Source organism: Mytilus trossulus, chromosome 2, assembly GCF_036588685.1.
Source record: "Mytilus trossulus isolate FHL-02 chromosome 2, PNRI_Mtr1.1.1.hap1, whole genome shotgun sequence".
Classification (NCBI taxonomy): Eukaryota; Metazoa; Mollusca; class Bivalvia; order Mytilida; family Mytilidae; genus Mytilus; species Mytilus trossulus.
This window is the reverse complement of record NC_086374.1, coordinates 99,160,337-99,304,515: the sequence shown is the minus strand read 5'-3', so window position 1 is coordinate 99,304,515 and position 144,179 is coordinate 99,160,337. Positions and strand designations below refer to the sequence as shown.

General features: G+C 32.8%; 7 protein-coding genes across 15 annotated transcripts in view; 2 read left to right on the top strand and 5 right to left on the bottom strand.

Annotated features, from left to right (window-relative positions):
* The window catches only part of LOC134708517 (tyramine beta-hydroxylase-like), a 16,054-nt gene extending 7,388 nt beyond the window's left edge, over nt 1-8,666 (bottom strand). Inside the window, exons 1-2 of the mRNA XM_063569135.1 lie at nt 8,530-8,666; nt 1,216-1,414 (exon numbers count right to left, since the gene is read on the bottom strand). Of these exons, the coding sequence (XP_063425205.1) occupies nt 1,216-1,414; nt 8,530-8,534 (204 nt within the window). The 5' untranslated portion in view covers nt 8,535-8,666. The remainder of the gene's footprint in view (nt 1-1,215; nt 1,415-8,529) is intronic.
* Nucleotides 8,667-23,658: 14,992 nt separating this feature from the next.
* LOC134708518 (heterogeneous nuclear ribonucleoprotein 87F-like) lies at nt 23,659-40,652 on the top strand. 4 transcript variants are annotated; one of them, XR_010105851.1, is made up of 11 exons: nt 23,659-23,813; nt 29,974-30,279; nt 30,946-31,156; nt 31,707-31,814; nt 32,877-32,915; nt 33,407-33,571; nt 33,832-33,942; nt 34,350-34,414; nt 39,025-39,095; nt 39,846-40,051; nt 40,408-40,652. XR_010105851.1 is itself a non-coding variant. In XM_063569137.1 (9 exons), the coding sequence occupies exons 1-8, from the start codon at nt 23,757-23,759 to the stop codon at nt 34,391-34,393; spliced, it is 1,038 nt and encodes a 345-aa protein (XP_063425207.1). In that variant the 5' UTR covers nt 23,659-23,756; the 3' UTR covers nt 34,394-34,414; nt 35,259-35,716. The 4 variants fall into 4 exon arrangements, 2 of the variants coding, with proteins under 2 accessions (XP_063425207.1, XP_063425206.1); XR_010105852.1 differs by having other exon boundaries at nt 39,025-39,099; nt 39,850-40,051; XM_063569137.1 differs by lacking the exons at nt 39,025-39,095; nt 39,846-40,051; nt 40,408-40,652 and adding an exon at nt 35,259-35,716 and having other exon boundaries at nt 33,410-33,571.
* Nucleotides 40,653-50,835: 10,183 nt separating this feature from the next.
* Nucleotides 50,836-66,753, bottom strand: LOC134708516 (heterogeneous nuclear ribonucleoprotein A1, A2/B1 homolog). Of its 2 annotated transcripts, XR_010105850.1 has the most exons (10): nt 66,624-66,753; nt 65,650-65,946; nt 64,667-64,877; nt 63,971-64,099; nt 63,467-63,535; nt 62,553-62,696; nt 61,816-61,938; nt 58,467-58,534; nt 51,892-51,985; nt 50,836-51,039 (listed from the first exon to the last, which is right to left on the bottom strand). XR_010105850.1 is itself a non-coding variant. In XM_063569133.1 (9 exons), exons 1-8 carry the CDS (start codon nt 66,675-66,677, stop codon nt 58,494-58,496), a joined length of 1,068 nt encoding a protein of 355 aa, XP_063425203.1. In that variant the 5' UTR covers nt 66,678-66,753; the 3' UTR covers nt 56,621-57,483; nt 58,467-58,493. The 2 variants fall into 2 exon arrangements, 1 of the variants encoding a protein (XP_063425203.1); XM_063569133.1 differs by lacking the exons at nt 50,836-51,039; nt 51,892-51,985 and adding an exon at nt 56,621-57,483.
* A 7,438-nt stretch (nt 66,754-74,191) lies between these two features.
* Nucleotides 74,192-93,844, top strand: LOC134708514 (chromobox protein homolog 1-like). 5 transcript variants are annotated; one of them, XM_063569128.1, is made up of 6 exons: nt 74,192-74,302; nt 74,810-74,894; nt 76,059-76,208; nt 76,580-76,748; nt 90,877-90,977; nt 91,624-93,844. In XM_063569128.1, the coding sequence occupies exons 1-6, from the start codon at nt 74,239-74,241 to the stop codon at nt 91,772-91,774; spliced, it is 720 nt and encodes a 239-aa protein (XP_063425198.1). In that variant the 5' UTR covers nt 74,192-74,238; the 3' UTR covers nt 91,775-93,844. The 5 variants fall into 5 exon arrangements, with proteins under 5 accessions (XP_063425198.1, XP_063425199.1, XP_063425200.1 ...); XM_063569129.1 differs by having other exon boundaries at nt 74,200-74,302; nt 74,767-74,894; XM_063569130.1 differs by having other exon boundaries at nt 74,201-74,263.
* Nucleotides 93,845-96,223: 2,379 nt separating this feature from the next.
* Nucleotides 96,224-108,616, bottom strand: LOC134705585 (uncharacterized). Its single transcript, XM_063564307.1, has 3 exons — nt 108,228-108,616; nt 104,331-104,474; nt 96,224-96,577 (listed from the first exon to the last, which is right to left on the bottom strand). Exons 1-3 carry the CDS (start codon nt 108,457-108,459, stop codon nt 96,387-96,389), a joined length of 567 nt encoding a protein of 188 aa, XP_063420377.1. The 5' UTR covers nt 108,460-108,616; the 3' UTR covers nt 96,224-96,386.
* Nucleotides 108,617-117,788: 9,172 nt separating this feature from the next.
* LOC134705584 (uncharacterized) lies at nt 117,789-127,471 on the bottom strand. The gene is made up of 3 exons (XM_063564306.1): nt 127,165-127,471; nt 121,836-121,985; nt 117,789-118,755 (listed from the first exon to the last, which is right to left on the bottom strand). The coding sequence occupies exons 1-3, from the start codon at nt 127,385-127,387 to the stop codon at nt 118,526-118,528; spliced, it is 603 nt and encodes a 200-aa protein (XP_063420376.1). The 5' UTR covers nt 127,388-127,471; the 3' UTR covers nt 117,789-118,525.
* Nucleotides 127,472-134,780: 7,309 nt separating this feature from the next.
* Nucleotides 134,781-135,498, bottom strand: LOC134706148 (probable splicing factor, arginine/serine-rich 7). The gene is made up of 2 exons (XM_063564856.1): nt 135,251-135,498; nt 134,781-135,216 (listed from the first exon to the last, which is right to left on the bottom strand). The coding sequence occupies exons 1-2, from the start codon at nt 135,496-135,498 to the stop codon at nt 134,781-134,783; spliced, it is 684 nt and encodes a 227-aa protein (XP_063420926.1).
* Nucleotides 135,499-144,179: the final 8,681 nt, after the last annotated feature.

Genomic DNA, 144,179 nt, shown 5'->3' with positions numbered 1-144,179 from the left:
GGCTGTGGCATTAATTTTTCTAAATATATGCCTACTTTCTCAACCTCAACCGGAAGGGGGGAAAATATGATTATATGTCTGGTGTCATTGTATAATTGAGTATGACCATTGATAAGTAAAAATAAAAAGAGAACCAGTTATTATATATTCAACGTAAGATATTTTGGCTAGGCAATAAACTACAACTATTCCATCAAATGTGTATTACATGTTTGTCAAAAAATTAGAATAGTGGTTCAAATGTGAATACATAAATATTTAATCCTTGACATGTTTTCTCAATTTTCTGTCTCACTGAAGCTTTACTTTACTGGTACATGTGTGCTACTTGAAGTCTTTTATCAACGTTTCCATATATATACTAATAAAATTAAAAATGGAAATGGGAAATGTGTCAAAGAGACAACAACCCGACCAAAGAGCAGACAACAGCCACCTATGGGTCTCCAATACAGAGAGAAACTACCGCAGCCGGAGGCGTGCTTTAGCTGACACCTTAACAAAATTGTATTCCAGTTCAGTGATAATGGAAGTCATACTAAACTCCGAAATATACACAAGAAACTTAAATTCAAAATCATATAAGACTAACAAATGCCAGAGGCTCCAGACTTGGGACAGGCGCAAAAATGCGGCGGGGTTAAACATGTTTTTTAAGAAAAAACCACTTTAAAAAATTTCAAGAACTATTTAAAATAATGGAGAACGTCCATACGATTATCATATGACAAGCTATTTTTTGGGACATCTAGTGCTATCTGTGAAATTAAATGCCTCGCGCCGGGAGATTGCATAAAAGTCTGGACTTTTAGAACCCTTGCAACAACTCTTTCATCAGAGGTATATAGCATGTTGCAAGATAAAATGTCTATCCGTTTCCAAAATACCTCTTTTCAAAAAATGGTAAAAATTTCCAGTCCTTTTCTTTAACCCTGTCAGGCTATAAAAAACGCACCTAATGATTTAATATATCAAGATAAAGACGACACTTCAGACAAACAACAATTTAATCAATTTGTCATATACACTTACACTTACAACTCCCGTTAGCGCCGTGTGTCATGTGTTCAGTGAAAAATATTACAACTGACAATTCGTCATATACACTTACACTTACAACTCCCGTTAGCGCCGTGTGTCATGTGTTCAGTGAAAAATATTACAACTGACAATTCGTCATATTCGTGGTGTATAAAAGTTATACTTTCAACATACCGTTCCTGCTGCTTTAAAATCTAAACCAAACTGGTTTCTACTTCCACCTCCAAGTGGATTGTTGTGGCCTACACCATGCCACACGTAGTTCGCTTTACATGGATGTGGTACTCCGTTCCCATTCGGAATGATGTCTTTGAAATTCGGATAGGCAGTTGCAATGCCGACACAGACAAGGGTTTTTAGTAAAGTTCCAATCCTGTCAAACAAATAAATAGATAAAAACAAAAATAAGAATGCTATTACATATATAAGACTGCAAATATTAGCAAAATAAAAAAATGATCTGCATGTGTTATTGAAAGCGAAGCAACAGCTGACTACCTCTGCATCTTTCGTCATTATTGTAGTCCAAATAATGTTGTTCATCTTCCTATTCTAACGTGAAAAATACTTATTAAATAGTGTCATTTTGTTTCATACGAACAGTGAAAGAAGTAAATGTTAATAGATACAGACAATTTTAAGCATTTAGGAGAACTTCAAATATTGCATACACTATAATACAATATACCAACAATTTGTCACAAATATAACATTTGCATATGTATATTTTTACTTGTCAATTAAAAACTATATTTTAGTTTTTTTCCCACTTCAAATGATTGATTGGTTGATGCAAACTAAACTTCCTGTTGCAAAATATGTCATGCACAATCCCATGTCCGAAGAATACGCGGATAAAAAGCAATAGCCTATGAAAGTATACGATTCGTTTCACTTTGCTGCACCCCAGTAGTTTCACTTTGCTGCACCTCAGTGGTGTATGGGGAACATAAATATGGTCATTCTTGGTTCAGAGAGCATACATGAAATATTTCTCAATATTATAACGTTTGTTAGATCAATTTTATCAGAGCTGGCGTGAGTCTATAGAAAGCTCTGAAAAACTAATATTGTACAAAATGATAAAAACAGATTTTAAGATGGAACAATATATATCGAAAAATATCAATGTTAAAATGTTGTCTTTATTAAGATTTGGTGTATTAAAACTAAATATTGAAACTGGTCGTTACATAAAACAACGAAGGGAGGATAGAATTTGTAAATGTTGTACTATGCAATGTATAGAGAATGAATATCATTTTATTATGGTTTGTCCAGCATATAGACAGTATAGACTTAAATACTTCTCAAACTATTATCATACATGGCCAAATATCAACAAACTGTATTCACTACTACAAGTTCAAACAAAAACTGTTATTTACAATTTGATGTGTTTTTTGCGTGAAAGTTGGAAACTCAGAACTTTCATATTAACGTAGTTATATTTATGTATCTAATTGTTTTTTTTATCAACAAATGTTCATATTGTTAATTATGACTGTTCTCTGCATTTTCTTATACCTATGTATTAACATAAATTCATGTTGCTTACACATGTTAATGTTGTTATTTAAATGTGCTATAGCATAATTGTGCTTATTGCAATAAACGTATTTTATCTTATCTTATCTAAAGGATGTTAAGCGACTATAATCAATCAACGTGTTTGCTGATCATTCAGCCACAAATATTCGGGTAAAATATAATCAGAGAAACCGTTAGATTGATTGCACTTAGGGGGGAAATTAAGTTCAACACACTTGAAAAAAAAAGTTATTTTGACAAACAACCAGATGTGTTTTATATTATAATTTCAATTTTGTATCTGGTAAGTAATTGTGTTAGTTACAGACACTGCATATAAAATTAAACTCGCCAATTTTATGTCTGTGAGTATAAATTTATATTTAGTATAATTTCAATATGTTACAACTAACAGACTTCAAACACAACAAAATCACAAAAAAAAAATCTTTTTTCCGGGAAAAAATAGCCCATCATGGTTAGTGAAAAAAATATACCCCATCTTGATAAGTGTAAAAAAAAAACATCTTTATAGTGAAAAAAATATTAATGACTTTATACCTGAATACTTTCAAAACCATCAAGAGTTGGCCTATTGTTCATTAGAAACTATCCAAACTGATCTGTGTCAACACTTGCAATTATTTTTTATTTATTTTTTAAAAATTTGGGGGGGGGGGGGGTCACAGATAACAATTCAATTACTAGGCAAAAGTTAATTTGAAAATAAACACAGTATGTTTTTTTGAGTTACGGAAACTATAAAGATCAAATGTTTTATAATGTACTCAAAATGGACAATTTTCCAGTAACTCATTAAATTCATGTAATTGCTATTTATGTTTTCACTGTTCAATAACAGAACGCTGCTGGATTGTAAATAAATATATATTATTGTAATTAAAGGTAATTCCAATGTTCACAAACATTTTGACATGGATAGCGATCAAAAACTGTTGTAGATGGAATCTTAAAAATGTCAATGAAGTTATAATGGAAACCGAGTACTAATCCTCTTCTTTGTGTAATTTAACTGTAGGGCCAACATGGCAAACAACAATTGTAAATGATAACTATTTTACATTCATAATCACCCATATCATGTTCAAGGGTGTCATTTTGTTTATCAAAGATGTAGTTCGTTGATCTACATTTGTATAGAGTTACATAGTATAGAAAGAGTCCTAAATAAGATACTCAAATTAGTATCTTATGCTAATAAAATAATTGTCTCATTCTTAATTTTCTTCTCTTTTCTTTTTCTTTTTTCTTTTCTTATTTTTTTTTTCTTTTTTTTTTCTTATTTTTTGCAATTGACGGAGACAACTTTTCCACTACAGTACTAATATTCCTTAAATATGAAGATACTTTAAAAAAAATGTCTCTAAAAGCATCTTTATTTGATTTATATATCATAAAAAGTATATATGTTGTTCTCTACAATGTACTTTAATCCCATATGTTGAGTAAATATAAGTAGTGGATCTACTACAGTAAAACAAACAACTATAAAAGATTTCATCAATTTTACATTTTAAAAATAGGGTTGAATTTTAAATGCTTTGAGAGTTTATTTAAGTCGTTTAAGTTTGACACGCAATTTGGCAATGAATGTACCTAGATTTTTACCTCAGGACAGAAACAAGTATGTTAAAGTGGAATGTCGAGAACTTGTTTATTTCATTTTAAAGCAATAATTTCTGTCTATTGAAGGTGCTAATTCATGGGTTTATTGATTGAAAAAACGTTTATTCACCGAGTCCGCCGGCACTGCATTGTACGTGTAAAAACTGAATAAAGAAAAACGTTTCACTGTTTTGATCCCACGGTGGGTTTTTTAACGAAATTTGCATACCACCTATTCTTTACGACTGAAACTCATATGTGCAATCAAAAAATATACATGTACCTCCATGTGCTACTAAGAGACGAATGGGGTCGAAGTTTTAGACATTTATCCAAAATCTGGGTTTCTTGTTAATTTATATCCTTCAGAAGGACATCCACTTATAATTCTGTAAATCATAAGATTAACACAAGCGGAATTTTGTAATATCATTGTAATATTTTTTTACATAAGTATGTTATAAATTTTTGTTACTTTAGAAATAATTCACTTTTAATAATTTTTCATAATTCTAGAAAAAAACGTCATTTTATATATTATCATTTTTTTTTTGCTGTTTATTTATTGTATTTGTAAAAAAAAATTATTATGTATGCTCCGAGAATAATGACTGTTCAAAATCGCAAAAGGATATAGGTCTTGACAACACGAATAGTTCATTTTCACATCACGTCAACGTATTCTCGTCCGGGTGTGCATGTAATATTTGCCACTGGACTATAATAACCATCTAACCATCCAATCAATCAATAGATTCCTTATATTAGTAGATCAGAAGTTATAACTGCTGTTTTAAAATGCACATTTTCCAGTACATGTCTTACATTTTCATTTATTTACATAAAAATGTCGAATACCATACTCCATGTCTTATTACAAAATATCTCATCCGGAATGCATTTCACAACCAGTACTCTTTATTAAGGTCAATCAAGGAGTTTTTAAAGCGCAATACAAAAGTCAAGATTAAAGACGTTTAAAGTATGACATCAGAAACACACCTTATTAAGATATACATCGGTGATATAATATCAGGTTACAAAAATCTAGAACTAGTATTCAGACATGCAGATATTGTTTACAAATGCACTGTCTTGATCTGTATAGGTCCCCGTTCAGTTTCTCCTTTGCACGATGGGGGCACCATGAGAAAATCTTGCACGTCTGAAGCAATTTTCTTACCCGTTTTGTACAGGTCTTCAATTGGTTCAATGTATTCATTCTAAGAAAAATAAAACATTTGGTGACCTTGCAGCTGACTATTATAAACGTATGTCTCGATGCTTTACTCTAGAGCGGACAGAAGCAGACGTTTTTGATTCTTTATTAAGTGCTGCACAGTACAAAGACAAATTATAAAAGGCAGATGTATTCGTGACTGGGAAAAAAATCCTGTCTGATATAAAGAAAACAAAAAGGCTTAAATTAAGTATTTTGGTAGTTTTATATATTTTTTTAAACTTTGACATAAATTAATAAGTAGTTAGTTACACTATACAGCAAATATTTATTTATTGATTCACAAAAAATGGTTTAGCCTACCGTTATTCATTTAAAATTTTAAGTCGGACAAAATCGAACTCTTTTTAATCATGTATGAGGAACTGCGTATCTCGACTTTGCTCTTCAAGTTCGTACATTTTTGGGCCATTTTGACTTTTTTTCATTAGAGCTAGCGTCTTTTGTAAACGAAAAGTCCGTCTGGCGCACACAGTCTAAAGCGTGCACCCATCGTATCTATAATTAGTCTGACATTTCGTGTTTAATGCAGTACACAAAAGTTAGAATTTGAGTTTCAGTTTTAAAATAAATGACCACAAGTTTCTTTTTCCTCGCCTCATAGAGCAAAGCTGGGTTGTGGTTTTTACGACCCCTAAAACCTGTCATATGTTTCACGGTGATTTTAATTGCAAAATAGATGTCCCTTAGTAACAAATGAGTTAATGTTTACCTTCATAACGCTTTAAACCCGTTATTTTTATGGTTCTTGAACTTTGATTGAACTTGTGGTATTCGACATGTTATAAGACATACATGTTCAAATTCTGAGAACCATGGTGGATGTATTAAAGTGACGAACGTTTGTTTTTTATTTTTTTTGTATTACGAACTCTACACGAAAATGGAAAATCATACAAATTCATAAATATTGTCAGATCTTATTCAAATCAACTGTAAAAGACAGGCGAAAGATAACAAAGGGACATTCAACCTCATAAGTCGAAAATAATCTGATATCGTTAAAAGGGGGGGGGGGGGTGAAAGAGAACAAAAGACAAACAACAGTACAAAAATACAACAAAGAAAACTGAAGACTACATAGGCAATAACCCCCAATAAAAATCGAGGGTTATCTCAGGTGTACCGGAAGGGTAAGCAGATCTTGTTCTACACGTGTCATTCAGGGAAACGGGGACGTTACTGAAGTTACGTCAATTGGAACTTATCCTTCGTCATTTGTGAAACGGATATACCATAACGGTCAATCACCTCGAGATGGCGTCCATAAAGACATGCCATTGTCAATATATATGCATATACAATGTAGATATAAGGAGATGTCACATGAGTGTCAGTGAGACTTTTCTCCATCTAAGTCACAATTTGTAAAAGTTAACAATTATAGGTCAAAGTACGACCTTCAACGTGACCTTGACTCACACTGAACAGCAAGCCATGCATAAAGGGAATAGTGCAAACCGATTCAAACAGGGAAACCTACAATATAACCTGTATAAAAAAAAACAAGAAAAAGAGACACACGTATGACCCAAATCACCAAACGACAACCATGCACTGAACAAAGGTTCAACACGTTCCAACAGCAATTATTGTCGTTGTTTCTGAATACCGTAGTGTATGATATTCTGAATACCGTAGTGTATGATATTCTGAATACCGTAGTGTATGATATTCTGAATACCGTAGTGTATGATATTCTGAATACCGTAGTGTATGATATTCTGAATACCGTAGTGTATGATATTCTAAATACCGTAGTGTATGATATTCTAAATATATACCGTAGTGTATGATATTCTGAATACCGTAGTGTATGATATTCTTAATACCGTAGTGTATGATAAATCAAGACCTGTCTGTTTTGTTTATTATCTTTGAATGCAAGCTGGCCCGTTTTTAATAAAAAAAACAAGATTTATTTATTCATACATGTGTAATAGATGTGCTTTGATGTGCCTGATTAATTCCCCTTAATTTGGACAAATTAATTATTTAGTATTTAAATGTTTATTTTAGGTTTGATTTGGTTTAAACATAGTAAGATAAAAGTAAGGATTATTTATTTAACTGTTTTAGTATTTAACTTTTGATGTTTTTATAATGTTTTAAGAATATTCATTTATTTAACTTTTCTTCAGTACCTTTTATGTTAAAGTTCTCCTGATTAATGACAAGGTTAGGATTTCATTCGGTATTCAGTCGGAGTCAGCCTTGCACAAGCCTCCAAATACTCGCCGGAACTAATATTAGTACTAATCGAGGTTATCAGTTAGCCACCACTTCGGTGCAGTTCGCCAGAGTTAGTCACCCCTTTTTGGTGCAATTTTACCACTTTAAAACACAACGAGAAGCAAATTTACCTTATGTTTTTTTAAGACTAACTCTGGGAACACTCTATTTTTCATCTTACATTTGAAATTACTTTATTTTTGAACTCCGCTTAAGAAAGTTTTCTGACTCCTGTTTTATCCGACTTTGTTTAAATTCATGCAATTATTGTACATTTGTGAATAAAATTATAGTTTCATTTAATTCATTGTCTGTTGTTCAGCCATAATCTGATATCAGGTATCCCAATGGTCGAATAGGGGCGAAGTACTGGCCGCTACACGTCCCGGGAGGTGTCGTCACCGACCCCCTCCGTTACACATGTATATGTTTGGTGTTTTCTGGCTAATCCAACATGGAAAGAATAATGAATGGTGTTTTAATCATTATTCCGTATATACAGTAATGAAAACTAAATTAACATTGTTTTAAGTAAAGGAAACGAAAACAAAACGAAAATTAAAATTAAAATTAAAATTAAAATAATGAATAAATTCTGAAATTGGGGAGGGTCCGTGTAACACTTATCAATTCAAAATTTTAAAAAACATCTAGATTTCTTTATCTAGGAAGCTTTAAAATATCAAAAATCAGTCTCGAAACTGCCTATTTGTTTTACAGTATTTGAATTATTATAATATCTTTGTTATAATCAATAGCCATTTGTAACTAAATAATTAATAAACGTTAAAATACATAGTATATACTAGTTACGGAAATAATCTTGTACGACATAAGACATCTAGGATTAAAAATGTTACCTCATTATACAAGTCTTCCAATACTCCTTTGATAATGGATAGTCGACCAAAATCTTAACTTATATAATACTGACCGGTTTAAATTTAGCTGGGGATGGTACGTTGACCGTAACTGGGGTTGGTAAATGGACCGCGAAATCCAAACCATGTGATTTTTTATTGGTTTTCTAATTAAAAAATGTTTATGTTAAGTACTCATGTATGTATAAAGTTACACTTCAATGACACTTAGTCGTATACTATATTGATTATACATGTATGGATAACCAGAAAGAGTTGGACAATTGGGACTTAGAAATAAAGCCAATTAAGACAATTTATTTTAAGTTATAGTGTGACAATTTGTTAATCTGATTATCTTACTTTTTACCCTACTTTGTGTTTAATTAATTGTATTGTTAAATATATGTTTGTCGTAATAGAAGTCTAGTTAATCTGCTGGACACTAATCCTTTTCTATAGATACTGTTTTTATCTATTTTTATGTATACATGTTATTTTAAAGTTAGTTTATGTCTTAGGTATGGTACTGTCCGGACCTTGCTAATAAAGTTTGAAGTATTTGTATTCCGGGACGTCTTTGAATTACTATAACACGGAAAACTCCCAGGTATATATAGATATAGGAAGATGTGTTGTGAGTGCCAATGAGACAACTCTCCATCCAAATAACAATTTAAAAAAGTAAACCATTATAATTTATAGGTCAATGTACGGCCTTCAACACAAAGCCTTGGCTAACATCGAACAAGCTATAAACAGGGCCCCAAAATTACTAGTGTTAAACCATTCACATGTACATGATTGCTTTTCCCCAGTTTTCCAGCCAGATAATGGACTGCATCAAAAGTTCAATGTAGGACGAAAAACTGAATTCACATAGTTTTTTCATTAACAATCACCGTCATCCCCCTCTTAACCTAATTTGGAAAATAAATTATTGATCAATATTTGCATATGCTACCAGAGAATTCTTTTTGTATCATGGTTTTTCTCAAACATGTATGTGTTAATTGTGGAGAGAGGGTGAAAACACAATCCCAAATGAATGTAGGGAATGTAATTTCTATTCAATATCTGTTGTCTAGACAAGTGTTAACCATGTACTAATGCTGTGTACATCTTCATTATGAAAAAAACAACAATTTACAATACCAATAACATGGTTAAAATTCGGTAGTTAAAATGTTTCCTTATTGTTGAATTACTTGGGAAAAAACAATAAGGTTTGTCTATTCCAGACATCCCGCTAACATGTTTAACCCCGCCACATTATTGATGTATGTGCCTGTCTCAAGTCAGAAGCTTGTAATTCAGTGGTTGTAGTTTGTTTACGTGTTACATATTTGTTTTTCGTTCATTTTTTTTACATAAATAAGGCCGTTCGTTTTCTCGTTTGAAATGTTTTACATTGTCTTATCGGGACATTTTATAGCTGACTATGCGGTATGGGATTTGCTCATTGGTGCAGGCCGTACGGTGACCTATAGTTGTTAATGTCTGTGTCATTTTGTTCTTTTGTGGAAAGTTGTCTCATTGGCAATCATACCACATCTTCTTTTTTATATATAAGTCCGATTGTTTAGTCTATTTAGAATTGTTGGTTTCGATTGCTCTTCAATGTTATCGATTTGACTTTCCAACTGCTTTGATTTCACCGTCACCTGAGGTCGAAATGCGACGGTCTGGCGTACCAAATGATAAGACTTACAGTTACATAGTTGATGGGTATTCACTATATATCCAATATACAGTGAAACCCGTATTGAGGGGGTCACCTAAGGGAGACCAAATAAGTGGTATCATAAAACACAGGTTGTCTTTTAATACATGTTTAATTAAAATGAAATGCACTACTAGGGGATCTATGCTCTCCCTTAACACCATTCGTGAGTATGGTCTTGAGGAAACGATGATAATCCGTCGGAAGGGGACGATAAATGGCTGACCCGTGTTAAGAGAGAGCCATATCTCTTGCACGTTAAAGACACCCTTGTAGATTTCGAAAAAGAGTAGGCTAATGCCGCTACAAGGCAGCACTCGCACCCGCAAAGTGGAAAGGGATTTATATAAGTTGCAAAACTTGTTTCCCAATTCACTTTAAATAAATATGTTTAAACTAAACTAGGGGATCTATAAATAGTGGTCTCTTAACAGAGGTGATTGCGTAGTACAGGTGGTCTCTTAACCAGGTTTCACTGTGTATACATCTATACCTACCAGCATGTATAAATACACAGTTTTGTAATTTCAAATTGGATCTCGCAGATTTGGATTCATGTAAATGTATTGTCACACTGTTGGATACTTCACACCTTTCTTGTTTGGTTATACTACAGAATTGTGTATGTCGATTCATTGATAAATTGTGTTTCATTTCACGCCAAATAAAATTTTACAATGAAAGAATTTATTCCGTGAACATATATTTACACCATTTTAACAATGTTTAAGAGTATGATGGGTGAAGTATGATGGGATAACCTATTTTCTCATGATAAAGTATGATGATCACAACAAATAGTTACAATATGAACTGAAGTGAACATTTATTTTCTTATACAGAGAATTGGTAGGATAAAGCTAGTCTAAGATTTAGTTGATTGCTTCCAAAATGCATCGTATTTCTGTGCAAAAAGTAATTGCGGATATGGAATCTGATTATAGATTAGAGAAAAAAAAATGAAGAGTTAGAATTAAGTTAAACATCAGGGATTGCAATTAGGGTTTTTAGAAGAAGAAAAATTGAGAATTCATCAATACTGACTTGCTTCATTTGTTGACTGTAAAGTCAGTAAATAGCTTTAAACATGTTAAATGCTAAATTTGCAAGTACGGATATTAAACTGATACCGCATCGAACCAATCCGATTTAAGATTTAGTTGGAATATATGATATGATTTTTCTTCTAATTCTTATTAATAACATTCTTATCACAAACTTCACATTGTTGTATCACGATTGTTGTGAAAAGCAATATATGTAAACAACGTTTTGGTTTCATGGAAATATGTAAAGTGTTAACAACAATACTCTCTTATTTAATTCATAACCTAGTCATTCCGTTAACAATTTCAAGACAAATACGAGGAAAGTTGGACCTATATATCGTTTGTCATATATAAAGTGCCTAGATAATCAACCTAACGATGTTAGAGTAGATTTGATTCGTAACTTCCTCCCCGGCGCTGGGGCTGCAACCTGTACTTTTTATTTCTAACTTCTAAGACAACACCGCCTAGCATTGCGAAGATACCTTATCCCCTCCCCTCATTCTAGCTTATAAAAATAAGCCTCCGTTTCGGGAGGTGTTACCTTGTCGTAGGAATTAAACAAGGATCTCTGATACAGTACACGAAGCCTTCTTTTCAGTGTACAGAAATGATCATCTACTCATACAATCACTGTAAATATATACGATTTTTGTTGATATTGGCCATTCTGTTTCATGACCCTAGGGCTGTGATACTTCTCTCACGTTATTCCATTTTCACAAGTTTTGGGAAATGTTGAAACCCCGGGCAGCACTCCTTTTGAGCCAATTACTGTTTTTCAGGGGTATCATTTGCGCCAATTTTTTTTTTCTTCAAATGTATCATTTGCGCCAGTTTTCGGAACTCATTTGCGCCAATTTACCTGAACACATATTGATTGTACATATTAAAGATTAATATATATTTTTTAGAATCATTTTTTTTCTTATAAATTTTTATTCGATAAATAATTATTACTCTTGCTGGTAAAAGATGAGTATAAATAATAGGATTACCCTTAAACTAAAGGTATGCATATAAACACTAAACACAAATGTGTTCAGTGGCAAATATAAAAGAATCTGCAGTTCAAGAATAAAAAGAAAAAAGTCTTTGCGTTGATAACATGGATGTAACTATAAAGAAATGAGAATCGAATCGAGGGAAGTTGTTGTGTTAGACGGCCATAAATTTCGTCAGACTTTTATTAAGAAAAGTGGAGAAACAAGATGGCGATGTACTACATAAAACTTCATTGCTACAGCTTATATCGATGAGCAATGACTAGCTGTTCTGAGTGTAAATCTTGCACGTATACATGAGACAGACCCACAAAGTTAGAGCGTCAAATACTACGAACAGCATGCAAAAGAAAAATACAGAAAATATATTCGAAAGACCAGCTAAGATTATATGTTCGGAGCTATTCCATCATGATGACTTAAAGTGCATAAGACTGCAGCCTGTACATAGTTTTATATTTTAAAGTTAATCATTCTGTCGGTCCCAAGCACGGATAAAGGAGTATGGAAGTCATTTTTCTTTAAATTGGCGCAATCGTATATTTTATTTTTGGCGCAAATGATACCATGTTATTTTAAAACAGGTGGCACAATTGTAGCATTGGAGAAAAAAATTGTGGCGCAAAAGGACGCATTTTTGGCGCAAACGGATCTCTCCCAAACCCCGCAGCTATTTTTGTAAATTAAATTGACCATTGTCAATCAAAACACACTAGATTTCAAAAGAACCTTTAACTATAAAATAAACATTTGTTTTTAAATAACTTTCTTGATAATCATGTATTTCCCTATATCCATACTTTACTTTGTTTGGGGTTGGTAAATGAAGCGATGAGACATAAACATGTGACTTTAATTTGGTATCGTGGCATCTAGTTCAATGGGCGAAGTACTAAATTACGTAAATATGCTATGAAGAACACGTGACCTCGTGGCAGGAATAAAACGCGGGTAAAAAAAAAATATATCATATAACTTGCTGAACAAATCTTAAACTGATCAGATTTCGATTCTTTTGAAAATGTGCTAAACAAGATAAAACCACAGTCGAAAATGCATCTGGTAGTCTTGAAATCTATGTACTATCTTTACGTGAATAAGCCGGCGTAACCATGGTAGTTTTATGTTGGTGTATCTTTTACTTAAAAAGATATGTGATTTGTTGTGATATTTTTTATTTTATTTTCAAAATATATCTAAATGGTTGGGTTCTGGATGTCTCAGCTGTTCCTCCCTCTCCACCCCCGATGACTTGACAATATTAATACTATATTTAACTTTTAACGAGATCTTGTAAAGTCAGGAATAGCCTTCGTCAAAATTATCTCTCTATTATGCCAGTAAATTTTTACACATCTAAAAATGAAAGTCATTGTAGGGATGACGCGCTACCAATTTAGCACTTGAAGACCGATAAATTCATCTCACACGGGACCAATGCTATCCTTGTATATATAACCGCTAGTTTTCCGGCTATAGTAATTCAAAGACGGAATACCAATACTTTAAACTTTTATTAGCAAGGTCCGGACAGTACCAGACCTAAGACCTAAAACTGCCCACAAAATAACATACAAAAGGATATATAAAAAACTGTATCTATATAGAAAAGGATAAGTGTCCAACGGGTTATCTTTTTATCGTCAAGAGGTTTCCATTGCGACAAACATATTATTACAATAGAATTATGTAAACACAAAGAAATGTAAAAGGTTAGATAAACCTCAGAGATAAACGGATTACCAAATTGTCACTATAGCACTTACATATACTGTCTGAATTTGCTTTATGTCTGCGTCCCAGTTGTCCAGATTTTCCTGGTTATATATGACAAATGTGATTTGAGAGACAAATGTATATACTAGCTTCTAGTAAATGAACTTTTCTGCATTCAGTCAGCTTTTATTTAAAAAAAACTGTTGTCTGATTTGTTGTCAGGTGGATTTTTTTTTTCGAAAGTTCAAATACATTTAAAGAAAAAATCTAATCAAATATTTTATATAAAGGGCAAGCTTAATTTTTTCAGAGGTTGAAGACTAATGATATTAGATGACACACTAAAAAATGAAGTTCTTTTTAAGTTCTTCATTTTTAAGATCCAGTTGTAAAATCTGTCGTGAATTATTTTAAAAGTTTGTTATTTCAACACAGCTACTTTATTGCTATGACTAATAAGAAAGGTATTTCACTTTACCCATATACTATAAAATCCTAATAGTATTAAATCAACCTGCAGCCTAAATATATGAGTGACTCTTCCGTCTAGAAAAAAAAAATTGAAAACAACACGATTAATAATTCTATGCGTCCGAGGCTCTTTTTTGAATTTACCTTCACCAGGAACGCTAAAAGCCAAACATTTACAGTCAGGATCCTACTTCGTCAAAATTATCTCCCCATTACGCCAGTTCATTTTCACAATCGTAGAAAAGGAAGCCATTGTAGGGATGACGCTCTACAAATCTTGCTCTAGGAAACCGATAAATTTATCCACATTGCACCAATACGATCCTGTCAGTTGTATTTTTTAAGACAAATGTATCAACTAGCTAATGAGCATCAGTTAATGATCTTGTCTGCATTGATTCAACTCAAAACTATTGTCTGATCGGTTGTCAAGTGGAATTTTCAAAAATTCATAAACATTTAAAAAAAAATCTAATTAAATATTTCGTGGAAGTGCAGACTAGATTTTTTTTAGTGTATGAAGACTATAAACTCTAGTTATCACACACAAAAAATTAGATTTTTTTCGAAGATATGCATTTTCATCATCTGTTTTTGTGACTCATTAGATAGGTATTTCACTTGACCCATATATTTCATCTTTTAGTATTGTGATTTTTTTGTGTTATAACGTCAACCTGTAGCTTTAATATATAAAAATGATAGAATCTGAAGCGAGACGATGTATGAAATATTCTTACTTTGTATGATATCAAGACAAAATACTCAACTCAAACACGCCCTAACATAAAAAGGTGGACTCGATTTTCTCTTTTCGATACAATTGTTACCAATTTTTTGGATTTTTTTCTTCATTCACATAATGGAAGGGCAGACAAGAAAATTACTGAACTAATAAATTGATATGTTTTCCGTCCGTGGTAAATATTTCAAAAAAAATGGAGGTTATGCATTTTTGTCATCCAACTTGAAAGATACCCATGTCGTCGACTTGATATCTAATTGGTCTGCTTAACTATGAACTAGATAAATTGAAAACTTATGCAAATGGTGTTTTTGAAATAAAACACCTCGTAATTGAGAAGAAAATTGCAATTTTGTTTGTTTCTATTAACTTATTAAAATTTTGTCACTATAGTAAACAATAATGTTAACATTTATCGCCTTCTCTAACAAAGAGCTTCTATTCTTTTGTTCTATTCCAACCTGGTTTCCGACTGTTTAAAATTCGAAGATGTTTTAGTATTGAAAACGTATAAAGCAAAAATCAAACACTCCCGAACATAAAAAAAAAGATGCAATCGAATTTCACTTTTCGATGCAATTTTTTTCCCCCAAACCCATTCCACACAGGCGCTTGGGTCTATGATACAAATTTTTTATTTTTTTTTTATTTATTGAAATATTCAATTTTCTATATTTATAATACATATCTATCACTTCTGTGCATGTCTCACCTAGTTTCGAGTGATTTAAACGACCCAGAGAAAATACTAAATTTTACTATCCATACTAAGAAACAAAATACCAAATTTTACTATCCATACTAAGAAACAAATTGTTTCTTAGTATGGATAGTAAAATTTGGTATTTTCTCTGGGTCGTTTAAATCACTCGAAACTAGGTGAGACATGCACAGAAGTGATAGATATGTATTATAAATATAGAAAATTGAATATTTTAATAAAAAAAAAAAAAAAAATCTGTATCATTGACCCAAGCGCCTGTGTATAAAATGTGTCTATAATTTAAAACTTAACAAATATCTCAAGCTCCATATCAAAATTCAAATAAATTAAACACGTTTATCAGTCATTTAAAAAAAAATGTACATTTTTCGGTTATTGTCTATAGTCTAATTAATTTGTAAGTTTGACATAATTTTTCAATTTAACATAACAGTTTACACATTGTGCAAGATAGTACATGTAAATATTAGTGTGCAAAAAGTTTCATATATTTTTTTTATATTCGTTGAAGTATGAAAAATCGTCTATTTCCATGCGTTCATTTTTCATAATTAACATTTTCATTCAAATAATCTGTACATTTAACTGCATTTAAACAGAATGGTTTTTTTTTTTTCATTTGGTAACATCATAATTGAAAATAAATAACTTTCCATATTTCAAATCATGAAAACTTGTATTCCACATTCACTAGAATGTCTGTTCATGAATATTTGTCCTTCATGTTACTATATACTTGTTTACGGAATAAAACTACAAATCTTTTGATTCTGATGACCAAAATCTTTCCCCATGAAAAATTTCACCATGTCGTTACGTCCTGTATCCACGCCTACGACGTCATCATAAAAAACCGCCGTTATTGAAGGGAGAAACTAGTTTTATTCCGTAAACAAGTATATAGTAACAGGAAGATAATTTTTAATTGTATAAGACTAATGAAACGTGTGTTACCGTAACTTAGGCATGGGCCGGAAGTATAAAAACACTACATCAATTATTAGGGAGCGACTATTTTAAAACCAAGTCGGGTCATGTACTTATTTTTCCATCCTGTTACTGTCCTTCCTGTTACAAAAACAAAGGTAACAGGAGGGACAAAAATGGTAACAGGATAGACATACTTTGTAAGAAAACTCAAAATGCCTCTTACATTATCGCAAAGAAATTGTTACACATATATATTACCGTACGGTATTTTAATTCATAAAATGTACATTTGTATTGATGTATTTCTAGAACAAGTCAAGTGCTGGATTAACTGGTAACAGGATGGACAGAATTATTAATTGTGCATCTATTATTTAGAATTCAGCTGCCGATATATCTGTACAGCTATTATTTAAGCGTGTCATATAAAATACGCATTGTTTCTTTTCAATACTCTTTGAATGCTTTACCCTTTGCGATTTGTACTTTAAAGTTTTCTTTAAATAGTAAATGAACCTAATTTGGTTTAATTTTTTCCTTGATCTGATCACGGATCTGATATTTTGTTCTGCTTGGGTTGTAAAACTATCAACATATTTTGCCAAATTTTGTACTGGTTTCTTGGAAACGTGATACTTTCTCGTTACAGGCAAATAGAGATACAGACCTTGAGACACAACAGCAATACCAATTTTTCATTTGTTTTTTGTTTTGTTTTGTTTGTTTGACCCGGACAGGGATGATACACGTATAAATGATTCGTGTATAATGTTTAAAAATACTTATATCTCTCGTTTGTATCCCTAGGATATTCAAAATCGATTTTTTTTGTGATTGATTTTGTGACATACATTATGTTTTGTCTCTACTGTTCTGTTACCACTTTGTCCTCCCTGTTACTCACTGCCTTTATACGTTCCTGTTACCCCCAAAAATGTGTAAAATTTTGACAATCAACATAACTGATCTATTGACTAAGTTTCCAGTCAGTATCACTTAAAAGGGACATAATAGTAAATTTTCAATGCCACTGTCTCCACAAATTTTTTTTTGAGAGAGTTTGAAAAATAAGAAAAGTGATGATTTTCCTTAACGTACCGACTATCTGAAGATTTTTTTGGGGAAATCTGCATAAATGATAAATGTCAATGTGATTTCAAATAAACACTGCTATGCAAGTATGAGCCACACATTTCATTGGATATTTTCTTTTCTACTATCACTTTTGCTATCAGCTAAAAAAAAAAGTAACAGGATGGACAAAATTGAACACCAACTGGCACACAACTTTAAAATAACATTTTCTCAGGTGTTGGTAAGATTGCATATTTTGAAAAATATTAACAAAGCAATATGCTATTGGGTTTTTGAATTAATTTGCATTTATTTAAAAAAAAAAATGAAAAGTTCAGATTCCGAATTTGTACTTTATTTTGAAATGACTGATATATCAGATGCATAAAATTCTACATTACGAATCTTTTTAAACTTTAAATCCTACTTATGCACCTTTATTAAACTGATAAATAGATTTAAACAATTCAAATATATCGGTGTTTTTTTTTCTTTTTTACCTTCTCAAACAAAGAGTTATTTTGTTTTATTTGAATTGGTATCCGCCTGTGCATGTAAACCAATAACAAGTTCAAGTGTAACTTAATGTAATAGTCTATTAAAAGTTTCATGTTTCAAAATTAGTACATGTACTATTACAACATTATATCGATTGTGAAATTTAAGAGTTGTACTGATTGATACTTATTCTGGGAGAACTGAGTTTATTGTCTCGAGAGCAGAAAGCAAGAAATGAAGATTATTAATGGACAAAGATAGCTAATTCGCTTTTGTGTTTTCATGATTTCGCCTTCGCGGATGCTATGTTTTCTCTCTAACCCGAAATTATTTAACAGTCAATAATACCACTGATCTGCGATGGCTACCAAACGAATACAAATTACCGATCCCAAAGGAAGCATAATTCTCCAGTTATGGTTTCCCACGCTCTTTAATTACATGCTAATATTTTTCCACCGAATAAATATCAAGGCACATGACAGTCGGGTTGTTATATGGAACACTTAAGAAACCAACCTAGTTTGATTCTCAAAGTGGCAATCTTACCACATCTTAATTCTCAAAGTGGCAATCTTACCACATCTTAATTCTCAAAGTGGCAATCTTACCACATCTTAATTCTCAAAGTGGCAATCTTACCACATCTTAATTCTCAAAGTGGCAATCTTACCACATCGTCTTATTCGTAGATGTAATTAAATTTTAATTCAAATTCAATATCACGTTTGTATTCCTTGGTACTCGAAGAAGCAAATACATTTATGTTAATTAATCGACAGACTTTAAGTCGGTGTTTTGTCAACCTTCCATATTATTTAGTTCTATTTTTTATAAGTTATTAAGGTTGTTGAATGATCTACGACATACCACAGTGTTATGTCATAATCACATCAGATAAATAATTTGTATTCGTCATTTATTTAGTTTGTCGGACACCCTTTGTTAGTCTTGTACTATTTTTTTTTATTTAAGTTACTTGTGTACAATTTGGAGTTTAGTATGACGTTCATTATCACTGAACTAGTATATATATATGTGTAGAGGGGACAGCGGAAGGACGCCTCCGGGTGCGGGAATTTTTCGCTGCATTGAAGACCTGTTGGTGACCTTCTGCTGTAGTCTGTTCTATGGTCGGGTTGTTGTCTCTTTGACACATTCCCCACTTAATCCATTCTCAATTTTACATCAGGGATTTACAATACCTTCTATTAAAATTCCTCTCATTGTTTATATTGTCAAAGATGGTTTCGTCGTATTATATACCTAGTTGTTCGCTCTCATCCTTTGGTTTATAAAAAATAGCTTCTGAGCCTAGGATGGACCAAGTTTGTCAGTAGCCAGACGTGTTATGTCTCGTGTCGATCTTTTGAGTAAAGAAAATTGGAACTGATTTGTATATGTTGTATATTGACAAAATATACACGTTGTAGTGTAATACCACTGTCCAAATATACACGTTGTAGTGTAATACCACTGTCCAAATATACACGTTTTAGTGTAATACTACTGTCCAAATATACACGTTGTAGTGTAATACCACTGTCCAAATATACACGTTGTAGTGTAATACCACTGTCCAAAATTCGGTGGCTGTCGTTGGTCCATATCTGTCATATTAGTTTATCGTAAATGGATTTAAAATTAGTTGAAAAACTCTTTGGCTAGCTGACTGGTTTAGATAATACCTACGTTTGACGGTTAGCATGCAGTTATGACTTTTCGACACTTCCACAAAAGCTAATCAAAAGTATTTGGTGTTTTTACACTAAATCCGTTGGATGTGTAATGAGTTATATCTAAAACTGGGAAAACAAAGTTTAGTAACTGTTGGCATTTTGCTAGATTTAAGTCACTGCAAAAAGACCTTAGATATCAACTTGTGTTTGTTGTCTTTTTTGAGGGGGATGGGTTGGTTGTTTTGCCGTGTGCAACTGCTTGATGTCGATATGATGACCCAATATTTTTCAAATTGATCTTTACTGGGTTTTTTTTTTAATCTATATCTGTTATAAAGTTAGTATTCTCTTTTCTTGTGCATAAATTGCCTGAAAGAATTCAAAACCAGCCGTGAGACTTTTGAATTAGCGTTACCTTTAATCAGAGGCTATGGAGAAGTCGCAGTATATTCTTGATCGTGACATTAAAGCTATATCTGATGAATATGAAAGGATTATATTTGAAAATTGAAATGAAAGAGACTTTTAAAAGAATAATGACCCAGACATCAAATTAAAAATAGGTCAAGATATTATTTTGTTATAGATTTATAAAGATTCATTTGTATTGAAAAATCTTGTATATAGAATTGTGTTTACAAGTATTGAAATATACCCTTGAAGCCATGAGTGGGGTCTACAGAATAGAGAATGAAATATACCCATGAGGCCATGAGTGGGGTCTACAGAATAGAGAATGATGGGCAAAAAAAAGAAATAGTGAAAATTTTTACCACACTATTTTTTTAGCGAAGGCAATATTTGATTTTTTTCGTGATGTGCAGAAGACTTCAGCTCTAAGCATTTATTTATATTCATAATGAAGCAGAAATATTACTGGAAATAACATATCAGTTTATGTAAGGAAGGTCCTACAACACGACATAATCACGCACTTCCCAACTGCATGTTGACGTCTTTATCTTTCGTGTCTTTCGGTGGATGTCTTATTGAATTTTATACACAAATTTTCTTTGACTTTACTATTGTAAATACATATATATAAAAAAGGAAGATGTGGTATGATTGCCAACGAGACAACTCTCAGCAAGAGACCATATGACACAGAAATTAACAACTATAGGTCACCGTACGGCTTCAACAATGAGCAAAGCCCATACCGCATAGTCAGCTATAAATCGCCCTGAAATGACAAGGTAAAACAATTCAAACGAGAAAACTAGCGACCTAAATTATATAGAAAAAAATAACAGAAAAATATGTAACACATAAACAAACGGCACCCACTGATTAATTTACAGGCACCTGATACAAAAACAAATATATCACAGAGTGGACGTGCCGGTTACGTGTATCTCCCAACAACGAAAAGACAGGTCTGGGAGTACTCGCAGTTACTGACAGCTAGTTCAAAGCCACTAACAACTAATAAAAAATTACGCATGTAAAACTAAGCCTTGAAGATGTTTCTCATAGGTTGAAATACTGGTTTCTGAATACAGGTTTTGAAATTATTTTCTATTCTACTTTAAGTAAATCCAAAAACAAATATTGGACGTTTTTGATATTTGTATAAGTTGGATAGATCTTTACGTTCAAGACACATGATAGGTAATGAAAATAAAATGGCACTTGATATAAAATCTTGTCATTTAGTTGAAGTTATTTTGTATGATGTTTGAGTAATATTGATTTTAAAGTGTCCGCCCTTTAAAGCTGCCTTCTAAAATTCATCCCAATATGTTAAAATACTTTCTGTGTACTAAAAACACTACTGTACCATGTGTACTTGTTCTTAGGACAAAATGGTGTCACTCGGTTTATTGATAAATCATTTCGGGCTATGATGAATTTGAAAAAAGGCAGCACAGGAGTATTGAGTTAAAAAAAAATAGACAGGATAAGCAAATTGGCAAAAATAAAAAGACAAGACAATTTATGTAAAAAAAAATCATTGGGGAAAGGTGTGTTAAGTCTGATCGAAATGCATTCATTAAATTATCGCCAGTGTTCGGACAGGACAATCCACAATTAACATTTGGTGCATCCTTTTCGACCCTGATGCTTTTTTGTGTCAAATTTACCATTTTGTCAATTTTGTAAATTTGTGTGTTGCTCCGTGCTTTTGATTGGATTTCCTTTCAAATGGTATACGACATCTTTCGCCTCTCCTTTGCACATTGCAGCGTGACGACCTGATGACATGATAGGAGGCTGAGCTATATTTGAAACGTTGATCAATATACCTTTGTAGTGTTGTTTTTTAATTTTTGCAACGGAAACAAAATATATGATGTATAGCACGAGGGGCGGATCCAGCCATTTTAAAAAGGGAGGTTCCCAACCCAGAGTAAAGGGTTTCCAACTATATGCTCCCATTCAAATGCATTGATCGTCCAAAAAAGGGGGTCCAACTGACTAGCCCCCCCCCCCCTTTTCTCTTTTGGATCCGCCAATGAGCAAAAATTCAAATCAATTAAATACTTATTTTTGTCTAAATCTTAAATGCGCATCCAAAAGTGGCAAAATAATCAACTAAGAAGTAGAAGTAATTGAGACCTCTGACGGACCACACCGGTAATGGTACGTTGGCGAATCACGATAATGATAGACAGGTTAAGGACCAGTTATCGTCAACCACCACTTTTAACTTTTTCTTGTATTTATTAAAGGCAGGTTGTCATCTTAATTGGTCTTAATTGTTAGGTTCCAACAAGGACTTTCAAAATTCTATACTATAGTAAGTCCCTGGTTCCATTTAAAGTTAATCCTAACTAGAAACTAAGATTATAAAAAAAAAAATACCGCATACGGTATATTATCTTTATACTTTATTGAAAAGCACTTTCCCCTTCCCTTTCATGAATGTGACCTACCGAATTAGACTATTTACCGGATTTGTAATCACATAAGCAACCGACGACGGGTGCCACATGTGGAGCAGGATCTGAAGTTACCCTTCCGGAGCACCTGAGATCACCCCTAGTTTTTGATGGGGTTCGTTTTGTTTATTCTTTAGTTTTCTATGTTGTGTCATGTGTACTATTGTTTTTTCTGTTTGTCTTTTTCATTTTTAGCCATGGCGTTGTCAGTTTGTTTTAGATTTATGAGTTTGACTGTCCCTTTGGTATCTTTCGTCCCTCTTTTACATCCATATGGGCCAATGGCTTAAATTATCATTCAAATAATATTGATTCTAACCATAAAACATAACATCCAAAGCAAATAACTTTTGAATAGTGTTGAAATGATTATGAAAAGAAAGCGGAAATTAAGAGTGCATGCTGTTGAAATTATGATGAACAACTAGACCAAGTCTCTGGGGACCAAGTCTGATAAGTGTTTCAAGCTCGTCTGAGTTGTCTCTCAAACTGGCCTGAGTTGTCTTTGAAATGGTTCGAGTTGGGTTTTTTTTTAAATTTGTCCATGTCCCATCTGGGAACAGCTGTTCCTGGGCCCATTTGCCTTTGATCCGAATTTTCCTGATTGCATTGTAAATACGGTACGAGTGGTAAAGGTACGAGTTGACATATTCTAATCACGTGGTTCTTTGCGTTTGGTTTCAGCGGCACATAACTTATCCACACGTGTGACAAAGGCATTTCAAATTTATAATGGACTATGGAGGTTATGGAGGTGGCGGTGGTGGTGGAGGAAGAGGCAGAGGAGGAGTATGCATATTTTTCGCTCGATCTAATTTAATCCTACATTCCAATTATATTGTATTGTACCATTTATTGTCAAATAACCTAAGCCGACAAAGTTTTTTCTTGACTTCGACTGGTTTGATGAGCCTACAATCGAAATATGAATTATTCTTAACATATGATTATGTTTTAAAGATTGTCAAGTGTTTAATATAGTGCTATATGATTGCAGTCTTTAATGTATTCTCTTTGTTAGCAACATAATTAGTGTCAATTAAGTCAGTGTGTAATTTTTATTGATCGGCCATGTTTGAAACTGATAGGTAACCTAGACATTTCGGCCCTGTATCTCGTTCGGCCTTGATCTGTTTGGTCATGTAATAAAGGTTTCGACAAGGATTTGTATAGTATACTTTACAATACAAATCCGGGTTTCGGCTATATATTAATTATTTATGCACTATATTAAAAGAGTTTAATTTGTGTTAAACAGTACATTTTATATCACTGCAATGTGACGTTACCCAAATTGCACCTATTTTGACAGTTTTTTCACCTACATTTTTTTATGATAAAGAAATAAATGTCCTATCTTTCTTTATTGTATAGGTACACCAATTTAATTTTTAATCCATATTGAGTCATAAAAAAATGGGTTTGAATCAACCTCCAAACTATCCATGATTCTGTAATGAGGAGTACCCAAATTGCATCCATGCTCAAATTCACATCGTCAAAAGCCTAATAAAATGAGCTTTTGTTTAATTTCTTCAAATATTTTGAACAATTGGATATTCATGATATTAGTCCATGCTTACTCTTCATATTTTACGAAATGGATACTTATATAGTTATCAAAAGTACCAGGATTATAATTTTATACGCCAGATTGTGTAATATATTGTATTTGCTAATTTTAAAAAGATGACGTTTTGATGACGTCGCACGATGAGTTTTCATACATTTTGCTTTTTCAGTGAACAGTCCATCTGTCGATAAACACTGTGAACGTTGTGTGTATATCTAAATATGTTTACCGATGTTGAAAGACGTGCATAGTATGAAATGATAAAAATACAAATTGTTTAGTCGCTAGGAAATCTTACAAGATTTCCGTTGCTCTTTTTTCTAAATAGGTGCAATTTGGGTACCCTTACTTTAGTGTCGCTTTGTAACTAATATGCAAGCGAGGGCATCTCATCTCATTTTTATATGACTGCAAAAAACTTTTGTGTGATCGTATTGTGGTATGATGTCATCATCTAGTTGATCTGCATTGTTGTTGTCCAAAGACACATTTGGTTTCCTGACAATAACTTAAGTTAAAGTGAATGGATCTACATTGTATATGAATCTTTTTTAGGAACATTCAATACCACCAAAGGAAGGTTGGGATTGATTTTGGGGATGATGGTCCTAATCATTTAGGAATAAGGGGTCTATGACTAGCATTTATCTAGTTTCAGGATAATAACTAGCATTTATCTAGTTTCAGGATAATAACTTTAAACGTATAAGTATATTAATTGCTCTGAAATTGTACCACAATTTTTGATACCTCAAGTAGAACTGTTCTGAACCTTAAATTTCATTTTTATACGACCGCAAATTTTGAAAAAAATTTCGTCGTATATTGCTATCACGTTGGCGTCGTCGTCGTCCGAATACTTTTAGTTTTCGCACTCTAACTTTAGTAAAAGTGAATATAAATCTATAAAATTTTATCACAAGGTTTATGACCACAAAAGGAAGGTTGGTATTGATTTTGGGAGTTTAGGTCCGAACATTTTAGGAATTAGGGGCCAAAAAGGGCCCAAATAAGCATTTTCTTGGTTTTCGCACTATAACTCTTTAGCTTAAGTTAATAGAAATCTATGAAATTTTGACACAAGGTTTATGACCACAAAAGAAAGGTTGGGATTGATTTTGGGAGTTTTGGTTTCAATAGTGTAGGAATTAGGGGCCAAAAAAGGGCCCAAATAAGCATTATTCTTGGTTTTCGCACAATAACTTTAGTTTAAGTAAATAGAAAATAATGAAATTTAAACACAATGTTTATGACCACAAAAGGAAGGTTGGTATTGATTTTGGGAGTTTAGGTCCGAACAGTTTAGGAATTAGGGGCCAAAAAGGGACCCAAATAAGCATTTTTCTTGGTTTTCGCACCATAACTTAAGTATAAGTAAATAGAAATCTATGAAATTTAAACACAAGGTTTATGACCATAAAAGGAAGGTTGGTAATGATTTTGGGAGTTTTGGTCCCAACAGTTTAGGAATAAGGGGCCCAAAGGGTCCAAAATTAAACTTTGTTTGATTTCATCAAAATTGAATAATTGAGGTTCTTTGATATGCCGAATCTAACTGTGTATGTAGATTTTTAACTTTTGGTCCCGTTTTCAAATTGGTCTACATTAAGGTCCAAAGGGTCCAAAATTAAACTTCGTTTGATTTTGACAAAAAATTAATCGGTTGGGTTCTTTGATATGCTGAATCTAAAAATGTACTTAGATTCTTGATTATCGGCCCAGTTTTCAAGTTGGTCCGAATCGGGGTCCAAAATTAAACTTTGTTTGATTTCATCAAAAATTGAATAAATGTGGTTCTTTGATATGCCAAATCTAACTGTGTATGTAGATTCCTCATTTTTTGTCTTGTTTTCAAATTGGTCTACATTAAAGTCCAAAGGGTCCAAAATTAAACTTAGTTTGATTTTAAAAAAAATTGAAATCTTAGGGTTCTTTGATATGCTGAATCCAATGTACTTAGATTTTTGATTCTGGGCCCAATTTTCAAGTTGGTCCAAATCAGGATCTAAAATTATTATATTAAGTTTTGTGCAATAGCAAGTCTTTTCAATTGCACAGTATTGCGCAATGGCAAGAAATATCTTATTGCAAAATATTGTGAAATAGCAATTTTGTTTTTAATTAGAGTTATCTTTCTTTGTCCAGAATAGTAAGCAAGAAATATCTAATTGTAAGAATTTTTTTTATTTAGATTTATCTTTCTTTGTCCAGAATCAACTTAAATCTTTGTTATATATACAATATACAATGTATATTCACTTTTTACTACCAACTGATAAATTAAAATAATCTTTACCATTCAGTGATAACAAGCAGTCAGGGTTTGACACTAACATTAGAGGTGATGTAGTCCACAGGACTACCAAGAAAAAAATTTTGGTAGTCCTGGTAGTCCTCGTCTATCACCGGTGAGGGCCGCAACGCGGCCCGAACTAACTAGGGGGGTTTTGGGGCATGCCCCCCCCTTGAAAATTTTTGGAAATAAGATGCAATTTCCTGCCATCTGAGCACCTCAAAAGCACACAAATGTTCATTTGAGTTTTGAAAATATTTGGGTTTTTTTTTCAGATAAATTAAAGTTGACATTCAGTGAATAAATTTCATTACTCCTGAACTTTTCCTGTCAGAAAATTTTGAAAAATTAAATGCAAAATCTGCAATCTGAGACTATTTTTAATGCCTTGTTAGGTGGAGTTACTTGACCTTTTATTCCAGGATTATTTAGAAAAAAAAGGATAAAAAATAAGGTCATAATAAATAATAGGTTTGTTTGCCCAAACGCTACCTACCCAGAAAAAAGCTGCCTACTCAAATTCTTTTATTGTCCTGATTTGAAGAATTTTTTTTTAATCAAATAGGCATGAAGACTAATAAATATCTAATATTTCAATTTCTGTTTTTGAAAAAAAGAAAAGAAAATGCCTACCTACCTACCCACTGTCTCAACATTTGGGTAGGGTTTGGGCAAACCAAAATATTTTTAAGTGTGGCCTAAGTCAATGTTTGAAGTTTTCATTAATTCTTCAATCAGTTTATAAGATTTTTTTGAAGTAATACAATGTCTTTGTTTGTGTTCTAGAGGTCAACTTCATCATCACTGTTGAAAGCAATTCAGTGGATATGTTGCTGAAACAAAATGCCTTTAATATTATTTTGAATGACATGTATGTGGGTTTTTTTTTAATAAGAAAGCCTTTTTCCAAACTACCTCTTCCTGTTTATTTTTTTGGGGGGAATAACAACTTTTTATCCAAATTTGTGAAGTATTTTTTTCAACTCATCTACGTTTTTATTACTGACCTTTGCTGTCTATTCAGCAGTTTCTTCACATTTTGGTTATCAGACATTTTTATTTACATTGAAAATCCTATGTGGAACGGGGACCCAATTAATTGCCCCATTGGAACGCATTGAAAATCATTGTAAATACATAGGGTCCTGTTCAATAAATAATTTTGATAGCCACCTTGGGACTTCTGGTTCATGTTAGGCATTCATTTAGAAGTGCCTAAGTGCAATCTCAGTGCCTCATGACCGGCATTCCGTTGCAAAATTTTGTTTTTATTGACAACAGGGTCAGTCTGTCTACTTCCGGGAAAGAATAAAGGCTAGAATTTAGGCAATTTACTCTATGTACTGACGCCAGATTACATTTAAATCAATCAAAATTTTTACAGAAATTCAAACTAGAAAGCCTACCCTTTCAAATAAATCTACATTCAGTTACAGAACTAGTGAAATAATAACACTACACAATTTATAACAAAAGTTATATATTTTTTTTAAGAACTACATTCGTGGGTACCGGACTGGTTGCCCTAACTGGGATCCTATTCCATGTGTTACAAACACTGTGATGATTCTGATCAGAAATCTGGATCTCAAAAGTGCTTTCATAATAACAATATTAAAATTACGTTTTTCCAAATGCCATCACTGTTTTTGAAGAATTTAAACATTATTGGGAGGACTTTTATGCCAATTTTTAGCATTGAAATAGCCAGACCTTATACAAATTTCCAGGTGGTCCACAGGACTACTGATTAACCAGGTTTTGGTAGTCCTCCTAGATTTTAGGGGGGCACCGGACTACCTTTAGTGTCGAACCCTGGCAGTTTTTTTACATCTTAATATTTTATGATGTATTTAAATGAGTAGTAATTGTTGCAAACTCCATTAGAAATTTTAATTGAGATTAGTTTTGGAATAAGGGAAAGGGGGATGTGATTAAAAAAATTGGGTTCAATTTTCTCATTTGAAATTTCATAAATAAAAAGAAATTTTCTTCAAACATTTTTTTTGAGAGGAATAATATTCAACAGCATAGTGAATTGCTCTAAGAGAAAACAAAAATTTTAATTTCATTAGAACACATTCATTCTGTGTCAGAAACCTATGCTGTGTCAACTATTTAATCACAATCCAAATTTAGAGCTGAATCCAGCTTGAATGTTGTGTCCATACTTGCCCCAACCGTTCAGGGTTCAACCTCTGCGGTCGTATAAAGCTACGCCCTGCAGAGCATCTGGTTGTGGATTATGTAGCCAATAGTTAAAGAATAAAGGGCCAAAAAGGGGCTCAATTTAAGCATTATTGTAGTTTCCATACAATTACTTGTGTGAAAGTGTATGGATCTCTCTGACATTGTACTACAAGATTCCATACTACAAAGGAGAGGCTGGGGTTGAGTTTGGGGGCACCAGTACATATCCAGGTGCAATGCATTTGTTCTATCTCTAGCTAAGGGGTTAAATTGAAATTCACATAAATACCGGTTTAATGAGGTCGAAATATTGTTATTTAGCTTAATTTGACAAAATTGAACCAAATTTCAATTTTTTTAAAGTTTCTAGAAGAAATTTCCAATTGCACAGTATTGGGCAATAAATTTGTAAGATCTTTGACCATTTATTTTCTGTCATAAACTTGTTTTATTTCAAAATTTTGATAACAATCCAAATTCAGACAGTATCAAGCTTGAATATTGTCATTGAATGTGTCAAATATTTTCCACAACTGTTCAGGGTTCGACCTATTATTTGGTGTAACATGTTTGTGAAAAAAAATGAATTTTTGGGGTTTGTTGATTTGTTCCCCTTGTCAATAAGTTATACTCTGACAGTTTAAACTTGTTAAAACACTATTTGAAAATCTAAATCAATTAAGCTTTTGAAAGAATAACAAATCAGCTAGTTGTTATAAATAAAAGCTATCGGTAATAAAATGCTTAGAAAAAAAATTGTATGTTTGCCTTGGATAATGCCTGATCTCTCATCTTGGAAAGTGACATGTGATTTTGCTTTAATACAGATAAGGCACCAGAAATTTTTTGATGTAACCCTCTTCCTAATCTTGTACTTTTTTGTGAACGTTTAGGGAAGAAGAGGAGGAGGATCGGGAAAGAAATTTGGTGAACCTGAAGATCCAGAGTCCGAGCAATTTAGGAAATTATTTATTGGTGGATTAAGTTACGAAACCGATGAGGAAGGACTCAAAGAACATTTTGGACAATGGGGAGAAATTGTAGATGTTGTTGTCATGAGAGATCCTCAAAGCAAGCGATCACGAGGCTTTGGTTTTGTAACTTTCAAAGAATCTCAAAATGTGGATGATTCACAGAATTGTCGACCACACAAACTAGATGGAAGAGAAGTTGAAACTAAAAGAGCTATGCGTAGAGAGGTATTTATACTTATTTTGTGAAATAGGAGATACATGTATTATTTAGATCATTGATCTTGAATAAATGTAAGTTAGACAGTATACATGTACATGTACATATATACCATATTTTAAAACATTGAGAGATGTTTACATGTAGTTACAAAATGTACTTATATTTGTAAATCTGCATCATTTGAACTCTCTTCTCATGGACAGTTGTTTCGTGTGCAATCCTACCACATCTCAAAATTTTACATTTTGAGAATCAAAGGTGGATCCAGGGGGGGCCTGCCCCCCACCCCCCCCACCCTTTGTGGGAAAAATTTGGTTGATTATATAGGGAATCACTGAAGCATGACTGGAGCGGCCCCCCTTAGTTCTGGATCCGCCATTGAGAATATACTCATCACCCTTCAGAATTAAATGGAGAAATATGTCATGTACATGTAGCTTTCCCTGCAGATCATATAGGGATGAGACAACCAATCTTCAGCTAAAATTAAAGATTAAAGACATTTATAAGTTATAATAAAAAGTGTGTAAGACATCAGAGTTTCAGTTATCTTGAACCAAGATACCAGGTACTTGATAATACACACAATGTAAGTAAATACATTTATACATACTATAATTATTTTCAGATTGTATTGTCCCGAATGTTGACATATTATTTTGCATTGATAGGACTCCCAGGACCCAGACGTACAGCAGACATGTAAAAAACTATTTATTGGAGGCATGAAAGATGGCACTGATGAACAAGATCTGCGTGATGTATTTGAACAATACGGATCAATTAAGGAAGTTAATGTACCAGTAGACAAAGCAACAGGGAAACTCAAAGGATTTGCCTTCATAGAGTTTGAAGATTATGACCCAGTTGATAAATGTGTTTGTAAGTTTAATAATATAGTATACTGTAAATGAAGTAATTATTGCAAGTATTTATTATTGTTTAATTCATACAAAATATTTTAAAATGCGAGTTTAAATAATTGTGTTTACAACTCTGTCACATTTTTCGGAATAATAAAAAACCTCTCAATAATTTCGGAATTTACAGAATATGGTTCCACTTGGGTTAAATTGATAAAAGATCAAGGTAACATCAGCTAGTGATACAGTAATTTGGGTGACATTTGGATTCTTGATTTAATCTTTTGAACCCATATGCTTAACCTGTAATTGTCTTGGCAGCTAATGGCCAATGGGGCGATGAAGACTCTTCTAGCTATTTTGAGGTCATTAGTTAAAAGGTCAATTTCACCACAGCTTATAATAGTCTGAAACTTAGGTCATTGAAAAATATGTATAATTTGTACCAAACTTGGTTAAATAACCTATGTATCATAGAGACAGAGAGTACATATAGATAATTCATGTAATATATAGCACTTTTGTCTAAACAAGATTTACTTTACAACTGAAACATTGTTTTTTTCTAGTAATGAAATATTTTACCCTATCTGGGAAAAGTGTGGAAGTTAAAAAGGCAAAGAAAAAGGATGGTGAAGGTGGAGGTCGAGGTGGTGGAAGAGGTGGTGGCAGGGGAGGTAAGAAGGATTGTATAATGATCAGTTTTGGAGGGAAAAGAGGTGGCGGCAGATGAGGTAAGAGGGCGCGGGAAGATGTGGGGGCAGAGGAGGTAAGAAGGATTGTATAATGATCAGTTTTGGAGGGAAAAGAGGTGGCGGCAGATGAGGTAAGAGGGCGCGGGAAGATGTGGGGGCAGAGGAGGTAAGAAGGATTGTATAATGATCAGTTTTGGAGGGAAAAGAGGTGTCGGCAGATGAGGTAAGAAGGATCGGGAAGATGTGGGGGCAGAGGAGGTAAGAAGGATTGCTTCTGATCAGATATATCCCTTAGAAAGGTCACATGTAGAAACAAACGGAAAAAAATCAAACGGAGAGACATCTGCCTGATTTATATATGAAAAGATTATGAATTACAAATATAAAATATACAGCTACCAACTGCAACCACTAATTCATGTCAGGCTCCCTTCTTGGAACTCGATATCTATTTAGTTTTCAAAAACATATTTGCAAAGGTAAACAAAAATGAATACATCATCTTTCCCCCTCATAATTATTAAGCTCTTTGAACAAATACGTTTGTCTTTCCAAAATATCCAGGTAACATTAAGTAAAAAAACCCGACTAAACAAAAATGTTTCACTTCAGATATTAAATGAAAGAATTTGTAACAAAAAAATCAATCCTATTCTTTAATGTTTAGAAAGAGAACAAATTTGTATTTTAATAGATTAAACAAAATAAATCACTAAATGTTTCCATCCTCCTCGACAGGTTTTCCTTTTTATGCCCTGCCTTCATGAGTTTTCCTCTTTATGCCCTGACTTCTTGAGTTTTCCTTTTTATGCCCTGCCTTCATGAGTAAGAGGGAATATTGTTGTCAAGTCTGTGTGTCTGTCAGTGCTTTCATTTGACATTGTTCAAGTACATGTATTAGGTTTTTATTGGTAGTTTACAATGGCAAGGGATGGTAAAAAACAACTTGAAGCTTAGAAATATTATGATATGCTTCTTTTAAATTTTATGCCAATAGTTTTCTGTTTATCAACTACAATGCTTTAATATCATGTTTATTTTCAGGTCGTGGAGGTCAAGGTGGGGGATATGGAGGTCAACAAGGTAAGCTTTCATAGTCATATTTGTCTTATAGTGATGCTTTGACTAAATAAAGAAACTATTATACAGCAAATTAAATGACTTTATATTATGATTTATTCTATCGATTTGTTCAAATGCTCTAGTTCTAAAATTTATTGATTAAGTTTAAAGATATGCCATAGCAGTTGCTTTCTCATCAGACTCACACTATTTGCATATAATTTGTAAATTTACAGAAAATATGAATTATTTATTTAAAGGGAAATTATTTATATATTTCAAAGTTCTTATTTTAATTAGAAAATAGAATTATTTTAATTTCAAAATATTCATCACATATGATGTAATCATGTTCCATATCCATAGATGGTCATCAGTTTTCTTATATGAAAATTTTGAATGTTTATCACATGACATGTTTTAGCTAATAGAATATACAGCTTATATCAAAGGACGACCTACCGTTTATATATCATCGAGTAAGATAACAGCACAAGTATGTATTTTATTAGCAGGAGGTTACCAGAGCTATGGAGGCGGTGGATATGGTGGAGGCTATGACGATGGTAGTGGTGGTTACGCTGGTGGATACAACCAGAGTAGTACATATAACCAAGGTTACAGTGATGGTGGATACAGTGCCGGTGGTTATGGTGGTGGTTACGGAGGGGGACAAGGTATGCACACAAGACAGGAATAGCGATGTCAAAACTGTGCATGGCTGGAATGACCAGTCAACCCGTTACAATAACACTGTAAACAGATTTGGATGGAGAGTTGTCTCATTGGCACTCATACCACATCTTCCTATATCTATTGACAGTCTGCTCAAATTTGTACAAAGTGGTTTCTTTCAAACAGTTTAAACAGCCATTTTAATTTACCTACAGGTAAACAAAATATTTATTAATTTAATGCATTGAGTGTTATATTATAGGTGGAGGTGATTATAGCCAATCCTTTGGACAAAGTTACACAGGAAATTCTGGTGGAGGACCAATGAGAGGACAGTATGGTAACAAACGAGGAGGAGGAGCACCTTATCAGAGTAATTATTATGTTTTGGGGAGCATTTTTATTTATGGTGAAATTGTTAATTTCGATAGTTTGGCATACACATACAGGCATGAATGAATAAAATTGCAGTGTGGCTCTTTCACGAAACAAAACCTAAGGGTAAACATTATTGTAAATTGTATTGAAACTTACATAATTTAGAGTGTTATTTCTTTAAGATCTTATGAGAAAATAGATGCTGGTATCATTCTGCACTATGGGCTACTTTCAGCTACAAGTTCAATGGCCTAGACCAGTAAATTTTGGGTTTCTGATAAGTTAACATTTCATACAGGGTCAAGTTTTGATATTTAGTGTCCGAACTTTGGATGAAAAAGTTTGTGGCGCAGCCTGTAGTTTTTATTTTTGTTTTGTTTTCTACAAACTTTCTCATTACAGGTGGAGGAGGCGGCGGTAGAGGGAGAGGTGGTTACAACAGATAAATCATACTCAACAATTTTTAGGTAATGTCTCAGATATGTAAAGACAATGAATTATCAGGGTTAGTTTAAAATGGAGGAAGGGGAGACAATTGATACTTTTTGTAAAAACAGTTGTTAAGAATGTTAAGTACCTATATTTGACCTGTACAGCAGACAAACACTCAATAATTTAAAATTTATTCATTACATAATCACATCTGATGAGAAATATGAGCATGGCAATTTGTCACAAGCAGAATAAAATTGCAAAAGATAAGAAAATATGATTTGCTCAAAAAAGGGAATTTTTAACCATAGAGAAGAAGAGTACAGTCTTAGTTACGATAGATACATATTTTACCCTTGTTCGGTGGTCATGACCGGATCCGTTTCAAGCTGTTAAACTTTAATTGGCTGGAAACGAGAAACTTTAAATTCCTAGACATTCAAGTTAACAATTCATCATTTAAAACATAAAACTAAATGGTGCATGGGATTAAAGATGAAGCACAATAGGATTATTTTAACATTTGAATTTAATTAATCAACTCTTTAAAAAAGATAATATGTTTCAGGTTTCTGTCATATAAAACTTTGGCTAGGTAGGTAGGTAGGAAAAATTCATTAGGATAAACAAATATGTCTTGAAGGGGAAAACCTGAAACATTATCTTTGATCCAACTCAGTGATTTATAAGTCGATTCTAGAAATATTAATTGATTTTAAATCATGTGTGTTGTTAAGCATGAAGACTGGAATTATCTTGTGTAAAATAAGAAATGTCCAATTCACATATGATGGTTTAGTGTTTTATAATTCACTGTTAATTAAACATGTCAATATAATTGTTGCATTCATTAATAATATTTACTCTTGATTACATTAGGCAGGTATATAGAGACTAGGCAGGACACAACCACTGTAGGCATCCCCTTGTTAGGCAAGGATTAGGATATTCAACATGTGCTCATTAATATTATCATATTAGGCGATGACTATGTTGTTCAGCAAGTGTCCATAGGCATCCCAGTGTTAGGTAGATGCTAAGAGATAATAGTGAACATCTTCAATGCCATAAATACAAGGATTATTTATATCAACATTTGGTCTTATTTCAACATATTTAAGACTGATATTCGTAGCTGTGGGATATCTAAACACTATGGATCTATATATACCTGTGTAAAAATTGCCAATACCTGACAATCAGATTGTCAGTTTTAATGTATTATCCTGTGATAAATGTTGTGTGTCTCGTGTAACAGAAAGTTACAAATTTTTTTAATAATCATGTCAACCATCTGTTAATATTTACTGTCATCAATTAAAAATATTTTAGAAGTATCCATATTATTCAGTTTTAGATTTAGTGATCTATTTCCTTTGTAATTTCATGCCCAGTTTTATAAGCACTGATTACTTTCAATTTAGACAAGTAAGCAAGTGATATTGCTGTCCTTTGGGGATGTTTTTGTTGACATATTGATATTCAAATAGGGATTTTCAGTTCTTTTTGATGCTCTGGGACCATTTTTCTCTTGTTTATAATTCTTCCAGTTAACTGTTAGTGTTAAAAGGTTCTTCATGCACACATTTGTACAATCCACTAGATAAGCCCCAGAAGTTCAGCTGCATGCTTGGCACTAATAAACCTACCTCATGCAGATCCTTTATATATCAGTCACATTGATTTATAATTGAGGCTCGACAGACTTTGTAAGTTTGGGGGCTAGATAAGTCTCCTTGGTACCCCTTGTATTATGAATCTGATATTTCAATATTAATATCCCCTTCTAGATTCCAGTTTGTTGTGGAATTTTGAGTGACAATGGTGATCATTTAGCACTCAAGAAACTTTTGTCAGATTTAATTTTGTTTCATTGGTCAGAGAAGCATACTATATCAATGATTATTTTATACTGAAGGGTTCATTGGATCATCGTTTGACAAATGGGTCAGTACAGCATATTAGTTGGGTTATAGGGCCAGAAATTTTGTCTTTGCATTCAACATGTCAGATGTTGATTTAAGAATACTTTAATCAGTTGCTCTTATCCAACCATTCTGAATTTAGGGTTCATATTCTGCAAAATAACAATTCTTTCCATTTATAATATTGAATCAGTCCTGATTTCTCAGGAAAGGAGGGGGACAGTCAGTTACACACAAATATAAGTGAGGGTGCAAAAGTGGTTCCTTTGCAAGGGAGAATATTAAAATCATGAAGTGGTTGCATGCACACTTACAAGATATTTGTTTTGGCTTCAACCATGCATCTCTGCTTAATTACACAAAACACTACTGCTGAGTCACCATCCACATCAATAATCAATTAGAGTCAACAGTAGTTTACTGATGTTAAAATTTGTAAATCCATTCAGAAGATACCAACTAATGCAAAAAACAAAAAAAAATAATGAATCTTGTCATACAAATGTATGAACTCTAATGGAGTGGTCACATAAAACAAATAGCTTCAAATGATAATTTAGTAAAACAAATATATCAACAACCTCATTAAAAAAGTTGTAATTCATTCAAATATAACATGGTGAAGTGTCAATTTTTTGGTGACATTACAATGAAAAATCAAGTCTGACAAAACATTAAAATACTTGGTTCTAGATTTGTTACATGCACATAAACATAGATTTACTCTTTTGGGGAACTCTTCCTTTCTTCATTTTTATGTCATAAGTGGAGTTACACATGATACATAAAAAATATTCCAAATCTAGTTCTGAAATGGCTTGCTACTCTTGCATATTGATATTGCAAATATCAACCGCTGAATTGAAATTGCTGTCTTGTATTCCAATATTGGTTATTGTAAACTCAATAGCAAATATGGTGAAGAAAAATTAGATTACATGTAAACTGTTAACCAGAATTATATCTGTAGATCATGAAAGTTGCCTGGAACCTAAAGCAGCTAACTCTACTGTTCCTGAATAATTAATGCTGCTTTAGAAGGGTAGTTAATGTAGATTCATTTCTTTGATTTTTCACCTCAATTAGTTGAATAAAATATTGCTGTGTGTGTTGATACTAATTAACATTGGGAATTGGGGTTTGTACATAACGAGAGATTTCAAACTATTAGAAGGGTACAATCCCTCAATGCTCAGAACAGGACCTCAGTAGGCTGTAGGGATTTCAAACTCCTATTAGAAGGGTACTAAGCCCTCAATGCTCAGAACAGGACCTCAATAGGCTGTAGGGATAATTCATCATCAAGATCGTTACAATTACATGAAGATCAAATGAAGACATCTAGGTTTCAAGATAACAGATCAATTAGCAATAAATAGGTTCCTTCAGATAGGTAAGGTACGTTCATATTTGATGTAGTCAGATTATATGCATTTCTTGTATTATCATGGTTTTGACACCATGTCATTATGTTTCCACTAACAACAAAGTTATAAACTAAAACATGAAATGATATAAGAATTTGACTTGGGTAATGGTTATAATATCAAAGCTCATTTACCTGGTATTAACATTATTAAGTATCTATTTTACAAATTAAATTTTTAATTACAAGAATTGATTTTGAAGTTTTCAATTATGATTCAGTCCTACCCCTCCATTGCTTCTTAAAAAATGTTTGTCTACCCAGACACTGGATGAGATCATGCTCATTTACAAATGGATGTAACAATAGGTTCCTCATGTTTCCTGGTAAAACTCTTTTTAAGCAATAACCTTTTAACACGGTCTGTTGACACATGTAAAAAGAAGATTTTGTATATTTTAACTTGCTAAGCAACACAGTCAATACTTAGAGATCTAATTATATGCTATGTAGTAGTATTGCGGATTTGTTCTTTAGATTTTTTTTATGAAGAATATTTTGTACTTTTAATTTCGAGGAGTTATATTATACATTTTATTCTGAAAGTTCCTATATTGTATGGCAATATCTAGTTGTTTTTATCAAAATCTTTCAAAAAACTGGTACCGGTATAACTTTTGGTAGTTAAAAATCTATTTTATATTTAGTATTACAGGATCTTACTTGCCTCTTTTTTTTTAATAATAAATAGGCTATTGCTTTAAAATGATTAATTAAATGTATCTTGATAGTCTATTCAAATTTTGATGCAAATTATTAAAAAAACATAAAAGCTTAAAAAGTTTCAATTCAGCTTGATTGAGAAAAAAAAACAAAACAAATATAATGATTTGGAAGAATCCTTTAAATAAGGATTATTAATGACATTTGTATTTAATCTGTTGTTTTCAAATCAAGGTTTTCTTTGTCAAAGTATATAAATCTGAAAAATATCTGTCAAAATTGAGATTTACTTGTGTTTTTCTTAAATTTTGAGACTTATCTGTCTCTAAGTTTGATATAAAAGTATTTTTAAGTGAGCAGCTGTTTTGTTACAGAGCTAAAAACAATGAAAAAATATAAGAAAAAGTATACCTGTGAACATGATAGTCAGCAACTGCTCTTTCCTTTGACTGCATTTAAGCTGTTCAACACATTTTGTTCATCAAATAACTTGGTTAATTTACTCAGAAGTAAAAGTCAAACAGTATTAAATTGTTGCTTAAATCTACCTTCCAAAAAAGCGTCTTTAAAAATTAATAGCACTACCTGTTTTGTTAAGGCCCTGCTAATTTTAATATAATATTGGTTGTAGGATGCACAGAATGACATTCTATTGAAATATGAAAGACCTGTTATAGCATAAAGATGCATTTACAGACAAATGTAAGTTTTTCACTAAAAAGGGATTGTATACAATATATAGGGTAAATCAGCAGTTTAGTTACAATATTTCAGAAAAAAAATAATTTTAACATTTGAACTGTATTTGATAAAGGAAACAACAACTTATTTATAAGAATAGACATACCTGAACGTCAGGCTCTATATTGTCCTAAATCTATAAACACAAACAGGGTTTGATGAAGTTGAGAGGATAAACATATCAAAGGGACATCCAAACTTAAGTTTGAAGCCGTTCTATTTTTCCCTGTAGAAAGAAATATATAATTGATGAGATTCCTGACTTATGATTCTTTTAACATCATTCAGTCGAATAACAATGTGCATAAATACTACTACATATGTTATGAAGGGAAACTATAATACAGTTACAATAGCACCTAAGAAAGCAAACCTTTAGAACTTGTGCTGCTAAATTGATATCATACATTTCTATCGTTAAATATTGTTGATGATGATGGATGGATGGATGATAAACATGCAAATTAAATGCGTAAATGAGAAATACTGATGCAATTGAAATAGAAATACACACCTTATTTATGGAGTAGAACGACACACTACCTTGTTAACCTCAAAAGTTGAATTCCAAATGAAGACATATCACCCTATACAGACGTTTGCAGAGTTTGTTTTGTATCTGAAGTCTTGTTTCATAATGCCTGTTGATTTATTACTTCAATCTGATATTAAGTTTGATAAGAAATGTAAATAGTATTCTTTATATTTAAGGGAGAAGACAATATTTTGTCTAATGGACTGATGTTAATCAAATACAAGTGTGCAAGATATCTGGCAGAAAAGACATTGGTGTATAATGTGATCACTACTGCTAAACTGGACACATTGAAAACATTATATTCTTTGCAGTTCAGTTTCTTAAAAAAAAAAGAGGAATGGATGCTATTAACATCAGCTCTATTCTTCATCACATAGAGGTAATATAAAATTCCAATTTATTTTCAAAATCAGTTTGTTCCTATTGTATAATATAGACTAAAGACAAATAAAAAGACCACTCTAACATGTATTAATAAATTAAGATGCTAAGCAATGTCTGTGCCTAGAACCTATTCTTCAACACCATTGGGTATTTTTTTTTATCTCACAGTTTTTGAAGACTAACTGTGGATACTGCAGAATACTTGTAATATGAGTACTACTTTCCAGCACAGTCTGGCTTTTAACTCCGATATTTTCTATACCTTTAAAATTACATATTTGACTTAAAACTTGATTATTTTTTTTATTTCTGTGCAATGTAATGAAATTTTACTATGTTTTTCTTTTGCAGAATTATGAGATCTGGGTTGGTAGACATCACTCTTCAAAAACTCTCATCTGTCTGGTAGCTTGCTAATTTACAGTAATGAGAATTGTAATGAAAAAATGATTGAGTTGTTGCCAGGCACTGCCTATTGTCTACATATTCTGTAATTGTGATCCTTATTCAATGTATTTATTTATGATGTTCAGCATTGTTTTGTTACTGAGTTTTTGTACAGGATTATTTGGCTCTTAATAAACTTGAAAACAATATTATTATTGTTGTTCATTATTATATTATATGTTTTGTTTGTTGACCTTTGACGTAGTGGAACTGTTACTAAATGTACCTCTTACTGAATTTTTGGTGAAACTGCATAATTTGAAGTTGAATTAAATAAAGGCAACAGAAGTATACTGCAGTTTTAAAGTCATAAATCGATTAAGGGATTAATCAGAAAAAAAAACCAGGTCAAAAACCAAAACAGAGGGAAACTTATCAACAATGAGAAAAAAACAACAGAAAAATAGAAACACTGATTATTTGATAACAACTGTCTCATTCCTGACTTAGTACAGGACATTTTTGTCTCTACTTGACGGAGTCAAAAAGCGAGACATAGGTATGCTGTTTCCGGCGGCAGCATCAACAGTGAATTAGTTTGTGATTAGGTCTAGTTAACAGTAAACCAGAAGTGGCAGGTCGATCGTATTTGGTATGCAGTTATACAAGTATTAGCAAATCTCATTTAAAAAAAACATGGAGAATATATTTGGCCCTGCAGGCTCAGTCATGGTCTATTGACTTTGAAACTTGTGCTTATTTTACATGTATTAGTTTGTGAGGAACCTTTTATAGGTAGATCAATATATGGTGTGCAGTTGAATAAGAAATGTCATATCTCATTTCCACGGAGATTACCTGAGTCCACCCTCTAAGTCATTGTCTATTGACATTGAAAATTTTGTTATTAAAGTTAGCATGTATCAGTCTGTGATTAGGTCAGTTGAAGATGAACTGCTTATGTAAAGTCAATGATATTTGATATTAAATTTACTGGCATATGCAATTATCCTTTCCATGGTACTCAAAATTATTGGCATATTCAAATCTTATTTCCTTGGATGTTTTAAAGCATCACCCCTACTTCATGGTTCATTGACTTTGAAACTTATATAGTTAACAAGTAAATGTTTGTGTTTAAGTTTCTTTAAAGGGAAGACTTTAATACGTCGATGGTATTTGGTATGCAGTTGTATTAGCATTGGCACATCTCATTTACAGGGAGATTGTTTAGCCATGTACCATAGTCTAGGTTCATTGACTTTGAATATTTGCACAACTTGTGAAAGATGTAAAAGTATTGCCTTTTCAATTACAACATTTGCATAATCAAAATTACAAAATGGCAATGTCAAGTAAAAAGTTATATTTACAGTATAACCACACTTCACAAAAAAATTATAAAATTAGACACAGTGCTTTTAAAACTACAAGCAGTTCAAAAAAGCCTTTTGTTGCCATGAATAGATAAACATGGTAAGCGATATTATATCACAAATTTGACGCATATAACAATTATTTATATACTTGATATACTGGTAATGGGCAAAAAGTATTCCGCTGTTCGAAAGTCATAAATCCATTGAGAGAAAAAAATCCGGGTTGCAAACTAAGACTTAGGTAAACACATCAACTAAAAAAGGAATACAACGAAACAACAGAAGCACTAAAGTACAGATAACAAACAGAAACAAACTATAGGGTAACAACTGCCATTTTCCTGACTTGGTACAGGACATTTTAAACATTTTAATAAAAAAAAAAATGGTTTGAACCTGTTTTTGTGGATAGCCAAAACTCCCGCTTTTATGGCAATGTTAAATTTAATACTAAAATTAACATTACATGGCAAGACTATAGTACAAATAAATGCAAGAACATTTTGGACAAAGAAATACACAAATAAACATTACAATAGGACATTTCGACATGCTTATTGTTATTAAAGGTACCAGGCCTATAATCAAATACACCATACGCGCGCTTTGTCTACATAAGACCCACTAGCGACGCCCAGATCAAAATAGTAAAGAAAGCCAAAAAAGAGTACAAAGTTGAATAGCACCGATGACCAGAAATTCCAAAAAGTTGTGCCAAAAACGGCTAATTTTATATATACCTGGGACAAGAAAATCCGTAGTATTTCAAATATTTCGTACCTTTGCACACAGTTAATTTATAAAACATGACTGTAATTGATGTTCATATCAACACCTTAGTGGAAACGAACCACAGCATAAACACGAACGCGTGAAAAAATCATAGAACGGCACAAAAAAACCTGCGTTGTCACACCATGATAACACTACAAAAGTCACGTCACATGTACTAGTAGTTTTTAAAAAAAATGAAATTGTTCAAAATCAGCTTTTTAATTATGGTATTTGATGTATAATATAACAATTTCAATACTATTAATGGTATAATTTTGTGTTAGTAATTATATAATCAATTGTATTATCTTAGCCTAGTCAATCTAGCTCTAAAATCACTCAACCTCCAACTAATTGCAACACAAGCTTTTTTTAGTGTAAATTATCTTATAGCCTTAAAATTGTACTAACAACATACTAAAACTATACATTGATATGATTTGCGGAAAAGGTCATTTTGGGTGAAATATGTGTTTTTAGAGAAAAAAAGCTGAAAACTGGAAAAGAAGAAAAATGATTATTTATTGTTGCACTTTAAGACCTAAAACTTGTGGAAGACAGTCAATCTTATCTTAATAGACTATAAAGTAGCCCATTAGCTATAAATACTCATATTGAAGTAATTTTGAGGTGAAATGAGTGATTTTTAGTGAAAAAACGTCTAAAACTGGAAATGCAGAAGCAGGACAGACAGAAGAACGAATGAATGGACGCACAGACTGAAAAACATAGTACATTGTACCCCTAAGTGAGAAGCATTACAAATGGAAATTTTAAAATCTTGGTTACTTCCAGCTTGATTTTTAAAAACGTAGCATTGAGACTGGAAACAGAAAATGTGCCAAAGAGAAAACAAGGCCCCTTTTATCGGTCTCCAACATAGTAAGTTAATCCGGCACACGAAGGTGGGCTTCAGCTGACCCCCTTAATTATTGTGTACACTAGTTCAGCGAAATGGAAACCACTCCTGAAACTCCAAAACATATCAAACAAAAATTATCAACAACAAAAACCATAAATGCAGGACAAACTAAGGCTAGGAGTTCCTGACTTGGTAAAAGTGTAATAATGTGGCTGAGAGAAAAAAACATGTTGTGTGAGAACTCAACCCTCCCATAGTTTCTCTAGACAATGAAGAATAAATAAACACACATATGGCTATATCCGTATTTTTAAGTTGCCACAACTAAAATCTTATTAATGAACTGGGTGATTAATTATCTTTACTTTTCCATACGAATAGAATATTTAAAAATTAGAATTGCAACTACAAACGTCAACCCATTAAACAATATCCGAACAGAATAACAAATACAACATCATAGTTAACTAAACTAATTTTGGATAGCAAAGTACCCTGACATGTCTTAGGTGGCAATACAATTTGAAGTTTAGATTCGCATTATGGTATAGTGATTTTTTTAAATATGAAAGTTTTTGTATAAATTATATTAAATTAAAATGAACATTTAGATTGTTTCATCATGTTTTATAGACTATTTAAGTATTTATATGTTTGAAAGTTTGTAGTTTCCTATCCGTACCGCCCATATGTCCATAAATTATTGTAGTGTTTATCAACAAAGATTTTGCGCTCTATCTTTTCAATTCAATTTTATGGAAAAACGAGCAAAAATGCCTGAAATGTTTTTACCGCTTGATAGATATAAACCTATGGTTTCAGGAAAAGTATCACTGTAATTGATTGAAATTTTCCTTTGGACCAAATGTTTGAGACTTTTGTGATATGTCCCCCCCTCCTTTTACAATATTTTGTATCAAATAAATGCAGATTGTTGCCATGGTTAAACCCAAAAGGGATTACATTTCACCATTATGACCATTAGAAATCAAATCTATGGAATTCTCTTTCTATAAATATATACATGCATAGCACTAATATTAAGCCTTATTTGTTAGAAAGGAGGGGAAAGAGGGTGTTTTAAGATTTTTTCCTCACTGTGTATTGCTATCTTATAGAAATGCGAAATCACACCACAACACAGGCAAATTCGAAAAGAAGTCACGTTCCGTACTTAAAAGACAAGACGACGTAAATGGCAAACATGCAACAATCTAAGACGTGGTAAAAATGTCCTTAGTTTAGATAGAGACACATCGTATAAATTAACCAATTCGTTATAGTGTCCATAAAATAAGGAGCGCCATTTGAATTGTTCCTCATCATAACTTTATTGGGACAGTTTCTGCGTAAGGAGCACACTCCTTTATATGAAGAACGTATAGTGTGAACAAACAAGAGCATAGCGTATCAACTGAGATATGTAAACACCATACAAAGGGGCAGATGGTATGGTATCTTATTCCAGGAATAGATTACCTTAGTCTTATTTGGAACAATTTTTTGGAACTTTTTACTTGTTTGGCTGTTCATTTTTTTATCTGAGTCTTATGAAAACGAAACGCTCGTCTGGCGTATAAAATTATAACCCTGGTACCTTTGATAACTATTCACACCACTGGGTCGATGCCACTGCTGGTTGACGTTTCGTCCCCGATGGCATCACCAGCCCATGCAGCAGTCAGCACTTCTGTTTTGACACGAATATCAATTATATGGTCATTTTTATCTGTTACAAAACTTAGAATTTTTCGAAAAACTGAGGATTTTCTTATCCCAGTGATAAATTACCTTTTAAGTAGGCCGTATATGCCACAACTTATTGGAATTTTGAGTCCTCAATGCTCTTCAACTTTTTACTTGTATGGCTATACAACTTTTTTTTATCTGAGCGTCACTCACTGGTGAGTTTAAATTTTATGTAGACGAAACGCGCGGCTGGCGTATCAAATAATAATCCTGGTATCACTATTTACTGCTGAAAAATGGGAAATTGATAATTGGGAAGTTGAAATCGTCCTATTTATCATAGATTTTAGTGTGACGTCGTCCATCTGTTTCAATATTGAGAAACAGATTAAGGTGGTATCAGTAGTATCCTCGGCTTTATGAGATGTAAGAATTGGCTGAAATATAGGTCATCCAGTAATAGGACAATTAGTCAAATTTAAGAATTAAGCAACGTGCTTTTTCTTTTTGTTTCTAAGAAGGTTCTGAATGAATTCTGCTTCATACTAGTACAAAAACAAATCGGCCACTAGGGGTGTACAATAAGTACCCATCGAAATACCGGATATCTGTTGAAATATCAACCCTAAAAACTCAACAAATATAGTGTCAATTAAAAAGTTCAGCATTTTGATATCATCTTTTGTATATTTTCAGTATATTTTCCAGAAAATAAACAGTAAGCGACATGATATCACAAATTTAACACATATAAACAATCATTTATATACTTGATATACTATAGTAGTAGGCAAACCTGCATATCATACAAAGTGACATCACGTACATTGTATATTAAAACTATTAGTATGCGTTTGAACAGATTTTACAAACTCATAGAAACGTGTTAAGTCTTGAAATGGATTTGCAGCTCATGCCATTCTATTGAGAAGCCGATGTTTTAAAAAGTTAAGTCGTTTATTTTCCACTAGTGACACCCCTATAAGGTATCATCTTTGCTAGCTAAGGGTTACTATCCACTCCTCTCCTCTCAATCCTTGGCAGATTCAACCAACATTTGTGATAACAATGTTGCGCCATCTATTGATAGATTAAAGCAACGCCCATTCTTCCGAAATAATGATAGCACTTCCCTTATGGAAATGTAAGCCCTCTGGCACATAGTTGCGGCAGCAGTATGGCTATGCTGCGGCTTTGTTGCTGCAAACTGTTGCAGCTTCGATGCAGCGATAGCATATTTCGTATGCAAATTAGTTTTCTGGCACCATAATTGCGGCTATATTCTGGCACCGTTGCGGTAATATTCTGGCATCGTGTTGCGGCACTGATGCGGCTATAGCGTATTTCGTATGCAAATTAGTTTTCTGGCATTATGATTGTGGCGCTGTTGTGGCGCTTATACGGCTATATTCTTGCATCATTTTAGTGACAAAACATGCGTATAGGCCGTGCTTTGTATAAAATGTATTGTGCCAGCAAAAACAAGTTGTCAATGCATATATATGACATGCATTCATGCATTATAAATTTTTATGCACAGACCATAAAATAAATGTCAGCGGTATCTGCATAAAAAATAATGAAAATTTTTAATGTGCCCTAAGTTTAGCATATAATATTGTGTTATTTACCAAACTACAAGTATGCAATTGAACTGCTGCAAAAAAAAAAAACCCACAAACTTCACCGATACATGTATAGTGAACTCAGATGAGGCCATGTTATTGAAATACACAATGCAAGATTGATCTTTTCTATACATGCAATTACTTGATATGTGTTTACTTACAACTCTTCAAATCTGTCAAAAAAAACCCAGCTAGAACACAAAATTCGTCAATACAGTTATAATCACAAGCAACATGGTTGAGTTCTAACACACTAGTACAGGGAATAGCTAAAAACGCAGGAAATGACATCATCAAATTTTCTGGCTATATTGTGGTGCTCATTAATTAGAAATTAGTGTCGCAATGATGCCAGAACAATAATATTAATGCCGCTAGCAGCATCATCCGGCACTACTCCGGCAACAATCCTCTGGCAACCTGATTAGGTTGCAGCTATAAAGCCGCAACGCTACGGCAATGCTGCAGCAAGATTTTCAATTTCATAAGGGTTGAACTCTCTTCAGTGTGAAGGTCAATTACGGTAGCGTCTAGAGTCTACAAACTTGGTAAAGCAGGAAACGAAAATATACTTTAACATTTCAACATGTTTACTAGAAACATATATAGGAATTTTATTACAATCTAGTTGATTAAAACATTGAAATTGTCACTAAATATCAGCAGGTGGAAATTGTTAACCAACATTTAATACATTTAATACACTTGATCATGTTAAATGTACTTTTTGATTGGATGCAGCCAATTACAACTGCAACCGATGCAAATCATTACCTTGTATCTTAAAAATTCTAATTCAATCCGCCAAGGGTGGAGAGGAGGGAAATGGATCGTAACCCTTGGCTAGCGCGGATGATAGGGTATAAACGTTTACATTATTCATACTTCTAGATGAATGATACCAGATCTTTTGACTTTTCAGTCTTGTAATATCGCCTGGTATTATGTACGTTGCATACAACTTCATATGAATAGTTTAAGGATACATGTGTTTTAAACAAATTTGAACACGTCAAATGTTAAAATCAAATAGGAAATCCTATTATACTGTTGTCAATTTCGACCAATTTTAATACCGAATGATCCGATCACCATATCGAGTACTGAAACATGGATAATACCATCAGTATGCAAATACAAAATTTCTTCACTCAAATATGAGGTCATCTACATAAGCAAAATCATGTTTATGTTGGAGTCGAGGCGATAACGGAAGATTGTATTACATTGACTCCGTTGAAACAAAAAAAGACTTCGAGGAAATATTTGGTTAACACCGCCGGGACAACTACCTCTTCCTCAATATTAAATCAAAAAAGATCGTTTGAAGTCAGTTGTATTGATTAGATTTTGAACAGTTAACTGTTTTATAGTTAGCTGTTTACAAAACTTTGATTTTTTCAGAATACTAATGATTTTCTATCCCAGGAAAAGATAAACACGGGTCCTCAATGCATTTTACTTCCTTCACTTTCCCATCTAATCGTTGATGAGTTTTGTGTTTGTGAAAGCAATTAAAGCAGTAGTATGGATAGTATGTGATTAAAGCATTCCTGCCACCAAATTGCACGAAACAACCGAACCGGATTCCCCACCTCGTCTCGACAAAACATTGGATTTCTTTCGTACAAACCATTTAAATTTTAAGATTATCGTGACTTTCCAATCGTCGACTGTAATCTGCAAGCCATTTTCATCATCAAGTGCAATTCAATGTGAACTGACCTATTGAACAGGTAATTTGCTGATGCCTACTGCATTGAAAATACATGTCAAGACTGAGTAAAACCAGTTAGATAAAACGCTGCCTACTGCATTGAAAATACATGTCAAGACTGAGTAAAACCAGTTAGATAAAACGCTGCCTACTGCATTGAAAATACATGTCAAGACTGAGTAAAACCAGTTAGATAAAACGCTGCCTACTGCATTAAAAATACATGTCAAGACTGAGTAAAACCAGTTAGATAAAACGCTGCCTACTGCATTAAAAATACATGTCAAGACTGAGTAAAACCAGTTAGATAAAACGCTGCCTACTGCATTAAAAATACATGTCAAGACTGAGTAAAACCAGTTAGATAAAACGCTAAATCACGACTACAGGACCTTATATTCCCATTGAATACATTTTAAGTCGTGTTTTTATCTCCTCTAAAACATGCGGCCATTGCAAATAAATTTCACAGAAAAAATATACGAAAAGTGGTCCAAAACAATCTTCATTGGTTTCAACTGTAGGAAAAACATTGCAATCTGAGGCATTCTATGTGTGATCAGTGTAAATAATATTCATTTAAACGAGGCCGAACTTCTGCAGTGATGCTTTCTGGTATCTATATTAAATTTATGTATTCTAGACAATCACCTAATCTTGATTGGTTGACAGTGGTGACAGTTACTACAGAATGTATTTCCAGCTTCTTGCATAAAAACTAGCAATGGCTAAAAACATTTTTATGGAACGCTACAAATATTTTAATGCTTTCCATTTCGACGAAAACTTTGCCTAAGGAAGAAGACTTTCTAGGGATTTGGTAAATCTTTTATTTCTTTCAAATCGCCAAATGTTTAGAAACAATGATTATTGCACCTCCAATTCGATTGATATCCAAAAACAAAAAGGCAACAGAAGTTAATAGATGCCCAAAAATCTTGTTCCATCCTTTGGAATGTATCAACGTAGAGAGAGATAAAACTGAAGATGCTTTATTCGAAGCGGACTAAATACCGGTTGTACCCTCAATTCGAATCTAGATGTCAGCCAAAGTATTATAGGTTCAAATGGGAGTCAATACGTAAACTTTGAGATCATACGACTTTTTTAGGATTTAAGGCCATAAAAACATGCATCTAGTGAATAAGATAGATCTATCGATTTAGTTTACCAAAGTGCGAGAACCACAGTATTTTTGTTGTGTTCAATTCAGGTGTAAATTCTCATTCCATATTGAGACAGTTTGGTATACTATAATATTAACGTGAACTCACTTTATGTATCAATTTATAAAATGAAGTGCCATACAATGTTGAATTGATAGAATATAGCCAATTTCTCTGGGAAAACTGAAAGCATATTGTTTGCCACAGTTGTCAATATAATGGAATTTGATGAGACTGACATACAACCAGGTTTAATCCACGATTTTCTACATTAGCAAATGCTTGTACAAAGTCAGGAATATGACAGTTGTTTTCCATTCGTTTGATGTTTAAATTTTTTATTTTGCTATTAAATTGGGGACTTTTGTGTTGAATTTTACTCGGAGTTAAATGTTTTTTGTGTGATTTTAATTTTTGCAACTTGTTTTTTTAACTATGTTAGTTAAAAAGTACAAACGAAAAAGTGACAAACTCAGATTCTTCTACGATCACATGGATATGGTATTTTTGAATGACAGTAGCTATGGTGTTTCTTCTACAAATGAAAGTCGGGGCAATGTGTACAGTTAAAAGGTGAAAGATCGGGAGTTTCTATAGAAGGAAGTATCGGCCAGTCCTTTGCAACTGTCAGACAATAAATGAATACAAATTCAATGTTCACAGAAGTCATAATCACGGACAATGGGAATTTAAACTTCTAAACGAAATTCCTTTTGTGTCCTATTAAAAGACCAACATATTTTTGCTTTTGTTTTATACTATAAGATTATGTTGAGGTATGTTCATGGACAAAGTATGCCAATGCTGTAAAATTTCGTTTCACATAATCAATCGTATACTTTGAAAACGAGTTTATCGGCTATATATTAAGAATACAGAATCTAGTACTAGTATTGATCAGTATTCGATTGTGTACCGAATACCAGCAATATTCAGGTTATAGGATTACACTGTCAGATAACGGTATCATTCAATCGTACATTCTGCTAGTTCAAATATATATAATTTGGAGATTTTGTCCCTAGGTCGTGAATGTGGGTAAGGCGAGTTAAAAAGTTGATATCTTGTTTTCTTAGAACCTGGAATATGTATGTAACTAATTATGTATAGTATCAAGTTTTATTCATTTATAATTTTTCCATTTACATTCATACTGTCTTAATTGTAACTCAAACTTCCAGCATTTGTGCATCTGTATTTCATCTCTTAAACTTCTTCTATTTCTCCACGTTTAAATCGTAGCTAAAAAGTTCATCTTTTGTGCATCAGTACTCCATCTTATCAATTTCTTTTATTTCTCCACATTTAAATTGTAGCTTAAAGTTTATCTTTCGTGCATCTGATATCCTTCTTGTCAACTTCTGTTATTTCTCTTCGTAACCTGCCAAAAAAAGATAATTATCAAAATTTAATTAAATGAAAATCAGGAATATAAAATTTTCTGTTTTTTTTTTCTATTGTCATTTTCGTTCTTTTAAGTTTATTAATGTGAAAAAAGTGCAATGTAGTTCTAGATAACAAATGATTACACCGGCCTTTATTCATATTACGAATTTATATATATCCGATGACAAATATTGTTTCATGCAAGGTTTGTCATTTCTTAGAATTCGAGTTCTAATCACAAAGGTCCATACGAGATTTACAGGTTATGATGACTCAATTCAAGTTTAAATTTCGCTCCTATACAAGTGCTAATTGATAGAAATGCAACTGTTGTGTTCAAACTTTGCATGAAAGCGAGGCCTAGGTACATGATCAATTTTTCAAACAGATTGATGATATATGTGCACTAACAAATCATCAGTGATTAATTTTAAAGTGACAACTCGATCGGAAATCATCCAGAATTTGACAAGTTAAAATATATAAATTCTAAAACCGTTTCGAGTATTTTATGCCAAAATGCTGGAATGTCAGCTTCAGACTATGATCAGTTCATCTTACAATGTATACAAGAAAAGTAGTCGAACCAACATAAGTGATATTTTAATATAAAACAGGCAATGTGATTGATGTCACTTATATGTTACATTAATTTCAGAACATATCTATATTTTTTTAGACGGATAAAGACGGAATTCGATTCTCTACGACATGAAGTTAATATCATCAGCATTAACTTCATTAACGAATTATTTAACCGGAACGATCAAATCCAAATAGCAAAAACACCCGATAAGATGTGTTGTCCTCAATTTAAAAATTGTGCGACGAATACATTAATATTTACCTGTCTTTGGTGTGCAACAGAACCTATTGATCCGTTTCCGCATGCAAACGTCAGTATGCTGGAATGCCAGTTTTTAGACTATGATCAGTTCATCCTAGAATGTATACAAGAATATTCGAGATAAAAGACTTGAAATTTGCCATTATTGGTAACGTAGACCGTATATATATTTAAGTAGTATACATCCGTTGAAAAAAATATCGTTAACGATTACGATAGAGTCATGTTTAAAGACAGTTGGAGTCGACGCCTGTAAATCTCCGACAATCACAAGTCTGTTAATTACCAGAAATATGGTACAATGGTAAGCCGCAATTTTTGTAGGATTTTGCATATTTGTTTATTTCAGTATAAGAAGTGTTTTGTTTGATCTTGCGATAGTGCACAAGGAGGGGTCAGAATCGTATCATTCAGTATAAATCCGGAAGCAACAGCTCATTTCAGAAATTTATAATTTATGTTTATTATAATAGTATCAATTTTTGATAATTTTGGCGGTCATGTTAAATGGCCGTTTATGTCATTTACAATAATTCTTAAAGTTGAAATCTTAGGCTATCTATTACGACTTAACTGAGAAGCAGGTGACAAGCAAAATTAATTAAACAATCCTTACGTAAATCAGTATTTTAATTTATCATGCCAAAAAGAAGTGTAATACACCTTCACAACCCCTCCCCATCACCTGGTAAATAATTCATCTATCGATTCGAAAGTTTATCTTCAACTGGCCACAATTTTTAAAAGAAAGCGTTGACAAGGAATTTTTTTTATAAAGTTTGAAAACTAATAATATTTTTACAAAACTTTTTATATAGTGTTAAATTTTCAAATTTAGGTTTATAGAATGTTGTGGAATACCGAATTAAAAATTTACATATAAAATTTAAAATCGTGACACTACTGTTGCAAAGCTTGGTTCTAACCGTTTTTATTTTTAGACAGATTTTTTTTATAAAGTATAATCTCCTTGTATGACTGACAGAGGAGGATCGATAGACTGAAAATAACGCAAATGGGGAAGACATTTCCTATCAGCTGAGCAGAAATGTCATTATCACCTCAGTTGACAAGAAAGACTGACCAACTTTTAGTTTAGAATCTAATAAATTAACAATAAGTTTGAAGCTATAATTTACTCCTTTCGTTGTCAGGCGGTTACCATACTATTTTAAAAATGTGTTTATTAGAGAAAGAAAAAGTTGAACTATGAATAAGGAATGAAAGTAAACCTACCTGAATACAAAAACCTTAACCTTAAGCCAGCTTATCCATGCTTCTTATAACTTCTTCAGTTCTACGACCTTTGAATTAGCATTCATTAATTGCATAACCTACAGTGAATGGCAGATACATGTTTTATATTAAATCCCCGTCTATCACCTATTCCTCACAACTCAAAAAGAACTGTAGAAAATGCTTTTTGATTCTTTAGACAAAACACTAGCTTAATTTTTCAAAAATTATTAATGCATATAAGTACAGTAAAAGATTCTGTTAAGAGGAAGCAGTTCTGCAACTTTTCTATTACCTCTTCAACAATAAAAGTTTGCGACAATGCATGCATTAACTGTAAAAATCGATTGATGGTCGTTTGTTGAAAGCGAGTTTTGCCTACATGTTTAGTATATCATTTACGAGGAAAACCAACGAAATAATCGATCTATATTGAAGTTCGAAAAGTGGCAATGTGGACATGAAATATAGTAGGGGAATCCAAAGATCACCAAATAAAATGTTAAAGACTGGAAGTATCCCCTTAATTGGTCTCCTTGAATTTTTTACTTCGATTTTTCAGCGTAATCGTCGGATTCAACACTAGTTCGATCTTCCGTGACTGTACCTTTATATCCCTCCGCAGGTTTACTTTTTTGAAATTGTTATTTGGGTGGAGAGTTGTCTCATTGGCAATCACACCACATCTTCCAATATATAATCATAGATACCAGAAGTAAAATTGTGTACGTCTGAGAAGCGTTCAGTCAAACGGGCACCTATTGAGTGTTCAACTAACCGGTCAGGACACCCAACTTGGCTTAAAAAACTAAGCCCCATGTTTCTCTAAGCACTCCTTACCCTATGGATGTCAATACTATCGAATTTGTTATAACAAAACGTCGAGCACCCTTCAGAGAAACATTTAATATGCTCATCATATTACAGAGCAAGTCGTCAAAAGCATTTGTTCTTTTCTATTAATGCCAAGAGTACACAAGATATTGGTTTCCGTCTAACTGGTAGTCAAGAGTAATCCATATTTTATATAGGGCTAGATGATAGTGATTTAGCTGCTTCAGATATTGTGACGAAAGTTAAGGTGTTCTGTTCAATATTTTGATAGCCTTTAGAACGACTTACAAGCCCTAAAGAGAACTGCTTCCTTTACAATCAACCACTAGCCAATAAGGACAGGCCAGCACAAATTTTCAAGAGAAAATGCCTCAGGATCCATAATAATTTTTGATAGACAGAATTTTGAACTTGCCAGTCAATAACTTAGCTAAACGTCTTGTAATGGTTTCCTTGAATCGTGGAAAGACTGGAATTGCCTTTGTAGGCTGCTTTTTCATAATTTAGTTCACTCTATTGTAATTGTGATCGATTTTAGTGCCAAAATTTTTTTTTTTTATGAAATCAAATTAAGCTGCCTTTAAAATACTACGTACTTTTTTTTTTTAACAAAAACTGAAATACACAATTTCCTTTAACCAGGTGCTCTGCAGGGCACAGCTTTAAACAAGTCAACCCCAGTTTACAACTTTTTGAAACACCCTTGGAGCAATAAACCTTATACTCAATCCCATGCTTTCCATTGCAGTATTGAACCTTGTAGTACAATTTCAGAGAGGTCCATACACTCAAAACACAAGTTATTGTCATGATTATTTGGAAACTAGAAACATACTTCTTTTTGGCCCCCAATTAATACAAATTTTGGGCAATTAACCCGAAAACTTAATCCAAGGCTACCCTTTGTTATATGGTACATTGCGGTACAATTTCAGAGAGATCCATACATTTACATGTGAACTATTGTCTTGAATCTAGAAAAATGCTTGTTTTAACCCCTTTTTGGCCTTTCATTCCTCAACTTTGGCCCCATGATTCCTAAAATGAATCCAAACCTTCTAATTGTGGTTTTAAACAATGCAGTATGATTTCAGAGCAATTGAAATACTTCTACACAAGTTATCATCCTGAAACTAGAAAAATGCTTGTTTTCGGCCCCCAACTCCTAATCGGTTGGGACCATCATCCCCAAAATCAATCCCAACCTTCCTTTAGTGGTATTGAACCTTCTGAAAATATTTCATGAAGATCTATTCACAACTTAAACTAAAGTTATTATCTGGAAACCAATCTGTCAAGCAACGACGACAGACAACGCTGACTACGAAATTACACCATAATATGATCCCAATATTTTTTTAGGTCGTATAAAAACTAGAGGCTCTTCAAGCTCACCTTGGTCTATGTGCATATTATGCAATGGACACAGATAAATTCATGACAAAATTGTGTTTTGGTGATTATGATGTGTTTGTAGATCTTACTTTACTGAACATTGTAACAATTCTTGGTGCTACAATTATCTTTGTCTACAATGAACTTAGCCAAGTTTGGTTAACCGTGGTCCAGTTGTTTCAGAGGAGAGGATTTTTAAAAAGGATACTAAAGTTTTAGAAAAATTGTTAAAAATTGACAATAAAGGGCAATAACTCCTTAATGGGTCTACTGACAAATTTGATCATGTTGACTTATTTGTAGATCTTATTTACTTTGCTGAACATCATTGTGGTTTACATTTTTTTTAAACTAGATACCCCAATGATGATTGTGGCTAAGTTTGGTAAAATTTGGGCCAGTAGTTTCAGAGAAGATAAATAAAAGTTTACAGACGCCAAGTGATGAGAAACAAGAATGTGTCCCCAGTACATGAATGCCCAACTCGCCCTATCATTTTCCATGTTCAGTGGACCGTGACATTGAGGTAGAAACTCTAATTTGGCATAAAAATTAGAAAGATCATACCATAGGGAACATGTGTACCAAGTTTGAAGTCAATTGGACTTCAACTTCATCAAAAACTACCTCGACCAAAAACTTTAAACTGAAACAGGACAGACAGACAGACGAACAAACAGATGGACACACAGACCAGAAAACGTAATGCCTCCCTTCTATCGTAGGTGGGGCTTAAAAATACAAACAAACAAAAGATTCCTGTTCAAACTTACAAATGGGATATATACCATTCATTCACTGGTTTGTGATTGCTACTTATGCTCTCATCTCTTGTGAGTTAGTGAGAGTGTACACAGGAAAATGTACTTTTGTATTTCAAAGCATCTTTATAATCCAGGACTCAACATTTTTTTATTTCATCTCTGTAATGGTTGATCCGAAAGTAATGAAGGAAAAGCAACCTAAACAAATGTTGAAAAACCTTGAGATCATAACTGAACAATTTTGGAATGTTGCTACCCAATAACAAAATTTCAGTCTCACCACCTAATATACAAAACATAATATTCCAAGTTTGGCAAGTTTATGATGTATTAAATAAGATATGTAGAACATGTAGAATTAATCCAGGTTTGTAAAAATAATGAACTAACAATCTGAGATCAAATTGTAAAGTGGAATGAAACTTATGTATGGTATATTCAATAACGTGGAATGAAACTAAAGTATGGTATATTCTATAACGTGGAATGAAACTAAAGTATGGTATATTCTATATTTTTATTTGACAGTTTTACTGGTGACAGTGATTTATATACAGATGAATGACAGTTCTATAAAAAAACACAATATTTTAATTTTATAACATGATGGACATAATTAACAACAACCAAATTCATTGGGTATATTCAATTTCAGCCAGGTATATTTCAAAACTAATGTTAAATGAGAAATTATTTCACTAGGAAATCTTAAAGCATCAATCAACCTATGAAACAATGTATGAACAAATCTGCTTGAGATTCAATAGTCTTCCTCAAAACCTTAAATGAAATATGCAGTTCAGGAATAGATACTTAGCCCATTTTTTCCTTGCTTTATCTATATGGAAAATAAACCTCTGTTGAACTGTACTACTATCCCTTAACTACTCCTAAAGCAGTTTGATCCATCATTTTACCAAGTACTTATAGTCAGTTGGAGTTGCCTCCCTTAAATGCTTAATTTGTTAACACTTAAGCTGTCAGCTGGAGTTCCTTCACTTAACCATTTAGTTACTATAAATGGATGTTATTTCGCTTTGATAAATTACTTTACACATCTATTGAGTTCCTTCTCTTAACTATTTATGGGGTAGTTGTTATCCCCTAACATCTTACGGGTGGTAAAACAATTCCATCTTGCTTCCTTCCCTTAATAGTTAAACTGGATGTAATACAAAGTAGTTCGGTGTAGTTCTTTCCCTTATCTACTAAAGGGGTAGTAAAGCAGTTCTGTGTGGCATCCTATTCCTTCCCTTAATGACTTAACTGGAATGTTTATGTTGATTTTTCTGCAACCTAGGACTTCCTTAACAAAAGGATGCTTAACATGTGTCCTATTGGTGTCTGCTGCCTATATACCTGCCTAATGTAATGTATAAGAAGAATGTTATTATCAAATATTTAAAAGCACTATAAAATATAATAAAAACAAGAGTTTACATTACACATAAAATATTTCAAGTTGACTTGTCAAAATTCAAATTCAGGAAAAAGTGATAAACCTTATTGGATTTTAATGACTTACACAGGCCATCCAGACTGTTCCAATTTATAGGGTATCACATAATATTATCACAAATGCAAATGGATTTAAAACAACTTATTACAGCAACTTAAAAATAATTGCAAATCATGTTCAAAACATTTGCGATTTCATTCATAAATGTTTCTTTCTCAAAAAGGCAAAACTTAACTTGGAAGTTCCATATTATTTCCATGTATTATTTAATCAGCCCATTTTTTTTTAATTTGGACAGAGCCTGTCAAAATTTAATATACTATTTAGTCAAAGTATTCATATATCTTTGGTACATATATACACTGGTATTTTGGTGGAAATTACAAACAAGCTTTTGCACCACTTCCAACCATATTAATCGTTAACTTACGTCAAAATTATTCTGATACATGGAAAGAATTGAACATTTGCAGTCTGGGCCAAACAGTTTTAAAGATTGTCTAACCTAAAATGAAATTTGACCTTTTCTACCATATTTTCAACTAAAAAATCTAAAAAGTTTCAATCAGATTGAATGAATTTTTGTAAAATTTTGTCAGTCAGACAGAGTTCAGGATACATTGAATCTGATTCTATCTAGCAGACAGCTGATTTTAAAAGTGCCAAAGCTGAGTGAGTTTTTAAACCTGATGATAATGATTTGGTTGGACCAAACAGATAAATGGTAAATCCTTGGTAAAAAATTTCAGCATTTTTAGAATTTGTTCCTCAATATATTTGATGAAATACAGATGGATTTTAACATCAATTTGATAATAAATTGATAAAGTTAATCCATCTTTACACCTGGTTTTTAATAAATAATGTAAGCATGTAAGACTAATTACCTGAAATGATGAAATGAAGATGAAGACTTATCGATTGTATCCCCCGCCTCCTGCACCTCTTCCATAACCTACAACGAATACATGTTTATATTTAGTTTACATATCCATGCTCTATTCTTTTCAATGAATTATCAATTACCAATAATGTGTCCCTAGTACACAGATGCCTCATCAGTATTGTTATTTTCTATGTCCAGTGGACCATGATAATGGGCTAAAAACTCCCAATTAATTTGGCAATAAAATTAGAAAGATCATATCATAAGGAACATGTATATTAAGTTTCAAGTTGATTGGACTTCAACTTCATTAAAAACTACCTCAACTAAAAACTTTAAACTGCAGAGAGACAGACAGACAAACTGAGGCACAGACCAGAAAACATAATGCTCATAAATAGGGCATAAAAATAGGTCTGTACCTACCAGGGTTTCCCCTGGGTCACTTATTTTTTTCGCCACCTCTTTCGCCAAAAAAAGATATTTTTCGCCACTTTAATAATTTTTTCGCCAAGTAACACAACTATATTTTTCTTTAAAATTTACCTTTTTCTACCCCCTCCCCCTTTTCCCTTAAATAAGGAGATTTTGTACCATTGTGTATATGATTATTCTCTCAAACTTATTTCAGAGTCTACATGTACATTTATTGAATAAAAACTAAACATCAACTTAAAAAGGAAAAATATTCATTGTATTTTAGACAACTTTTCTAAATGAGGGGGCCACTATACTTTTAATAATAAAGAAGATATAAGTCCTGGAATATAACAAAATTAATGGCCATGTTTTGATTAGATAATATTTGTATAGTCCGACGTAGAGAAATTTTCTTTAAAATAAAAAACATTTATGTGCCCTTTTGTACTAAGAAGTGGTTTTTACAACAAAAGAAAAGCTTTTATCATATGAAATTGATCCCTCATTTCATGTGTAGTAATAACATTGAAGGGCTACTTTCATTCGAGGGGTTGTTCCCAACCTTTTGGATATATTTCTTCATAACAACAGTTTTCTTTTCTTGACCATCATAAATGAAAAAGTTGAGACGTAAAACTATGCTCGAAACACGCGTGTCACTCAAACGACTTGATCAATTACCTACATGTATATTAAAGTCAAAGGCTAATTAAAGGAGATTTTTCTTGCTATCGAACATTTTTCTTCACAACAACAGTTTTTTTTTCTAAACTATCTTTGAAAAGAGAGGAGACGTCAAAAGAGTTCTTCAAACACGTGCGTCACAAAGTGGTAAATAAATTCTGTATGTGACATTTAGCGGAAGCCATTTAACCATACCATTTTGTCAAACAGCCCAATCAACACCTTTATTAATAAGTCCTTTGTTGTCGTTAGTTATAAAATGCAATCAGCTGATTATTGATTTTCTGTCCAAATCTTAATGAGGTCAAGGTGAATTCCGAATATAGTCTGATCGGGTAAAGTCTGAGAAACTCGAAAAAAGTAAATAAACAAGATGGAGGAAAATAAATTGTTCTATAAATATTTCTTTCGCCAAATTCTTTCGCAAATGACAAATTTTTATCGCCACAAATATTATTTTTTCGCAATTTGCGAAAATGGCGACCGCCAGCGGAAACCCTGGTACCTACCCAACCTAGAGAGTGATTTTATGCATGTTATACTCACTGTGTATCATCAGTACAGCGGATGTAGGTACTAACCAAGCGGGCATGATCGATTTTGACCTAACATGGTTACGAAAATCTTTGTTTTGTTCACATAATATCAATGTGTACCTCAATCTAAACATAATAGTTGTTTTAAGAAATGATTTGGTCGTAGATTGATGATTAGAGATGTCTCATTTTTTCCCCAAAACAAGAACGATTACTAAAAATATGTGCAAATACTTGTAAAAGAAGTTGGCACTCATCTCATCAGATATAATTCTATATTCATTGCAACTCTTTTTCTGATAGAAGGCCACTCTGTGTGTGTGATAAGTATAGTTGTATCAATAATTGGCATTGAAATCTTTCATGCATATGTTTTTTTCAATATTTTATTCCGAAAAGAAGCGTTGTGTAAGGTGCATAGTGAAGTTGATGTACACCGTACACAACAAGTAAACTGCGAGCTACTGCTCACTGATGATACCCCCGCCGCAAGTGGATAATATTAATAGTGTAAAAATATGCAAGTGTTCGGTAAACAGGAAGTTGTCAAGTGATCAATCTGAAAACGCATCACACGGTATAGCTGACTTATATAAATCCTGAAACAAAATTTCAGAAATCCTTGTATTGTAGTTCCTGAGAAAAATGTGACGAAAATTTTCAACTTGGCTATCATGTGTAAAATCGTACAAGTGTTCGGTAAACAGGAAGTTGTCAAGTGATCAATCTGAAAACGCATCACACCGTATAGCTGACTTAGATACCCTGAAACCAAATTTCAGAAATCCTTGTATTGTAGTTCCTAAGAAAAATGTGACAAAAGTTTCATGGGACGGACAGACTGACTGACGGACGGACTGAAGGACTGACAGACAGACAGAGGTAAAACAGTATACCCCCCCCCCCCTTTTTTAAAGCGGGGGTATAAAAACAAAATTATCATACTCATTTATTACCCAAAAAGTTTCAAGGAATAAGTAATCACAAAAAGGTAAATGATTGGTAACTATTACTTTTGCCCTGTAATAGCTTTCATGTAAATGTCTCGACAATTGTAACGAAATTGAAAGTTGGTGTTGACATTCACAACTATGTGTGTATTTACAAGTTAATTGTTCTTAATAGAATATAAATTTGTCTTATAAATAGGAAAAAATCGATGCGAAAATTATTTTGGAGCAGGAATTTCAGATATTGAGAAATGTACACTGAATGTTGATAAAACAAAACAAAGATTTTCGTTACTGTCTCAGTTCAAAATCAATCATGCCCGCTTGGTTTGTACCTATATCCGCTTTACAATAATACACAGTGATACTTTATAGATCTCAGGAGCCATTAGGTGAAGGACACTGACACAGACTTCAAACCCATATGAAGCTTGAATAACATTTATATTATACTGGAGTCTCCTGATTTCAATGTTGTATACAGTTCTATTAAACCCAGATGTTGCACTCCAGTATAATTCAAACAGAAGATGTTCATCATGTGCATGTATTTTAATTTGATTTCAGTTGTTGGTAAATTTGAAATTTGCTTACAAGGTACAACTAATAATTCCATACTAAATATAAAAACATCCCATAAGAAAGAAGTTGAGTTATATGCAACAACAGATTTCAAAAGCTGAACAGGGTAATATACCTAGTGCCTATTTCACAAGGGCGGGTTAAAAATGAATTTGCATTTAATACAATGAGAACTAACTCTGATAAGGTGTTCCTCCTCCTCCTCCACCTCCTCTCTGGGAGCCACCATACTGTCCTCCTCTCATGGGGCCACCTCCAGAATTACCACCATAACCTTGTCCAAACTGTTGGTTCCAATCTCCTAGAAAAATAACGAAAACATTCAAGAAAAAATAAATGTGGAATTTGTCCTTGGCACACAGATAAAGCTTGGATGTAATGATAAAAAGGGACTCAACTCACAAACTGTAAAAGTGATGCTATCCAAATGTGCACTTGATCCAAGTTTTGTGGTATTAAGGATGGTTTGTATATGTTTCATAATATGAAGTGTAGGCCAAGTAAAGTCCGAGAAAAGTAACGAAAAATTAGGCAATTTTCCAGTAGTAAATGGGCAGAACTAAAGAACAGTAAAAGTGATTCCATGAAAATTCAAGCTTAATCTGTGTTCTGTGGTAATGAGCATTGTGTATAAGTTTCATAACATTTGGTTACTAAACTTTAGTTAGAGAACAGCAACAAGTATTCAGCATTTTTTCCATTTGTAAAGGGGCATTACTCTGGAATTTTAAAAGTGATGTTACCTAAAATGCACTTGATCTGTTTATTATAAATACAGGATTTTTAAATAAACTACTGCATACTGTTAATTTTCCATCTTGGCAAGAGAAAAATCAAATTGACAGCATATTACCCTTCTCAACAACTCATAAATCTTTTTTCCCCAGTTTATGATTTGGAGTATCCAAAACTAACCTTGTCCACCTCCATAGCCACTGCTATATCCACTGTCACCATAACCTTGGTTGTATCCACCACCTTGGTTGTAGCCACCTCCGTAACCACCACTGCCATCATCATATCCTCCTCCATACCCACTGCTGAAGTCTCCATATCCACCTAGAAACACATCAAAAATCAGTCATCAGTAATTCTCAAGAGTATGTTATGGACGTTCCATCAATTCAAACCCTGATATCATTATATAGTGGACAACCTTAAATCTGTTATAACATTATTGTATTTCTCATGTTCATGGTTTACTTTCTTTATCAACACTTGTGAGCAACAAGAATGTGTCCATAGTACATGAATGCCCTACTCACACTATCATTTTCTATGTTCAGTGGACCGTGAAATTGGGGAAAAAACTCTAATTTGGCTTTAAAATTAGCAAGATCATATCTTAGGGAACATGTGTACTAAGTTTGAAGTCGATTGGACTTTAACTTCACCAAGAACTACCTTGGCCAAAAACTTTAACCTGAAGCAGGACAGACAAACGGACGAACGAACTGACCAGAAAACATAATGCCCCTCTACTATCGTAGGTGGGGCAAAAAATTATTACATCAATAAGTATATAAATATAGATTGGTTTTGAAATATCTCTGTATATAATAGTCATAAAAAGTGTTCAGATAAAAATTTAATCTACAGACCAGAAGCTGAACATGTAGTTATATTCTATTGGCCTGTAGAGATGATTTATACAGATCAGAAAGCATTTTTACAAGCCTGAACTGGTTGACCTGTGGTTGAGTGTGAAGACCAAATGTTTTGTAATTTTTAGTCATAAATCTGAATCCACTAAAAACTGGTAATGGTGAGGCTAAAAACTGACACATTGGATCTTTTAACAAACAGTTGGTTTTTTCTTCTTAAATTACCTTGCTGGCCATAGCCTCCACCTTGACCTCCAAAGCTTTGACCCATACCACCACCATAGTTTCCTTGTCCTGAAAAGAATTTCAAGATACTCCTAGTTAGAAATCATGAAAAGCTAAAATAAAAAAAAATACCTGATACAAAAAACATTCACAAGTGTAGAATAAATGTGTTGAGCCTAATCCACAAAAAGAAACAGGGTCTTGCATGACTTTTACTGCTATAGAACTCCCAGACCTGTTTACCGGCCATGATGTCTATCAGTAGAATTGTCAGTAGTTTTGCAATGATGTCAATAATACTCTTGGTGAGTGCCATGATTTTTTTTCCAGATTGTTAGAAAATCCTTACTTTTTCATGACAAATCTGTAGAGTAATTTTTATTAAAAAATCCCTGTAAAATTAAACACCTCTGAACTTGGGCCTTTTATCTGATGGTCCTATTTTTTTTAATTTTAAAACAGATATATAGAACTTATCACTGTTGTAAATAATTAAATACCAACCTCCGCCTCTTCCGCCCCTGCCTCCACCTCTACCACCGCCTCGGCCACCACCACCACCACCTTCTCCCTCTTTTTTGTGAGCTTTCTTTACTTCTATCTTTTTGCCATTAAGCATGAATTCTTTCTTCACTGCCATTTGAAAATGATAAATCAAATGTAAATTAAATTTATCGAAATATGTAAGAAAATGAGAGAATGCAAACCACCTCATGATTGTTAGTATTCAAATTAAAATCAATTCATCTTGTAAAAGTTGGTAATAATCAATTACCCAAAATCTAAATGCATTTTATCTTATGTTTCACAGTATAATTGAAAATAATTGGCTGTCAAACCGTTAGTCAACTAGGTTTTTCTAAAAGTTGTTTGTGTCATTGTTAAAGCAAATAGGGACCCCACATATAAACTCTAGACAAAATGTTCAAATAAAACATGCTAACAGAGAAGGTCAAAATATGTTTAAGTTTTCATTATAAAATATCAATACATATTTCATATTGCAAAAACCCATTAAAATCTATGTTTTTATTCTCTATCAATTAAATAGATCGTAGCAATATTTTAGGTTAATTCTTCAATCAACTTTATAGTGTGCAGCAATATTTCTCAACGAGCCAATTTTTTGTATGTAACTCTATCAGACATTTATTCTAAGCCCCCAAAAATATCAACTATATAAGTTAATGCTATACTTACAGACACACTTGTCCACTGGATCGTAATCTTCAAACTCTACAAAGCAGAAACTTTTCTGTTTGCCTGTTGCTTTATCTGTCACCATTTCAACTTTAGCAATTTTTCCATACTCTTCAAATACTTCACGTATGTCATCTTCTGATGTTCCATCTTTCATGCCACCAATAAACATCTTCTTTGCAGCCTCATGTACATCTGGTTTTCCTGAATCCTAATTAAATACAAATTTATATGTAAATAGATTTTAACAATGAATAAGCAACGGACATAAACACATGTACATGGTACTACTGTCACAGCAGGTGTTAATTACACTGGGACAACTGTCCGACCAGTCTGACATCTAGACGGATTTATAAGGCATTCATTATAATAAGTCTCTACCCGTACTGTACATGGTACTATTGTTAAAAGTAATTTATTGAGGTGCTTGATTTCCATGTAAATTTGCTAGATTAAATTTTCTGATCATTGTTTAAATAATCTCCTGTCAAGGTTTTACAAAAGGTTTTGCTCATTTGCTGATATTCAGATAAAAGGACATACTATTTTGACAACCAGTGAAAGTGTGTATATAATTTTACTAGTCATGCTAGTTGTAACAACCTCAGCTCAAATGTCTGAAACATGTCAGATAACATTTGTCTAGAATTACTGTTAAAAATCACACTGTGTCACAACATAGATAAACAAAAATATTATGGTTGAAAAATTTAAATTTAGTCAAATATCAGTCCAAACATAACTTATGTCCAATAAAACAAATTTATGTTCCACGACTCAGAAATTAATCTGAATAAGTTCAATCAAACTATTACTCAGTCACTGTTGGTTACCTACAAATACTACTCAGTCTGCGCCAAAATCTTTTACATCTACTAGTCCAGAATCTCAATATCAAAACTTTATGACTATATAAAACTTTGAGAATTGTAAAAATCAAACAAATGAATTTGTATTTAAACTCAAAGGTTGATATTTACCTCTCTTGGCATAGCTCTTTTTGTTTCCACCTCACGACCATCAATTTTGTGGGGTCTACTTGACTGGGCGTCATCTAGCATGTGTGATTTTTTGTATGTGATGAAGCCAAAACCTCTTGATCTCTTTGTCTGGGGGTCTTTCATTACAATGTGATCCTCTATTTCTCCCCACTGTTCAAAATGTTCTTTAAGACCATCATCTGTTGTCTCGTAACTTAGTCCGCCAACAAATAATTTCCTGTACTGCTCTGATTCTGGATCGTTGGGGTCATTGAATGGTCTATTTCTACCTCCTCTCTGGAAAAAAAATAAATGCTCACAACCCATATTTTATTAAACATGCATGAACTTATTCAATTCATAACTTTTGATACCCAGTTGAATGAACACACAACTGATTAAACTAGACTAATATTTATTATTTACCACTACTTAATTTACTTTTTGTTTCCATAAAATGGACAATTTTAGTCTTTATTTAAATAAAATTTCAAATGATGTGATCATACCTGCTTGGCTGCAAACTTTTCAAGTCCCCCCCCAAAAAGGGGGGATTTAAAGCTCAATTACATATTGTTCACATGTCTTAAGTATATGGAATAAATTACACTGTAGATTTGAAAGTTATATTTGAGCTTAAAATAAAATGCCATCAATCTGATTTGAAGAACCGATTTTGAGGTATTTTAGTCAGATAAGTTCATACAAATGAGAGATTCAATAAGTCAGGCCAACCACTCTCATAAGGGATGTGCCACATTATAATTAATCGTGATGTTCTTCAGATCTGTATGATTCATTGCAATAATCATTCCCAGGAATACCTCCTCTTGGAACCGCGTGCGTTGCCGTAAATTATACCCCACGCGGACTCACTTCGACATCGCCTATGCTCAGGAATACTGTTTATATTGCTATGTATGATTGTTTTAAACTTGCTCAAGATTAGTTTATATAAATAACATATTTCTTACCCCTCCACCACCTCCTCCTCCGCCGCCACCCCCAAAATTTCCATAGCCTGGCATTGTTGTTCCTTGTTAGCGGTAGAATGGACGACCGTAAAAGAGACCACGTGATTTGTCCGTCGAACCTCGAGTGCGTTCGAAATATCGAAGTTGATGTTCACATAAAAATCAGACTTTAAATTTTTTTATTTTTTCCCATGGTTTCAGATTTTGAATCTACTAAATGTAAGGTTAATATATTTCGTAATTAACAATTTAAAATTAGAAAGCATTCTCTTTCTTTGTTTTGCTTTCAGGACCAAGTTATGTAGCATTCATGTCATATATATTGTATAGAATGATTGAATTTTTTTTATTGTGAAGCATCTTGAATTCTTTACCTTTTAATAGAATCCAAATCTAAATGAGTCCGTTGAAAAATTTAAATATTATCAGACATTAGTTGTACAATTGCGTTTTCGAGGTTTCCCTGGGTAATAAAAATATATCAGGCCGCGGCGGGTCCAAGTAAGTCTGGCCTGAGACTACTATAACATGTGTTATAGTAGTCTCAGGTCTGGCGTATAATGGGCGTATCATGTGACCTTTAAATATATATATATATATCGTCATCTGCTTATATTGTATTGAATATGACAATTAATATTATTAAACACATACTCTGGTTTCTTTTTATATTGATTTCCCCACCCGATGGGTGAATTGGACACCTTTTTAAACAACCGTTGGGCAAAACGGTAAGTAAATCTACATAGATATAGAAAGATGTGGTGTGAGTGCCAATGAGACAACTCTCCATCCAAATAACAATTTAAAAAGTAAACCATTAAAGTACGGCCTTCAACACGGGGCCTTGGCTCACACCGAACAACAAGCTATAAAGGGCCCCAAAATTACTAGCGTAAAACCATTATATGGTTGTTTTGTGTGACACTTCCCTAATGGCCATTCTATATCTACCCGGGCGATACTCACGATATATATGATACCGCGTATGTTCCGACAAACGAGGTTGCATTTTCAGCTAAATTGTCTGAAATGTGGTTATGTTTTTTTTCACCTTGCATTGGAAGGGGTCACTGAGATATAATGACTATCTAGAACGGGGTATTATAAAAATAATGTTCATGACACTATTGTTTCAGAGTAAGGGTGACTGCTGATGTTTGGTAGCATTAAAACCGTCGTTTAAACCCGCTGTAATTGTTTGCACCCGTCCTAAGCTTGGACAAATAATAGTCCCAGTACTAAGTCAGAAATCTGATATTCAGAAGTTGCATGACGTTTGTTGATGTGGTTCATAAGTATTGTTTCTCGTTTCCGTTTTTTATATGATTTAGACCGTTTGTTGGTTTTCCCGTTTGAATGGTTTTACACTAGTCATTTTGGGGCCCTTTATATCTTGCTGCTCGGTGTGTTCCAAAGCTCGGTGTTGATAATGAAGACCAAACTTTGACCTACTGGGTTAAATTTACTTTTATAAATTGTGACTTGGATGGGGAGTTGTCTCATTGGTACCCATACCTTATGTTTTTATATCTACTAAATTGAAAACAATGTCCAAGCCTATTATTGCGTTGGATATCATAAAAACGCATTTTTTATACGTGTGCATGCTTTAACGAATTTCTTGGTAAATCGGGGTATTAATACAGCACAAACATCATTTTCCAATTACAGACCAAAAACAGTGAAAAGGTATATTCTAACAAAATATAATATGAAAAGTTCAGAAAAAGCTCTCGTCAAAAAATAATTTTTAATTTTATGCCCATTTCATATACTACATGTAATAACCTTTTTACTGAATTTACAACTGCTTCCAAAGATTTGTTAATCAATTATACATAATTTGAATGATCCGAAGGCAGACTTTTTACATCAATTTGTATCATGGAGTCTGTTATAATACTTCATAATTTGATTCTAAATTGTTGAAATCCAGGAGCTTCTGACCTTTCACATTGACCCTATACCAGGGCAACTGGAATTACGTCTCCCGTTCACAAATCCTGGCCTAGGACTATTTTTTATTGGTCTACTGCTGTTAAGATCCATCCAATCATTTTTATATACCATAGACAATTAATTGAGATAATTCGGCATAAAAAATATCAAACTCTGAAACTTAAACTATAAAGTATACACTACATGCTCCAAGTCAGGAACCATTCCATAAGTGCACTTCACAATTATTTCATGTTTTTTAGACCCAAAAGATAAAAAAAAAAACACCTCGCTCCACCCGGCAAAAGATTGTTTCCTACGCCCCCTCTTTCAAATATCCTGGAAACGACCCTATATCTCTGTTGCTCTATCTTAAGTTATACCCGGGACTCTATATACTTGGGCGATTGCAAGAGAACCACGAAAACATCCTCATTTATTACTATCACTGTCAATTTCTAAAAGAAAGTCAAAATATTAGGTCAACTGAACCTTATCTGCTGTATCCTTTATCTCTAGTTCGATTGGATAGATGCGTTCAACAACATTGACACAAATTTTGACTTATTTTGTGAGACTCAGAGAACATCATCTATATAGCGGAAAGTAAAGTTAAAGGATATTACTTACTTTTATCTTTCTGACTAAGAAGTTCCTGTATGAAATCAGCCTCGTGATAATAAAAAAAAACAAGTCGGAAAGAAAAAGGGCAGAAGTGGTTCCTATGGGAATGCAGACAGTCTGTTGACAAACACGTCCTCCAAACGTAACAAATATGTTGTCAATCGTTAAAATGTTAAAAAGAAACAACAGATATTATATCACCGTAAGTATCCGATATATATATTTGAAATATCATTATACACAAACAAGACTGGCCTGAACGATTGGACGACAGTAAATGTAACTACCTTTTTAAAGAAAGGAAATAGATCAAAACTATGCTTTCGGATCGATCCGGCCCCACGTCGATCCGGCCCGAGTCGATCCGTCCCACATCGATCCGGCCCCACGTCGATTCGGCCCAAATGTAAAGTCGATCCGGCCCAAATGTAAAGTCGATCCGCCCAAATGTAAAGTCGATCCGGCCCAAATGTAAAGTTGATCCGGCCCCAACAAAAAATATTTTTATAAGGAACAAAAATATTAAAAATATATACTAGTATATTAATTGTAATTCCTAAATGTGTATGATTTTTATTATAACGTAAAAGGTTTACGGTAAAAAAAAAAAAAAAGGACTTTGAAAAATAGATGAGTATAAAACAACTAGGTTGATAGAGTTTTTATTAAAAGTTTTCAAGATAATTTGGTATAATTATATTAAAACGAATATAAAATAATACGGTACAAGCCGACCCCTGAGCTGATACATACACACTTTATTTATTTTTAAGTTCTCAAAAGGAGTAGGTTCAGTAAGACCCTTTTTTTGGCCCCAACATATAACAGTTTTACAAAATTGTGAAAATGTAATCTTTTAGAAAGAAGAATGCTTCTGCTACATAAATATATATGGGCTGTTTTTCGCAGTACACTGCACATATATCGGGAACTAGCATCATTAAGTCATGCTTAATGATAATAATACATAACATATATATATAAAGGTTGAGGATGAACACGGATGCGGCCACTTTCATTTTTAACAAAAAATATCTGAAAAGCGACGTTTTTTTTCATATTTAATAGATTTTTCATATTTAAACTTGAATAGATGAACCTGCAATTTGAGGCCCAAATCGGCCCTTACCGGACCTACTCCTTTCTCAAATTGAGAAATGTTGTTTGATTTGCCGAATCCTTTCTATAAAAGAGAAGATAGCATGCAGTGGATTTTTAATATCACAATGCTGGCTTTTTCATGTGACCAACATGTTAGACCTCGACATCTATAAAGACCTTGTTGATTATTGTGGTATAAAAAATGTATTTACATTTATTGCACTGATAAGCATAATGTGCTAAAAGTAATAATAAAAATAATAAAATGATGTGCTTCAGGTTTTATGTGTTTTATGTATTGTGCTTGTCTTATATGTATGTCGGAAAAAAGCTCTACAGAGCTAATGTTGTATTGTTATATGTATAACCGACTTTAAATAAATCTTTTATGCTTATGCTAAAGAATTGAAATTGAAATTGATTGCGTAACTTTAATTAATCAGGATTTTATTTAATTAAGTGATTACTAATGGCATTACCTTAGCTCACAATCATCAGACAATTGTTGAATAAACAAACCAATTACAGACTAATGATTTGATTAAACAAGTCATTATGACGAGTAAATGTTATAGGTTCCATCGGACTGTAAATATTCATTTAGCTATTCTGTGAATGAAGTTTTGACATCTTTCGCCTCTCTTTTATATTTACAGTTGAAGAAATAAGCAAGTATTTAGATGACTTTAATAGCAACTTATGTATACCTGTAATCAGCAAGGTTTTGACAACGCTACCCAACAAATTACTTTTTAACAGACTCCTTCGTAGAATAAATCTCTTAGAGTCAGAGAGAAAATCCACGTATGACTGAAGTCTATAGGCAAAAGAATGTACTATAGAAAAGGGACAAGTCCGCATTTGTACATTAATCTAGCGCATCGAGGGGCATAATGCTTGGACCGTTTATGTTCCTTTTTTTTCTATCAAAGACATATATATATATATATAGGTATTGGCATGCAATCTTCAGTTATAGATTATTTGCAGATGATAGCCTAATATTATGTAGCTGTTAATATATCAACGAACCATTGTCTGCAATTCTAGCGGGACATGACCATCATAGTCAACTGGACCAATAAATGGCAAATGGTATGTAATGCCTCCAAATGTTTTAGACCGCGTATAATAACTGGATGACAACAAATAATCTGCCAATATGAAACTAAGGGCCACAGCCTTTGAAAAGTCGATCACAATCCATAGTGAAGTTATCTATAACACTTTACCAATGAATTTGACAAAAACATTGAACAGTTACTTGCTACATTAAATTTTTCACATGTTTGGGAAAATCATTATACTATTTCAAAAAGGAGTTTATTACATTCACTTCATACCAAACTTAATGATATATATCTTTATATTTAAAGGAAACGGGTTTTTTTGTGATGATAAATCATTGCACGGTAATAAGATCAGAACATATAGAAAGCTTACAGAAAATTATAAATTGGAAAACTATTGTTAAATATTGATAGAAAAGTAATAGCTCTAGTCATTCGCACAAGAAAGTTCGTCACACAAAACACTCTGTAGAAGAAATAATTTGTCCTTTGTGACTGTTAGAAGTAGAAGATAAACTTCATTTATCTTTAAAATGTATAAAACTAGATACAATTAGAGAACAATTGTTTTCCAAAATTAGTGAAATAGTTCCTCCTCCTTTTTTTTTTTTTTTTTTTAAATATGACTAATGAAGGATCATGAAGCAATATTTTTTTTCTATACGTGTGCCGAGACTGATATAATTAGAATTATTGTAAAATTCATAAACGACATGTACAATTATAGAGTACTAAAAAGCTTTGTGGTACGTACCACCTCCTTTCAAAGATAATATACATTTATTACAATTGTAACAATATTTTCGTTTAACACTGGAGCGGATATCATTTTAAATATACAATGCCTGTTTATGATAAATGTGGCCAGATAGATGCTTGAATGTTTATGCATACGTATAACCAATGTTTGTTGTCTTGGTATCCATCCAGTATAATTTTGGATTTTAAACCCATAAAATATCTTATCTTAAAGATAAGATATCTCTGAAATGACCGAAAACATCGATCGGAAATATCCCTACAGAGTAAAAAAAAAACTGACATTGGGCTTTATACAGCGAACTTAAATGTCCGATGAATATAAAACGTCAGTCATGTGTATCCCTAGTAAGATGATCCATTCTAGAATACGTTAGCAGTGACAGTGACCATCCTCTTCAAAAACACATATATATATACATAAACTAGAAACGTCCCACATGCAGAAAAGCAGTCATATTCACCAATATAATCCTACCAATATCTGTTTACATTTCTACATCCAGTTACAATTCTTTGAAATCCACCTTCAATACGATATTGAACAACAAAACTCAAATAATGACAGAATAAAAGCATAAAAATGATTTCTTGATAAAAGTGCAATACGACTCGAGAACTTATGCTTTTACATACATGATTAATTTGAAATGTAAAATTCCCGTCAAAATGTTTATCAATATCTATTTAAGGAATGACTGTAAGATTTGTTCTGTCTATGAAGAAATAACATAAAAAATTTGGTGTACACTGAATAACGCGCGTAGCGGTTTATTTACAGTGTGCACCACATTTTTTATGTTATTTCGAATAGACAGAAAAAATATTACAGTCATTGGCTTATAATTTAATTCTATATTCCTTTTTAAACCGTAGAAAACCATGAAAAAAACGTTGATGACGTCACGGTCACATGATTAAATTATGTCTATGGGCTCATAACAAAATAATGTCAGCCAATCAGAATACGCGTTACGTCCAAAATTAAATTATAGACGTATAGATGCTTTTCTGTTGGACATAATATAAAGCCTAAGGTTAGTATACTAGTCCCATCTTTCAGTATGTATCAACATAAGGCTATCTTCTAGATCTATTGATATTTATTTTGGTGATCTACAAAATCTCGACTCTTGATTTGTTCCAACCGACATAAAGTTGTTTTTAAATGATTTATACCATGGTGCGTAATAAATGAATAAATAAGCTTCATTAAGAGTCGGCAGACAGGCGGTATAAAATCAAAGACAACCTTTGATAAGCTCTTATGAGCTTTTAACCGGAATACAAGACATTTCATTTATTATTTTAGTTTCCTGTGTATAATTCGGAGTTTAGTATGACGTCCATTAACACTGAACGTATATGCATATCCCGGATGCGGGAGTTCTCGATGCATTGCAGTGGCGGGTCCAGGAATTTTTAGAGGAGGAGGCCCACTGACTGCTTAAGAAGGGACTCACTCCAGTCTAGTCCAAATAATTATGACGTCTGGCAATTAAGGCTATTTTAGAAAAAAAAATTAAAACAGCCTTACTAGACGTCATAATTCATATTTGGACTAACTCCAGTCATGCTTCAGTGATTCCCGCTATATAACTCAACCAAATTTTTCCATCAAAAGAGGGGCCCGCCAAAAAAAAATTGCACAGGACAAAAAGTGTGCACTTCATGATAACATGTAGTGGTATTAATAAGCAGAATGCATGATACTTCAAGTGAGACTAGTCTTTGATTTAATGCTAAAAGCATAATAGGTGGTTTAGTTTTCTTTCTATCACTATAACTAATTGAAAATATATTTTCACTTTTATTATCTCACAAAAACAAGGAAAAAACGTATTTTTTAGTCTAGTGAGGAGAGGAGGAACTGTTATGATCCTAGCTGTGAGAAGACTTAATGAGGTGTCGAAGTGACTAAAACACAAATTCAGAACGCACCTTAATTTGAGGTAATTTTAGAATCCTAAAAATTAAATAAAATAAAATGCATACATATGAATAAAAAAGACTCAATTTTTAAAAGACTTTGCATGATTAAAAGTTAAACAAAATTAATATTATGACAAAACGATAACAAAGAATATTTGAAGAGTTTCCCGCGTGATCTTTTAGAGCACATGCGCATAATCCCAAATTCACCGGGTAAACTTGATACAAATTATTTTGCGCATACAATTGCAGGTAAAAACAGATGCATGCACTTACGATAACTTTATTTATGATATAAGCTAAACTTTAACGTGGAATTATATTGCATGTCATTGGGTATGAGATGATAAATACAAACAATAAGAAAATAACGTGTACATAATGAAGTGAAAAACACAAAATGGCGCCCAAACATGATGTTGGAGTAAAAACACATTGCAAAACACAATGTTTGTCCAATGCTTCAGTTTGTAATTAAATTTTTCGAAATAGTTTTGAAATTTAAATGTTTTAATTTACGTAAAACTTAATTACTCCAAAAATACTGTCTACATTTTGTTCTTTTTGACATTTGAAGGGAAGAAAGGTATCTTTATGCATGTTCACCCTAAACATTGTGATTGTTCATGAATTTCGTGTGTCTCTCTATGTTTACATTGACCTTGCTGAAGGCTGTTATTCAATATTTTGTTTTTTTGAATGTTTTGTCTTCATAGAAAGAAAAAGTAATGGAACTTGACACTATACCCCCTCTTGCAGGAACGAATCGCCTCAACACCAGTGCAACTACTACAAATCCTAAAATACAGGCAGACAGGATGATGACTGATGGTGTAATGAATAGGTAAACAGCTCAGAAATTGACCTTTTCTACATTTTGCTCCTACTAACGGGAGCTTATGATTTAGACGTGACGGTGATGAATCTAAAGTTTGTCTGTGACTTGATGAATCATTGCAGTTTGTCTGACCAGACCCTGAAACTGTTGGAAAACTTCTTGAATGCATCATTGCTATGTTCCAGTGAAAGGAATGAAGTAAAGCTTGCTAGTAAGAAGTCAGAAAAGGTGTTCTGATGTACAACCTGACAGCAAAGAATATTTTGAATACTGGAAGTTACAAAACATCTGTGCTGATTTCCGTTTTGATTTGAATTATTGCATTCAAAATCACTTTTATATTGAATCAATTTATGGAGATTTTATATTGTACAAATGTTTAACATCTGAATGGTACTGAATTGAGTTTGTTACAAATTTTGTCTTCTATTGGAATAAAGACCAGGGGCAGGGGGCATGCAGATCAGGTCGTCTGTTCTTGTAAGCACTCTAGATCTGAAGCCTACATTTCTGTATGGATTTTCATTATTTCATAAAGAGGTTTATATGAACAACAACCCGAAACACATTCCAAAATCAGTGCCTATCAACTTCAGAAATTTAGCCTCTACACCAATGGCTTCCTGATACAGAACATATTTTCATTTAAGCAAAACTTTTGACTCAGCAAATCTTTGATATGAAAACTAAGCAACCTGTACAATAGTTTCTTACAGAATACATAAATTGATAATATCCTGCAAATTAATGAATTAAACATATAAAACATCTGTTGTGATTTGTGGTTAATATTTAGTGGTAGCCAGTTTAAGGTTATGGTCATGTAACAGAATACATAAAATATTGTAACTTCAAATATCAACTAGTGAAAGAAGAATCAATCATGTTGTTATTGAACTTAAAAAAAAAAGAAACTAATCAAAATTTATTGTAACAGTTTATAATTCATAACAAGTTGTATCATTTAATACCTAATTCTAATGAACCGAAATAATTCAAAGGTTTTGAAATCTTTCTTAAATATCTAGTCGCCAATTATATATATTTTAAAATTATTATAAATATAAAAAACAGTTCAAAGTGATTTAGGACACCATTAATTCAGGTATCTTAGTTTTAATATAACAGAATGTGCATGTATTATACACATAATCTGTTTCTGTGTTTCAGGCCAAAAATGGCATCAAAAGACAAAGATGCAGCTGAAGATATGGAGGATGGTGAAGAAGAGGAGGAAGAATATACAGTGGAAAAAGTGCAGGATTCAAGGATGAAAAATGGGAAAAAAGAATACTTACTCAAATGGAAAGGATATCCAGAGTAAATGTTTTTTTTAAAAATTAGATAAGACTTTTCTACCCAACATACTCAGACCAATATCATCCCCTTTTCCAATTCAATAAGATTTTAGGTCAAATAAAAGTATATGTCTGACAGTCATAATGTGTGGTTCCAGTTACCAGACCAACCCTAGAACTTTTTTAATTTCTGAAGAAAAGATTTTATTAGGCTTGTGCATTTGAATTATAATCTCCAAGTCTTCGAAAACATTTATTTTAATATTCTTTGAAAGTTTATTTAAACTGAATAGTGGAGGACCATTTGAAAAAAAGAGAGGGGAAACTCTTTAAATTTATAGTATTTTGTGGTCAAAGGTTCTTTTGCATGACATGTCTCCATTAATATTTCAGTTCAGAAAATACATGGGAACCGATGGAAAATCTAGACTGTCCTGATCTCATAGAGGAGTTTGAAGAAAAGAAAAAGAAGAAAGATTTGGAAAAGAAAAGAAAGTCAACCAATGGACCAGATGAGGGAGCAGCAAAAAAGAAAAAGAAAGTGGCTGATGCCAAATCAACGGTAAGGAGGGTTGGGAGGTGTTAAAACATTCATTGACATCACTCTCATTTTATCAATTTTAGTTTTGCCTCAGGGCTGTTCCAGAAAAAAATGGGTTTGGAAGGCATTGATATAACTATGTATGAGTAATGGGTTTCAAAATAGGTTTTACAATTTTTATACGACCGCAAATTTTTTCAAAGGAAGGTTGGTATTGATTTTGGGAGTTTTGGTCCCAACATTTTAGGAATTAGGGGCCAAAAAGGGCCCAAATAAGCATTTTCTTGGTTTTCTCACTTTAACTTTAGTTTAAGTTAATAGAACTCTATGAAATTTTGACACAAGGTTTATGACCACAAAAGAAAGGTTGGGAGTTTTGGTTTCAACAGTGTAGGAATTAGGGGCCACAAAAGGGCCCAAATAAGCATTATTCTTGGTTTTTGCACAATAACTTTAGTTTAAGTAAATAGAAAATAATGAAATTTAAACACAATGTTTATGACCACAAAAGGAAGGTTGGTATTGATTTTGGGAGTTTAGGTCACAACAGTTTAGGAATTAGGGGCCAAAAAGGGACCCAAATAAGCATTTTTCTTGGTTTTTGCACCATAACTTTAGTATAAGTAAATAGAAATCTATGAAATTTAAACACAAGGTTTATGACCATAAAAGGAAGGTTGGTAATGATTTTGGGAGTTTTGGTCCCAACAGTTTAGGAATAAGGGGCCCAAAGGGTCCAAAATTAAACTTTGTTTGAGGTCCAAAGGGTCCAAAATTAAACTTCGTTTGATTTTGACAAAAAATTAATCGTTTGGGTTCTTTGATATGCTGAATCTAAAAATGTCAAGGGGTACAATCAAAATCACGTGATGGATATACACACACCGGAAGTAACAGTCGAGCAGACTGCTTGAAAGGTAAGTAGCCGTATTTACTTGTTTATATCAATAAAATTTAATAAATAAGGTAGTGCACCGAATGTCGGATACTATCTAGTTTTGAAATACACAATTATCCTTGCTGGAAAGCGTGCAGTTAATGCTACCACTTCGACACAGTTCCAAAATTTCACCAGATAACACACACACCTCATATGTTTTTATAACAAAATTTCTGAAAAGTAGATGTTATGGGAGTTTTTAGTGGAAAAAGAATGCATTTTTTAATTCATCATCTTTAATTTTGATTTAATCAATCAAATAATTACGACAAATGGTCGTTTGACAGGAGAACAGCAGATGTTCACAAATGATACCACACACGCACCATTTATTTAACGGATAACACACACACACACAAACCGAAACTGAAGGTATGTACAAAGTTTCAAGCAAAGTCAAATGAAGTATTTTACTACATTATACTAAAAACATAAGAACAATTTAATATAAGCCTTAACCTATATAACATTTTAATTGAAAAGATCTCTCATCGCTTTAATTTTCTTATATGTCGCGCGGTGTATCTTATAAAACCTGGTTAGAGGTCTTAAAAATTTATACAAGTAAACTCGGAATGGTGTTCTGTTCGACAAATTATTTTGAAGCTTTCACGACCTTGATTGTTTATCGAATGTTAATCGAAGGGACTTAACACATTTGGCGAACAGGTTTGATTAACATACAGAACCGAAATCATCTCATTTGCATATCAATATAAATACATAAATTTCAGTTTTCCTACCGTAAAAGGGCTTTATAGCCAGTCATAGACTCATAAACTCATGAAGACAACCACTTAGTACGAACTGCATGTCATGATGATTGTTTGTTTTTAAGTTCTTTGCGATTAATAGCTTAAATAATGTGTGTGTGTTATCCGTTGTTTTTTTCGGTGTGTGTGGTATCATTTTTGAAAATTGGATTTTCGACAATAAACCAAGCGTTTATCGTAAAAAATGTATTGTATAAATCAATAGTAGCGGTGTTGAATTGAGACACGCATTTATTTTGCCAAACAAATCATTAAGAAAACAATTTTATGAAATTTTGATTAAAAATATTCAAAGTGTGTGGTTATCCGTTGAAAAAAAATTGAGTGTGTGTGTTATCCGTCGAAAATTTGGAACTGTGTCGAAGTGTTTGCAATAACTACACGCTTTCTAGCAAAAACAATTGTGTATTTTAAAACTACATACTATCCGACATTCGGTGTGCCAACTTATTAATCAAAATTTAATTGATATAAACAAGAACATGCAGCTACTAACCTTTCAAGCGGCAAGCAGCATTTAGAGCAAATCTGACATGGGTAAAATTATTCATCAGGTCAAGATCTATCTGCCCTGAATTTTTCAGGTGAATCAGACAACCCGCTGTTAGGTTGCTGCCCCTGAATTGGCAATTTTTAGGAAATTTTGCTGTTTTTGGTTATTATCTTGAATATTATTATAGATAGAGATAAACTGTAAACAGCAATAATGTTCAGCAAAGTAAGATCTACAAATAAATTAACATGACTGAAATGGTCAGTTGACCTCTTTAGGAGTTATTGCCCTTTATAGTCAATTTTTAACAATTTTGTAAATCTTAGTTATCTTTTACAAAAATCTTCTCTGATACTACGTGGCCAAATTAACAAAAGGCCACAATCATCATTTGGGTATCTAGTTTAAAAAATGTGTGGCGTGACCCGGTCAACTAACCATGATGGCCGCCACAGTTAAAAATAGAACATGGGGGGTAAAATTCAGTTTTTGGCTTATAACTCAAAAACCAAAGCATTTAAAGCAAATCTGACATAAAGTAAAATTGTTTATTAAGTGAAAATATATCTGCCCTGAAATTTTCAGATGAATCAGACAACCTGTTGTCTGGTGGCTGCCCCTGAACTGGTAATTTTAAGGAAATTTTGCTGTTTTCGGTTATTATCTTGAATATAATTATAGAAAGAGATAAACTTTAAAATACAATAAATGTTGGCATAGTAAGATCTATAAATAAGTCAACATGACCGAAATTGTCAGTTGACCCCTTTAAGAGTTATTGCCCTTTATAGTCGAGTTTTAACCATTTTTTTCGTAAATCTTAGTAATCTTTTACAAAAATCTTCTCTGAAACTACTGGGCCAAGTAAATTATAGATAGAGATAATTGTAAGCAGCTAGAATGTTCAGTAAATTAAGATTAACAAACACATCACCATCACCAAAACACAATTTTGTCATGAATCCATCTACATCCTTTGTTTAATATTCACAAAAACCAAGGTGAGCGACACATTTCTAAACAGAGATAAGTCATTTCTTAGCTCACCTGGCTCGAAGGGCCAAGTGAGCTTTTCTCATCACTTTGCGTCCGTCGTCCGTCGTCGTTAACTTTTACAAAAATCTTCTCCTCTGAAACTACTGGGCCAAATCAAACCAAACTTGGCCACAATCATCATTAGGGTATCTAGTTTAAAAAATGTGTGGCGTGACCCGTTCAACCAACCAAGATGGCCTCACGGTTAAAAATAGAACATAGGGGTAAAATGCAGTTTTTGGCTTATAACTCAAAAACCAAAGCATTTAGAGCAAATCTGACATGGATTAAAAATGTTTATCAGGTCAAGATCTATCTGCCATGAAATTTTCAGATGAATCGGTCAATCGGTTGTTGGGTTGCTGCCCCTGAATTGGTAATTTTGAGGAAATTTTGCTGTTTTTGGTTATTATCTTGAATGTTATTATAGATAGAGATAAACTGTAAACAGCAATAATGTTCAGCTAAGTAAGATCTACAAATAAGTCAACATGATTAAAAGGTCAGTTGCCTCGTTTAGGAGTTATTGCCCTTTATAGTAAATTTTTAACCATTTTTCGTAAATTAAAGTCATCTTTTACAAAAATCTTCTCCTCTGAAACTACTGGGCCAAATTAATCCAAACTTGGCCACAATCATCTTTGGGGTATCTAGTTTAAAAAATGTGTGGCGTGAGCTGGTCAACCAACCAAGATGGCCGCCACAGCTAAAAATAGAACATAGGGGTAAAATTCAGTTTTTGGCTTATAACTCAAAAACCAAAGCATTAAGAACAAATCTGACAGGAATATAATTGTTTATCAGGTCAAGATCTAACTGCCCTGAAATTTTCAGATGAATCGGACAACCCATTGTTGGGTTGCTGCCACTGAATTGGTAATTTTAAGGAAATTTTGCTGTTTTTGGTTATTATCTTGAATATTATTATAGATAAAGATGAACTGTAAACAGCAATAATGTTCAGCAAAGTAAGATCTATAAATAAGTCAACATGACCGAAATGGTCAATTGACCCCTTAAGGAGTTATTGTCCTTTATAGTCAATTTTTAACAATTTTCATAAAATTTGTAAATTTTTAATTAACATTTCCACTGATACTACTGGGCTAAGTTCATTATAGATAGAGATAATTGTAAGCAGCAAGACTGTTTAGTAAAGTAAGATTTAAAAACACATCACCATCAACAAAACACAATTTTGTCATGAATCCATCTGCTTCCTTTGTTTAATATTCACATATACCAAGGTGAGCGACACAGGCTCTTTAGAGCCTCTAGTTTAAAGAAATTCTTTATTTAATTGTTTGAAAAAATTGTGCCATGTTGTTTGTAATAACTAATTTTCTGAATGATATATGGACCATAATTTGGTATTCGTCCTTTGGTTTCTTTTTGTATCCTTTTTAGCTCACCTGGCCAAGTGAGCTTTTCTCATCACTTGGCGTCCGTCGTCGTTAACTTTTACAAAAATCTTCTCCTCTGAAACTGCTGGGCCAAATTAATCCAAACTTGGCCATAATCATCATTGGGGTATCTACTTTAAAAATTGTGTGGTGTGACCCCCGCCAACCTACCAAGATGGCCGCCAAGGCTAAAAATAGAACATAGGGGTAAAATGCAGTTTTTGGCTTATAACTCAAAAACCAAAGCATTTAGAGCAAATCTGATTGATGTAAAAATGTTCATCAGGTCAAGATCTATCTGCCCTGAAATTTTCAGATGAATCAGACAACCTGAATTGGTAATTTTAGGGAAATTTTGCTGTTTTTGGTTATTATCTTGAATATTATTATAGATAGAGATAAACTGTTAACAACAATAATGTTCAGCAAAGTAAGATCTACAAATAAGTCAACATAATCATAGTGGTCAGTTGACCCCTTTAGGAGTTATTGCCCTTTATAGTCAATTTTTAACCATTTTTCGTAAATCTTAGTAATCTTTTACAAAAATCTTCTTCTCTGAAACTACCAGGCCAAATTTAAACAAACTTGGCCGCAATCATCATTGGGGTACATAGTTTAAAAAATGTGTGGCGTGACCCGGCCAACCAACCAAGATGGCCGCCACGGCTAAAAATAGAACATAGGGGTAAAATTCAGTTTTTGGCTTATAACTCAAAAACCAAAGCATTTAGAGCAAATCTAACAGGGAGTAAAAATGTTTATCAGGTCAAGATCTATCTGCCATGAAATTTTCAGATGGAATGGACAAACCGCTGTTTGTTTGATGCCCCTGAATTAGTCATTTTTAGCTTGGTCAAGTGAGCTTTTCTCATCACTTGGCGTCCGTCGTCTGTCGTCCGTAAACTTTTACAAAAATCTTCTCCTTTGAAACTACTGGGCCAAATTTAACCAAACTTGGCCATAATCATCATTGGGGTATCTAGTTTAAAAAATGTGTCCGGTGACCCCGCCAAGCAACCAAGATGGCTGCCATGGCTAAAAATAGAACATAGGGGTAAAATGCAGTTTTTGGCTTATAACTCAAAAACCAAAGCATTTAGAGCAAATCTGACATGGGGTAAAATTGTTTATCAGGTCAAGATCTATCTGCCCTGACATTTTCAGATGAATCTGACAACCCGTTGTTAGGTTGCTGCCCCTGAATTGGTTATTTTAAGGAAATTTGGCAGTTTTTGGTTATTATCTTGAATACTATTATAGATAGAGATAAACTGTAAACAGCAATAATGTACAGCAAAGTAAAACCTACAAATAAGTCAACATGACCAAAATTGTCAGTCAACCCCTTAAGGAGTTATTGCCCTTTATAGCCAATTTTTAACAATTTTTCGTCAGTTTTTGTAACTTGTACAAAAATCTTCTTCTCTGAAACTACATAGCCAAATTAAACCAAACTTGGCCATAATTATCATTGTGGTATATAGTTTAAAAAATGTGTCCGATGACACCGCCTTCCAAACAAAATGGCCGACATGTCTAAAATTAGAACATAGTGGTAAAATGCAGTTTTTAGCTCACCTGGCCCGAAGGGCCAAGTGAGCTTTTCCCATCACTTTGCGTCCGGCGTCCGGCGTCCGTCGTCCGTCGTCTGTCGTCCGGCGTACGGCGTCGTTGTTAACTTTTACAAAAATCTTCTCCTCTGAAACTACTGGGCCAAATTGAACCAAACTTGGCCACAATCATCATTGGGGTATCTAGTTTAAAAAATGTGTGGCGTGACCCGGTCAACCAACCAAGATGGCCGCCACGGCTAAAAATAGAACATAGGGGTAAAATGCAGTTTTTGGCTTATAACTCAAAAACCAAAGCATTTAGAGGAAATCTGACATGGGGTAAAAATGTTTATCAGGTCGAGATCTATCTGCCCTGAAATTTTCAGATGAATTGGTCAACCCGTTGTTGGGTTGCTGCCCCTGAATTGGTAATTTTGTGGAAATTTTGCAGTTTTTGGTTATTATCTTGAATATTATTATAGATAGAGATAAACTGTAAACAGCAATAATGTTCAGCAAAGTTAGATTTACAAATAAGTCATAATGACCGAAATGGTCAGTTGACCCGTTTAGGAGTTATTGCCCTTTATAGTCAATTTTTAACCATTTTTCGTAAATCTTAGTTATCTTTTTACAAAAATCTTCTCCTCTGAAACTACTGGGCCAAATTAATCCAGACTTGGCAACAATCATCTTTGGGGTATCTAGTTTTAAAAATGTGTCCTGTGACCCGACTATCAAATCAAGATGGCCGCCACAGCTAAAAATAGAACATAGGGGTAAAATGCAGTTTTTGGCTTATAACTCAAAAACCAAAGCATTTATAGCAAATCCGACACGGGGTAAAATTATTTATCAGATCAAGATCTATCTGCCTTACAATTTTCAGATGAATCTGACAACCCATTGTTGGGTTGCTGCCCTGAATCGATAATTTTAAGGAAATTTTGCTGTTTTTATACGACCGCAAATTTTGAAAAAATTTTCGTCGTATATTGCTATCACGTTGGCGTCGTCGTCGTCGTCGTCGTCGTCGTCGTCAGTCGTCGTCGTCGTCGTCGTCGTCGTCCGAATACTTTTAGTTTTCGCACTCTAACTTTAGTAAAAGTGAATAGAAATCTATGAAATTTTAACACAAGGTTTATGACCATAAAAGGAAGCCTGGTATTGATTTTGGGAGTTTTGGTCCCAACATTTTAGGAATTAGGGGCCAAAAAGGGCCCAAATAAGCAATTTCTTGGTTTTCGCACTATAACTTTAGTTTAAGTTAATAGAAATCTATGAAATTTTGACACAAGGTTGATGACCACAAAAGAAAGGTTGGGATTGATTTTGGGAGTTTTGGTTTCAACAGTTTAGGAATTAGGGGCCAAAAAAGGGCCCAAATAAGCATTATTCTTAGTTTTCGCACAATAACTTTAGTTAAAGTAAATAGAAATCAATGAAATTTAAACACAATGTTTATGGCCACATAAGGAAGGTTGGTATTGATTTTGGGAGTTTTGGTCCCAACAGTTAAGGAAAAAGGGGCCCAAAGGGTCCAAAATTAAACTTTGTTTGATTTCTTCAAAATTGAATAATTGGGGTTCTTTAATATGCCGAATCTAACTGTGTATGTAGGTTCTTAATTTTTGGTCCCGTTTTCAAATTGGTCTACATTAAGGTCCAAAGGGTCCAAAATTAAACTTAGTTTGATTTTAACAAAAATTGAAACCTTGGGGTTCTTTGATATGCTGAATCTAAAAATGTACTTAGATTTTTGATTATTGGCCCAGTTTTCAAGTTGGCCCAAATCGAGGTCCAAAATTAAACATAGTTTGATTTCATCAAAAATTGAATAATTGGGGTTCTTTGATATGCCAAATCTAACTGTGTATGTAGATTCTTAATTTTTGGTCCAGTTTTAAAATTGGTCTAAATTAAAGTGCAAAGGGTCCAAAATTAAACTAAGTTTGATTTTAACAAAAATTAAATTCTTGGGCCTCTTTGATATGCTGAATCTAAACATGTACTTAGATTTTTGATTATGGGCCCAGTTTTCAAGTTGGTCCAAATCAGGATCTAAAATTATTATATTAAGTATTGTGCAATAGCAAGTCTTTTCAATTGCGCACAGTATTGTGCAATGGCAAGAAATATCTAATTTCACAATATTGTGAAATTGCAAATTTTTTTTTAATTAAGAGTTATCTTTCTTTGTCCAGTATAGTAAGCAAGAAATATCTGCAAGAATTTTTTTTTTAATTGGAGTTATCTTTCTTTGTCCAGAATCAACTTAAATCTTTGTTATATACAATATACAATGTATATTCACTTTTTACTACCAACTGATAAATTTAAATAATCTTTACCATTCAGTGATAACAAGCAGTTTTTTTACATCTTAATATTTTATGATGTATTTAAATGAGTAGTAATTGTTGCAAACTCCATAAGAATATTTTAATTGAAGTTAGTTTTGGAATAAGGGAAAAGGGGATGTGATTAAAAAATTGGGTTCAATTTTTCTCATTTGAAATTTCATAAATAAAAAGAAAATTTCTTCAAACATTTTTTTGAGAGGATTAATATTCAACAGCATAGTGAATTGCTCTTAGAGGAAACAAAAATTTTAAGTTCATTTGAATACATTCATTCTGTGTCAGAAACCTATGCTGTGTCAACTATTTAATCACAATCCAAATTTAGAGCGGAATCCAGCTTGAATGTTGTGTCAATACTTGCCCCAACCGTTCAGGGTTCAACCTCTGCGGTCGTATAAAGCTACGCCCTGCGGAGCATCTGGTTGGTTATTATCTTGAATATAATTATAGATAGAGATAAACTGTAAAAAGCAATAATGTTCAGCAAAGTAAGATTTACAAATAAGTCAACATTACCGAAATCGTCAATTGACCCCCTAAGGAGTTATTGTTATTTATAGTCAATTTTTAACAATTTTCATAAAATTTGTAAATTTTATTAACATTTTCCACTGAAACTACTGGGCCAAGTTCATTATAGATAGAGATAAATGTAAGCAGCAAGACTGTTTAGTAAAGTAAGATTTACAAACACATCACCATCACCAAAACACAATTTTGTCATGAATCCATCTGCTTCCTTTGTTTAATATTCACATAGACCAAGGTGAGCGACACAGGCTCTTTGGAGCCTCTAGTTGATTTATATCTTTAAAAGTAAGACATTTAGGGCAAATCTTTCAAGATTTAAATGTCAATCAGAATAAGATCTATCCCCTCACAAATTTTCAGATGAATCTTACAATTAGTTGTTGGGTTGCTGCCCTAAAATTGGTAATTTTAAGGAAATTTGGCAGTTTTTGGTTATTATCTTGAATACTATTATAGATAGAAATAAACTGTAAACAGTAATTTTGTTCAGCAAAGTAAGATCTACAAATAAGTCAACATGATAAAAATTGTAAGAGTACCCCTTAAGGAGTAATTGCCCTTTATAGTCAATTTTTAACAAATTTTCGTCAGTTTTTGTAACTTGTACAAAAATCTTCTTCTCTGAAACTACATGGCCAAATTAAACCAAACTTGGCCATAATTATCATTGTGGTATATAGTTTAAAAAATGTGTCCGATGACACCGCCTTCCAAACAAAATGGCCGACATGTCTAAAATTAGAACATAGTGGTAAAATGCAGTTTTTGATTTATATCTTTAAAAGTAAGACATTTAGGGCAAATCTTTCAAGATTTAAATGTCAATCAGAATAAGATCTATCCCCTCACAAATTTTCAGATGAATCTGATAACTCATTGTTGGGTTGCTGCCCTAAAATTGGTAATTTTAAGGAAATATCGCAGTTTTTGGTTATTATCTTGAATACAATTATAGATAGAGATAAACTGTAAACAGCAATTTTGTTCAGCAAAGTAAGATCTACAAATAAGTCAAAAATGATAAAAATTGTAAGAGTACCCCTTAAGGAGTTATTGCCCTTTATAGTCAATTTTGAACAACTTTTCGTCATTTTTGTAACTTGAAATCTTCTTTTCTAAAATTATGGGCCTTATTAAACTAAATGTGGCCACAATCATTACTATGGTATCTATTTAAAAAAAGTGTATAATGACCCTACCTACTAATCAAGATGATTGACATCAGTAAATACAGTAACAGGTGAGCGACACAGGCTCTTGAGAGCCTCTAGTTAGGAAATTTCGCCGTTTTTAGTTATTATCTTGAATATTATTATAGATAGAGATAAACTGTAAAGAGCAACAATGTACAGCAAAGTAAGACTTAAAAATAAGTCAACATGACCTAAATGGTCAATTGACCCCATAAGGAGTTATTGCCCTTTAAAGTCAATTTTTAACAATTTTCATAAAATTTGTAAATTTTAATTAACATTTTCGACTGAAACTCTTAGGCCAAGTTCAATATAGATAGAATGTTTGTAAGCAGCAAGAATGTTCAGTAAAGTAAGATGTACAAACACATCACCATCACCAAAACACAATTTTGTCATGAATTAAAATGCGTCCTTTGTTTAATATTCACACAGACCAAGGTGAGCGACACAGGCTCTTTGGAGCCTCTAGTTTATAAGTTCTAAAATTTTATATTTTATTTTGTGGGTTGTGTTGGTGTTAGAATAGTATGAATGGAACAATTGAGTTTTTCGAGAAAAAATTAATACATTTTGATTCACCGTTTATGTGATATGAAACCAAACAGGAAACCAATCTTTATTTTCTTTATTTTGCACAATATAATTCAAAAGGCATAAATAAACACCATTACTAGTGTTACTTGCTTCATGTTAATATTTAAAATCTATTTTCAATGTTATATTAAAGTTTTTTTTAAACCTAACAGGAAACCATAAGAAACCGAAAGCATTTTTTTTGTTTTATTTTATTGCAAAATCTGCTTAAAATAATCTGAACAGTATACTTTTTCGTAAAATCCATCTTAAATGTAATAGTATTATAAAACTCCTAAATATGTGCTTGTTTTGAAAACAATTAGTACAATTTATTCAGAATTTTCCATATTTTCTTCATTGATACAGGATACCATAATCATTGTATCTTGATGTTTAAGCCAAAAAAATGTATTTATATTTGGTTTTGATATTCCAGTTATATACAATTTATTCCAAATCATTGGCAATGTAACATTCTTTAAATCCAGTAAAGAAAATAACTTTTAACTTGGAATTAAAATCTTTAAAATAGGCACAATGTGATACTTGTGACCTGTACACCATCTACATGGTTTCCACATTTTAACCTACTTTAGTGGGCTAAAATCAATAAAGTACTTCCTTTCAAGTCATGCATGGTAAAAGTTTACTTCTCCTTTGATAAGTGTTTGCAGAACATGAATAAAAAATATTAATTAAAAACTGTGACAAAGATTCCAACTTTACATTCCAAGTGTAACGGTATATTAACATGTATTTTTTATTAAATTATATTTATTCACCTAAAATATCCAGTAATATTTACTGCTGAAGTTAAGTCAATCCAACGAGCATTGGTACAATGATAAGAGACATAATTTCGATTGATTTTTCCAAGGACTCTTCATGTCATTATCGGGAAACGAAGTGTGTTCTAATGTCTGTCAAATATGAAATCGATTTTGTCAAGTCATTGGGCATTTATTTTCACACAGGATCGTATGTAACATTATGCACATAGGAAAAATAACAGACCACCGGCGCAATCTCTTTGACAATTGTATTTTCCTCTTTTAAACAAGACGAAACAAGTCTATAGATTATGTTTGCTAACATCCCGTTGGAAACAAAAACAATGTTTAGACCTAGTATTTCGTGCATCCGGCCGTAATGGCGTTATCACATGTTAGTCACATGTTTCACGTATGACCACAAATGATTAGAACTTAAGTACAAAAACAATTTTAATAAATAACTGGACTTCTGTTTCATGTGAAATGTAACGCATAACGATAACGTAATTTTCTTACTTAATCATTACGAAGATCAAAACAAGAATGTAAATCATCTCGGATTTACCTGTTTGAACATCTCGCGAGATATTTGCATATTGTTTTTAAGAATTCTATTACAACAAAGCAGATTACATCATCTAAACATTGCGTTACGAAATCGGACACAAAAATCACGCCACTGTTCTTACATCTGCTACATAAATACTTATAGTTCTCGGCATTTTCTTCTCACTATTCTTATTGGTCGATGTTCTTTGTTATTTGAAAGCAAAAATTACGAATTTGCCGTTGACGATTATCTTTAAATCAGTCAGCGTTATGCTCTTCGGAAGCAAAAAGTAATGCGAGAAACAACACAAAAATACTGTTGTAGAATCTTTGAAATTCGTATATTTTAAAAAAATTTCTAGGGAAGAGTAGCATACACTTGTATGTTGATAAAAATAATGGCATCTTTAGATGAAGTTACAACTTTTCTTACAGTAATTCACATTTTATCACTTTTCTATAGTTATAGGAAACGGAGCCCAATAGCAAATTATGGTCCATATATATATTTATCGCTATTTTGTGCATTTTTCCTTTGATCTTTTTTTGTGATAATTTTCATATCATGCTTCTTGTTTGATATGGAAAAATTATCGCTAGAAACTAAGGAGGCCATGTGGTGTTGCTAACGAAATTGACATTGAAATTACAAACGTTGTCATAGGTAAAATAGCGATAAACAGATTATCATTGGTCATCTCAACTCAATTGCTTTTCTCACTTTCTCTGTACCAGCTCAAGTGAGAAAATCAATCTCATTGAGATATTCAACGATAATCTATAAATATAAATATTATTAAGTGAAATCCTTTGATTATTAAGGTATATATTTCATTACATTACATTGTGTATATAAAAGTTGTTTACACTTTATAGATAAGTTACAAATCTCTATATTTTTTCTTTCATTTGTCACAAACTAATAGTTTGTGACAAATAAAAGAAAAATATTTGGAACTATTAATTATATTTGATTATAATTTGAAAAAAGATACACATTGTATTACATCATATCTAATTTTAGAGAACTATTAATCATATCTCATGTTATGCTTGAAAATATTGATTGATAATTGGTATATAGTTTTATCATGACAAGTTCCGGATCAAGTTCAAATTTTTGTTTTGGTCTGATAATTTTTTGCATGTTATGGTCCTTGGACTTGAAAAATTCACTCATGTAATCAGTTATTCATCCTGTGTTTAGTCATGCTTACATATAATGACTTAATAAAAAAATTCAGTGTCCACTAATTGCTAACATCATTTACTGAGCACATCTGTTTTGTCCTGTATTGCCTTTTAGCACAGCAGAGGTAGAAATGGTCTTTCCTAGGTTAAACTTGTAGAGTATGACCATTGAAACAGAATGAACCAGGACATTTCTAAGACAAACTGCATATTAAACTTAACTTTGCCAAGCAATGCATGCTTTGAAAACTTGTGTGAGAACCAGTGATTCAATGAATAAACACAAATGTTTGATTAATATCTTTCTTAAAACATGCCCTTTTCATATTTTAATATCAAATGTTAAATGCCCCTTTTCACGATTAGCACACTGCCCTTTTGAAATCCTGGCTGGAACACTGATTTCCATGATACTAAAAGGTCCATGGGGCAATACTGAACTTGTGTAGTCATTCTAACTTTTAAATGACCAAATTTGTTAATGCTGACCCATTGAAGAAAGATTTTTTTAATAAGACAAAATATGTTGCAATGTGTTGGCATTTCATCAAGAAAGAGTTGCAACAATAAGGAAAAAGTGATGCAATGAAAGACTTGCAAATTTGAATTGAAAACCTAAAAAACAGGAAAGAAAAGTTCTTGTGATGTAACTGTAATTCCTTACATTAGCCATGAAATGCACGCCTATAATATAACAAATGCACAACTTAAAAAAAAAACATTCACCAAGGGTTATTTAATCAAACTTTTATTGGTTTATTTTTTAATAGGAAGAGGATAACAAACCACGAGGCTTTGACAGAGGGCTACAACCAGAAAGAATTATAGGTGCAACAGACAGTTCTGGGGAACTCATGTTCTTAATGAAATGGTATGGCTTTAGTAATAAGAAAATTAGACAACTTTCAAAAAATATATCTTTTCCGGTTTTAAAATCTATATTTAAACTGCCTTGGTCTAGTGGAAGCATGCTTGCCACATTGGTCTGATGCGTCAACAGGTCAATGCTAAGATTTTAGATATTGGTTTTTGTTACTTCTCCCAATAAAGAGTACATACAAATCAGTCTGAATAATGTGTCTTTGTGGGAAGAGTTGCTTTTACATGTGAACAAAAAATTCACACACAAACACATTAACTTGGCAGCAATTGCTTTTACCGTCCTAAAGGCTTTGATTTTTATTTGTGAAAAGTATGAATACCATTTATGGCATGTGTCATAGGAGCCTTTTGTTTAAAAAGTAGAAATGTGCACATTGTCCTTTAATTAGTACAAACTCCTGAATACCAGATGTTAAAAAAAACGTGACAGAAAAGATAATATGTATTCACTAATCACATGTTAGATAAAATGCAATGCAATGGACTGATATGGGGATGAACAAGCAGTTGTGCATATGATTGATTATTTTATATTAATATAAAGATTATATATATATATATATATATATAGATATAACATCTCACTTGTAAAACTCACAAATATGTATTTAAAATTTGCACAATTTATTTCACAGGAAAGACAGTGATGAAGCAGATTTAGTGCCAGCACGACAAGCAAATGTTAAATGTCCACAGATTGTAATAGCATTTTATGAAGAGAGACTTACGTGGCATACACATAATGATAATGAAGATGAAGATAACAAAGACGACTCTAAATCATAAGGCTATACTATCTTGTTCATTAAAGTAGGGGATCAGAACATCTCTCGTCAACCAGCATATTTTGCACATACTTTAGTGCTGTTTTTACATTCAGGTTTTTAAATACTTGTATGTGAGCTGTGGTTGTGGTAGCAACAAAAAAAAAGTTGGAATTTTGAAATTATTGAAAAAGTTATTATTAATTAAGAACCTTTAGTTATAGTTTGAACTTCAATTTTTATGGGCATGAAAAAATAACAGGTTCAAGAAATTTTGAATGAATTTGAGTAGAAAGTATTATCAGTCTATATATACTCTACCACAACCAAGAACTGATTAAATCATGTTTTTTTATATTGTAAATATTTAAACATTGTAATTAAGTCATTATCATCAATCGTTCATCATTTAGTTCATCAGGATATATCACCCTCATTGAAAGAAATTCGAAAGCTACAGTGTGTTTTATAATTTTGTTTTAATGCAAAGATTTCTGCATGATAAAATACTATAGGTCAATATTTCTTCAGTATGCCAGATTTTGAGATTTTAAGAAATAATGTCTTGAACAAGAGTTAGGTTTAACTTATATTCAGACTTGTCTCTCATAGATCATAGCTACAAAAAGTAAAATCATCAATCAAAGATGAATGCATGTACTAAGAACCCTAGATAGTTTAAAGTCTGTTTTATGACTAATTTAACATGGGAATCTATGACTAGACATTATTTTGAGTAAGTTGTTTAATAAGAAAATGCTTACTTGGGAGTGTGAACATGTAGTTTAACACTAGGATTGAAAGCTTTCGTTTATCATTATACAAATTATACATATTAAAACATAAAAGATCAAATAGAATGGTGTTTCGCTTGGAGTAGCCATTAAGACCACTTTCATGGGGTATCATGGTCCGAGTGGCTCTTATTATAGTAAGAAATATTGAAGATCTCTTGAACAGACTCCATTGGCTCATCTGGTTTATATTGAGACATATGCCTATCTGATAAGACTCACTTTCATATCAAACTTGCAAGACATCCCCTGAATGTTTTCTCAATAATTGTTTGAAATGCATGAAAGTAAGTTATTTTAAAAATGTATATTTCATTTCTTGTTGTACACACTGTTGATCGAATTTGTCTTGTATTTCTATGTACTGTGAAAATATGGCCATGCCTTTTTAAAAATGTAAAGAAGCCTCTCAATAGCCAATATCTCTTGAACATGGCATAGTGAATTGTAAAATCAGTTTACAAAAAAAAGATGAAAGTATGTAGAAAAATACCTAGAGTTTTTGTTGAAATAGAAATATCAAACACTTCAGTTTTTTGTGATTCTGAAATTATTTTTTTAAATATTAATAGATATTATCTTATTGCTATTCCATCAATGAATGCCAGAGGGAAGAACAGGAATTTTTATTATTTGACATCGGTCTTTGGTCAATTACGGTTGTATGTCCTTGAAACAGATAAATTACTCAAGGCATATTGGTTGTGGGGTGATTTTTGTAGTCTTTCCCCAACTCCTGCATCTTCCAGGCCCAATTAAATGGAACAGTCCATGTTTGCAAGCCATTTGCCTTACAAAGAATAAAAAATAAAGACCTTCATTATCAGAGGTTAAAAAAATATTTGATTACAAACAAATTTTGATAGAATCTTAGTTACTGTCCTTTTAAGAAGTCAAAAACACCATGGTTTGTTTTAGACGAGTACATTTATAAAACAATAAACAAAATCAGTGTTTTTATACTTCTTCAGTTACAAGAGAAGTTGTAGACATGCATTCACTTCTACAAGTCATTATTGTAATAAATGTATATTATCCTTAAGAAAACTAAAATTTTGTTAGAATTCTAATGCAGTGGATCTATATCCAAATGATCTCAAAACTGCTTTTAAATGATGTATTTGTGAGGCAGTTGTTATTGAAAAATTGTATTTTTAACAAATTTTGATCAGGTGTACGTTTTTAACTATGCTTTCAGTTCCATTAACCATCTTTGCTTGATTAGGCAATAGATGAGTCGGTATCATCAGTGGACTTAGAGTTAAAACAGAGAATTTTAATAAAATGTCTTTTATCTAGTATTTCTTTGTTAATGACTGATAATATGTAATATATTTTTTAATTTGTTTGTTGTCTTTCCTGTGACAAAAGTGACTATGGGGAGATGGCATAAAGTATTTTGGGTAAAGGATGCATGAAAAGTAGTAATAAACCCTACCTTCAATGACCTTACTGACTTGGTATCTAAATCTTCCAAGGTACTTTTGAGATACACAAAAAATAGTGCATTGATGATCATAACATCCTAACCATGAACACATTCAGAAATTTGTCAATTATTTATATGCTCAGATATTCAAGTTCCAAAATGATGGTATGTTTGAATAAATTAACACAACTTGTTCAAGGAGCAGTTCTGAAAATATCAACAATGCCATCATTTCAGAAATCTATAAAATTTGAGTTGTCTTCCTTTTTCCATAATTGTAGTTAAATCAACTTCAACCATACAAATCCAACTGATAAATTATCCAACTGATAAATTAGAGCAATCTTTACCTTTCAGTGCTCACAAGCAATTTTATTTTCAGAAGGTAGGAGACCTGGATTTTTATACCTTGTATACATGTTCCTTATGTGATGGAAGTTTCTTGTCCCATTATGTTTATTGTCCTTGACCTCATTTTCATTGTTAAGCGACTGCCTTTTGTCACTGACAATTTGTCTCTCCTTGACAGACCAGTATGCGGTTTCCAATGGTGGCAGCGTCAACAATGTAATAGTTTGTGATTAAAACTCTAGCCTGAGGAACCAACTAGTGGTAGGACTTATATTTAATATAGATGTATTGGCATTGGCACACCTCATTACCATGGCGATTATTTGGCCCAACCCCCTCGGTCATAGTCTTAGACATCCAAACTGTTGTTTAGTTTTCATGTATTAGTTTGTGAATAGATTAGCTTCAGGGTACCTGAAAGTGGTAGGTCAATGATTATTGGTATGCAGGTGTGTAAGCTTTAAAAGAGCACATCTCGTTTCCATGGAAAATATTTGGTACTTGCAACTCGACTGTCTATTGACTTACAGGATTGTAATAAGTTTACATGTATTAGTGTGTGATGTGGTCACATTAAAATGAACCACTAATTTTTAGTCCTTGATATTTGGTATGTAAATGTTTCGGGATTTGCATGCAGATTATATAACCTTGTGAACTCATTATGGTTAATAGACTTGGAAACTTTTACATAGTTTACAAGATAGTTTGTGCTTGTGTTTGTTGAAAGAATCAACTTATAAAAATTTGATGGAATTTGGTTTGCAGTAAGATTGGCATTGGCACAACTGATTTCCATGAAGGTTGTTTAGCTCCGCTCCTTCAGTCTTTAAAATATTTGCACAAAGAACTGTTAATTTAATTTCAACTTTTACGTTATATAACAAATAAGTGACTCATATCTTTGTGTTAACAGTTGATGATATTAATATTTGGTGATATGGAGTCTTGCAAAATCTACACCAGAACATGGCTGTAAGAAGGGTTCTTTTGCCCTCAATCTCACTCCAGGAACTGATCAAGGTTAAAGTTGCAAGGTCAAGTACATATTTTGGATAATAAAGCATATGGACTTTATTTGGTAGAATTGAGAATGAAAATGGGGAATATGTTGGAGACTTGAGAGCATAAAACCGCCAAAGACTAACCTATTGTCTTCCACAAGTGAGAAAGTTCTGCTCTGAGAGGCGGACTTCTGATGGCCCCTACACACATGTGAACTAGGTCAGTGAAAATTGAAAACTGAAACAGATAATTAAACTAAAGATCAAGATAACATGAATGATTGTTAAGTGTACATGTACATGTCCGTTGCATCTATCATTGACCTTAATTTCATGGTTTAATGGACTGGTAAGTTTTTGTATTCTGGTATTTCTCTTATATTCTTAAAGAAATAGGTCCACTTTATTTATTGTAGGGAATGATTGTTAGGGGTTAATACCTGTTTTGCAGGTTTTATCTGACCGTGACCTCATTTGCATGGTTCATTGGACAATGTTAAGTTTTTGTGCGTTTTCTCGGACTTTAAAAGCAATACCTGAATGATATTTGGTGTATTGAACGACAGTAATGTATTAAGTTTTGTCATTTTCATGGTCGATTTATGTTCCTATTTTTTCAGTTTATTAGATACTCAAAGATATAAGTTGAGTTGACTTTATTCGTTGTATGGAATGATGCAAGGTGTACATTTTTTAACGACTGACCTAATTTTCATATTTTTGAAACGTTTGCCCCACATCAATGGCATAAAGTGATACCCTTGTCCGTCTATATGTGTTTGGGTAATGATTTACTGAATGGGACCATGACGCCTGTGATAAAAACTAAAAAAAGAAAACATAATGTATATCAAGTTATCAAACCACAATTAATTTATTAGTCATAGCTTGAATTTATGTGTTTCCCTCGGTATGCTTTCGGTCGGGAATATACAGGATTTTCTATTAGGTAGTGTTGGGTACCAGTCTAGCTAGAAGTAAGCTTAATGTTGGATAGCCAATGCAGATGAAAGATCCCGAAACGTTCCGATCACATGATTTTGGCGTGTTTTTCGATCATGTGATACACGATGCTCTAATGTTTGTTTTGCACTGAGAAATATTTCCCTGTGTGATGACTGCTGATGCTGCTATTGCTAATACCACCGACACAACCTCCAATAGAAACGACCATCCCAAATATTCACTAATAAAAAAGCCTGGCATACTTATAATCCAAATCATTAATCCAGACAAACATAGAAAACCTGTATTAAAAATATATAAATGATTAAGCAATAAATAATTATTTACAAAACATATCATTAACTTAATTTATTCAAGAAAATATAAGCAATACATAATTATTTACAATTACATATCATTTTGAAACTTATTACGTATATCATTTTTATTTGTAAAGGTGGGTTTTTTTAAAACTTTTTTGCTGATTATTGAATGCCGTACAGTGTTCTATAGAGTTCTTCATTTTCGTACTTTTGTCTTTATATTGTTTCTCGTCGACATACTATATATCATCATAACGTTAGCCTACATACCTATACAGTTTGATACATTAGTTGATTCACAATTGCCAGTTATTAACTTTGGTCAAACTATATCGAAGCTTTTTGTCGAGCCTGCAACTTTTGTTGCAGAAAGCTCAACATAGGGATAGTGATAATTCGGCGGCGGCGGCGGCGTTAGCTAACTTCTTAAAAGCTTAATATTTTAGAAGGTAGAAGACCTGGATGCCTCATACTTTGTATATAGATGCCTCATGTTACGAACTTTCCGTCAGTCACATGTCCAATGTCCTTGACCTCATTTTCATGGTTCAGTGACTACTTGAAAAAAGTTAAGATTTTTTGTAATGTTAAATTTTCTCTTATTATAAGTAATTGGATAACTATATTTGGTATGTGCGTACCTTGCAAGGTCCTCATGCCCGTCAGACAGTTTTCACTTGACCTCGACTTCAATTCATGGATCAGTGAACAAGGTTAAGTTTTGGTGGTCAAGTCCATATCTCAGATACTATAAGCAATAGGGCTAGTATATTTGGTGTATGGAAGGACTGTAAGGTGTACATGTCCAACTGGCAGGTGTCATCTGACCTTGACCTCATTTTCATGGTTCGGTGGTTATAGTTAAGATTTTGTGTTTTGGTCTGTTTTTCTTATACTATATTCAGAAGGTCTACTATATTTGGTGTATGGAATGATTGTAAGGTGTACATGTCTAGCAGACAGATGTCATCTGACCTTGACCTCATTTTCATGGTTAAGTGGTTATAGTTAAGTTTTTGTGTTTTGGTCTGTTTTTCTTATACTATATGCAATAGGTCTTCATATTTGGTGTATGGAATGATTGTAAGGTGTATATGTCTATCTGACAGGTGTCATCTGATCTTGACCTCATTTTCATGGTTCAGTGGTCAAAGTTGAGTTTTTGAGTTTTGGTCTATTTTTCTAATACTTTATGCATTAAGTCAACTATATTTGGTGTATGGAAATATTTTATGATCTATTTGTCTGTTACGCAGGTTTTATTTGACCTTGACCTCATTTTCATGGCTTATAGCTCAGTGTTAAGTTCTTTTGTTTTGATCTGTTTTTCTGAATTTATAAGCAATAAGTCAACTATATTTGTTGTATTGAAGAATTGTTAGCTGTACATGTCAGCCTGGCATGGTTCATCTGACCTTGACCTCATTTTAATGGTTCATTGATCAATGTTTTGTTTTCTTGGTTAATGATGAGTTTATGTGACAGTTGTAATATTTGGTCTATCAACATAATATCTATGATAAGAAAAGAAGGCGAGACATTTCAGCGTGTGCACTCTTGTTTGTTTTACAGCATATTCCTTTGAGTGTGTAGCAAAAGGTAATATCTTTGGTTAGCTTGCTTGTTAACTGAACCGTGAAGTCTTTATTAGGTCAGGTATACTACCCTTATTTCGAAGTAGCATAGTCCAACAGACAGATCGATTGGTTTTCTGTCGGAATAGTCTATTCTTAGAGTAGGACAGTTTACCTAACCTTACAATGACTTTATGGTTCAGCTAACCAGCAACCTAACCAAAGATATTACCTTTAGCTTCACACTCAGTGGAATCCGCTGTAGTTATATATTATAGCGCTTGTTTGACTTGCTGTTTTGGAAAGAGAGACATGTATAAAAATGTTAACATTACATACAGCCCGTAACAGAGAAGTGATCGAATTGATGTTTCTTTACAGTCAAAATTAGCTACGTTATCGACAAACTTAATTAGGTAGTGACCGAACTATTGGTACTTCAACGTTAAAAAGATTGACAATGCTGAAAAACTTTCATGTGTCGATATTCAAGTTTAATACCGATAATATTGAAAATAATTCTAATAATATGAAACAAAATATGCCCATGCACCATTTCGATTGGGCGAAAAGTAGTCATTTCTTTAAAGTCAGAACAAAAAAAAAAGATTTATGGAAGGACGTCTTGATAGTATTATTTCTTTACAATTTTACCAAAAGCTAAAAGAAATATACTGATAAATAACTAAAACGGTGTTTGATAGGAATGAAGTCCTTTATTTTTTCGGACTACAATGTGTACCGTATGTGTGATGGATTTGAATTCAATCACTAACTTTGAAATGTTTTCACAAAAGGGAGGACTGGTATTTGTACTTCTGTTAGATTATGTCTTCGTCCGTTTCACATGCCAAACTTTTTTTCTAGTACAGTTTAAACGGGAACATTTTGTTTTATATGACAAAATAACAAGCAAAACTATTTCTTGCAATGGCACACACAGAGAATATTTATTTTAGTAAAAATCAGTAAAAAAAAATCTCCAAAGTATACCATGGCCAGGACCCGACAGTTTTTAGCAGTGTACAAATGAAAATCGTCCGGAAAACTGCGCTTGCTGTCATTTTGAGGGATCATGCAACATTTCACCTATTACCCATAAACAACATAGGTTCTCAATTACTAAAAAAAAGTTCTCAAAGATCATTTCAAATCAGAGTAAACATATTAACTTCCTTGTATATATACAGTCGAATTTGTCTATAGGTTACACAAAGCTGGTTCTTAAAATGTTTGTATCTGGGAAAACATTTTTCTTTGACTTTTAAAACATGAAGGGGAAACAGATTTCTAAACCATTCACATATAATATTCCGTATTTCTGATTTTTTTGTTCGATAACGTAAATTATACGACTTTTTTTATGACTACGTGAACTTGTGCCATTTATTTTTGCTGGTCTTTCGGAAGATAATTTACAATTGTGCAGTGAACGGGGGCACTTTATACATAAGTAACATAACCTGATAATTCTGTTTGGAAACAAAAATAAATTCCCAATATATAAATATACATGTATGAATATACAAAAAGTAACATATATTATATGTCGTGTACAAGATTGGATTTTGAAGATATAACTACCGCACAGAAAAAGTATCATAGATTTCGAGGCTTTCATATTCAATATTTTGAATTCTACCCTTGTTGAAAACCTGTGGAGACCTCTACAGTTTTTTAAAACATCAATTATTTTTTTGTAAATTGAGTGCCCTCTCCCTGAACATGCTAACACTTAAGTCATATCTTTTCATTTTCATATTTTTCCCTGTTTGTCTCTGCTGTCTTGATCGTTAGAACGATTAGTGGTATCTAACAATATTTACGTAAACTTTCTGAGAATTATGAATATTTTTTTTCTGTCAGATATGGATCATTACCAATGATAAAATGAAATGCCGTTCATCACATCTTATGGAGGTTTAAATTTCAAATATTCGTCAATAACTTAAGATATAGAGCAATGTTGTCTTCAACATTTGAAATGTTAAAGGGTACATTTGTATTTTTTACTTCGATTTGAAGGAAATTTATTTCAGTTTTCTGTGACAAAGTACAAGCATGTCGGTATTGCAACAATGTATGATTGACATAATCCCGAGGACATAATAAACAGATAGGTATGAAAAAGAAAAGATATGGGATATTCTGTATCAGACGAAAGAAAAACTATTACAATGGTGAATCCCATAAATGTTCACAGTGCAAGCTGTATATAATATCTACATTGAGCAACATTAACTTTACCGTTAAAATTAAAATGCCAATGACAGATGTTGATTAAGCTCCAGTCCCACTAGACCACGATCGCACTACGCTCACCACGATCTCAAATAAGATCAGATCGTGGTTGGGTCGCGGTATGAGCGGCATGAAAATGTACATTTTCGTTGCTTTCACGATGCTACTACGTCCTCATTACGCTTCCACAACGATCCCGCTACGATTAAACCACGTTATCACCACGCTTATTCTGCGACCTCACTACGCGTATCAAGACCTTTCTACGCTCTTCACGTTCTCACTACAACCATACCACGATTTATGCGATTGCAACACGATCTTACCACGCTTCTACTGCGATTATAGCACGCTCGTCCCACGACCATACCACGCTCATACCGCGATCTTACTACGCTCTCAACAATAATGTCAGCACCGAACTCCATATAAATACTGTTGCATTCCTTCTATTTCTCTTTTATGAGAATATTTTACGGAAACAACACAGACATGCCACCAAGATACACCAGAACTGGTGGGCGTGGCGGAAGGGGTAAAGGTAGAGGTAGAGGCAGAGGGGCCTCTGATACTAACCCTGATCCCGTAGAGATGTCGAACCAACCTAACAAAACTACTTTACAACCTAGTGCTGTTGCTGGTCCATCAAAAACAAATGAAGACGTTTCAATGGGCGAAAATGGGAATGACACAGATGTATCAGGCATGGCCGATCAGTTGGAGAAAAAGGGACAAAAGATCCAAATTGCACACAGATCTGACCTTAGAGGAAGAGCAAATCATGGTAGAATGGATCATGGCTTGGTTGTTAAGATTTTTTATCTGAGTTATTTATTGAAGAAGCATTACTACATGTACATGGTCTTGTGTTTCCATGGTTCAATTGAAATTGATGTTTCAAACAAAAACTGGAGAGCTTTTATACATTTATGTGACAATGACAATGAACATGACAAGAACTCGAAAATAGTCGTAGTACGAACGTAGACAGGTCGTAAGAAGAGCGTGATGAGGACGGCATGAGCGTGCTAGAATCGTACTATGGTCTTGAACAGCGTGTGGTGTAAACGTGGAATGGTCGTAGTGGGAGCGTAGTTGGGTCGCGGTGAGAACGTGATGGTCGTATATAGAGAGGTCGTGATAACGTCGCTGTGCCGGAGATCGTAGCGAAGTCTCCCCGAATAGAATCACGCTCTCGCTACGATGCCGGGTACAACGACCTTTGCGATAATAATAATAATAATAATAATAATAATAATAATAATAATAATAATAATAATAATAATATCTTTTTTTAGAGAGAGTAACTCATTTGGATTACACCAATTTTCAATAAGGCTCTCTTAATACAATAATAATTACATTAAAAATAAACAATTCATCAATAATAATGATAAATAAAAATTATATACAATTTAAAGTACAATAAACAATTATGATATAGCATTAAAGTACAAATATGATGGTTAAGTTAAAAGTACATAGATTTGTATTTATGTTTAAATTCATATACTGTATTTGATTTCTTTATTGAATTAGGAAGAGCATTCCACACTTTTGGTCCAGTGTACGAGAAACTAGACTTATACAACTGTGTACTAGTATTTGGTTTTGGAATAATAAAATTATCAGAGGATGAAAATCTTGTATTATATTTTTGATTTGCAGAAGCTGATACAATAAGACTGGACTTATATTCTGGAGCTAAGCCATGTTTTGCCTTATACATAAGTAATGCGATCTTACCACGACCTTACTGCGCTCTCCGACTACGCTTCTACTACGACCTGATTTCGCCATGACCGCACCACGCTTGTTTTGAACATGTTCAAAGTTGACCATGCTCATCACGATCTCCACGACCTTACCACGACCGTATTACGACCTCACTGCTATCTACACGATCGCACTACGCTCGTCAAAATTTGCATTTTTTCACAGATCGTAGTGCGATCGTTGCCTAGTGAAACTGGGGTATTATAAAAAATGTTTTACTGTGTTAAAAAAACTTCGACTTAAACAATGAAAACTTACACGTTGGACATGAAATATTTTGTCGATGAAGAAAATTAAATTATGTCACTTCTGAAATAAGTTTGTCGATAACGTAACCTATTCTGACGGTAAAGAAACGCGAATTCGATCACTACTCTGTTACGGGCTGTAAATGTTATGGTGGCCGTCAGAACACTACCCTTGTCAACTTTAAAAGAATTTTATGAAAGTTTAATTATGTAAACCAACTCCCATTGAATACTGAGTAATATCAGTTAACCCGGAAGCTTGTGCATACAATACTATCACGGATGCTGCGCACTGAGACATAAAACAACAGATTCAGCAAAAGAAAGCCGAACAGGTTTTCTTCCGTTACTATAAAAGCTGTACACAATTTAAACAAATTTCATTTTATAAAAATAAGATTTGGTATTTTAGTTGTGGGAAAAATTCTTCACCAGACACCATTGCAAATGACACAGAAGATAACACCTTTAGGTCACCGTACAACCTTCAACATTCAGCAAAACACATGCCGTATAGTAAGCCTTAAAACGAAATGGCAAATATAAAATAATTCAATCGAGAGAAACTATCAGCTGAGTTATGTTCAAAACAATTATCGAAGCACTTATATGATATACAGCATTAAACGACAACCACTGAATTACGGGCCTTTGACTTGGGACATGCACATGCAGACTATTTTAACGAAGATTATATTACTCCACTGAATTGACACTGGGAACAGTATATATATAGGGTATGTGTTCGTTCCTGACTGAATACTTAAGAAAACAAGTAGATTATCCCCGCAACAGATTATGGTCCTAATTTACAAATTACTTTGTCAATTGTTGGCGTTTGTTTGCCTTTTTTATTTCAATATTAGTTTAAGGAATTCAGAAGCAAAACAGCTTATAGAATATCATATATAGAGAGAATAGCCCTTGACACGATGTTTTTTTAACAGTTTTGTTTAAATTTGTTAAGGTCAAATGCTTAATAATCAATTTTAATCAAAGTACTGAAGTACTGAACATCGGATAACCGCAAGTTCTTGTGAATAGTCCAACAAGCACTTGTCTCCGAAAACAAATCCCATCTCTATACCTTAAAGTGAGGTTAACGATTCTTGAGATATTTTTTCGCATGCGTGTGCATAGATATTAATGTTTTATTTTACTTATATGTTTATACATATAACAAAACATTTTAATATTATTAATTTATCTTCTATAAAAAGTATTTGATGATTCATTGAAAAAATAAATTTATAACAAGCAATAAGGAATGTTAGTTTGCACTTGATGATGTCAACGTATTCATCATGTTAATAGATCGGTTAAAAACCCAAAACCTATATAACGTAATGGAAATCTAGGCGATAGCAATACACTGGATTGTTCTCACGGTCATCCGCTGTAAAATTCATTAATTTTTTTTTTTTATGTCATCCTGTCCTCTACAAGGTTTCAATTATTTAATTTTTACAGCGGATGACCAACACAAGATTTTTTTTAGATTTGTTATGGTTAAATACTCAATAACTTGTGACAAACATAGTGACCGTGCATTAATACTCTTAAGATCATAAACCATAATTAAAAAACACACTTATTTGCCATTCATCTGTTCAATTTTGTATCATCTTTTCCTCTTATAGGATTTTCAAACTATTTCATTTTGTTTCTGTTGTTTTTGTAACAAATGGCGAAATATTTCTAAAATCTCTTGTCAGAACAAAACCGTTTTTATCCTGGTATATGTTTTCAGTATACTAAGATGACAATTGCAGAACTATAGTAATTTTATAACAATTACAAAAAATAAACCCACATATTTAAAAACTTCTTAATTCTTATTTCCTAACAATTATGAATTGTATGCAATTTTCTTAATGTTATGAATAACTTTACCTGCTATTGATAAAAACCCAGCACTAATAAGCAAACAACATGTCCTTTCTTTTAACAGATAAATCTTCACGATTATTGTCAATACACCCAAAAAATACATAAGTAGCCCAGCAACTGACAAGACTTGGGCAATATGAATATATGCTGAAATAAAAAGTGAAAAAAACCATTGTTAAATTAATTATAGATTATTAATCAATAATCGAAAAGTAGTTGTTTTGTATGCATGTCCTATCAATTTCGTTACAAGGACAATACACACTTTCCGTTGAAAGACCTATTGGTTTTGTTCGGATTATATTTTTATATTTTTTTCGCCAATCTTTTCTTGCGCTGTATTTTTTGTCGAGCCTGCAACTTTTGTTGCAGAAAGCTCGACATAGGGATAGTGATCCGGCGGCGGCGGTGTTAGCTCACTTCTTAAAAGCTTTATATTTTAGAAGGTAGAAGACCTGGATGCTTCATACTTTGTATATAGATGCCTAATGTTACGAAGTTTCCGTCAGTCACATGTCCAATGTCCCTGACCTCATTTTCATGGTTCAGTGACTACTTGAAAAAAAAGTTAAGATTTTTTGTAATGTTAAATTCTCTTATTATAAGTAATTGGATAACTATATTTGGTATGTGCGTACCTTGCAAGGTCCTCATGCCTGTCAGACATATTCTTCGACCTCGACCTCATTTCATGGATCAGTGAACAAGGTTAAGTTTTGGTGGTCAAGTCCATATCTCAGATACTATAAGCAATAGGTCTAGTATATTTGGTGTATGGAAGGACTGTAAGGTGTACATGTCCAACTGGCAGGTGTCATCTGACCTTGACCTCATTTTCATGGTTCAGTGGTTATAGTTAAGTTTTTGTGTTTTGGTCGGTTTTTCTTATACTATATGCAATAGGTCTACTATAATTGGTGTATGGAATGATTGTAAGGTGTACATGTCTAGCTGACAGGTGTCATCTGACCTTGACATAATTTTCATGGTTCATTGGTTATAGTTAAGTTTTTGTGTTTTGGTCTGATTTTCTTATACTATATGCAATAGGTCTACTATAATTGGTGTATGGAATGATTGTAAGGTGAACATGTCTAGCTGACAGGTGTCATCTGACCTTGACCTCATTTTTTATAGTTCAGTGGTCAAAGTTTTGGTCTATTTTTCTAATACTTTATGCATTAGGTCAACTATATTTGGTGTATGGACATATTTTATAATCTGTATGTTGGTTACGCTGGTTTTATTTGACTTTGACCTCATTTTCACTGTCCATTGCTAAGTTTTAAGTGTTTGTGTGTTTTGGTCTGTTTTTCTTTATTTATAAGCAATAAGTCAACTATATTTGTTGTATTGAAGAATTATTAGCTGTCCATGTCTGCCTGGCATGGTTCATCTGACCTTGACCTCATTTTCATGGTTGATTGATCAATGTTTCCTTTTCTTGGTTAATGTTGAGTTTATGTGACAGTTGTAATAAGCTTTGTATTTAGGTCTATCAAGATAGTATCAAGGATTAGTAAAGAAGGCGAGACATTTCAGTGTGTGCACTCTTGTGTTTCAAAAGATGTCGCTTACTATTTTTGTATATGGTATCATACAATCTATACGCTTTTGAAACTGACCCTGTTTACCCGAACACTTTCTGTGCAAGAGTTATCTCCCCAACACTGTTTTTCTTGTTATGAGTGTCTATGTCAGTCGATTAATGTATGTGAAAGATTTATACTGATTTAGTCATTAACGACTCTCAAATTCAACCTTAACTATAAAAAATCTATCACATATGTCATAATTTGTCACTTTTCAGATATTTTTTGTCAAAAATGAAAGTGGTCGCATCTGTGTTCATTCAAAACCTATGTATATGTTATGAAGTATCAAATACAATTTACATTTAAAAATTAAGAATACACACAAATGCGGCCACTTCCAATTCAGACGGAAACCGTCTAAAAATTAACCAAAATTTCGAAGATTTTAGTTATTTAGCATGACCTAATAATGCTAGTAACCAATACATGTGTATTATATGTCAAAACATCCCATATATATGTAACATAAGTATTCTACTTTCCAATAAATAGGCTACACTCGACAAAATACGATCAGATCACTCGAACGCACCCGATCATAGCCGAACACTTACCTACTACATATATGATAAGGAGAGGAATGATCAAAATCAACACGAAAGAAAAATAAGGAGATAATGTATGATTGCTTATGAGATACCAGAGTCAAATGGCGTAGATGTAAGCAAATATTGGTCCCGTTCAACCACCGACCATGCACGAACAAATTCTTGATACCGTTAGGTTAGCTATAAAACCCACTGATATTTACTAAATGTTAAAAAGTTCAAAATAGAAAACGTGTGGCGTTATGTAAAGGGGCATTAGCTGTCAAAAAGATATTCTACGATTTGACACCAATTCGCAATACCATTTAAAACGCAAAAAGTCTAAAATGAACAATTTACAAAGCATGGACTCGATTAAATGTATCAGCATCTTGTGTTATCTAAGTATAGACGCCATCTAATTAACCATCGAGATGACCTCCGAAAACTTCCGACTGTCATATAACCCGATATAAAATAAATGATACAAAGAGATAACGAACTCGTGAAATTACATTTGTCTAGCTCTGTTTAATTTCATATTATAAGTTACAAGATAAGTTAATCATCGGGTTTATCTGTATAAGAATGAGTTTTTTTGGTGAAAAAGGGTTTACCCTTGTTTCACTTTCTATGTTGACATTCTTTTTCTTTTAATAACTGAACTACTCTGATCATTTGTGAGCTTTTCAAACAAATATAGATTAAACACCAATATATTCAAATTTGAAAAACAAATCTGAAATTTCAGAAAAAAACAGATTTGATCAGGTGTATCTCAAATGAATATTTTTTCTTGAAATTATAGAACTATTTTACAAATTTCAAATATAAAATAATTGTAAAGTAAGCAAATCAATCTGTTTATAGCGTGATTTCTAATATATTGAGAGTTAAAATAACATTTTAAATCACTAACAATTGAAAGGTGAAATTATGGATTAAACTTATTATAATGTTGAATTCAACGGAATATTATCATAAAGTTCACGTATGTGATTTCACGTACATTTGTACTGGTATCTTGTTTCAAATTACTAGTTTAAATACATTTTAAGTTTAAATGAGTGATTTAAGTATCAGATTTATTATCATAATATTCTGGTATAGATTAATTATAAATAAGAAATCTTAAGAAAAAGAAACCCGTTATTTATTCAATTTCTGCTTATATTTTCTTGATCTACTATAGTCCCAAGTGTAAACAGTGTATCACTTGCAATTTTTTTTCCATACTCTTTCCTAATTCATTTCTTGACTTTTTTATTTTTCGTAGACTATAATTGTAATGTTATTTGTTCCTATAGTGGTACACTCCACTGTAAACATATTTTTGAGATAGAGCAGGTGCGATTTTCTAATTTGAATTGTTATTGCCTAAAAGAAATGCACTACGAATTAACTGTATTTAAAGCCAAGTATATATTTTCAAACTCTAAATTACTGCAACAGTCCCTTGTTTTTGTTTTTTTATTTATAAGGTACAGTGTTTGTTAGCTTTTTGTTTATCATATTTTTAATTCCCACCAGTATATGTTGGTTTTCTCTTCTGACCTGTATGTTGTTATCAGCGGGCTTTTTATATATTTTTTATATCGCTCATAGTTGAAGGTCATACGCCTTAGTTCAGTCTGAAGTTGTTGATATAAATATCCTTTTGGTCTTTGTGGAAAATTTGTATCCGATGATAATGGACATTTCCTTCAAAGAGTAATCATTATTAGGTGTTAGGCCTTGTATGGCTAACTGAAATGCAAAATTACATAGTTAATTCTTACGTTTTTGTGCTGCATCGTGATTGAAACATTTGTCTTGTAGTCCAGGAATAACCGAACATCCTTTCCAAAGTCCATAATAATAAGTTTCCAATCCATATGGTGTCACGTGACGCTCATAATACCAGTACGGCACAGTTATTCCAATTAAATGACAGAGAATACCCAAAACGGAAATTATGCCACAAGTCCGCGAATCGTAAAACTTTGGATGTGTTCTAGCTGTACATGTCATCTTTAATATAAATCAAGAGTTGTAAGAGAAACGTAATTCAAAAGAGTGATAACAAAATTCGTCAAAGACTCCAGCAAGAAACTCGTTACAGAATGATAAGACTCGTCACAGACCAGTAAAAGACACGTCACAGACCAGTAAGAGACTCGTCACAGACCAGTAAAGACTCGTCACAGACCAGTAAAAGACTCGTCAAAAACTGATAAAAGAGACGTCATAGACTGGCAAGCAAAACTAACCAGTACATTTAAATATCCAGAAAATAAATTTAGAACTTTAAAACGTATTGAATATCTCTATTTTGACAGACATTTGAATCGTCCATTATAGTTCAATTGTGTGATTTTTAAAAATACACAATTTGAAAATTGATTTTACAGGCGTTAATTGCTGTTCATTAATGTCAGTCATTCAATTTTCATTTAAAAGTATAGTCTTAGCACTTTGTTCATGAGTATTCAAATTGGTGGTTTTAACAAGTTTAGCACACACAGGCGTTTAAGGGAATCGTTTATGAAATTTACACTTCGTCGAATAATTAAATTTGTGGTTCATATATTCCACTCGAATCAACGAAAATTGGTACTACCCGAATTATGATGTAATAACACTCGTTCCAATTCGGATCTTATGAATGTGTAGGACATAAATAAGATAAATCAGAATATATTTGACAAAAAGGAAAGGAAATATAGGATTAATATCAAGGTGGCAGAAACCCAGCAACACAAAAAGCAAAAGACATATAAATATTAACACATGGTCCCCGACAACACATTTTTCCTTCAATATATGAAGCTCTTTGACCAATGCTTCTACTTTCTACTCTTTAAGTATGAATTTCATGCTTCGAACCATACGAGTATTTGAACAATACGCATGCTCCATACCATACGAGTATTTGAACAATACGCACAATCCATACCATACGGGTATCTTGACAATACGCATGATCCATACGAGTATTTGGACAATACGCATGATCCATACCATACGGGTATCTTGACAATACGCATGATCCATACCAATATTTGGACAATACGCATGATCCTTACCATGCGAGTATTTGGACAATACGCATGATCCATACCATACGAGTATTTGGACAATTCGCATGATCCATACCATACGAGTATTTGGACAATACGCATGATCCATACGAGTATTTGGATAATACTAAGTGAAATAGTGAACATAAATTACGTGTTTTTTTAAATGAAATTTAATTTGACTTAAAGTCATTATAAAACTTATGTACATATACTTTTTTTCTGAAGAAAATTCTTTAATTTATTCATATTTAGAAGAAGTTTACTTTATTTGAATTGCTTCCTTCCAGCAAGTTATTCCCCGTACATATTTTCCGTATGCAAGGTTACCTCAGTGTGACCCATCTCGTAAAAATCTGATGACCACAATACGCATGGATGTCCTTAAAATAAACTATTATCTGTATTTACATGTTAAACACGTGCTCAATTTCCATGCTTTTTTGTTTATTTTTTCGTCAATTGTTGACAAACAGGTGACAATCGTTAAACTTCGGCTTCAAAACACGAACTTTAATTACCTGCCATATTTTCACAACACTGACCGATTGAAAAAAAAATGACGATTATACGAAATTTACACGAAAAAAATGATAAATTCGAGTACAGAAGACTAAGTTTATGATGTTTGTATGCGTTGGTACAAGAATTGGAAGAACATTATTTTTCACCGGTCACTCGTTTCTTATGACTTTAAACAAAATAGTAATACATGCATTTGGAAATTTTACCTACATGACGTCAATTCCTTGAATATTTCAAATTGTTTTAATTATTTAATGATCACTAACTGCCATGATACAATTAAGACGAAGATCAATATACACTTAACATGAGACATAAAATTTAAAATAAATTATTACAAATACGTCCTTAATAACGGCCTTAATAATACCAAACCTGATATATGTAAATTATTTAATATAAAAATGCTAATATTATGATAACATAGTAAGTGGTTGTATTTATCTTTAAAATAATGTTAACGTTAAAATGTTTAAGTGATTTTATGCTTGATTGATTGCCGGTTGCTTGGCGTCCAGTGACAAATATTTCATTCATTTTCAGGACGAGAATAAATTAACAATAGATACAATAGGTATATCCTGTAATAGAGGCCTTCCGTGATGAAGGTCAGGTAAATTTTGACTGCCCCTGGAAAATGACGGTTATTGATATGGAAAGAAATTTTGCCTTGCAACCGGTAACCTAGGGACCCTCCGAAGAGTTTTTTACGTGCAGAAAGAATGGCACTCTCTCTACACGAAGCATCGGATTAAACGCCTCCATTTTTATCGGACGTGGCCGCATACTTCAACATTCCACACAGCTAAACGAACGTCCCACTTCGCCATGGAGTTTACTGCCGGTAGAGACCATATTTGTATTCACTAATCACCCTTGAGGAAAATATATGATACATTTATTATATATTAGAAATCAGTACAATAGTTCGTATAATAGTTTTCTGCTCTATTCCAAGAAATTATTTTCAACAGGTTAAGTCGATCAGTAGCTGTTTCGTCTACATAAGACTCATCAGTGACGCCCAGGTCAAAACAGCTACTGATCGACTTAACCTGTTGAAAATAATTTCTTGGAAAAGGGCAGAAAACTATTTTATATAGATATCCAAAAACTAACAATATTTAAATCACTTAGTACCACAAACTTTTAGTTTTTGGATATTTATAGAAAAACAGTGCATCAACAATAAAAAGTTGACTACACTAAAAGCTAGTAGTTTATTTCGACAACAGTCCAAATTGAACCCTTCTTTTCTTGTCGCTTTCTTGTTATACTAGTATATATATATATAGATCACCAGAAACCGTTGTTTTCAAAGTGATAAGTATATACTGACTAAACAGTGTCACCATAAAATATCATTTCCTTCTAAATGAACAAACAATTTTGCCTAAAATGGGAATTTAAAACGTTGTTATAGGAACACATTTGTAAAATAATATGTTTCAATGATTGATCTCAATGTCGGGTTCAGTGATTGGGTGGGGTGGGGTGTTGGAGGGAGGTTGTGCGTAGTGAGGGTATAGTTTACTTTTCTACATTGGTTAGAGATATAAAGGGGGAGGGTTGAGATCTCACAAACATGTTTAACACCGCCGCATTTTTGCGCCTGTCCCAAGTCAGGAGCCTCTGGCCTTTGTTAGTCTTGTATTATTTTAATTTTAGTTTCTTGTGTACAATTTGGAAATTAGTATGGCGTTCATTATCACTGGACTAGTATATATTTGTTTAGGGGCTAGCTGAAGGACGCCTCCGGGTGCGGGAATTTCTCGCTACATTGAAGACCTGTTGGTGACCTTCTGCTGTTGTTTTTTTATTTGGTCGGGTTGTTGTCTCTTTGACACATTCCCCTTTTCCATTCTCAATTTTACCTTTGATTGAAATTTTCATTTATTTTTTTGCCGCTGCATTTCCCATCGGGTTGCATAACCCACGATGAAGAAGGTTGAACGTTTAGCTGGGTGAGATGAATACAAACTCAGTCACACCTGGATGGAAGGTTTAAATCTAATTCTTCGTGGAAAAAGAGTGTCAGCTCTCAGCACATTAACGTACACCAATTAATATATGGCATGTTGTAAGTCATAATTGTTGTCCCAATATTTATTCAACCTCCTCCTTTTCCAGCTGACAGTTCAACTTTTTATGTCATTCAATCCATTTTGCAGAAATCTACCTTTTATATGAATTTTTAGTTTAAACTCGTCAGGATAAATATTTGCCACTGGGCGTTAAACAAACACCAATCAATCAAATTGATATTTAATTTGAAGGATATATAACGAATAAAGCAGTTCAAATATTGACCATTTTCCTTAATCAAAGGAAAGGCTACTGTTCCATCGTTCTCGTTTTTCTTTCTTTCTACTTTGCCAGAAAAAAATAATATTCCATAGGATCACATTTGGAATGCAACGTTAATCGTTGTCCCCCCACCCCAATCACAGTTTTTTGCTTTGTCTTATCGCAAGGACCAGACATAATTGTAAAATATCACCAAATTCGAAATTTTTAAATTTAATTAATTTCAAATTTTAGACTAGCCATTATAAGAATTTCCCCATAACATGGATGCAAATGAATATCAATACATATTAATATTTCGAGTTGATAAAATTCCCATGCAACGTCTAAAGCCTTAACTGTTTTTTTTTCAACCGGAACAATATGAACAAAGACAAACACATGCCAAAAATAAGATGAACAGATTACGCAACTGTAAACCAAAAATTTATAGATCTACTTACCTTAACCTCATCATAAACCTGATAGAACACAGTGCACAAGAAGGTTGAGCAGTTTCTGAAGATATGCGTCTTCATGTTTTAATTGTTTAACCTAAATAACATTAACTTTGCAGTATCGTCCTAACTTTTCGATATACTGCACTTACCTATTATGTCTGTTTGTTTTGTTCACACATCGTTGTCAATATAATGGAATTTTATCACAACTGTCATACAAGTGAGAGGTTTAGCTAGCTATAAACCCAGGTTTGACCCACCATTTTCTACATAATGAAATACCTGTACCAAGTCAGGAATATGACATTTGTTATCTATTCATTTGATATGTTTGAGTTTTTGATTTTGCCGTTTGATTATGGACTTTCTTTTTTGAATTTTCCTCGGAGTTCAGTATTTTTGTGATTTTACTTTTTACATTCTGTGGGCAAAGATACATTTTGTTTGATCATATGGCATCCCACGTGTTTAGGTGTTATACATTACTTGCATATATAAATGTTTGTGCTCGAGTATTCCTAGTAAAGTTAAACATAGGAAGGCGCTACTAGCACATATTTATAAAATACTAGTATTACTTGTTGTGAAAATGTTTGAGATTGTCGCAATGCTCAGTTACATTTCAACCAGTTTGAAATGATGTATGCTTTTGTTTTCTCGTTTGTTGATCTTGAGAAAGGGTCTATCGATATGTATGTAATTCCATAAACCCATGCTTAGCAGAAAAAAAATCCGGCATACCATACAGCCTATGAATACAAATATTTCTACAAATGAGGGGTTACAAAAAACTTTACTTCCCTTTTCTAGCAAGCGAAATACCTTCACTATTAACTAATGGTGAACATATGTTTACTAGTTCGACCTATGGTAATTTTATATCACTATGTCTGCTGTCTATTAATTTGAATATTTTGAATTTGCAGTTCGATGGCGAATAGATTATATGAAGAATTGATATTTACATTTATTAAGTGTTATGCGTAACACAAAAAATGTACTCCAACAAAGTTTGCCTAGTGAATCAAAACGACATTGTTATAATAGAAGTACGAACAGTATGAACAAGTGGTGTTTAAACAAACTTCCTCAGTTCCAGTGGAAAATAAGGACTCAACAAAATTACATCGTCATTGACGGAGAAAATCTCACAAAAGATAGTAGGCATCGTTTCAATGCATCAAAATATGCACACAAGTTCCAACGACTATTTACTGATCGTTTTGAACCACATCAATCAAATGATTTTGGACATTTTAAAGATTGTTTAATTACATTTGATATAACTATATTTGTTCATGTTATTTTCATAAGAGATGCCAATCTTATGTGGGTTGATTGATTATTTTTTGTTCGAAAATTTTATTTTTTTGTTCGAAATTTTTTTGTTCGAAAATTATCTTATTTTTTTTGTTTTGAATATGTTTTACATGTTATTTTTCATGAAAGATTTCGATCATTTGGGAATGGTGAATTTTCTTGTTTTGATTTCTTTAGTTATTTGTTTTGAATATAGGAAATCCTTAAACTGTTCTTTCTTTGAAGATCCTGTTCTTTTTTCAATGTAAGCTTGCAGAATATAATCCATTGAAGCCATCCGTGTGATAGAATCATATACATATCAAGACAGCGCGTTTATTACTGTTGTTTTAGTGTCATCTAATGCGATCTCAATTATTATATATTTTGTAAAACATAACATATTGCGTATTACTAAAAATAACATATTAATACATTGGTACCTGCCGTTGTAATGAGTTTTTATAGTAATCTTTATGCTGATTGTCTTGAATTGTCATAGAAAAGTTTGGCAAATTTATTCTCTCTTATCTTTGGTTGTAGTTCTCCTCTTCTTTATTTGTTATTTTTGAAAAGAGGTACATTTTAAGCCTATTTACCCTGAATTTATTTAACATAAGGGCCATTTTTCGGCATTTTTCTAAATATCATTAACTTTTGACTTGTGTCATAATCAAAGATTCAAATAAGTTTTTTAATGTTTGAACAACATGTTGACGTACTTTCAAACATTCCATGAAATTATACAAAAAAAAACATAAAGATGGTCCAAAATAATAATGTTGATAAAATTGAACAAGATTTATGAAATGATTTAAATCATAACAAAGACGGATATTGTTAAACAAAATAATGTTTTATGTCCGAACAATCAATACACACCATTCTAACTGTAAGCTTGTGCTTGAAAACAATGTTACGGATATTGCTAGTCACAGACTTTTCAAGCCAGTTCGCATTGGAAAAGATGAAAACGAGAAAAGATCTTTTCTAAATCTTTCTTTTGCCAACAAAGGTCTCGATGGCGTCAACCTAGGCAATATCCTTCATCATAAATTAGTTCAATCGAAAATACCTCCTTATTTCAAAGATCAGTCTGCACCAATAATTTCTTATACCTATACCAAACCTATTGCAACTAAAATTTTCAATTACAAACGCGTTTTGCAGGATCTCGATATTGACGACTTCAAGTCTAAACCTCCTGATTGCACTTGTGCTAGTTCCCAATTCACATATAATCCTGCTGGCCACGTTATTACCGGAGACCTTAACATTGTTAATAATACTTCTCTACGAAACATGTTATCGAAAGGTCCGAAATATCGTGAGCCTAAATCCATCAATTGGAAATACAACTTTAAAATTCTGATGGATTCAGTCGAGGATTATGCCAGGCAATGGGCTAAGCGCGAGAAGGAAGACGTAGACACTCTATCCGAATGGATTAAGGCAGTGAGGTCGTTAATACAAATCAGAATTAAGAAACTGAATGGGTCCATCAATGCCCATGCTACGTCAATCTTCAAAGATCCAAATGTTGCTAAACACCTATCTGACCTCCATGATAAATATGTTGTTGTCTCCGCAGACAAAGCCCCAAATAACATCGCTTTTGTCTGTAAAAGTCATTACATTAATTGCTTGATAAACGAATTAGGTATAGACAATTCACTTGGAAACCCAACATATACCCTCACGACACTTACCAAAGAGGAAATCCTGGATAATCAAAGGTCTGTTCTTTGTTCCTTTGGTATTTCAACCAAAGATGAAGAACTGGATCTTCCATCACTGTATTGGATACCTAAACTACATAAGTGTCCTTACAAACAACGGTATATTGCTGGGTCTTCCAAGTGCTCCACGAAACCCCTTTCTAAATTATTAACATCCATTTTATCAGCAATCAAAGACGGGCTTCAAAGTTATTGTGAAACTGCCTATTCTAGAGGTGGCGTGAATCAGATGTGGATACTTAAAAATTCCAAAGATCTTTTAGAGTACATACAATCTAACTCTCTTTCATCTTGTAACAGTATTAAAACATTTGACTTTTCTACTCTTTACACAAGTATTCCACATTCCAAACTAAAAGACAAATTAAAAGAGTTGGTATTACTTTGCTTCATAAAAAAGAATGACCAACGTAGATACAAGTATCTTGTCTTAGGGAGGGATAAATCCTATTTTGTAAAGAATCATTCTGATTCAAATAAAAAATTCTCTGAAACCGATATTATCAAGATGCTTGATTTCTTGATTGACAACATATTTGTTACGTTCGGAGGACGTGTTTTTCAACAGACTGTCGGCATCCCAATGGGAACAAACTGTGCCCCTCTACTTGCTGACTTGTTTCTTTATTATTATGAGGCTGACTTCATGCAGGAACTTCTTAGGAAGAAAGATAAGAAATTAGCAATATCCTTTAACTCTACTTTCCGCTATATAGATGACGTTCTTTCACTAAACAATTCAAAATTTGGTGACTATGTGGATCGCATCTATCCCATCGAATTGGAGATAAAGGATACAACAGATATAGTTAAGTCGGCTTCATATCTTGACTTACATCTAGAAATTGACAATGAGGGTCGGTTGAAGACAAAACTTTACGACAAAAGAGATGATTTCAGCTTTCCAATTGTGAACTTTCCATTTCTAAGTAGCAACATTCCAGCAGCACCTGTATACGGGGTATATATCTCCCAATTGATACGATATTCCCGTGCTTGCATTTCCTATCATGATTTTCTTGATAGAGGGTTACTGCTCACAAGGAAGCTATTAAACCAAGAGTTCCAAATGGTGAAGTTGAAATCATCCCTTCGTAAATTTTACGGACGCCATCACGAGTTGGTTGACCGTTATGACATAACCGTTTCACAAATGATATCGGATATGTTCCTTACGTCGTAACTACAATCCCCTTCCCTTTCATGAATTTGACCTACCAAATTAGACCTTTTACCGGATTTGTTATCACATAAGCAACACGACGGGTGCCGCATGTTGAGCAGGATCTGCTTACCCTTCCGGAGCACCTGAGATCACCGTTTTTGGTGGGGTTCGTGTTGTTTGATCTTTAGTTTTCTATGTTGTGTCATGTGTACTATTGTTTTTCTGTTTGTCTTTTTCATTTTTAGCCATGGCGTTGTCAGTTTGTTTTAGATTTACGAGTTTGACTGTCCCTTTGGTATCTTTGGTCCCTCTTTTACAACCATGCGATGTAACAGTTTTAAATTTCTGTTATAGACATTTAAACTGTTGGGTCGAAAAAGGTTCTAAACGCCTACATCAAATAATACGAATAACTATCATTGGACTAAACCTTGTGTGTTGATTCAATTGTTGAATACTTAAACTGTATTTTTTTGTCTTCTCGTGCACCTGACTGTACTTTGAAATTAATCTTTCATTCTATCCAAATATCCATTGGATGGCCCCTAAAGAGACTGAGTGAGCGATAGCCGATGACAAAGCATTTCAAGTTAAATCAATTATTATTATTACCAACAAAAGCATTGCGGTTGTCCACGCTGTTTTGAAAATGAGTATATGTATCTATTGGCATCTCATACTATCATAGCTTGTATCCTATCATTACATATATCAACGGGTCGATGATTACATACTAATTGTGTTGTAATTTCCTGAATTATTAAAACGAGAATAAAATCGTTGAGAATCAATTATGAAATAAGGCTGTGAATTTGAAAGTTTATTAACTATACATGATTTATAAGTGTTATTGAGTTATTGACTTTCAAACATTGAAAGTAAACATGATTTAAAATATCATCTTTCGCAATTGGAGTGCAAATGCAATGTATGACCGATCATCTGTTTAAACACTTCAACAGTTTAAAGTGTAAACCAACAACGAATTAATGTCACTTCGCCAAAATGGCCGTTTATAGGGGTGCTTCGCTCCTTATTGGTTTTTCTTTCAGAATGACTGTCCAGCCTTTCCGCAGCCATATATACGATCGTCAGTTCACCTTATTTTTAATTTGTTCTAGTAAATTTATTATTTTATTATACAGTATTTATAACAGCGCATTATATAATATCAAAAATTAACCTAAGCGCTTTACAACATATTCATACAGATATATCAGTATTAACAATAAAATATGAAAGCCCATGTTTTGAGATCCTAAAACAAACATATCTAAAATAAATGGCATATAAAACTATACTATTAAGTTTACTGATCAACAATCAAATTAAAAAAAAATGATAGTTCCTAGTACTATACTATCACAACCATGCAACATACGCATTAACGTACTGAATTAAAAACGGATACAACTAACTCGAATAATTCTGTGCACTCTAGCGGCCCATAGCCTATCGAGAGCTTGAAGGCATTCAGGGCAAATATCTCGTCAGTTGTTCTCTGTAAAACGGAACCAATCAGTGAACTCGACCTTTCGGAGATTAGACGGAGATCGGCGGAATATAACGACTGACATTATTCGGGTTAGGATACAACCAATATTTACATTCCGTTTTTGCGTGTGTTATATTTTCCCGTATAATTAGTGATGATGCAACAACTGCTAATACAATTGAAACCACTTCCAGTCGGATTGACAATCCAAAATGTAGAATAAAAAAGACTGGCATTTGAAACATCCACATCATTAATCCAACCAAGCAAAGAAGGCCTAAAAAAATAGAATAAAATAACAAAAAAAATCATGGTAAATGTATTTTTTTTACCGTTTGATAAGATTATCGTACATTTCATCTCTAACATAAGCAGATAATTCCAATATAACATTTTAACGGTGTAATTTTAAGTAAATAGATATTCTAATATGACGTGCTTCTTTCGCTTTGTAAACACCACTGTGTGAAAATTCTCGATATATCTATACTTAGCGCAGACTCAGAGATATACATAATAATGGATGTTACAATATACCTCCCACGTAAATCCACATGTATTTGAACCTACATTGCAAACGCTTTGCCAAATTTATTGTTTTACTAATTTTAATTAAACAAAAAACATTACAGAACTTTTATTCTTATTCAGATGCATAATAAAAAGAATTAATGTTTTGCAACTAGTTTTGTTTATTTCCTAAATATAGTAACACTGTATATTTTGTGCAATGTCAATTTCATCATGGAACACTTTCTCTACAATGAGGGGTTCATTAAGGGATGCAAATAAGCTTGATATTTATGTTACGATTAAAAAAAATATCAATATACTAATTTAAGTTGCAGTATAAAAACAATATTTAGTCAATATCACAAAAATAAAAACTTTTTTGTAACCAACGAAGTTCGTATAATATTGTATTAAAATGGAATTCTGAGGTTTTCTATTCTATTGCCTTTGATTCAGCGAGTCAACATGGCAGTTCCTTCTTTACGAAATGTCAATTTCGGATTTGACGGTAGCTTACGAGAAAACATGTAAATTAAAAATCGGAAATATTGGGTTTGAGAATTAAACATATTTTTTCTAGCGGTTATTAACGAAATAATTAATGCAAGTTAAAGATGTATGAGAATATTTGAGCTGTATCTAACAAGAAGTAAAAAAGAACAGCTCCACACACGGCATACCAACCCTCGCTTCAGTATTTTAATAAACTATTTGTCCTATTAGAATCGAAATAATTCATGGAAGCCATAGATTTGTTGTAAATTTACACATGGCCTGGGCCGTGTGTAAATTTCCAACAAATCTATGGCTTCCATGAATTATTTCTTAATTAATTTACGAAGTGTCAATTTGGTGCCGTGACCGTTTATTTCGGTATTCCAATGCATGGTAACTCATATATTTAAAATATATTTTGGTTAAACAAACCTTGCAGCAATTTTAACCCCCACCCCAAAACTACTGAGATAAGTTTTGTTTTATCATACAGTGATCTTTTGATATCGTTCCTTACACGATTTCACTTTTAGATATATTAATGTCATATCACTCATTTGATCAGTCTTCGGTCAGTGCCTATATTTCATCTATCACATAGAACTTTAGGGTAATAATACAACACAAACTAAAACGTCTGCTTGCATAGATTAAGAGTACAACACAAACTAAAACGTTTGCTTGAATAGATTTAGAGTACAACACAAACTAAAACGTTTGCTTGAATAGATTAATAGTACAACACAAACTAAAACGTTTGCTTGAATAGATTTAGAGTACAACACAAACTGAAACGTTTGCTTGAATAGATTAATAGTAAAACACAAACTAAAACGTGTGCTTGAATAGATTAATAGTACAACCTAAACTAAAACGTCTGCTTAAATAGATTAATAGTAAAACACAAAGTAAAACGTCTGCTTGAATAGATTAATAGTACAACACAAACTAAAACGTCTGCTTGAATAGATTTAGAGTACAACATACACTAAAACGTCTGCTTGAATAGATTAATAGTACAACACAAGCTAAAACGTCTGTTTGAATAGATAAATAGTGCAACACAAACTAAAACGTCTGCTTGAATCTTTATCTTTACCTACATGTAGCTATAGGGGATAGGTTAAAGACTTCACACTTGATTCAATAACACTTTGATGTTGAAACTTTCAAATTGTCAATTTCCCATTTCTCGGTAGTAACATACCCTCTTTCAGATAGTATGGCACTAACATATCCCAACTAGTACATTGCGCTAGTTCATGTTTACACCAAACACACACTTCATTGACAGGGTTGTGTTTTTTTACACGAAACAGAGTTATGAGGAAGAAAGATTGAAGACAAGTTTTTCAGTGTATGTTTACCTGATTTTATTTATATGCCTTTTTGATAAAGTTAAGCCATTTCAATAGATATTTCACAGTATGTTTTTTTATGTTGTATTGTAATCCTGGTACCTTCGATAACTATGTTGTATTATAATCCTGGTACCTTCGATAACTATTAACTACTATCTTGGGTTAGGATGGGTGTAAGCTCCTGTTGGGATGTTCAGAACCGCTGCAATTTTATTAACCTGTCCTAAGTTTATGCAGTTGTTATCCTTTGTTGGTGTGGTTCATAAATTTTTTTCGTTTATCGTTTTTCATGGTTTCTCTGTTTGAATTGTTTTACGTCGGTCATTTCTGGGTCTAATATAGCTTGTTGTTCGACCTGAGCCAAGGCTCCGTGTTGATAGCCGTACTTTGACATATAGTTGTCTACTTTTTGTACATTGCAACTTGGATGGAGAGTTGTCTTATTGGCACTCATATCACATCTTCTAATATATACATATTTTATGACCAATATCATGAATTTGATAACAGAATAGATGTCTGTGTTTAAACTCTTAAGAGAAATGGTTCGCTGTCTTAGATTTTACTAATAGATAGTCATATAAAATGTTACTTGACCAATTATATTCTTTTTACCATTTGTATGATTTTGTCTGAGTGTGTATTTGCATGGCAGTTACAAGGTCGATTCAGCTAGCTTATTTTTAACTTCATACGGTTCCCTCAATTTTTGTTGGTTTGTTTCTCCTTAATCGTTTTAACAGATTTAATTATCGATAAATTTTTGTTGTCGTATTTTATTATAGTTAACAAGTTTCAAATTAAATGCATTGAGACCAATGTTACACAATAATTAAATCGGAGAAAATAGCGCATTATTTATCCTATGAAACTTGTTTCACGATTTTTTCTTGTGACCGTATTTCGCATTTTCTTATTTTATTATTATTCAATACCGTATATCTTATAAATAAGTGACTAGTATACATATGAAAACAAAATAAAATACCTGCTACTAACAAAACTCCAGCACCAATAAACTGTACACAAGACCTTTTAAATTTCTCTAAACACTGCGTTCTCCAATTCAGCAAAAACACGGCTAAACCATAGGCCAATAGACCAGCGGCTGACACAGCTTGTATGTCATGTATCAATGCTAGAATAATAAAAATACAATCATTAGCATAGTTGAAAGTTACTTAATTATGGAACAGTCTCCCCCACAGACTCCTGTTCTAGGAACATTATCCTCATTATACTCTGTTGTTGGAACAGTATCTTCAATAGACATTGTTTTAGGAACAGTGTCCTCGATATTCTTTCTCTTTGGAACAGTATATTCATTAGAAAGAACAGTATTCTCGACAGACTCTGTTTTTGAAACAATTTCCTCAATAGATTATGTTTCAAAGGAAATAATCCTCGACATACTCTATAGTTTGAATAGTATCATAGACATACTCTTTTTTAGGAACAGTTTCATTGACACACTCTGTTTTTGCAAAAGTATCCTCGACAGATTCTGTTTTAGGTCATAATCCTCGATATCATAGACTCTCTTTTAAGAACAGTATCCTCGGTTGACTGTGTTTTTAGAACAGTGTCCACGATAGACGTTGTTTTTAAACAATATCATCGACATACTTTTTGTTTTTGAAACAATATCATCGCCAGACTCTGTTTTTGAAACAGTATCATAGCCACTCTGTTTTTGAAACAGTATTATCGACAGCTTCTGAGTTTTGAAATAACATCCTCGACATACTCTGAGATTAGAACAGTATACTCTACAGACTCTGTTTTTGAATCATTATCTTCGATAGAGTCTGTTTTTAGAACATTATCTTCAATTGACTCCAGAAACATAAGCTTTCGGCGGAATATAATTGTTCCCAAATTAACAGTGCCAAGAATAACAAAGCCCGCACTTCGACATTCAACACGAGGACTTGTGAGCTATAAGTCTCCATCTCCTTTTTTAATTTAGCTTTGAGGTCAGTATTTTTGTTATACATTTTCCCTCCCTCTCTTTTATTGTTTTTTTTCTTGTAATGTCTTATAATATATTCCAGTTGATAATATCTCCGTTTGAAGGGATATACTAGTATCTGTTCATGATTTTGTGCAAAAGTCATTACGTGGATGGAGATAGATAAATTCAAGGGTAAAAAAATAATACATGTCTTTCTTTTCAATGCTACATCTTAGTATCAACTTCCAGGGATTTCTTCAAAAATAGTAAAAGGGAGCTAACTCAAACTCTTTTTGGCATTAAATCTATTTAGCATTAATTTTAACGTGATAGGTACACTTATAGAAAGTCATATCCTCATGAACCTGACTAATGAAATCAAACAAGTTTCTTGATTCACTTGAGCGACGGGTCTTATTCAAACACATTTCCTTTAAGAACACAGAGTTCATGGAGAAACAAAATGGTTATTTTAGTTTTAAAAAAGAAGATGTGATATGATTGCCAATGAGACAACTGTCCACAAGTTACCAAAATGACAAAGACATTAAAGACTATAGGTCACGGTACGACCTTCAACAATGAACAAAGCCCATACCGCATAGTCAGCTATATAAAAGACCCGATAAGACAATGTAAAACAATTCAAATGAGAAAACTAACCGGCGGCCTTATTATATTTGTATAAAAAAATGAAAAATGGTCGTCTATCTTGATGTTTATCCATTTATTCTATTTTTTGCGCTAGCTATCATTGATATTCAATATTTTCCCATTTAAATTTTAAAAAAGGTCTCCAATGTAAAATTACGAATTTGTTCTGCATCGTTGCACATTTTAAAGGGTCAACCGATGATATGTGCTTTAGTATTAAACTTTACATTTCCATACAGTACCAACTTTCATGCACATTCAATCTGTAAATCTTAATACAAGTTGACGGACAAAGAGATAAGTGATTTAGATAGACATCCCGTGGGTGTTCTTCTGTCAGAATTAAAACACCATATTCAGATAAATAGAATAAAATTAAGGCTTTGTTGAGTCTATTTTATTTTGTTGTTGTTAGAAGACTGTCTTATATATATAGACCTTTACTTTAACTCTCTAAACCATAAATAAATCAAATAGGAACATTTGGCGTAATTATGTACTAGTATTCTGGAATGAACGACTGGAAATGTGGACTTCTATATTGAAAACTGGATTGTGGAACAATTGAAGTTGTTTTATCTAGTTAGAATTGGCCACTTTAACAGAGACTTCAAAAACTATTGCAAACAGTAAAGTTCGTGTTATTTTCACTACACAATGTCACTTTAGTGATGCTCATTGTCAAAATCCTTATACAAATGTTAAATAGTTTTAAATACAACAAAAAAGTACCAAAGAGAAAAGCCAAACATGGACAAATATTCTCTTACTCAAAAAGATTTCCTAAGTTTGATTAACAGCAAATTTCGATAAACAATATCTGTATGTTTATACCGGAACCGAAATACTAAGATAAACGGACGGTGATAACCACGGGACTAATACAAAAATGGTTGTAACATGCACTCTTTTTTAAGTGTCAGTCATCATTTAGAAGCCCGAAATATTTGCCACTGAACGTGTAGAAAACAAACCACTCAATCATATCATTTAAACATTCCATTTCAATATTCAACGGTGGAATTTTTGAAATTCCATTCAAAAACTGAACGATAAACAGATTGGGATCATTCATTCAAATTAGATACAATGTTATTAGTTGTTGTTGCTTTGAACTATTTGTCAGAAGCTTTCGAGTACTCTCAAAATTGTACTTTCTGTCTTTTTCTTTGTTTTTAAGGATGGTTAAGTACCCTGCCGCCTCTGGTCTGTGTTTTGTTCGATGTTTTCTGCTTGGTATTATTTTTAGATAGTTTTTTCTTACTATGTACTGTTACACTGTCACGGAATAGAATGTTCCTAACGGAATAAATGGTATAGAATATTTCTTCCAATAGGAACAGATATAATGAGATCTTATGACATTGTTTATAACAAAGTTTCTAGTGGAACTTCCGTTAGGCGCACAGATAATTATACGATGACAATTATCACTGTTTCAGGTAAGGAGAGGATTGGTGCTTTCAAACTTGTTTCAACCAGCCACATTCTATATGTGCCTGTCCCAAGTCTGGTTCTGTACTTGAGGGGTTGTCAATAATTTTCTTTATTGCATATTATTTTGTATTATTTGTTTTTATGTTCTTAAACTTTAAACCTGTTTAAGAACACAAAAACAAAAAAATGACGATTTTTCTAATTCTCTTTGATTTCATGTAAAATAAAAGAGAATTAGAAAAATCGTCAGTCATTATACGATTGCACGTGCTGTGTATTTATATTTATATGGATATTTATATCGGGTCTTAACAGAGATTATCTCGATGTTTTAATAAATCAACTGACATGCCAGCGCCAGACCTCAATTAAACTGATTGAAAGATTATGTGTTCATCATATGAATATCAGGCACAATCCCTCCCATTAGGGGTTAAGTATCATACTGTCATAAAATATATGGAAAGAACCTAACCCGTGTCATGCCAGCAACTGTTTTTTTAAATGATTTTTTTTTAGTTCCGACGCAAAGACTCTATAAGTGAATTAATATTAAAGCCAAAATATGCAATCTTTAATGAGCTGGCAACAGTATCGTAACTATATCCCTTCTTAATAAGTCTGTTTAAAGGTTTTGTAAGCTTTTGAGGTGAATACTGACATTTTTGTGCTTTGTAAAAAATATTACCATAACAGATTGGATGTGAAATACCTGAACGTATAAGATGTCTGCATGTTGAGTTATATTTACAAATTATTTCCTTATACCGATGATAAAATTTGGTAAATGTTTTGTCTAGTTTGTGATATCGAAAACCCTGGTGTAATAATTTTTCAGCAATACATAAATTTATCTAGTTAAAATCTAATACGTTGTTATATACACGAGCGAATCGTACAAGTTGAGATATAAATAAACACCACAAGATGGTGACAAGGGAACGTCACCATCTTAAAATGGGTAATTAACGATAGGAAATGAACAATCATCTCTTTTCTCATAAAATTTTGTATTAAGCTTCCCGTTAATGATATATAAATATCAAGATCGAGGAAAGGGCAGTGGTATTTGTTAGTATTAGCTTTATTTAAAGTAAGTTCAACTGGATAAATTTCTTTAGTATGCATACTGAAGTCGTCATTATTGAGAGCCAATATATCATCCAAATATCTAAAAGTATTGTTAAATTTTTGTATCAAATGTTGTTTCGATGGGTCTTTGCTAATTTTAGTCATGATACATTGTAACTCATAACAATACAAAAACAGGTCCGCAATAAGTGGTGCACAGTTAGTCCCCATTGGAATTCCAATAACTTGACGATATACGGAATCTCCAAAGCATATCCAATTGACATAGTTCTTTTGTTTATTGCTACTAAAAAATGACTTAAAAGAGTTTGAACATATGTTCTCGCATTCTGACTTTTTATCTTCTTCTTATTGCTGCTGCATTGGTACTTCCCAATTTAATGTATGTAGTAGCTTGTAACTTCACTTCTATGTCCAAAAAACACAAACATTGAAGGATGAAATGCATAAAAAAGTTCATAATAATTCATAATAATAATAATAAAGCCAATACGCATGGTGGAAACAAAGTACTGTGTTAACAATATATGGGGCTAAAACATAATCATTAGATTTAAAGCTTCAATGTTCTTCTATATTGAAACTATTTTTCTCTACCGGCATATCTCCATTAAATATACAGCAATTACTTTTATTCTGTATCTGTGCATTGACTGTATAATGCATTTTAAGTCCGACATTTCTCTCCAGATGCTCATCTCCATGGTAGAAATGTATAGTAAACTTTTCGAATATTAACAAGATATGTTTGCGCGCATTAATATCTATTTTCTTACTATCTAGATTATCTTGATTTGACAAATTATCTAATCATTTTATTTAACAAAGTTAAAGAATGAAATTTGAAAAAAAAAGAAAAGTCAGGACAGGAGTTTGAAGATAAAAGGCAGGATGAGACACTTTGCCCAAAAAAGTCAGGTTGACAATTTATGTAAATAACAAGTCAGGTTAAAACTAATGAAAAAAGGCTGCACCGAATAGAGTGAAACATAAAAAGGCTGCACCGGATAGAGTGAAACATAAAAAGGCTGCACCGAATAGAGTGAAACATAAAAAGGCTGCACCGAATAGAGTGAAACATAAAAAGGCAGGACAGAGATTACAACTAAAAAAATCATCATAAATATAAAATGGTAGCTCCCTAACTGCATTTTAAAACAACTATAAGTAATATGCTTACGTAACTCTGACGAATCATGATAATGACATTTAATTGGTAATCCAGGAACTGCAAAACAAGCTTTCCATATTCCATGGAAATAATTTTCTGCTCCATACTTTGAAGAATAGTGATCATGGTACCAAAACGGGGAGGCAAATCCAACAGCATGACACACGAAACCCAAAACTGAAAACAGACTGCATATCAAAGATATGTACCTTTTTTGTCTGGAACTTTTCATCTATATAAAATGGATCCAAATATATATGAAATGAATTTCAACACGGATATTTTCGAGAATAAGAAAGTTTTAAACATAGTGAAATTTAAATCCGATAATAAAGTTATAAGCTACTTACAACTAATCACTACTGTTTTGTATTTTTTTAAAAGGCCAGGTGACTTTCTATGGAAAATTGTTCCAAATCCTGTAGTTAAGACTATTTTTATGTCATTAGCCTATTTCTTACATCGGTCACTGACGGTAGATACCGGTAGTGTTACCACATTATATTCAAGTGTTGTCCCCCGTTCTCTTAGTTCGTTTAATGCGATTAAGTTCTTATCAGTCAGGATTCTACTTTGTCAAAATTATCTCACCATTACGCTAATTCATTTTCACAATCTTAGAAATAGAAGGAAGCCATTGTAGAGATGACGCCGGTGCTTTGCTTTTGCGCCAATTAACATTTTATTTGCGCCAAAAAAAATCTTTCATTTGCGCCACAAACAATATTTCAATTGCGCCAAAATAAAAACTTTCATTTGCGCCAATATTACAAGTGAATAGTATAAAACATATATTAAAAAAAAAAGACTTTTGATAATAAAAAAAATTCTTTGTAAAATTAAATATATTCTTCAAAAATCAGTCGACATTGAACCACACAAGTAATGTTAAAACCTAAATAAAACACAGTTCTGTTATAAACAAACGTGATCATCACACCTAATATTGAAAGAAAACACTTCACACTGGAGTTATTCTAAGCATGATACACTATTGTAAAAGTATACGTCTTTACCCTGGTACAAAACTAACTACAATCCCCTTCCCTTTCACGAGTTTGACCTACCGAATTAAGACTATTTACCGGATTTGTTATCACATAAGCAACACGACGGGTGCCACATGTGGAGCAGGATCTGCTTACCCTTCCGGAGCACCTGAGATCACCCCTAGTTTTTGGTGGGGTTCGTGTTGTTTATCCTTTATGCCCGCGTCACACTGTCCCGACTTTGATATACGATGGACACCCGAATGCGAAAATTACAAGTTCGTACGAAGTTGGTCCCGATCTCGTTAAGATACCAAAAAGTGACAGAAGCAAGTACGATGAATAAAGAAGTCTATACGATGGTGCCGAAATTATATACGATAGCAAAAGATGGACACACGAAGGTTAACCGAAGACGGGTATTTAAGCTTCATACCTCAGCCGAAGCCTACACGATGGATCACGAAGGTTACACGATGGATAACGATGATGGCGCGATGGCCATACGATGTCTAAAAGACGTCGTGTAAGCTTACGATGCATTTAAATTATATGCCGAAGCATCACGCGTTTTAAATTGTTTGATCAATATTGAATAAGCAGTCAGGAGTCTACGTCGTCAAAATTATCTCCCCATTACGCCAGTTCATTTTCACAATCGTAGAAATGGAAGCCATTGTAGGGATGACGCGCTACCAATTTTGCTCTTGGAAACCGATAAATTTATGCACATTGTCTGCATTGATTCAACTTAAAACTTATTGTCTGATCTGTTGTCAGGTGGAATTTTCGAAAATTCATAAACATTTAAAAAAATTCTAATTAAATATTTCGTTGAAGGGCAGACTAGATTTGTTTAGCGTATAAACTATAAACCCTAGTTATCACAAACAAAATATTAGAATTTTCCGAAGATATGCATTTTAATCATCCAACTTGAAAGACTGTCGTCAAGTACTTTCAGTTAAAAAATAGCTTTTCGAACACACCTTCTCTGTTTTAGTGACTCATTAGACAGGTATTTCTTTTTTTAATGTTTTTGAAATGACAATGTTCTCGTATGATCGGTAGAAGTAAAAAAAATATCCAACAGCTGATTCAGCTGGTAACGAATTTCCGATATCATAAAAGATTCACGATACAAAGGAACTTCCTTTGCTTAATTGGGCCCCTAAATGAATGTGATTAGTTAAGTTTTATTTAAAATTGTTGAAAGCAAAGTTTTATAAGCGTTCTCGTACGACATAGGAAATACAGTATAACAGATGGATGGCCAAACGAAAAAAGACCTTAAACAAATACTGAAATGGTTCACTTTCGATAAAAATTCCGGAAAATGACAGATATATGACGTATCATGATTGATAACTGTTAAAACTGTAAACTTGTGTTGTTTATAATACAAATTCAAGATCTTCGTGTTCCACTTGTCAAAATTACATTTTATTACTTCAAAAAAAATGTTGGTGTAGAAAATTGCCTCCCCTGCCTCATAGGATGTTACGGCCCTGATAGTATTGATTAAGATTGACAATACATGGACAATAGACATCTGCAGACAATAAGTGATTTAAACTGGTGTAACTGAGTGGACGTATCAAATGAAACGCAGGTGTCTGTTTATTTTGATTTATACTGCACGCATTCTATTTGAGCAGTCAAAATGCGTTGACTGTATCCACAGGCACTTGTTTCTATCCATTGGAAGAACCACTATCAACGTATATTTACTCGTAAATATACGTTGATAGTGGTTCTTCCAATGGATAGAAACATTTACTCGTAAATATACGTTGATAGTGGTTCTTCCAATGGATAGAAACAAGTGCCTGTGACTGTATCATATACAGTCACTGACCCGATATCACCTTTCCTCATGAATATTTAAATAGAAGTTGCCGAAATAATATTTAATTATGCATACGACCTCTTCAGCCTTGTTTCCAATGCATACAACGATGCGTGGAACGACTCAACATTGTTTCTTTTGCAATTATTGGAAAAACATATTTCATTTGTAAATATTTTTTGTTTGCAACCTATAAATCATTGTTTTACTTTAATATGGTGGAGTCCATCCTCAAACGATTTCGTTCACCATCGAGTGTGGGAAGCAACTGGTAAATCTACATTTCATTGTGTTGTATTTCTCCGCGAGCATAATATGAGGCCTTTTTTAAGGAGATCTTCCCCAATATTTAAATCAAATAAATAACCTTAACGCATTAAACAACACTTAAATATTTTTTTGGATTGCAATATAAAGACAATAATAGTGCGTTGACTTGACATATCAACGAAACGAATCACAGCCTTGCATTTCCCGGTTTTTAAGCCTCATCCTTATACCGTTGATATGTAAAGTCAATGCACTATTATTGTTTAATTATATCTTCTGGAGACTGGAAAAAATGGACATCAAAATCACAGGTACTCGCCACACAAATAAAGGTATATAGGACATTTTTTTTTCTGAGACGAGAACCTGTGATCAAAATCCAGATAAAGTTTTTAATTTTCGGAAAACGTATACTACATAACTTGTATATTTGTAGTTCCTGCCATGCCTTAAAACTTTCCTAAATACAGCCCGTAACCGAGAAGTGATCGAATTGGTGTTTCTTTACCAACAAAATTAGCTACGTTATCGACAAACTTAATTGAACGATAGTCAAGTTTAATACCGATAATATTGAAAATATTCTAATATTATGAAACAAAATATGTCCATGCACCATTTTGATTGGGCGAAAAGTAGTAATTTCTTCAAAGTCAGAACAGAAAAAAAATATTTATGGAAGGACGTCTTGATAGTATTATTTCCTTTACAATTTTACCCAAACTAAAAGAAATATACTGGTAAACAATTAAAAAGGTGTTTGAAAGGAATTAAGTCCTTTATTTTTTCGGACTATGATGTGTACCGTATGTGTGATGGATTTGAATTCAATCAATAACTTTGAAATGTTTTCTCATATGTTTACACAAAAGGGAGGACTGCTATTTGTACTTCTGTTAGAATATGTCTTCGTCCGTTTCACTGCCAAACTTTTTTCTAGTACAATTTAAACTGGAAAATTTAGTTTAATTTTTTTTTGATATGACAAAATAACGAGCAAAACTATTTCTTGCAATGGCATATACAGAGAATATTTTTTTTTAGTAAAAATCAGTAAAAAAAAATGTTCTCCAAAATGTATACCATGGCCAGGACCTGACAGTTTTTAGAAGTGTACAAATGAAAATCGTCCGGAAAACTCCGCTTGCTGTCATTTTGAAGGACCAATGCAACATTTCATCTATTACCCATAAACAACATAGGTTCTCAATTACTAAAAAAAAGTTCTAAAAGATAATTTCAAATCAGAGTAAACATATTAACTTCCTTATATACAGTCGAATTTGTCTATAGGTTACACAAAGCTGGTTCTTAAAACGTTTGTATCAGGGAAAACATTTTTCTTTAGACTTTTAAAACATGTAGGGGAAATGGATTTCCTAACCATTCACATATAATATTCCGTATTTCTGATTTTTTGTTCTATAACGTAAATTATACGACTTTTTTTTATGACTACGTGAATCTGTGCCATTTATTTTCGCTGGTCTTTAGGAAGACAATTTACAATTGTGCAGTGAACGGATGCACTTATACATAACCTTATAACTCTGTTTGGAAACACAAATAAATTCCCAATATATAAATATACATGTATGAAAATACATGTATTATATGTCGTGTACATGATTGGATCTTGTAAATATAACTACCGCACAAAAAAGTATCATGGATTTCGAGGCTTCCATATTCAAGGTTTTAAATGCTACCCTTGTTGAAAACCTGTGGAGACCTCTACAGTTCCTTAAAACATCAATTATTTTTTGTAAATTGAGTGCCGTCTGAACATGCTAACACTTTAAAAGTCATATCTTTTCATTTTCATATGTTTTCCCTGTTTGTCTCTATTGTCTTGATTGTTGGAACGATTAGTGGTATCTAACAATATTTACGTAAACTTTCTGAGAATTATGAATATTTCTTCTCTGTCAGATATGGATCATTACCAATGATAAAATGAGTTGCTGTACATCACAACTTATAGAGGTTTAAATTTTAAGTATTCGTCAATAACTTAAGATATAGAGCAATTTTGTCTTCAACATTTCAAATGTTAAAGGGTACAATTGTATGTTTTACTTCGATTTGAAGGAAATTTATTTCAGTTTTCTGTGACAAAGTTCAAGCATGTCAGTATTGCAACAATGTAGATTGACATAATCCCGGGGACATAATAAACAGATAGGTATGAAAAAGAAAAGATATGGGGTATTCTGTACCAGACGAAAGAAAAGCTATTACAGTGCTGAATTCCATAAATATTCACAGTGCAAGCAGTATATATAATATCTACATTTAGCAACATTAACTTTACCGTTAAAATGAAAATGCCAATGACAGAGGTTGATTATAAAAAATGTTTTACTGTGTTAAAAAACTTAGACTTAAACAATGAAAACTTACACGTTGGACATGGAATACTATGTCGATGAAGAAAATTAAATTATGTCACTTCTGAAATAAGTTTGTCGATAACTCGAGGTCGATAACGTAACTTATTCTGACGGTAAAGAAACGTTAGTTCGATCACTACTCTGTTACGGGCTGTACCAGTTTCTTTTATATATTAAAGATAAAAATATAAATATGGTGATCATAAAACATTGAAAATTTCTTACAAATTAACTAACGGCGAGAGTTAATGTGATATCTACCCGTCTTTGAAAATACTTTTCCTCTCTGACGGTTGTAGTTGTCTCCCTTTTCCCATTGAAGGAAAGGTAGTTGTCCTTTAAAACTTTTAAAACTACACATGTACACGTACTTGAAATACATTGCAAGTTACATATGGGATTGGAAAGATAAGATTTCAAGTATTTCTAATTCCTCATTCTTTCAGAACAACATATTGTTGTGATCAGAGTATTACAGTGTTCACAAACAAACAAAAAAACACCATAAAACAAAACAAAACAAAAATCTTAACTAAACAAGAAAAATTAATGCAGAACTTCACATGTTCAAAATTAACAGAAACAGACGAACCTAATTAAATTTAACTGATAGAATCATTTTAATTTCAATTGTAAAGGAGAAAGAGTCATCGATAATATAATTTTAAGGCCGTGGTTTAGTCTTTCTTTGCATGAGTTTTGTATATCATATATATGCACATCAAACATTCAGATTAGGAGAAACAATAGAACATTAAAAACCCCGGTAATGTGCGGTATAAATAAATATAACATACAACTACACAAACAGAGAAAAGACAACTTCTCTACAGATCAAAGCAATAGATGATGCAGTCTAAAACATTTGCTTGACTTAAGCTGGGGTCACACATTCACGATTTGTACTACCGTCCTTGACAGGACCATTCCCGATTTAAAAAAATTAAAAGTCTGAACAAGATCCTGTGACTCGTGGATGGAAATTCAAACTTAAATTAAAATTTGTAATGCGGGGTTCACACATTGCCGATTATTGCTCCCGTTTGAGATCAGACAGCAATACGACACGAAAAGTGAAAAAGTCGGATTAGTATCCTCAATTATCTGGAGTGTCCTATCATTGTCTGTACACAGTCGTTTTAGTTCGTAACAGATTCTTACGGGTCGGGAAGGGTCCGAATAGTTCGGCAAAACACCCCGACAGTTAGGTGCGTCCCGTAACATTCGGGACAACTCAGTCGATTTTGTCTAGTCGGATTAATTTAATTCTTTATTTATTTAAAGAGGATTGCCAACAGCCAGAGGCTACGCGTGGATCTAGTCGGATTACAATCGTGGCTATGTCGTGACAGATTCTGCTGTATCGGATCGAATTCCGAACAATGTCTTGTGTATTCTGGACGGTGTCTTGTGGAACGGGAATGATCTGGAGTAATTTATCATAGCTGTTTTTCTGCCGATTGAGTCCAGATTGCATCCAGATCTTGTCGATTGCGAACCGTTTTTTGCCGAAACCGTTCCGAAACAGTCCCGTTATTAATACGAAATTAATCAATGATACCCACGTCAGAGTCCCGACAATTACAGAATACAATACGACTGAGACCAGACAAAGCCGTTTGCAATGCGATAGAGCGGACCGTGATTGGATATACGTTCCGACAGTACCTGATCATCCCGAATATGCCGACAGTTTTCTAACAGATATCTTCCGTCAGCGTCGGTTCACTGTCTGGTCACTGTCTGATCTCTGTCGGATTACGTTCGGTAGAGTCGGGATCGCAATTCGATCGTTTCCTTTTTAATCTCGATTCATGCAAAATCTCATCATCTCCTTCGATCAGTGTCGGATAACAGACGTCTCCTTTTAGATCTCAAAAATTGATATATCGCATCCATCTCTTTTTGAAATTTCAATCTGTTTGTAGATCTAAACCGTTTACTTTTCAATCTTGATACGTGATAGATAATAACTGTTTCTCTTTTGATCTCGATAAGTGTTAGATAAAATCGTCCACTGTTGATTTCGAAAAGTTTCGTCCTAAGTCTCGATCACTGTTAGATCTTTACCGTATCAAGTCTCGATCACTCTTAGATCTTTACCGTCTCAAGTCTCGATCACTGTTAGCACTTGACCGTCTCAAGTCTCAGTTCACTGTTAGATATTGACCGTCTCAAGTCTCGATCACTGTTAGATCTTAACCGTCTCAAGTCTCGATCACTGTTAGATCTTAACCGTCTCAAGTCTCGATCACTGTTAGATCTTAACCGTCTCAGGTCTCGATTACTGTTAGGTCTTAACCGTCTCAAGTCTCGATCACAGTTAGAGCTTGACTGTCTCAAGTCTCGATCACTGTTAGATCTTAACCGTCTCAAGTCTCGATCACAGTTAGAGCTTGACTGTCTCAAGTCTCGATCACTGTTAGATCTTAACCGTCTCAAGTCTCGATCACAGTTAGAGCTTGACTGTCTCAAGTCTCGATCACTGTTAGATCTTAACCGTCTCAAGTCTCGATCACAGTTAGAGTTTGACTGTCTCAAGTCTCGATCACTCTTAGATCTTTACCGTCTCAAGTCTCGATCACTGTTAGCACTTGACCGTCTCAAGTCTCAGTTCACTGTTAGATATTGACCGTCTCAAGTCTCGATCACTGTTAGATCTTAACCGTCTCAAGTCTCGATCACTGTTAGATCTTAACCGTCTCAAGTCTCGATCACTGTTAGATCTTAACCGTCTCAGGTCTCGATTACTGTTAGGTCTTAACCGTCTCAAGTCTCGATCACAGTTAGAGCTTGACTGTCTCAAGTCTCGATCACTGTTAGATCGGTACATGGAACACATTTTACTCTTTAATAATGGTTTATGGGTATAAAAAAACACAATATAGCAAACAATGTGACTTTCTCGTGTCAGAGAATTCTCACAGTTACTAAAAGCAAGCTCAAAGTTTAAACCTTTTATCTTGAGAAATTTTGCCATGCTAATAGTTAACATTCTACCTTTGTTAGGAAGCAATTTTCTTTTAAAAGAGACCTGAAATTGGATATTCGTAGAGATTATGATGTAAAGACCTTCTTGATGACATTAAACCCTTTTTGTACATTGGTCTATTTTAGTAAAGTAAAAAAATCTGAAGTAACATTCAACATTGTTTGTTGCAATACCTATTTTTGTATTCTGATATTGACAATCACAATTTAAATTTTTCTGAAGAATTGTGTTTTTGTTAATTTCATCTTGATAAAATATTCTTGTACAATATCCTATACTATACATCATAATTGCTTGCGCATTTTATAGCGAACAAAACATTATATATAGACTAAGTGTTATGATAAATTGTTCAAAACTAAATTACTCTTTTTATATCAATAATTGGGCTTATCGAAAGCGTTAATCTTCGCTTAGTTTGGGAAAAAATCCTGATTACATCTTTATTTTCAGAATTTAGCTATATATGAAGTTATTAGGCTTAAAATATTTGACCCGTAAATAAACATATATAAATTGTTCTTTTGATGATAAATATTATTTCATTTCGATTTCACAAATGCTATTATGTGTAATTTTTTGCAGATAAATGGCTTCAGGAAATACGTGACTAATTTGTACAAATTTTGATGGATGTAAATCAATTCAATACATTTATTAATAATAATATATAATTTTAAGTTTATGGGATTTTAACAAGGAAATATGGAAAATACATCGTAATTAATTGTTGTTATTTTCGAACATAAAAACTAAAGGGTAAAGTGCGAATTTAAATACATCACGAGACAAATATACATGTACATGTATATCAAGTGTACTAATAATTTAATATCACGAACAAGCACATGGTATACTATGTGACTATCAAAAAATATTGTGATAGTGATCAGTGGGAAAATATCACAGAAACTAAAAAAATCGCAGAACCTGTAGAAACTATGAATGCAATGTCTTATAGATATTAAATTATTTTTAACTTTTAACAATTATTCAAATGTTACTTTGATAAATGAAATTTCCTATGGTAAAGGCGCAAATGTCCATAAAATGATTATAAAAAAGCTCTAATTCCGTTTGTTTGCTTGTGGATACCTACTCGTTAATTTAGTTTATGGTTGATTCGTCCATTTACTAAACTTTATCAATATGCTTCTCAATAAAAACTTATCAGCAATTATGTTTCAATTAATACACTGATTAATTTTTAATATTATCTAAAAATAGTATAAAATGATACTTTTGGAGGTGATGTTGCTCTTTTTAGATCCTTTGATTAGATGTTCAGAAATATTTTATATGCATGTGTTTGCTTTGAAAACTGCCGTCTCAATACTGTGGCAGGGGAGGGTTATTATAGAAACAAGTATCGTGCGTTCAAAGTCGGAAGTATATGTTAATATCATACATAAGAGGCAGACGATACCGGAAGTATTATCAGATTATTACATGGCATTTTTCATATCGCATGTATTATCAGCCCTAGGTTCAAGATCAGCCCAAGAGCCGTATGGCTCGAGAGCTGATATTAACAGAGGGCTGATAATACATGCGATATGAAAAATGACATGTTATGATCTTTTTATCATATGTTTCAACAATGGAGAAACATAACTGATTTGTATATTGATCCTTTTACGTGGTTCTGTAATAGAAGTTCACAGACGTAGGACCCCAAATTTAGTACATTCGATATGAAATATTTCTATCATTTGCCTCAACAGAGAAGAAACACATTTTATTATGGACGAATCGACAAAAACAAAACAAAATTGACAATAATCATAATGAAGACTGTTTGGCAACTTTTTAAAGTAACTTTCTAAATCATGTTTGAAACTTTTAAACAATGCATTTATTTAATATTTTTTTTTTTTTTTTTTTTTTATATTATTTCACAAAATATACTTTCCAGTATCCAAATGATTGTTTTGTACATTACTTTGTAATGGTTTTCACTGAAATCGTAGCATTGAGGTGTATTTTCCGGAATTTGCCGAGTATCACCGGACTGCCATGTGATAACGTTACGGAAAGGTATGTGATAACAATCGAAGCATGTGATAAACTTTTCATATCAGCCCGCTAAGCACCAATTTGAAAAATATGGAAAATACTTTAACTTAATGCTATTATCATACGGTAAAAATCATATGTTATTTAGTCTAAGTATATGATAAATGTTAATATCATAAATGAGAGCTAGGCAGAAGATACCGAAAGTATATGTTAATATCATAAATGAGAGGCAGAAGATACCGGAAGTATATGTTAATATCATAAATGAGAGGCAGAAGATACCAGAATTCACGATAAAAGCCTAAATGATTTCAAGATCTATAAAAATAAGATGTGGCAAAGCCCATACCGTATAGTCAATATAAAACGCCCCGAAATAACAAATGTAAAACATTCAAACGACACAACTAATTAACCTTCATATTTCAATGGTCCTGAACAAAAACCAAAAACATTGTCAGTTGATGTTTGATTTTTGTGATAGTTTTAACTGTTTGGTGGTGGGTGGTATCCGGTCTTAGGTAGTCTCTTGTTATGTCACCAGACAGCTTTGGTTGTCTCGTCGTTTCACCATATTACATTGGCACTACCAGATCACGTTCACATTTAGCTTTCATTAGTAAAGGGCTAAGTAAGAATACTACTGTAAGAAAGGTAATATTTGTAATCCAACACATGTGAGTAGGTACCACGTTCAAGGAGACTCGACCTGTTTACGTTATACGACGATTACCGATTATTTGGGATTTTTGCAATTTTTGTTTTGCACATCAATATAGATACTTCTTATAATGTTTTGTTGTACTGAATATACATGGAATATTTCCCAATGAAAGTAACGTAAGCAACAAACAACAAAATATATCATGTTTGGGTAATGCAGAAGCTACATGAAATGAGAAGATTATACGGTATGATGAGTGTCAATGAAACAACTCTCTACCAGAGATCAATTGACATAAAGCGTAATAAAGTGCAATGATTTCCCATTTAGATCCGAAAAGGAGGAGGGTATGTATTTGGCTTTAATATAAAAAGTTTGTGGGGAATTACAAGTTAAACGGGTCTTGCTTATAAAATTCACTTTACTTTCTCTACTAGCGGTACAATAAGATTCAAAAATATTATGAATTGAAACGATTGTCAGAAAAAAAAGGTTATTTATAATTCATCTCATATGTTTACAAGCTTTGTATGATGTGGAGAGGTATATATCCACGCTTTAGGCCCATTTTTTTCACTTTCAATTTTATACACATTAATCTTATTGCAGAGAAATAAAAAATACTTTTATAAATTGTGACTTGGATAGAGAGTTGTCTCATTGGCACACATTCTACATGTATATCTAGGTAGATATTAAGTATACATATAGATTCTTACATTGATACCAGTGGATTATCGGATTTATCCAATCGAGATAGTTAAATTATCAATTTTAAAGTCCGAGCCGCCTCGGCGAGTACTTTAAAATTTATAATTTAACTATCGAGATTGGATAAGTCCGATAATCCACGAGTTACTATGTAAGAATCTGTTTCTCTAATGATTAAAAAGACATTTTCTTTTTTTGTTAACCGAAAATCCCCTTCGAGTGCCTTTCACAGTGCACGAAGTTGTCAATTTCATTAACACCTGTTATCAAATTTTGATTCATGCAGTTAGCTAAAAAGGTCATGACCCTTAAAATCATCCAATGATCTTTTGAGATCACCAGCAACCACACGTTGATTAAATTTTTTTATACAATGGGTTCGGAAAGGGATAAATTTCCATAGAATTAGAGAAAGTATTTAATTCAATTTTATTCATTTGGTTATTTTATTTTCCATGTGAAAATGTAATTGTTAACTTCCGCATTCCGAATTAAAAAAAAATATGAAATTCTTATTCCATGACAAGCCATAACCTTTTTTTTTTTTATCAATCTCATAAATTCAATGCCTTCATTATCTAAAGATGAATTGATTGATTGATTGACTTATTGATCATGAGTGTTTGCTTAATCTCTGGCGAGAAAAAAATCCATGCAGGGGAGAATAAACACATTGTAGGATGTGCAAAGTGAGTTGACTGAAGAGAAGTTTAGAACTTCAACTGCAACTGCATGGAAAAGGGGATCTGTTGGATATTGGCAGAAATTGTAATTTGGTACAGGATACTTACTGAAAGAGATATTGCAATGATTTGCGGTCCCACAGAGAATGACATCACTATTTTGCTAAACGTGGTATTGGATTTGTTGTCAAAATTCCGATCTGGTGTTGCTGAGTATTTTAATTTATGCATTCCTAAGACCTAAACGAGCAACCCTGGTAGTTGTAACATTGTCTGACTGTGTTTTTATACCCCCTTAGTTCTTGTGTAGGATAGACTAATAGTTAATTACCAAATTTTTATATTCGAAGCATGTATAATTGTGAAATTTAAACGAATGTTATCGTCTAGTAAAGAGGAATGAATTTATTTGTCGTGAGAATATACATTTGTGTTCATGGGTGGTTTATTTTAATTTTTACTACAAACCTGATAATTCAAACGCACCCAAGTACCTTTTAAAGTAATTTGTTACTCGATTCTCATCCAAACATAATTCTTTTATGGAGGATTTCACATTATTCTAAAAATGTTCTAAATGTTCAATATCTCCCCGAAAGCACAAAGGTCTAAAACTATTAACAAAGATGAAAACAACGATAACCCATAATTACACATTTACATGGGACCGCAAATGGATAAATATTTACATATTTGTGGTAGTCGCTAATTACTGGAACATTTATGTTCATTAAACCCTCTGTTAGTTATTTAAATTACACAGAAGAATACACGAGTAATTGCCTTTATACGTGTATTTAAGCTGGATGACAATGAGATGGCCATTTTTGAGTCTCTGATTTGAACACGTTTCTCTATGATTTTTATCTGTCCGGTTGAGCGAAAAACGCGATTGGGCGTTACATAAATCATTACAAATACTCTCATTCAGAAAATTTTAATTTTAATTTGTCTTGAAAATATGATATTATATTAACAGATCAAATAAATGTATTTTTTGTAAATACTTTATGATTTTTAACAACTGATTTACATGGGTGTGTCGTAAATTTTCAACACATTTAATTTTCTAAATGAAAAAGATCACTTAATTGATCTAGTCTTCAGGTGTTCGAAGTAAAATGCTGTATTTGCTCTTGTAATTACTGACATAAATTGTAATTTAGAAATTATCACATTAAATTTAAACAAATTAGAGAAAATCTTAGCATGCGGCCTTCTGTTATAATTTACTGATAATTAACACGAGAAAATATGACAATAGGATCCCACTGGAGGGTCGACCGTTTTGAAGATTATTTAAACAATTTTGATTTTAAGGTAGATAACTTTTGTAACAGGTGTTAAGCTGTAAGACAAATCACCGACATAAGATATCAGATAATTCCGAGGAAAGAATTAACACGCCACAGAATGATATACTTCTTTAAAGTGCAACCAACCCTTCAAATATCATATAAATCAGTGTCTTGTTTGCATTAAAATTAAAGCTTCATGTAAAATTATTGGTAAATTTAACAGGGGTATTTGACGAAATACTGCAAACCAAAATTTATTGTTAAACTGTAATTTGTGCAATAACGAATCAGTTCGAGTTTTCAAAAATTAAACAAATAAAGCTTTTCTCTTAGTATCTTCATATAAAATGTCAGGTAAAACCCTTAACTGGTATAATGTTATTTTTCTGATACATACAAAGTTCGTAACATTTTTGATAATAAATGCAGTAGAAAAAATATTCCATCACCGGTAAATACTTATACGTTTTTGAGATGGAAACTGGTAAAAAGTAAAATCACAAAAATACTGAACTCAGAGGAAAATTCAAAAAGAAAGTCCCTTATCAAATTGCAAAATCAAAAGCTATTATACATCAAACGAAAGGATAGCAACTGTCATATTCCTGACTTGGTACATGCATTTTCTTATGTAGAAAATGTTGGATTAATTAAAACCTGGTTTTAAATCTAGATAAACATCTCACTAATATGACAGTCGCATTGAATTTCAAAGTTTATAAGTTAAAGATGTTTGATTAATTAATAATTGCTTAAACATTCAATGCATGTCCAGGACGTGAAGAAACAATGGAAGATGGTTCTCTTGAACAGTTAGTTTTAGATATGGACAGAAATGTTTGGATGAGAAACTACAGATCTCTTTACAAGTACTTGCAAGGGTTCTTTTAAGTAGGGATACCATAGCTCGTGACTTGTCACATCCTGAAGTAAACCCCTTTTTTCAGAGGGATTCCATTATGAGAATTATAGATACGCATCCCACGTGTAGTATAAAAAGTATAGATACCAAGGTCGTACTGAAAACGTCAAAATTCGAAGAAATAACCAAACGAAAATAAACAACGAACAGAAAAGCAACAGTTTACAAAACACATCCAGGCGCGTAGCTCCCTATACGCCAACACGCAGTTGCGTGCACATCGATTTGGCATGCAAAATAAAATTGCAAAATAAACATTTATAAATTAAATGTTTAAAGGAAACACATATGTTGTCACTTTTTTAATTGATGAAATGTCATTAAATAACGGCATTTGGTTTCAAAATAGAAGTTTTATTGAATATCATGACAAAATCGGACAGTAACTTGTATCTTTTCATGCTTTTACAAGATTTGAATTTGTTATACTCAGTCTAAGACATGTAATTTCGGAGCACATTTTACAGAGTACGGTTTATCTGTTTGGAATGAGATGTACCAATCGGCATTACATTTATCAGAACCATTCGATATCGTTAAAAATATAACACGGCGATGTGTTCGACAGACTACAGAGCCAATCACCCTGCAAACACGCCAAAACAGTATTGGAAAGTCTCATTATAATTTGCGTTTATAGACCATATGATAATGGAACTGGAGAGTGGAGTCGCGTCTGGTATTATCAGAAAATCGCTTCTTTGTACCGTATCTGCTGCTTCGTGTTGTAGGAAATATAACAAACTAACAAATTTCAACATTTTCTGAGACATACGTACCTGACCTGGTATGTAATTTGACGAATTCAATTGGGAGGTCGCTCGATGGCGAATACGTACGTTGCAGGTTTATAACATTTCGTAAGTGCTACAATGGAAATCTATCAGTGTACTACGTCTGTTGTACGATTAACAATGCACAGCTACTGGTTATCATTTCTAGCATTACTGCATATTCATCGGCGTTGCAGTGTAAATATTGACAAAGTAATAGAGAAGTTCGTTTTTGCCTAGACCCGAAGAGCAGATTTTGGACAATTTTTAGTAAATTCTGTATAAGAAAAATGTGTAGTTCATGTTTTCAACTAACCATGACTTACTCTATTCAGAAGCTTTATTAATAGTTTTACATTCATAAATTGTTTATAAGTCCTATCTACATGTAGCTCCTCTTTCAACTGTCCTATAACCGAAAAAACATTTTTCTGCGTAAAAGGGCCCCAAAAATTTTTCTTTCTAGCTACGCCCCTGACATCATACAAAAACAGATTGAACAAACGAAACCATACAATAACAAGATTGAATAAACGAAACCATACAATAACAAGATTGAACCAATGACCCAATACTGTATCAATATTGAAAAAACAACCCATAGCCTAACAAGATTGAACCAATGACCCAATACTGTATCAATATTGAACAAACAACCCATAGCCTAACAAGTTTGAACAAACAACCCATAGCCTAACAAGTTTGAACACACGAACAAATGACATAACAAGATTAAACATACGAACCTAGACAATAACAAGATTAAACATACGAACCTAGACAATAACAAGATTAAACATACGAACCCAGACAATAACAAGATTAAACATACAAACCCAGACAATAACAAGATTAAACATACAAACCCAGACAATAACAAGATTAAACATACGAACCAAGACGATAACAAGATTAAACATACGAACCCAGACAATAACAAGATTGAACAAACGAACCCAGACAATAACAAGATTAAACATACGAACCCAGACAATAACAAGATTGCATTTGAACAAACAAACATATGCCAGAACAAGATTGAATAAACGAACCCAGGCAATAACAAGAATGACCAAACGAACATATACCATTGATAACAAGATTGAATAAACGAACCCAGACAATAACAAGATTAAATATATACGAACCAAGACAAAACAAGATTGAACCAATACCATATCAAGATTGAACAAATGACCCATACCATATCAAGATTGAACAAACGAATCCATACTATAAAAAGATTAAACATACGAAACCAGAAAACAACAAGATTGAACCAACAAACCCAAAAATACAAGTTTGAACAAACGAACCCATACAGGTGTTGCTGTTTTTATACACAGAGCAAGAATACCCCATCATGTGTTGTAATAATTTCTTACACAGAGCAAGAATACCCCATCATGTGTTGTAATAATTTCTTACACAGAGCAAGAATACCCCAGCATGTGTTGTAAT

Bases quoted from the DNA above. Each gene is read 5' to 3' on its own strand.
- LOC134708518 (XM_063569136.1), top strand. From the start codon at position 23,757: ATGGACTATGGAGGTTATGGAGGTGGCGGTGGTGGTGGAGGAAGAGGC. The intron at 23,814-29,973 runs GTATGCATATTT...GTGAACGTTTAG, and splicing joins GAGGAAGAGGCAGAGGAGGA to GGAAGAAGAGGAGGAGGATC. The intron at 33,572-33,831 runs GTATGCACACAA...GTTATATTATAG, and splicing joins TGGTTACGGAGGGGGACAAG to GTGGAGGTGATTATAGCCAA.
- LOC134708516 (XM_063569133.1), bottom strand. From the start codon at position 66,677: ATGCCAGGCTATGGAAATTTTGGGGGTGGCGGCGGAGGAGGAGGTGGT. The intron at 64,878-65,649 runs GTAAATATCAAC...GTATTTAATTAG, and splicing joins AAAGAGCTATGCCAAGAGAG to GATTCAGGAAAACCAGATGT. The intron at 61,939-62,552 runs GTTAGTTTTGGA...TTATTTTTCTAG, and splicing joins TGGCTATGGAGGTGGACAAG to GAGATTGGAACCAACAGTTT.
- LOC134708514 (XM_063569128.1), top strand. From the start codon at position 74,239: ATGCGCATAATCCCAAATTCACCGGGTAAACTTGATACAAATTATTTT. The intron at 74,303-74,809 runs GTAAAAACAGAT...CCCCTCTTGCAG, and splicing joins TTTTGCGCATACAATTGCAG to GAACGAATCGCCTCAACACC. The intron at 90,978-91,623 runs GTATGGCTTTAG...TTTATTTCACAG, and splicing joins CTCATGTTCTTAATGAAATG to GAAAGACAGTGATGAAGCAG.
- LOC134705585 (XM_063564307.1), bottom strand. From the start codon at position 108,459: ATGACATGTACAGCTAGAACACATCCAAAGTTTTACGATTCGCGGACT. The intron at 104,475-108,227 runs GTAAGAATTAAC...TTTTTATTTCAG, and splicing joins TCACGATGCAGCACAAAAAC to CATATATTCATATTGCCCAA. The intron at 96,578-104,330 runs GTAAAGTTATTC...TTTTTAATACAG, and splicing joins TGGGTTTTTATCAATAGCAG to GTTTTCTATGTTTGTCTGGA.
- LOC134705584 (XM_063564306.1), bottom strand. From the start codon at position 127,387: ATGAAAAGTTCCAGACAAAAAAGGTACATATCTTTGATATGCAGTCTG. The intron at 121,986-127,164 runs GTAAGCATATTA...TTATTATTCTAG, and splicing joins TCATGATTCGTCAGAGTTAC to CATTGATACATGACATACAA. The intron at 118,756-121,835 runs GTATTTTATTTT...CTATTTTTTTAG, and splicing joins TGGAGTTTTGTTAGTAGCAG to GCCTTCTTTGCTTGGTTGGA.
- LOC134706148 (XM_063564856.1), bottom strand. From the start codon at position 135,498: ATGTGTTCCATGTACCGATCTAACAGTGATCGAGACTTGAGACAGTCA. The intron at 135,217-135,250 runs GTGCTAACAGTG...GAGACGGTAAAG, and splicing joins CTGAGACTTGAGACGGTCAA to ATCTAAGAGTGATCGAGACT.